At 45.8% G+C, this 121,896-nt stretch overlaps 1 protein-coding gene across 3 annotated transcripts; it reads left to right on the top strand.

Moving 5' to 3' along the window:
- The first annotated feature begins 1,298 nt into the window (after positions 1-1,298).
- On the top strand, positions 1,299-66,093 carry ncf1 (neutrophil cytosolic factor 1). Of its 3 annotated transcripts, none has more exons than XM_055657449.1 (12): positions 1,299-1,915; positions 13,975-14,055; positions 21,207-21,282; positions 25,982-26,147; positions 35,725-35,783; positions 40,021-40,143; positions 47,001-47,108; positions 49,021-49,138; positions 52,809-52,916; positions 55,008-55,180; positions 61,975-62,086; positions 63,473-66,093. In XM_055657449.1, exons 1-12 carry the CDS (start codon positions 1,841-1,843, stop codon positions 63,495-63,497), a joined length of 1,224 nt encoding a protein of 407 aa, XP_055513424.1. In that variant the 5' UTR covers positions 1,299-1,840; the 3' UTR covers positions 63,498-66,093. The 3 variants fall into 3 exon arrangements, with proteins under 3 accessions (XP_055513424.1, XP_055513426.1, XP_055513425.1); XM_055657451.1 differs by having other exon boundaries at positions 1,300-1,915; positions 61,975-62,122; XM_055657450.1 differs by having other exon boundaries at positions 1,302-1,915; positions 61,975-62,092.
- The last annotated feature ends 55,803 nt before the right edge of the window (positions 66,094-121,896 follow it).

Here is a 121,896-nt window from a genome sequence, read left to right as displayed (position 1 = left end):
CCCCACTACATGAGTATGTGCTTGGCCCATCACCCTTTAAACCTGTCCTATCCATGTACCTGTTCAAATGATTTTAAACGTTGTGATGGTATTGCAATATGCCGGTCCTGAACTCTGATCAGTTGGCCTTTAAACAACTCTCATATCTCATAGGACGGGAGCCAGTCCGGTGAGATCAAGGATAAATTGTTGCATCAGTCCTTCATTGACGCTGGTTTGAGGTCATCTGTCAGGAGTTAGGTTAGGTAAGGGGGAGGTACAGCGAGACCTGGGTGTCCTTGTACACCGGTCACTGAAAGTTGGTGTGCAGGTACAACAGGCAGTGAAGAAAGCTAATAGAAACATAGAAACATAGAAAATAGGTGCAGGAGTAGGCCATTCGGCCCTTCGAGCCTGCACCGCCATTCAATATGATCATGGCTGATCATCCAACTCGGTATCCTGTTCCTGCCTTCTCTCCATACCCCCCTGATCCCTTTACCCACAAGGGCCACATCTAACTCCCTCTTAGATATAGCCAATGAACTGGCCTCAACTACCTTCTATGGCAGAGAATTCCAGAGATTCACCACTCTCTGTGTGAAAAATGTTTTCCTCATCTCGGTCCCAAAAGATTTCCCCCTTATCCTTAAACTGTGACCCCTTGTTCTGGACTTCCCCGACATTGGGAATTCCCCAACATAATGGAATGTTGGCCTTCATAACAACTGGATTTCAGTAAAGGAGTAGAGAGGTTCTTCTGCAGTTGTATAGGGCTCTGGTGAGACCACATCTGGAGTATTGTGTACAGTTTTGGTCTCCTAATTTGAGGAAGGACATCCTTGTGATTGAGGCAGTGCAGCGTAGGCTCACAAGATTGGTCCCCGGGATGGCGGGACTGTCATATGAGTAAAGATTGAAAAGACTAGGCTTGTATTCACTGGAGTTTAGACGGATGAGGGGGGATCTTATAGAAATATATAAAATTATAAAAGGGCTGGACAAGCTAGATGCAGGAAAAATGTTCCCTATGTTGGGTGAGTCCAGAACCAGGGGCCACAGTCTTAGAATACAGGGAAAGTTATTTAAGACTGAGGTGAGAAAAATATTTTTCTCCCAGAGAGTTGTGAATTTATGGAATTCCCTGCCACAGAGGGCAGTGGAGGCCAAATCACTGGATAGATTTAAGAGATAGTTAGATAGAGCTCTACGGGCTAGTGGAATCAAGGGATATGGGGAGAAGGCTGGCACGGGTTATTGATAGGGGACGATCAGCCATGATCACAATGAATGGCGGTGCTGGCTCAAAGGGCGAATGGCCTCCTCCTTCACCTATTTTCTATGTTTCTATGTTTCTTTGAGTGAGGATGATTTGCTTCCACTGGTTTCCTGAGTTCTGAGCATCCAGATTCCAAGGAGCATCATCTGCTCAATGGTCGAGAAATACTTGAATCACGGTTGTGTATCCATGAACTTGGAATGTAAAGGGTCCCAGTGCATCCTACATGCTTGCTGCAGAGCAGAGGACCAGAGATCCAATCCAGCGTTAGCTTTAACAATCAGATGATGATTTAAATAAGGTTTGTACGTGCCAAAATTGTCATGTGCTGAAATCTCATTAGTCACTTTCACTTCTCCATTTCAAGAAGGGGAAGAAAGGCCCAGGAGCAATCACGGGCAGGTCACAGAGAGCTGCATCTCAGTGGCACAAAATCTGTCTCGTCCTGTTAACGCAAGGAATTGTACTTCGAAAGTGATAAAGTAACTGAGACACAACTTGGCACAAACTAGCCAAAAGCATTCTTGTGTGGGTGGTCGAGTGCTTCTGAGTTGCAGCCGGTTTGAAATTTATTGACCATCCATGATGGAGGAGCCTTACATCCGACATCTTGAAGTGCTGGGATTTGAAAAAAGATTTGTCCCAAATCAGTATTATGTGAGTACCAGTAACTGACTAATATTGCTGAATCCTCATCCTTTCGTTTTTAGAAGTAAATCCATTCATATTGCCTGTGTTTCTCTGTTTATTCGTACAATGTATAATCAACAATGTGTCTAGAGAGCTGCAAGATTGACATATTTGAAAACTGTTTTAGTGAGCTCAGATTTTTTCGCAGAATAGAGGAAATGCCTGAATAGCATGAGTTCTTTGTAAATAGTAACGAACTTGTGTATTGTTCCTGTCACTAGATTCAGACCATGAGTTGGAATTAGCTTTCAAACAGGAAGTGATTGCAATAACCAGGGACTTTTTCTTGCGCATAAAGGAAAAAATAATGAAATGAAAGACCCACAGCTGTAGTTAAAGCATTGGAATCCTTCTCCTTGGGCAGTCTCTCATGATCAAGATTGACACTAAACGCTGGAGTAACTCAGCGGGTCAGACAGCATCTGTGGAGAAAGGAATAGGTGTTTCGGGTTTAGACCTCCCTGGCCCGCTGAGCTGATCCAACATTTTGTGTCTATCTTCGGTGTAAGCCAGCAACGTTCCTACACATTTTGGCGGCCCCTCAGGATCAAGGAGGGCTTGTTTTCCGCTCAGTTCTGTGGGCTCTAGGGTGGCTGTGGGCTGTAGAGGCCGGCACACTCAGCACTCATGAGAGCAATAGATCGTGTCGATGCACAGAATCTGCGGGGTCACTTTTTCACACAAAGGGTGGTGGGTGCATGGAACTAGCTACCAGAGGACAGACACAAAATGCTGGAGTAACTCAGAGGGCCAGGCAGCATCTCTGGATTGACCAGAGACATTTCTCTTTGGGTCGAGACCTTTCTTCAGACCCCGAGTTGATGTAGTTGAGGCAGGGACTATCCCAACGTTTGAGAAACAGTTAGACAGGTACATGGATAGGACAGGTTTGGAGGAATATGGACCAAACGCAGGCAGGTGGGACTAGTGTAGCTGGGACGTGTAAGCCAGTGTGGGCAAGATGGGCCTGTTTCCACGCTGTGTTACTCTACGACCATAACAACTGGGACAGGGAGGACTATCCCGAGTGTTCCTCCTGCACGTTGAGCTGCCATTTGTCAGTGAATGTCAGGAGTCGGCTGGATCCTTCGTCCTTCAATTGTGTGGAACATAATGTAAGATTCAAGGGCTGAGTCTGTCACTGCGGCCCGGTGCTGGTGAGGAAATGGACACCAGATCTGATTGCAGGTCAGACTATACAAAACGTCGACAATCCCAGTAACACTGTGCAGGTGGACCATCTGAGAAGTGACAAACAACAGTGATCTGTTTTGGACTTGTCGGAAATGTTGAAAATTATAAGTGAGATGAGGTTATAAACTGTTTAACCCTGGAGCTACATACTGGGGAAGCATGATGGGGGAAAGTGGCCAACATAGGATGATAGGAAGGTAATAAATAGTCAATGTGTTTAGCTTTCACAGCACAGCTAGAGTTCAACTAAAGATTGAGGGTAATTAAAACTGTTTGAAGATCAAAAAAACTGTACATTTTGCAAAATTGTAAATTGTCCCTAGTGCATAGGATAGTTTTAGTGTGCGGGGATCGCTGGTTGGTGCAGACCCGGTGTGCTGAAGGGCCTGTTTCCGTGCTGTATCTCTAAACTAAACAACACTAAATTAAACCAAGTTAGCATTATGGTCTGGTTTCATTTGCCAGCATTTGGCCGATTGCCTTTTAAATTGTACCTATGTGTATATCTTATAAAGTTGGCATTGTTACTGCTTCTATATTTTCTCTGGACTACCCTCTGAGTGAAAAAGTTTCCCCTCACAACCCTCTTAAATATTTATTCTCCCACCTGCAGCCCTGTCCTCTAGCCCTGGGAAACAGACTGTGAGCGTTCACATTATCCACGTCCCTCATGATCTTGAAATCCAGGTTAGTCGGGAAGTGGTGTTAGGTAAATTGAATGGATTAAAGGCCGATAAATCCCCATGGCCAGATAGGCTGTGTCCCAGGGTCCTTAAGGAAGTAGCCGCAGAAATAGTGGATGCATTAGTGATAATTTTTCAAAACTCTTTAGATTCTGGAGTAGTTCCTGAAGATTGGCAGGTAGCTAATGTAACCCCACTTTTTAAAAAGGGAGGGAGAGAGAAAACGGGGAATTACAGACCAGTTAGCCTAGCGTTCGGTAGTGGGGAAAACTGCTAGAGTCAGTTATTAAAGATGGGATAGCAGCACATTTGGAAAGTGGTGAAATCATTGGACAAAGTCTGCATGGATTTATGAAAGGTAAATCATGTCTGACGAATCTTATAGAATTTTTCGAGGATATAAATAGTAGAGTGGATAAGGGAGAACCAGTGGATGTGTTATATCTGGACTTTCAGAAGGCTTTCGACAAGGTCCCACATAAGAGATTAGTATACAAACTTAAAGCACACGGTATTGGGGGTTCAGTATGGATGTGGATAGAGAACTGGCTGGCAAACAGGAAGCAAAGAGTAGGAGTAAACGGGTCCTTTTCTTAATGGCAGGCAGTGACTAGTGGGGTACCGCAAGGCTCAGTGCTGGGACCCCAGGTATTTACAATATATATTAATGATTTGGACGAGGAGTTCAATGCAACATCTCCAAGTTTGCAGATGGCTCGAAGCTGGGGGGCAAGTGTTAGCTGTGAGGAGGATGCTAGGAGACTGCAAGGTGATTTGGATAGGCTGGGTGTGGGCAAATGAATGGCAGATGCAGTATAATGTGGATAAATGTGCGGTTATCCACTTTGGTGGCAAAAACAGGAAAGTAGACTATTATCTGAATGGTGACCGATTAGGAAAAGGGGAGATGCAACGAGACCTGGGTGTCATGATACACCAGTCATTGAAAGTAGGCATGCAGGTGCAGCAGGCAGTGAAGAAAGCGAATGGTATGTTATCATTTATAGCAAAAGGATTTGAGTATAGGAGCAGGGAGGTTCTACTGCAGTTATACTGGGACTTGATGAGACCACACCTGGAGTATTGCGTACAGTTTTGGTCTCCTAATTTGAGGAAAGACATTCTTGCCATAGAGGGAGTACAGAGAAGGTTCACCAGACTGATTCCTGGGATGTCAGGACTTTCATATGAAGAAAGACTGGATATACTCGGTTTGTACTCGCTAGAATTTAGAAGATTGAGGGGGGATCTTATAGAAACTTACAAACTTCTTAAGGGGTTGGACAGGCTAGATGCAGGGAGATTGTTCCCGATGTTGGGGAAGACCAGAACAAGGGGTCACAGTTTAAGGATAAGGGGGAAATCTTTTAGGACCGAGATGAGAAAAACATTTTTCACACAGAGAGTGGTGAATCTCTGGAATTCTCTGCCACAGAAGGTAGTTGAGGCCATTTCGTTGGCTATATTTAAGAGGGAGTTAGATGTGACCCTTGTGGCTAAAGGGATCAGGGGGGGTATGGAGAGAAGGCAGGTACAGAATACTGAGTTGGATGATCAGCCATGAGCATATTGAATGGTGGTGCAGGTTCGAAGGGCCGAGTGGCCTACTCCTGCACCTATTTTCTATGTTTCTACGTAAATCTCAATAAGGTCACTCCTCAGCCCCATATGATCCAATGAAAAATGTCTCAGCATATCCCTATAACTACAGGCGTAAGCCTACATAACATGACCCGAATAGATCAGGTAAGCCCGCAGTGTTTTACACAGAGCAGGGCAGCTGAGACAAGCTGCCAGAAGAGGGAGTTGAGACAGGGACTATTGTAATGTTTAAGAAACATTGAGACAAGTACATTGATAAGACTAGTTTTGAAGGCTATGGGGCAAAAGCAGACAGGCGAGACTTGTGTAGATGGGGCATGTTTCCACACTGTATGACTCTATTTTGACTCACTCATGCTTCCTGTAGATGGGTGAGCAGAGCAGCACCCGGCCCTCCAACGACTTTCACAGCTGCATCACGATGGTGCAACATTTGCACTCCATGTCCTTCCCAGTGAAGGCAAGCGTGCCGAACGCTGCCGCCACCGCCCTTTCCATCTGCCGCCACCGTTAGGGGCCCAGGCACCTCTGCTGCCAGATCTGATTGGAGTGTCGTGCAGCCAGGAGTGTTACAGATCCAGTAAAGCCTGATGTGCCCGGCTCGTCTACCGGGACCCACGCTGTGAGAGTGAGCAGGGACCCACGTGTAACCACCAAGAGCGAGGAAGGCCATCGGGGAACGAGGGGTGATGGGTGGGGGAGGGGGGGGAGTTGAGGTTGCAAAGGTGGGTCTTGTTTAACTAGACATCATGTTTTGCACAAACACCATCAGGCGAAGGGCCTGTTCCTGTGCTGTACTGCTCTATGTAACGTTCTCTCTGAGTACTGTAGTTAAGTCCTCCTGCTCTCTCTTCTCTTACTTGCATCTCTATCTCGCCTGAAGCATCAATACCCTGAAACATTGAGCTGCCCAGTCCTGCGCTTCTCTCAGCCATGTTTCTGTTATGACTCTCCTGTCCCAGTCCGCTGAGCAATCCATGCCCTGAGTTTATCTGTCTTACTTGTTGCCTCTGGTTCAGCAGGTTCTGACCAGTGTGACTCCAGTGATGCTGACAGTGGGCGTCTCTGTGATGAGAATGTCAATTTGTGGTTGGATATCCTGTCTCTTGTTGAAGATGGTGAAGGACAGGCACTTTTGTGGAGTAACCTTTGTGCAGCAAACGGTGCAGAGAAGACTTACGAGGATGTCGCCAGGACTCAAGGGACTGAACTATAGGGAGAGGTTGAGCAGGCTGGAACTCTATTCCTTGGAGCGCAGAAGGATGAGGGTTGATCTTATAGAGGTGTAGAAAATCATGAGAGGAATAGATCGGGTAGATGCTCAGTCACTTGCCCAGAGTAGGGGAATCATAAACCAGGGGCCATATGTTTATGGTGAAGGAGGAAAGATTTAATAACAACCTGAGGGGTAACGTGGGTGTATGGAGCAAGCTGCTAGAGGAGGTAGTTCAGCGGGTAGTATTGCAATGTTTAAGAAACATTCAGACAGGCACATGGATAGGATAGATTTAAAGGGATATGGGCCCAATGCAGATAGGTGGGACTAGTATAGATGAGACATGTTGGCCTGTGTGGGCAAGTTTGGCCGAAGGGCCTGTTCCCATACTATCACTCTATTAATCTATAAATGTCTCATGTCACTTTTCATTCTGCACCTGAATGTTTAGTTTAGTTTATTTATTGTCATGTGTACTGAGGCAGAGTGAAACGTTTTTTTGTTGCATGTTATCCAGTCAGTGGAAAGACTATAGATGATTACAATTGAGCCTGTACAGTGTACATATACAGGATGAAGGGAATAACGTTTAAAGCAAGACAATGTCCAGCAAAGTCCGATTAAAGATGCATCTGCCTAAATCTTGCTGCATGCAAGCATAGGCTGCTTACTTTGTTGAGAATTGCAAATGGGATTGAAACTCCTGCAATTTGAGCCGGAGAGACATAGAGTGATACAGTGTGGAAACAGGCCCTTCATAGAGTGGTATATTGTGGTAACAGGCCCTTCATAGAGTGATACAGTGTGGTAACATGCTCTTCAGCCCAATTCACCCACACCGGGCAACAATGTCCCAGCTACACCAGTCCCACTTGCCTGCACTTGGTCCATATCTCTCCAAACCTGTCCTAGCCATGTACCTGTCTAACTGTTTCTTAAATGATGGGATGGTCCCAGCCTCAACTACCTTCTCTGGCAGCTTGTTCCATACATCCACAAACCTTTGTGTGAAAAAAGTATCAAAAAACAGTATAAAGGGAATAATGTTTAGTGCAAGATATAGTCCAGTAAAGTCTGATTAAAGATAGACCAAGGATTTCCAATGATAGTAATTCTGGACCGCCCTCAAACTGCAGATAGGATGGTTCAGCCTGATAACAACTGGCAAGTAACTGGGAAGTAATTTGGAGGTGTGCGTTTTCATACTTCTGTGCCTCTTGCCTGATGGGAGAGGAGAGTTGAGGGAGTGATTGGGGTGAGACTGGTCCTTGATTATGCTAGTGGCCTTGGCGAGGCAGCGTAAAGTGCAGATGGCGTCAATGGAAGGGAAGTTAGTTTGTGTGATGGTCTGGGCTGGGCTGTGTCCACAAGTCTGCAATTTCTCTGCAAGGGAGCTGTTCCCAAACCAAGCTGTGATGCATCGCGATAAAATGCTTACCATGGTGTATCTGTAGAAGTTAGTGACAGTTGTTGGGGACATGCCGAACTTCCTATGGCGGTGCAGGCTCGAAGGGCCGAATGGCCTACTCCTGCACCTATTTTCTATGTTTCTATGTTTCTAAACCTTCCAAGGAAGTAGAGGCGTTGATGTGCTTTCTTGGTCAATACTCGATGTGGGTAGTCCAGGGCAAGTTTCTGTATTTTGTAGATTTTGGGATCTACCTTCAGACCAGCATTGTCCAGAATACTGCTGGATTAGAGGATAAAACCAACCTCCCTTCCATTTACTCCATTTATGCTTCACGCTGCCTTAGCAAGGCCAGCAGCATAATCAAGGACCAGTCTCAACATGGCCACTCCCGCCTCTGCCCTATCCCATCGGGCAAAAGGTAAAGAGATGTGAAAACGCACAACTCCAGATTCAGCGTCATTTTCTTCTCAGCTGTTATCAAGCAACTGAGCCATCCTATCACAACCAAAAAGTAGTGCTAAGCAACTGTATATCTCATTGGAGACCCTCAGACTATCTTTGATCAGACTCTATTAGACTTTATCTTGCAGTAAACATTGCTCCCATTATTCCCTTTATTCTGTATCTGTACACTGGATGGCTCGATTGTAATCATGTATAGTCTTTCTAACACACAACAAAAGCCTTTCACTGTGCCTCGGTACATGTGACAATAAACTAAAGTAGCTTCAAGGAGAAGTTGGACAAACTTGGATTGTTTTCTCGGGCACATCAGAGGTAGACCTGATAGAGCTATATACAATTATGAGAGTTGTACCTCTGGTGACAATCAGAATCATTTCCTGTGTTGGAAATGATGAGCGGCCAAAGTTGAAGTGAAGTTTAAAGGAGATGTGTGAGGTGTTTGTGGTTAGAGTGGTTGGTGCCTAGAACACATTGCCTGATGGTGGCGGTGGAGCCAGATACGATAGTGGCTTTTAAGAGAATTTTAGATCGGCAATAAGTATTCAGTAAATGGAAGGGGTTGGATCACACGTAGGCAGAGGAGATCACTTTAACTTGGCATCATGTTCGGCACAGACATTGTGGACTGAAGACACTGTTCCTGTGTTTAGTTGAGGTTCAGTAATTAGATTTTTTGTTGTGTTCTACCCAGTCTGCGAAAAGACTGTACATGATTACAATCAAGCTGTCCATAGTGTACAAACTTTGCAGCCCAGAGCTAAACCCGAGCCCTGGTTCAGTGACGCAACTCGTACAGCTCGACAGGAGTGTCGCAGAGCTGAACGAAAGTGGAAGAAGGACAGGCTGCAGGTTTCATCGCAAATTCTAAAGGACAGCTGGCGTAATTACCAAAATACTGTTAAAGAGGCCAAAAGATATTACCTGTCTAATATAATAGTGTCTAAACGTTACGACCCACGTGTGTTATTCAAAACCATTGATTCTGTTTTAAATGCCCCACAGCCTGTCTGCCTGGAAGCATCGTCCGAATTGTGCAATGACTTCCTGCACTTTGTTATCAATAAGGTTGTTTCTATAAGGGCTCTCATCTCAGCTCCTGCCTCTGATCCCTCTGTTCCGGCCCCATGCCTGGTGGCATTCGATAAGTTTGTGCCTCTGACATTGTCGGGTCTAGAGGATGTGGTTAGCCATATCAAGCCGTCGGGTTCCCCTTGTGATGCTGTCCCTCCTCTTCTTTTTAAAGAGGTTTTCCCGAGTATAGGGCAGTCAGTTCTCGCCATCATAAACAGTAGTTTGTGTTCTGGGGTTGTCCCCGAAAATTTTAAACATGCTGTAGTGCAGCCATTACTTAAGAAACGTGGCCTGGATCAAACTGTTCTGGCCAATTTTAGGCCGATCTCCAAGCTGCCATTTATCTCTAAAATCATGGAGAAAGTAGTTTCTGCTCAGCTGAAACTCTTCCTGGACGAGCACAATATTCCGGAGGTTTTCCAGTCTGGATTCAAAGCTATGCATAGCACAGAGTCAGCTCTGCTAAGGGTTTTTAACGACATCCTCCTGGCAAACGACTCTGGTAATTATGTAATTCTTGTCTTGCTGGACCTATCTGCCGCCTTCGATACAGTGGACCATGGAATTTTAATTTCCCGATTACAGCAACAAGTGGGCATCTGTGGCAGTGCCCTGGGATGGTTCAGGTCCTATCTGGCAGACAGAACCATGCGTGTAAGCCTTGCTGGGTTTGAATCCTCCTCCGCTCCCTTGGCATATGGGGTTCCACAGGGCTCAATATTAGGGCCCCTGCTCTTCTCTCTATACCTACTTCCTCTGGGCTCAATTTTAAGAAGGCATGGCATCTCCTTTCACTTTTACAGCAGATGATAGCCAGTTATATATGCCACTCAGGAAGGAAGACGACTGTTCTCTAAAATCACTTCTGTCTTGTCTTGAGGACATTAAGTCCTGGATGGCCTTAAACTTTCTGGGACTTAATGAAAAAAAGACAGAGGTGATTTTGTTTGGCCCCAATGGCTGCCGTGAACCTCCCTTTGTTGACTTGGGTCCACTGGCATTGTCCGTAAAGCCAACAGTTTTAAACCTGGGTTTTAGGATGGACGGTGATTTTAAACTAGATAAACAAATAGGCGCGGTGGTTAAGTACAGCTTCTTTCACCTAAGCAAGCTGGCAAAGGTGAAGCCCATTCTCGAGCGGCAGCATTTTGAAACAGTAATTCATGCCTTTATTACATCTAGGCTGGATTACTGTAACGCACTCTACTCTGGAGTCGCACGAGCTTCATTGGCTCGTCTCCAGCTGGTTCAAAATGCTGCCTCTCGCCTCTTAACCGGAACTAGAAAGAGGGAGCACATTACGCCAATTTTGGCCTCCCTTCACTGGCTCCCAGTGCACTTTCGAGTTCATTTTAAAATTATTTTATTTGTTTTTAAATCGTTGAATGGGCTCGCCCCGCCTTACCTCTCTGAGCTGCTCCACCCAAACGCTCCTGCCCGGTGCCTCAGGTCAGCTGATCAGCTGCTCCTTGAGGTGCCAAGGTCTAAGCGGAAGCTCAGAGGGGATAGAGCCTTTTCTGTTGCTGCTCCGGCACTCTGGAACACCTTGCCGCTGCACATCAGACAGGCCCCCTCACTGTCCATCTTCAAATCCACCCTAAAAACTCATTTTTATTCTCTGGCTTTCGACACTGGCTGAGACATTGCTATGTTTTTAGTGCTTTTAATTTTTACTGTTTTATAGTCCTTTGTTTTACGGTTTTTAATGGTTTGTAATAACTTCTTGTCCATGAGTTCTCATGTACAGCACTTTGTGGCAACGGCAGTTGTTTAAAGTGCTTTATAAATAAAGTTATTATATTATTATTATTATTACAGATACAGGATACATGGAACAATGTTTAGTGCAAGATAAAGTCCAGTAAAGTCCAATTAAATATAGTCTGGGGGTCTCCAATGAGGTGGATGGTAGGTCAGGACCACACTCTGGTATTAGATGATAGGATGGTTCAGTTGCCTGATAACAGCTGGGACGAAACTGTCGCTGAATGTGGAGTTATGCATTTTTACACTTCTGTACCTCTTACCTGATGGAAGAGGGGAGAAGAGGGTGTGGTTCTATGTCCTATCATCTCTCTACTACTTTCCAATTCAAGTATTTGTCAAAATGTTTTTTAGACTTTGTAATTGTACCAGGTCTACCAGCTCGTTCCATAAACCCACACCACTCCTTGAACAAGTTGCCCATCACATTGTCTCTCGGTTTTAGAAACATAGAAACATAGAAAATAGGTGCAGGAGTAGGCCATTCGGCCCTTCGAGCCTGCACCTCCATTCAATATGATCATGGCTGATCATCCAACTCAGTATCCTGTATCTGCCTTCTCTCCATACCCCCTAACCGCCATTTTTAAGAAAACAATCCAAGTCTGTCCAAGCTCTCTGTGCAGCTAATACTCCCAATGCCTCCTCTGCATCCTTTCCAAAGCCTCCATATCCTTTCTGTAACTAGGCGACCAGCACTGCACACAGTACTCAAAGTGCAGCCTAAACAAAGTCCTATAAAACTGCATCACTGACTTCCTGACTCTTATACTCAATGCCCTGATCTATAAAAGCAAACATACCAAATGCTTTCTTTCCCAATCTACCTACTTGAGTTGCCACTTTCAGGGAGTTATGGATTTGGACCGCGAGGTCTTTCTGTACATCAATGCTGTCAAGGCTCATGCCAATGGAAAGCTCGTCAGCGATTCTACTTCCTGAGAAGATTACGGAGCGTCGGTTTGTCAAGGAAGACTCTCTCTAACTTCTACAGGTGCACAGTAGAGACCATGCTGACCGGTTGCATCGTGGCTTGGTGTGGAAAAGACTACAAAACGTAGTAAACACTGCCCAGTCCATGATCAGCTCTGACCTTCCTTCCATCAAGGGGATCTATCGCAGTTGCTGCCTCAAAAAGGCTGGCAGTATCATCAAAGACCCACACCATCCTGACCACACACTCATCTCCCTGCTACCTTCAGGTAGAAGGTACAGGAGCCTGAAGACTGCAACAACCAGGTTCAGGAATAGCTACTTCCCCACAGACATCAGGTTATTAAACCTGGCTCGGGCAATACTCGCAGGCCATAGTGGGAGCGATCTCAGGCAAGGGATCTGCTCCGATGGTAAGTCCCACGGTGGGGCTCACGACAGTCCGAGGCGGCTTCCAGTTCCAGCGATGGAGAATGTGATCTGAAACTTGATCACATCTCCGGGAAGGTAAGAACCTCCCCCCACATAAAACAAACAGAAGAACATTAAAATAAACTTTAAACAAACGCTAAAAATAACAAAAAGGGTGAATAAACGAACAGACTGCCGGCAGGGCTGCCATCTCCCTCCTCCGCCCCCCCCCCCCGATGCTGTAATATTCTATGTCTTATGCTCTACCTCAAATACAGTAAGATCTGCCATTTCTACACCCGTTTCTCTAGCTGATCTATATCCCACTGTAGACAAAAGTGCTGGAGAAACTCAGCGGGTGAGGCAGCATCTATGGAGCGAAGGAAATAGGCAAAGTTTTGTGCTGAAACCGAAGGGTTTCGTCCCGAAACGTTGCCTATTTCCTTCACTCCATAGATGCTGCCTCACGCGCTGAGTTTCTCCAGCGCTTTTGTCTACCTTCGATTTTCCAGCTTCTGCAGTTCCTTCTTGAACACTATATCACACTGAATACTTTGACAGCCTTCCTCACAGTGCATGACCCCAGCAATCTTGGTGTTTCCTGGATACCATTTCCCCAGAGGTAAAGATGGTTTGAAATTGTTGCCTGATTTGTAGAGTGCTTTCGCCCAGGGATCAGGAAGCAGAGGTCCCAGTTTGAGTGAGGGAACAGGGAGGGAGCAGCGTGGACACAGTGGATGGAGACTGGGCTCTATTTGGAGGCTCATGAATAGGCCTATAATTCCCATTGGAGCAGCACGCCAGGGTGCACAAAAAACCACACGCCTCCCTCCCGACAATCCTTTCCCTTCCCAATGACCCGTCTCCAGTTTTCCCCGCTCAACCCAGCTCCCAGTCAGTACTCCATGTTGATCCAACATTGGAGGGAAAGGAGATCGGATAGTTTATCTTTGGAGGTGCAGTGGCTCAGGTGGAGTTGCTTCCTTACATCACCAGAGACCCAGGTTTGTGTGCTGTGTGCATGGAGCTTGTATGTTCGCCCCGTGACCAGCGTGGATTATCTCCACGATCTCCGGTTTCCTCCCCTACTCCAAAGACCCACAGGTTTGTCAGTTAATTGGCTTCAGTAAAATTGTAAATTGTCCCTCCAGTGTGGGATAGTGCTGGCGTACGTGGTGATCGCTGGTCGGCACGGACACGGTGGGCCGAAGGGCCTGTTTCCGCTGTATCTGTAAACAAAATTAAATTAAAAGCTAACGAGGTGTTTTCTATTCAGGTTTATATGCTGATGGTGAAGTGGAGTGACTTGTCAGAGAAGCTCATCTACAGAAAGTTCTCCGAAATCTACGATTTCCATGTAAGTAGTTGATTTCAATGGTCATGCACGAGGTGTAACAGGAGCCCGAGTGCTTCAAGGTTGTCCTCAGGCTCTGCATCATACCAGCTGAGTGAAGTGCTGCAAAGCCTTTAGAGTTCAACAATTTCAGATAATCAGACTTCTTCAGATCGGCGTATGGTAATGCAGGGAATGGAGGGATACGGGTTATATGCAGTTAGATACGTGATGGTCATTGTGGGCCCAAGGGCCTGTTCTTGTGCTGTACTATTCGATGTCCTACCTTACATTTGCTCGCATTAAAGTCCATCTCCCATTTGTACGCCCGTTTCTGTAGCCTCAATAGATATCAATAAAGCTGTGACTGGTGATGCTGGCCTCAATAGGCCCCAACCACGGGTGAACAAGAGGAAGAGGACTGAACCTTGTTGCCTTCCTTCACAGTGGGAAACATTGATTCCGCTGTGGGGGATGCTTTATGTTAAATTCTATAGTGTTGTGTGCTGCATGGTAACTCAAAATTCACTGCACCAATTGGTGTATGTGACAATAAATGGTGTATGTGTATAAATGTAACTTGAACTTGAACATTGAGTATTCAAGGCAGCAATCTCAGATATATCCAAGTGCATTGTGGGAAATTAGAGAGGAAATTACAGGAGCCCTGGTTGAAATTTACGAGCCGTATTTAACTACAGGAGAGGTGCCGGAAGACTGGAGGGTGGCAAATGTTGTGCCTCTATTCAAGAAGGGCTGCAGGGAAAATGCTGGGAACTATAGGCCAGTGAACTTATCATCTGTAGCAGGTAAGATACTGAAGAGTATTCTGAGGGATAGGATATACATGCATTTGGATGGGCAAAGGCTGATTAGGGATAGTCAGCATGGTTTTGTACGTGGGAGGTCGTGCGGCACAAATCTGAGTTTCTTGGGAAGTCTAACATGGGCAGGACCAACACATTGAATGGTAGGGCCCTGGGGAGTGTTGTAGAGCAGAGGGATCTAGGTGTGCAGGTGAATGGTTCCTTGAAGGTGGGGTCACAGGCAGATGGGGTGGTCAAAAAGGCTTTTGGCACTTAAGCCTTCATCAGTTGGAGCATTGAGTATAGAAGTTGGGAGGTCGTGTTGCAGTTCTATATGACGTTGGGGAGAATGCACTTAGATTATTGTGTTCAGTTCTGGGCACCATGTTATAGGAAAGATGTAATTAAGCTGGAAAGGGTACAGAGAAGATTTACAAGGGTGTTATCAGGACGAGGGTTGAGCTATAGGGAGAGGTTACGTAGGTGTTAAAGCTCGCCCGCTCTCTGGAAAAATAAATGTAGGCGGGCACTGATGCTCATGGTAAAGACACGACTTTATTACGCTAGCGGGAGTGGGATAGTCACTGCAAGTATGGTTACATACATGCCCGCTCCTCGTGGTCCCACTCAATTATTCTGTGCACAGGCAGTATATAGTCACGGGTCCAGCTAATCACATAGTCAGCTGAACCAGTTCTTATTATGTCTAGAACAGACTTCTTTTTCTCTGCAGTTCTACTTGGTATCGGGCCTCTTCCCTTTACAGTCACAACACCATTTCCAGTTCTGCAAAACCACCTGTTATTCATTAGCGAGCAATTCTAAGCAAGTAAAGCAGGCACAACATGCAATCTGTCAGTCACACATCCATATATCTATATATCTATATAACTCTAAAACTCTGATCGTGTATGTGTGTGTATATGTGTGTGTGTGTGTGTGTGTGTTTATATCTTTGTGAAAAACTACACGGTAACGATAACATTTTTACATATTCCGGTTGATATGTTTCACGTCGTCCAAAATCACCTTATCTGAAAATTCCATGCTTTACTTTGCGACATTACCGAAAAGGTTTAAAAATATCAAAAGACTTTGAATTTAAATGACGAGCTTTCGCTGATGACGTCTCTCTACCCCCCTCCCTCTCCCTCTCTAGCCGTGCCTGAGCAGTTGGGGGCTATGCATGTGGATAGGGCGGGGGATGGTGTAAAAGGAGCGAATGAATAATATTGATATAATATCAACGGGGGGGGGGGGGGTTAGCGTGGGTGTGGTTAGTGTGTGTGTGTGTAATGCCGCAGGCCGACCCCCACCCCCTCCCCCCCCCCCGCAAACGCGCCTTGAGTGGATGGGACCCAACGGGTCCCCCTTGGTCTAGTATATAATTCTAAAAGTCTGATCTTGTATGTGTGTATATACAGTAGGTGTGTGTTTATATCTTTGTGAAAAACTACACGGTAACGATAAAATGTTTACATATTCCGGATGACATTTTTCCCGTCATGTCCAAAATCACCTTATCTGAAAATGTTTTAAGAAGAAACTGCAGATGCTGGTAAATCGAAGGTAGACGAAAATGCTGGAGGAACTCAGCGGGTGAGGCAGCATCTATGGAGCGAAGGAAATAGGTGACGTTTCGGATCGAGACCCTTCTTCAGATTGATGTGGGGGTGGGGGGGCGAGAAGAAGAAAGGAAGAGGCGGAGACAGTGGGCTGCAGGAGAGCAGGGGAGGGGAGGGAAAAGAAGGAGAAAGCAGGGATGGTGTAAACTACCCAAGCGAAACATGAGGTGCTGCTCCTCCAATTTACAGTGGGCCTCACTCTGGCCATGGAGGAGGCCCAGGACAGAAAGATCGGATTCAGAATGGGAGGGGGAGTTGAAGTGCTGAGTCACCGGGAGATCAGGTTGGTTACTGTGGACCGAGCGGAGGTGTTGGGCGAAGCAATCGTCAAGCCTATGCTTGGTCTCACCGATGTAGAGCAGCTGACACCTAGAGCAGCGGATACAATAGATGAGGTTGGAGGAGGTGCAGGTGAACCTCTGCCGCACCTGGAAAGACTGCATGGGACCTTGAATGGAGTCGAGGGGGGAGGTAAAGTGTAGCATTTCCTGCGGTTGCGGGGGAAAGTGGCAGGAGAGGGAGTGGCTTGGGTGGGAAGGGACGAAGTGACCAGGGAGTTACGGAGGGAGCGGTCTCTGTGGAAAGCCGATAGGGGAGGAGATGGGAAGATGTGGCCAGTGCTGGGATGCCACATGTGAGGTGACGAAAATGTCGGAGAATTATTTGTTGTATGTGACGGCTGGTCGGGTGGAAGGTGAGGACAAGGGGGACTCTGACCTTGTTACGAGTGGGGGGGATGGGGAGTGAGAGCAGAGTTATGGGGTATAGAGGAGACCCTGATGAGAGCCTCATCTATAGTAGAAGAGGGGAATCCCTGTCCCCAAAGAGTGAAGAGATCTTCGATGCCCTGGTGTGGAACACCTCATCCATGGTGCAGATGCGGCATAGACAGAAGAATTGGGAATAGGGGATGGAGTCCTTACAGGAAGCAGGGTGGGAAGAAGTGTAGTCCAGATAGCCATGGGAGTCAGTGGGTTTGTAGTAGATGTCGGTCAGTAGTCTGTCACCTGTGATGGAGATAGTGAGGTCTAGAAATGGTAGGGAGATGTCGGAAAGGTCCAGGTGTATTTGAGTGCCGGATGGAAGTTAGTGGTGAAATGGATGAAGTCAGTGAGTTGTGTGTGGGTGCAGGAGGTAGCACCAATGCAGTCGTCGATGTAGCAGAGGTAGAGTTCGGGGATAGGGCCACGGTACGCCTCGAACAAGGATTGTTCGATGTACGCTACAAAGAGGCAGGCATAGCTGGGGCCCATGCGCGTGCCCATAGCTACGCCTTGGATTTGGAGGAAATGGGAGGAGTCAAAGGAAAAGTTGTTGAGGGTAAGGACCAGCTCCGTTAGGCAGAGGAGAGTATCAGTAGACGGGGATTGGTTGGATCTACGGTCGAGGGAGAAACGGTGGGCTTTAAGACCCTCCTGGTGGGGGATGGAGGTGTAGAGTGATTGGACGTCCATGGTGAAGATGAGGGGATGGGGGCCTGGAAAATGGAAGCCATGGAGGAGATGAAGAGCGTGTGAGGTGTCTTGGACCTAGGTAGGGAGGGATTTAAACAGGGGGGGATAGGATGGAGTTGAGGTATGTGGAAATAAGTTTGGTGGGGCACGAACAGGCAGGAACAATGGGTCTACCAGGATAGTCAGGCTTGTGGCTTTTGGGGAGAAGGTAAAATCGGGCCGTGCGGGGCTGGGGAACGTTGAGGTTGGAGGCTTGGGGAGGGCAGGGAGCCGGAAGTGATGAAGCCAGTGTTGATAGTGGCCTGGTGCTCGTCTGTGGGGTCATGGTCCAAAGATAAGTAGGAGGAGGTGTCTGAGAGTTGGCGCGTGGCCTCAGCTTTGTAGCGATCAGCGCGCCAGACTACCACGGCACCTCCCTTGTCGGCGGGTTTGATAACCCAGTCTGGGTTGTTGCACGGGTCAGGCATGGAACTCGCTATCAAAATATGGAGGGGAACGGGGGACAGGGGGGGACAATTTTTTGACGGCCGCGCACACATGCGCGAGGCTTCGGAGGCTCAATCCAGTGCTAAATGCAGCTCAACTCTGCCTGTCTTGCCGGGTTAACCTCCAAGCCCTGACTGGACTGACGGGATACCAGCGCTGCTTCTCTGCGCTGGCCATATTTCCCGCACGACCAGGCAGAGTTGAGCTAGGTTTAGCGCTGTTTCTCTGCGCTGGCTGTGGGCCTGGGGGCACAGCTCACGTCTGACTCCCGACCTCTCTGGCCACCCGTGGTGGGGGGGGGGGGGGGGGGGGGGGGGGGGGGGGGGGGCGGGGGGGGGAACGGGGACAGAACGACAGCGCCGGTACCACTCTCTGAGTAAAGAAGTTCCCCCTCATGTTACCCCTAAACTTCTGTCCCTTAATTCTGAAGTCATGTCCTCTTGTTTGAATCTTCCCTATTCTCAAAGGGAAAAGCTGATCCACGTCAACTCTGTCTATCCCTCTCATCATTTTAAAGACCTCTATCAAGTCCCCCCTTAACCTTCTGCGCTCCAGAGAATAAAGACCTAACATTCAACCTTTCTCTGTAACTGTGCGGGGATTGCTGGTTGGTGCGGTCTCAGTGGGCTGAAGGGCCTGTTTCCGTGCTGTATCTCTAAACTAAACTAAGTGACCACCGCAGGCACGGGCGATGGTCGATCTCGTCGTCCAGAGACTCGAGTGTTTACCTCCACTGCTTCACTGACAACCATGTGACCCAGCCTGTAGTCATCAGTGTGTGCGTGGACCAACTGATCTGTGCTGACCTCAGCTACACTCTTCATCACGTTGTACAAGACGTTGGTGATGCCGCATTTGGAGCATTGTGTTCAGTTTTGGCCTCGCATCCATAGGAAGGACGGTGTTAAGTAGGAAAGGGTGCAGAATGTTGGCAGAAATTCAGGGAGTGAGCTTTAGTGAGAGGTTGGACAGACTTGGACTTTATATTTTGCAGTGCAGGATGAGGGTGATCTTCTAGCGGTGCATAAAATCACGAGGGGGGGGGGGGTAAATAAGGTGAATACATAACTTTTACCCAGAGTAGGAGAAGCAAGAACCAGGGGACATAGGTTTAAGATGAGAGGGAAATAATTTAATAGCAACCTGAGGGACAACATTTTCACACAGAGGGTAGTAGGTATATGGAATAAGCAGCCAGAGCAGGTAACATACAACATATAAAAGGCACTTGGACAGGTACATGGACAAGAAAGGTACAGAAGGATATGGGCCAAACATGGGTAGGTGGGGTGAGTGTAGATGGGGCATCTTGGTCGGCATGGGCATGTTGGGCTGAGGGATCATAGTTCCTTCACCAGGTGGGGAGACTGAAAGTGGCAAACACAGGGTGGTGCAAAAGCTGTTGCCTTGATCAGTCAGGGATGTGTTGAGGTGAAGTGTTATGTTGCGGTCAGTGTTGATTTTTAGTCTTGAGAGGATTCGGCGAGGCGGTTAAAGGTCAAATACGGTGAGGTATTTTCTTTTTGCCAGTTCCTCAAGTGATAGTGCATTGGAAATGGCAGTTGGTGATTTGGTCTGCTCCTACTGCAGGATGTGGCAAGTCCGGTAGACTTCCAGTGTCCCTGCGGACTACACCTGTGGGAATTGGGAACTGCATGCAATACTCCAAATGTGGCCAAACCAAAGTCCTATAAAGCTGCAACACGACTTTCTTAAGCTCAATATGGAAGCAAGCATACTATATCGGGTGCTGTCTGTCTCGTGTTTGCACATTCTCCTTGTAACCTTGTGGGTTTCATCCGGGTGCTCCAGTTTCCTCCTACATCATAAAGACATGGGTTTGTAAACTAATTGGCAGAAATTGCCCTTAATATATAAGGAGTGGATGAAAAAGTGGGAGAAGTGGGAAAGCGTGCAGAGGAGGTTTACCAGAATGATTCCAGGAATGAGTGGGTTAGCCAATGATGGGCGTTTGACGACACTGGGCCTCTACTCGCTGGAGTTTTGAAGGTTGAGCGGGGACCTCATTGAAACTTACAGAATAATGAAAGGCCTAGACAGAGTGGATGTGGAAAGGATGTTTCCACTGGTGGGAGAGTCTAGGACCAGAGGTCAAAGCCTCAGAATTAAAGGTCGCTCTTTTAGAAAGGAGATGGAACGTCTTTAGTCAGAGGGTAGTTAATCTGTGGAACATTGCCACAGAGGGCTGTGGAGGCCAAATCAATGGATATTTTTAAGGCAGAGATAGACAAATTCTCGATTAGAACGGGTGTCAAGGGTTAAGGCAGGAAAATGGGATTAGGAGGCAGAGATCAGCCATGATTGAATGGTGGAGTAGGCACGATGGGCCGAATGGCCTAATTCTAATCTTTGACTTTGTGAACATAGACTTTGTGTGAACAGGTGATCGATGGTCAACGTGGACTTGCTGGACCGAACGCCCTGTTTCTATGCAATATCTCTAAACTTAACTAAACTAAAACTTCTATGGGAAGAAAGTACAACTTGGTTTGCAGTCAATCATTTCACATGGAGCCCAGGACAAATATCTTATGAAGCTTTTCTGACTTGAAACATTCACTATTTTTCTCTCTCCGCAGATGCTGCCTGACCTGCTGAGTTTCCATTTGTTTTCTGCTTTTATCTCAGAATTCCAGCATCTGCATTTCATTGACATCTTTCTTGGACAAGTGCAAAATGGTGGAGTGGGGTAGGGTTTCTTTCTTTCTGATGCAACAATGTGTATAACCTCACAATTCTATTTTGTATTTAACAATTCTATATTTCTTTTTTTTTTAAATCAGAAAATGTTGAAGGAGCTGTTTCCTATTGAAGCTGGAGAAATAGATTCCAAGGCTCGGACCCTGCCCCATTTACCAGGTTGGTCAAAGACAGGATGGTCACAAAATTAAAAGATGCGCAGATGGCTGTAGGATGGCAAATAGGTATTTATTCAGAAAGGGAAGTAGGAGCAAAATGAAAAGGCCAGAGTTGGTGTTTGAAATATGGGGTGATTTATAAGGGGGGTGTGCACCAGGAGGCAGCCACAGCTGATCTGTCAATTCTGACTTTGGAACATTTTTTATATTCACAGATGATGAGCTTTTGCACAGAAACTTGATTAGCAATAAAACGAGGTCTTGATTAAAGAATGGAACCCAGAAAGACTAAATTAGATGACAAACAGAATGAGATGATTATCCACGTCTAAATTCATTAACAGTGGGTCCAGATTTCTGTTACAATGATGGGCGCACGCATAATCAATGACATTCCTGTTGGGCTTTGTCTGCAGTTTCATGTGTCCACATTAGCACAATTCTCGTCCCTCATTGTTGTTTACTCTGCAACAGGAGGGACAAGTAGCCAACTACTGCCTGTGAGTCTAACGTCACAGGAAGTTATTATAAACAGTTCTGTTGGACGGGATTGATCTACACTTATACAGGCCGGGATCAATAAAATAACCAGCATGGCTTTGTAGTGGGTGAATTTGATTGACTGGATTTTGGAAGTGGTAACAAAGTATTGAAGAAGGTAATGTAATTGCTAACATAACAATGGCTGGAAGCGTGCAACTGCCTGGGGCTCGAGTGGAATGGTCACTGCTCATAATAACTAAGCACGGACTGGACATTTTTGCCAAAAACATGGCGCCTCTTGCATGCGGGATCTGTAGACTCTTGCTGTACATTTTGCTGATGGGGGATATGCCTGGGTATGTTCATATGGTCATAAGGTCATAAGTGATAGGAGGTGAAGTCGGCCATTCGGCCCATCACATCTACTCCACCATTCAATCATGGCTGATACTGCACAGGACTTTGTAGGAAACTAATTTCAATGTATGTTTCCACTTTGCTCATGTGAGAATAAAACCACCATTGAGCCATTAATATCTTCATGATCTTTGACAAGGTCCTATTTGGGAGAAGGTTCCAAAAGGTTAGAGTCAGTGTAACATAGAACATTAAAGAGTATAGCACAGTAACAGAACCTTCAGCCCACAATGTCTTTACCGAACGTAATACCAAGTTAAGTTAATCTTACCTGCCTACACATGGTCCATATCGCCCTATTCCCTCCCTATCCGAAAGATTCTTAAACACCACTATTGTTGTGGCTCCACACCACCCATGGCGGAGCTTCCCAGGCACCCACCACTCTGTGTAAAACAATAGCTCGCTCCACACATCTATTTTTAACTTTGAGAAATGTTACCATTTTGAATCCAAAATTGGTTTGGTAAAAGGTGGCAAAAAGTTGTTTTGTGACAGGAAGCCTGCGATCAGTGAAAGTACCTCAGTGCTGGGACCTCTATTGATTGTTTGAATCAGTACATGTATGAATTTGAGGTTTGTAGCTGTAATAGGAATTGCTTGGTGACAGTGAGGAAGGTAGTCAGAGGCTACAGGGTTGTATCAGCCTCAATAGGCCCGACTATGGGTGAACTGGGGATGGGGACTGGACATTGTGCCTTCCCCCACAGTGGGAACCATTGTTGGGGGATGCTTTATGTTTATTGTTAAATTTCTTCAATGTTATAACCATATAACATATAACAATTACAGCACGGAAACAGGCCATCTCGGCCCTACAAGTCCGTGCCGAACAATTTTTTTTTCCCCTTAGTCCCACCTGCCTGCACTCATACCATAACCCTCCATTCCCTTCTCATCCATATGCCTATCCAATTCATTTTTAAATTATACCAATGAACCTGCCTCCACCACTTCCACTGGAAGCTCATTCCACACTGCTACCACCACTCTCTGAGTAAAGAAGTTCCCCCTCATATTACCCCTAAACTTCTGTCCCTTAATTCTGAAGTCATGTCCTCTTGTTTGAATCTTCCCTATTCTCAAAGGGAAAAGCTTGTCCACATCAACTCTGTCTATCCCTCTCATCATTTTAAAGACCTCTATCTGGTCTCCCCTTAACTTTCTGCACTCCAGAGAATAAAGACCTAACTTATTCAACCTATCTCTGTAACTTAGTTGTTGAAACCCAGGCAACATTCTAGTAAATCTCCTCTAATGTCTATGTCTAATATTATAATGTCTAATGTTATGTCTAATCTTTATCTGTGTGCTGCATGGCAAGAAAGAATTTCACTACACCATTTGGTGTATGTGACAATACATGTCCTTTGTCCTTTGTGCTTTGTCCTTTGGATCAGATAGTGAATTGGGCAGAGAAATTTAAGTCTGAAAAATGTGAGGTGTTATAGTTTAGAGATATAGCTTGGAAACAGACCCTTCATTCCATTGATCACCCATAAACACTAGTTCTATGTTAATCCACGTTCTAATCTACTACCTTCACAACGGGTGATATACAGAGTCCAATTAGCCTACAAATCCACACGACCTTGGAATGTGGGAGGAAAGATGGAATTCAAATACAGAGATGTAATGCTGAGGCTCAATAAGGCACTGGTTGGGCCACATTTTGAGTACTGTGAGCAAATTTGGGCTCCATGTCTGAGGAAGGATGTGCTGGCTCAGGAGATGGTCCAGAGGAGGTTTACAAGAATGATCCTAGGAATGAGTGGGTTAACGTATGATGAGCATTTGACAGCACTGGGCCTCTGCTCGCTGGAGTTTAGAAGGTTGAGGGAGGACTTCATTGAAACTTACAGAATAATGAAAGGCATAGATAGAATGGATGTGGAAAGGTGGGAGAGTCAAGGACCAGAGGTCATAGCCTCAGAATTAAAGTGTGCTCTTTTAAAAAGGTGAGAAGGAGCTTCATTGGTCAGAGAGTAATTAATCTGTGGGATTCATTGCCACAGAGGGCTGTGGAGGCCGCCAGTTGATATTTCTAAGGCAGAGATAGACAGATTCTTAATTAGAACGAGTGTGAAGGGGTATGGGGAGAAGGCAGGAAAATGGGATTAGGAGGCAGAGATCAACCATGATTGAATGGTGGAGTAGCTCGATGGGCCGAATGGCCTAATTCTACTATAACTTGTGCACTTGTGAAAGCAGAGCACCTGGAAGAAACATGTCGTCACAGGGAGGACGTGCAAACTCCACACAGACAACACCTGAGGTCAGGATCGAACACCGGTCTCTGGTGCTGTTAGGCAGCAGCTCTACCCTTGCTGTCCATTAATCCTGTTCCTCACAGTTGTTTCAATAGATTATCTACTACTGATGTTAGGTTGTTATTTACCAGGGTTTCTCTGTTGTCCTCTGAAAGAACATAGAACAGTACAGAACAGGAACAACTTCCTTTGCTGTGTTGTACATGATGTAGTTAAACTAATCTCCTATGCACACACAATGATCCATATCCCTCCAACCCTGCTTATCCATGTCTGAAGAAGGGTCTTTACCCGAAACATCACCCACTCCTTCTCTCCAGAGATGTTGCCTGTCCTGCTGAGTTATTTGTGCCTATCTAAAAGCTTCCAGGTGAAGCAGCGATGTACTTGTACTGCTTCCAATCTAGCATCTTGCATTTGGTGTTCATTAGGTTGCCTCCTCTACAATGGAGGGGCCAAACACTGACAGGGTGCTGCCGTGTAGATATCTCTGATTAGATCACTGAGTTTCCAGTTACCTGGCACTTAAATTCCCACTCCTCATCTGGCCTCCATCTTTGGCTTCTTGCACTTTCCCAGTGAAGTCCAAGGTAAATTTGAGGAACAGCAAAGAATTCCTCCCTAATGAGGAGGAATTTCTTTAGCCAGAGGGTGGTGAATCTGCGGAATTCACCGCTACATTGGTTATTTTTACGGTGGAGATGGGCCGATACTTGATTAATATGGGTGTCAAGGGTTATGGGGAGAGGGCAGGAGAATGGGGTTGAGAGGGAGAGATAGATCAGCCATCTTCATATATGTTACAAACAACAATGATCTCAGCACCAATCCCTTTGGTACCATTACTGGAGGTTTGTTACAAGTGGTGTGTGCGTGGGACCTTTATAATCTAGAAATAACTTGGAAGAGAATGTTGGTGGCCTGATTCATAAGTTTGAAGACAACACAAACATTGGTGGAGTTGGAGATAGTGAGGAAGTTTGTCTTAAGATACAGCAGAGATGAGCTGCACAGGTGGGTGGACCAGTGGCAGGTGGAATTTAATTCAGATGAGTTGAGGCAATGTAGTTCAGGAGGTAAAAATCTAATAAGACATATGGAGTAAATGTCAGCGAACTCAGGAGTGCAGAAAGACCTTGAGGTGCCAGTCCACACGTCCACAGTGGCAACACAAGGGACAGTGAAATGAAATGACATTTGGGGTGCTGGTCTTCATAGGCCACGGCATGGAGTATGAAACTTGGGATGTTGCAATCATGACGCGTTGTCCCCACGGCAGAGTGAAGTTCTAATGCATTGTCCCCACCGTGGAGTGGTTATGTTGCGTTGTCCCCACCGTGCAGTGGTTATGTTGCGTTGTCCCCACCGTGGAGTGGTTATGTTGCGTTGTCCCCACCACTGCGGAGTGAAGCTGCGATGTGTTGTCCCCACTGCGGAGTAGTTATGAGGCATTGTCCCCATGGCGGAGCGAAGACATGATGCCGTCCCCAGCACGGAGTGAAGTTATGATGTGTATATTTCCATCCACAGCTCCCAGATGGCTGGAAGGACACAAGGCTACTGAAAACCGGCAGAGTACTCTCTCTGACTACTTCCAGTCATTGCTCAACCTTCCCCCCAAGATCTCGCGCTGTCAGTGGATTGTGAGCTTCTTGCAGGTCCGCCCAGATGACGTTGCCTTGCCGTTTCCTCACGCGTGAGTACAGACCCTTCCGCCCACTGACCTGGCCTTGGTGCCGCCCACAACCAAACTCACTGGCCAACCTCCAAGCTGCAGGCCTGAAGACCGCTACAGTTGCAACTTGGCAGCAACAGATAGCTATGGGAGAACCAGAACAAATGTGTAGGAAGATATGGGAAAGCAAAATGGGTTGGAGTGCCGGCATTAATGGGACAGAGCATTTGGGAAGATGCAACCTGTATCAACTCATTTGTTGCACCCAATCTGCAATGAATCAAGTTTAATTTTGTTTATTGTCAGGTGTAAAGTGTACAGTGTAAAGCTTTTTGCTGTGTGCTAACCAGTCAGTGGACAGGCTATATATGATTACAATTGAGTCGCCCACAGTGTACAAATAAAGGGCATAACATTTTGTGCAAGGAAAAGTCCGATTAAAGATAGTCCAAAGGTCTCCAATGAGGTAGATAGTAGCTCAGGACTGCTCTCTAGTTGTTGATAGGATGGTTCAGTGCCTGATAACAGCTGGGAAGAAACTGTCCATGAATTTGGAGATGTATTTTTTCACACTTCTGTACCTCTCGCCTGATGGGAGAGGGGAGAAGAGGGAGTGGCCAGGGTGCGACTCGTCCTTGATTATGCTTGTGGCCTTGTTGAAGCAGCGTGCAGTGTAGATGGAGTCAATACTTTGTGTGGTGGTCTGGGCTGCGTCCACAATTCTCCGCAATTTCTTGCGGTGTTGGATGGAGCATGGTGATAAAATGCTTTCTACAGCACATCTGTAGAAATTGTGTCGTGTCGCTTAATGTGTGGGTGATGGCTGCTATCAACTGATTTAACAGGAGAATGGGACACAGTGGATGGTCTATTGGGGCTGAGAATCAGCTGTATGCTTTAGATAAACTATGTAAGGCCCCTTAGCAGAGCAGACGGATACTGGATGAGGCACAAGGGGAGGGTGCACTAAATGCCATCCATTTTAGAATTTAGATTTCGACTTTGAGATACAGCATGGAACCAGGCCCTTCAGCCCACTAAGCCACCGGTCAGCGATATACTAGCACTATCCCTACACACTAGGAACAATTTACAGAGGCCAAATAACCTTCAAACCTGCACGTATTTGGAGAAATCCCATGCGGTCACATGGAGAACGGAAAAACTGTGTACAGGCAGCACCTGTAATCTCTGGGTCTCTGGTGCTCCACTGGGCTGATTTTAGTGTTTGGAGTCTGACGACCAAGGCAACTAAACTGAGAGCAATGAACAGCTTATGAGAACATTATAGCTGTCACACAGCAGGGACATAGGCCTTTCAGACTAACATGTCCAGGCCAACCAACATAACCCATCTAAGCTGCCCCATTCGGCCCAGATCCCTCTAAACCTTTCCTATCTATCTACCTGTCCACAGACACACAATACTGGAGTAAATCAGTGGGACAGGCAGCATCTCTAGAGAAAAGAAAGGGGTCACGTTCGGATCGAGACCCTTCTTCAGATTGAAGAAGAATTTTGACCCGAAACGTCACCCCTTCCTTCTCTCAAGAGATGATGCCTGTCCTGCTAAGTTACTTTAGCATTTTGTGTATATATTTGGTTTAAACCAGCATCTGCCGTTCTTTCCTACACATTTCATCCACCCGTCCAAATCTCTTTTAATTGCTGTTACCTGCCTCATCCACTTCCTCTGGCAGCTTGTTCCACGTACCCACCACTCTCTGTGTGAGGCTTGGACCTGAGTTATGCACAAAATGTCAAAAGATAATGCATAAAAAACAAGACTGGTACAAAACATAGTTAAAAAGTAAGGTGTGGAGTTCCACTGTGCCCACACCCAGGGCAGGACTGTTGCTTAGAAGTAGAGACTCCGGCATCATTCAGTCAAGGTATTTTAATGCCCAATTTTCCTTTACAAGAAAAGTCCTTCTGAATTATGCTCTGGCTACGATATGGGCACATGTATATGGAGTGGCACATCTAGAAACAGGAACCCAGTCAATATCAAGAAAGCTTTGGAAACTGTGGAAATTGAATTTTTCTTCCATTATGTGTGTGGCCAGTGTAGTCTTGCCCATATTCTCCACCAGGGGGAATTGGGGGTGGTGGTGGAAATCAAAGATCATAGAGCTGATCTTTGGTGGAAATTATGTTCTGTAGTGTTGTCTTGTCGAGGTAGAATTAGGGTTGTTCAAGAAGGCCGGCATGGTGACGCAGCAGTAGAGTTGCTGCCTTAAGGGCCTGTCCCACTTGGCTATTATTTGCACCTCATTGACGTGTAATATGTAAAATAGGTTGACGCGTCGTGACGTGTGGGGTGCGCGTGGGTAACACACGCATTGCGCATGGTGAGGCGTGGAATCGCTTGCAGTGGCGTGCGGTATCGCGCGGCGCTCCAGCATTTTGTAGTGTAACGAAATCCTCGCGAACCACCTGCGTAATGTATTGCGTACACATGCTGACGCACTGGCTACACATGCTGATGCATTGGCTACGCACGCTGACACATTGGCTACGCACGCTATATCGCGTGGTCACACATGGTTACGCCACCGTGCATCAACGTCCGTAAACATGTGCCGCCGAGCGCCGCCCATACGCAGTCGGCCCGCCCTTTAACGCGTCATGTAACCTCTAACCTCGTCCACACAGGCCTCTTCCTGGGTTTCTTGCTGGCCTTTCTTGTTGTACTCCTGCCTGGCTGATCTGTAAGTATGAGGGCTGCTGCTAACAGACATCTCTGTTGTTGCTGTAGCAATAAAATCTGTAGTTGTTCCATGATGGTCATGATGCAGAATAGGGAAGCAGGGTGTTCTAATGACATCACTCGCACCAGACGGCTGTGCTGACACGTGATGACGTATAATTTGCGCGTGACGTTGCGCGTCACGACACATCGACCTATTTTACATATGAAGCGTAAATTAGGTGCAAATGACAGCCAAGTGGGACAGGCCCTTTACAGTGTGAGAGACCCGGGTTTGATCCTGACTACAGGAGCTGTCTGTGTGGAGTTTGTACGTCCTCCCTGTGACCTGCATGGGTTTTCTCCGAGTGCTCCAGTTTCCTCCCACACTTGTACAGGATTGTAGGTTAAATGGCTTAGTAAAATTGTAAAGAATTGTAAATGGTCCCTCTTGTGTGGAGGATGGTGTTTATATGCAAGGATTGCTGGGTTAAAGGCCCTGTTCCCGTGCTGTATTTCTAAGCTAAGAAACTAACCTAATGGTTGTGTGAAGGTAGCTTTTCCTGAACCTGGCAAAATAGGACCATGACTGTCCTTCCTCCTTGATGGTAGCAGGGAGATGAGGGCATGGCCCTGATGCTGGGGTTCCTTGATGATAAATGCCGCATCTTGAGGCAGAGCCTCATTAGATGCTTTCAATGATGCATGTACTCCTGATATTCAGATGGTCCAGAGCAGAGTGGAGAGTTGGTGGACAGCAGAGCCATCTGCTGTTGACCTGCGGTGATGAAAGGCAAAGTGAAGCAGACCCAGGCCATTTTTGAGGCAGAAATAATTTGATGCACAACCAAGCACTTCATTGCGGTGGACATAAGTGCTTCCGGACAGTAGTCATTGTGACAGGGTCACCGTGCTCCCTTAGGCATGGTTAGAGATGCCATGCTGAATCAGGTGGGAACCTCAGACTGCAGTAGTTCAATAGTGCTTTATTTGTCACATATGCAATTGCACGGTGATTTTCTTTGCAGATATAACACATGCTTGCACTGCCATTTTTTGTGCCATTCAAAGTTCGGATGGCCCCCGCGCTCCTTATACTGGAGCAGTTCCCTTGAACCCACAACGCTCTCCTCTCCTCGCCTGGTCATCTTTATATCCTGTGGCCTACATTTAAGGCTCTGGAAGCATTACCTCAGTCACCCTCCTACCGGCCCGCTCCTAGCGCCCGACGTCTCCAGCTCCCGCCTGGTTATGCCGACTGATGAGTCTTCGGGTGGGTTCCCAGTCCCACTGACCAATGAGCCTTTGGGTAGATTCCCGATCACGCTGACCGACCAGCCATCAGGCAGGGGCAGGGATTTAGATTCTTAGACCACTGGGATCTGTTTTGGAATAAAGGGGAACTGTACAAAAGGGACGGTTGCACCTTAACATGTGGGGGACCGGCATTCTGGCAGGCAGGTTTGCCACTGCGACACCGGTGGTTTTAAACTAAATAGGGGCTGGGGGCTGGTGGGGGGGGTGTCAAATGGGATAGTCGAGGATGGAGTTAAAGGGAAAGGGAGTAAAGGGATAATTAATGACCCCAGAATTAACGGGAAAGAAAACTCACAACGGGATAGGAGAGTATGGCCAAGTGTAATAGGGATCGATGTGAAAGGTGAGCTGCATTAGGAATTAAAAGCATTGTATATGAATGCACGAAGTATAAGAAGTAAAGTAGATGAGCTTGAGGCTCAGTTAGAGGTTGGTAGATATGACATTGTGGAGATTACTGAGACGTGGCTGCAGGAGGATCGGGCCTGGAAACTTAATATTCAGGGTAATACATCCTATAGAAAGGACAGGCAGGTGGTCAGAGGGGGGGGGGGGGGGGGGGGGGGGGGGGTAGCTCTTCTGGTGAGGAATAGAATTCAGTCCCTTGTGAGGGAAGACAGTGGGGCTGACGAGGTAGAGTCACTGTGGATTGAGTTGAGGAATTGTAAAAGCAAGAAGACACTAATTGGTGTTATTTACAGACCCCCAAATAGTAGCCCGGATGTAGGGTGTAAGTTGCAGCAGGAGTTAAAACTGGCATGTAACAAAGGTAATGCCACTGTGGTGATGGGGGATTTCAATATGCAGGTAGACTGGGAAAATTAGGTTGGTTCAGGACCCCAAGAAAGAGAGTTTGTAGAATGCCTCCGAGGTGGATTCTTAGAGCAGCTTGTAATGGAGCCGACCAGAGAAAAGGCAATTCTGGATTTAGTGTTGTCCAATGAACCAAATTTAATAAGAGAACTCGAGGTAAAGGAACCGCTTGGAGGGAGTGATCATAATATGATTAATTTTAATCTGCAATTTGAGAAGGAGAAGGTTAAATAGGAAGTGGCAGTGATACAGTTGAACAAAGGGGATTATGAAGGCATGAGAGGGGAGCTGGCCAAGGTAGACTGGAAAGGGATCCTAGCAGGAATGACGGTGGAACAGCAATGGCAGGAATTTCTGGATTAATAATCATATAACCATATAACAATTACAGCACGGAAACAGGCCATCTAGACCCTTCTAGTCCGTGCCGAACAATTATTTCCCCCTAGTCCCATATACCTGCGCTCAGACCATAACCCTCCATTCCTTTCCCGTCCATATAACTATCCAATTTGTTTTTAAATGATAAAAACGAACCTGCCTCCACCACCTTCACTGGAAGCTCATTCCACACGACTACCACTCTCTGAGTAAAGAAGTTCCCCCTCATGTTACCCCTAAACTTCAGTCCCTTAATTCTCAAGTCATGTCCCCTTGTTTGAATCTTCCCTACTCTCAGTGGGAAAAGCTTATCCACGTCAACTCTGTCTATCCCTCTCATCATTTTAATGACCTCTATCAAGTCCCCCCTTAACCTTCTGCGCTTCAAAGAATAAAGCCCTAACTTTTTCAACCTTTCTCTGTAACTTAGTTGCTGAAACCCAGGCAACATTCTAGTAAATCTCCTCTGTACTCTCTCTATTTTGTTGACACCCTTCCTATAATTAGGCGACCAAAATTGTACCCCGTACTCCAGAATTGGCCTCACCAATGCCTTGTACAATTTTAACATTACATCCCAACTTCTATGCTCAAATCCGACATAATCCGGAAGACGCAGGATCATTTCGTTCCAAAAAGGAAGAAAGATTCTCAGGGGAGTAGGAGGCAACCGTGGCTGACAAGAGAAGTTAGGGATAGAATAAAACTAAAAGAAAATGTGTATAACACAGCAAAGAGTAGCCGGAAGCCAGAGGATTGGGAAACTTTCATAGGACAACAGAAGGAAACAAAACGGGAAATACTGGTCAGGAATATAAAGAAGGACAGTAAAAGCTTCTTTAGATATGTTAAGGGAAAAAAAGTAGCAAAGTCAAATGTGGGTCCCTTGAAGGCAGACACGGGCGAAGTTATTATGGGGAACAAGGATATGGCAGAAGAGTGGAACAGGTACTTCGGATCTGTCTTCAGTAAGGAAGACACAAACAATCCCCCTGAAGTACTGAAGGACAGATGGGGTTGAGGAACTGAAGAAATTTTCATTAGGCGGGAAACAGTATTGGGTAGGCTAATGGGACTGAAGGATGATAAATGCCTGGGGCCTGATGGACTGCATTCCAGGGTCCTCAGGGAGGTGGCTCTAGAAATAGTGGATGCATTGGTGATCATTTTCCAATGTTCAATAGATTCAGGATCAGTTCCTGTGGATTGGAGAATAGCTAATGTTATCCCACTTTTCAAGAAAGGAGCGAGAGAGAAAACAGAAATTACAGACCAGTTAGCCTGACTTCGGTGGTGGGAAAGATGCTGGAGTCAATTATTAAAGAGGTAATAATGGGGCATTTGGATAGCAGTAAAAGGATTAGTCCAAGTCAACATGGATTTATGAAAGGGAACTCATGCTTGACTAAACTTCTGGAATTTTTTGAGGATGTGACAAGTAAAATGGATGAAGGGCTGCCAGTGGATGTAGTGTATCTAGAATTTCAGAAAGCCTTTGATAAGGTCCCGCACGGGAGACTGGTGACTAAAATTAGAGCACATGGTATTGGGGGTAGGGTGTTGACATGGATAGAAAATTGGTTGGCAGACCGTAAGCAAAGAGTAGGAGTGAACGGGTCCTTTTCAGAATGGCAGGCAGTGGCGAATGGAGTGCCGCAAGGCTCGGTGTTGGGGTCGCAACTGTTTACCATATATATTAATGATTTGGAAGAGGGAATTAGGAGCAACTTTAGCAAGTTTGTGGATGACACAAAGCTGGGTGGCAGTGTGAACTGTGAAGAGGATGTTAAGAGGTTGGAGGGTGACCTGGACAGGTTGAGTGAGTGGGCAGTTGCATGGCAGATGCAGTATAATATAGATAAATGTGAGGTTATCCACTTTGGCGGCAAAAACAAGGGGGCAGATTATTATCTCAATGGGGTTAGGTTAGGTAAGGGGGAGGTGCAGCGAGACCTGGGCGTCCTTGTACACCGGTCACTGAAAGTTGGCGTGCAGGTACAGCAGGCAGTGAAGAAAGCTAATGGAATGTTGGCCTTCATAACAAGAGGATTTCAGTATAGGAGTAAAGAGGTTCTTCTGCTGTTGTATAGGGCTCTGGTGAGACCACATCTGGAGTATTGCATACAGTTTTGGTCTCCTAATTTGAGGAAGGACATCCTTGTGCTCGAGGCAGTGCAGCATAGGTTCACGAGATTGATACCTGGGATGGCGGGACTGTCATATGAGGTAATATTGAAAAGACTAGGCTTGTATTCACTGGAGTTTAGAAGGATGAGGGGGAATCTTATAGAAACATATAAAATTATAACTGGACAAGCTAGATGCAGGAAAAATGTTCCCTATGTTGGGCAAGTGCAGAACCAGGGGCCACAGTATTAGAATAAAGGGGAGGCCATTTAAGACTAAGGTGAGAAAAAACTTTTTTACCCAGAGAGTTGTGAATTTGTGGAATTCCCTGCCACAGAGGTCAGTGGAGGCCAAATCACTGGATGGATTTAAGAGAGAGTTGGATAGAGCTCTAGGGGCTAGTGGAATCAAGGGATATGGGGGGGAAGGCAGGCACGGGTTATTGATTGGGGATGATCAGCCATGATCGCAATGAATGGCTGTGCTGGCTCGAAGGGCCGAATGGCCTCCTCCTGCACCTATTTTCTATGTTTCTATGTAAACTTAAACCTAAGATAGACGCAAAAATCTGTAGTAACTCAGTGGGTCAGACAGCATCTCTGGAGAAAAAGAATATGTAACGTTTTGTGTCAAGACCCTACTTTGGACAGAAGAAGGGTCTCGACCCAAAACGTCACCTATTCGTGTTCTCCAGAGATGCTGTCTGACCCACTGAGTTACTTCAGCTTTTTGTGTCTGTCTTCAGTTTAAACCAGCATCTGCAGTTCCTTCCTTCACTAAACTAAAACCCGTTTCGTTGAGAGTGGGTGACGGGTGAACAGAGGCTGCAGTGTTGCTGGATATCTAGGAGGCATTCAATGAGCTGCCATGTGTAAGGTTACAGAGGAAAGCAAGAGTGCAGAGGATTGAAAGTAACGCAGAGGCTGATAATGGCAGCACAACAGGACACCCATTCCTTCTCTCCAGAGATGCTGCCAGACCCACTGAGTTACTCCAGCATTTTGAGTCTACCCTGTGGAACTTATCCCTGTGCACTGATCCCTGAGGTGTCCCTCCGATCACAATTCCCCAGCATCGATTACTGGTTACAATACGATACAAAATCATATACAAAATCAGAAGAAATAGATTGGGTAGATGCACAGTCTTTTACCCAGAGTAGGGGAATCGAGGACCAGAGGACATAGGTTCAAGGTGAAGGGGAAAAGATTTAATAGGAATCCTAGGGGCAACTTTTTCACACAGAGGGTGGTGGGTGTATGGAACAAGCTGCCAGAGGAGGTAGTTGAGGCTGGGACTATCCTATTGTTTAAGAAACAGTTGGCTAGGTACATGGACAGGACAGGTTTGGAGGGTTATGGATCAAGCGCAGGCAAGTGGGACTAGGGTAGATGGGACATTGTTGGCCGGTGTGGGTGAGTTGGGCCAAAGGGCCTGTTTCCACACTGTATTACTCTTGACTCTCTATGACTATGATATGATCAAACTTCATTCATCCCAGGAGGGAAATTTATCGGCCAACAGTCCTAAAACGCAAGATGCATGAAATTAAAGTGACGAGTGTGAAGGATCGGGGTTGTGCAAAGATGGGAGGTCAGTCAGAAGGGGGAGGAGTTGTACAGTTTGTTAGCCACATGGGGAAAGGATGTGCTTTGGCGTTCTGTACCTCATGCTGGTGGAACCGGCCTTGCTGAAGCTACTCCTCAGGTTGATCAGTGTGTCATGGAGGGGGTGAGCTGTAGTTTGAGGAGCATTCTCCCCTCCAAGACCATCTCCCATGAATCCACCTCCCCATGAATCAGCCTGTCTGATGAGTTTGTTGATCTATTGGTGTCTGGGGCCTTTGCCCTGCTGCCCCAGCAACATATTTGTACTCCTTGGAAATCTGCACCTCCACACCACTGATGGAGATATGGGATAGGGGTGTCCCTCTCCTCCTAAAGTCCATCTCTAAACTCCTTCACCTTGTCGGCAATCCAATGACCCAGCACCCATCCCCGACGTACAACGCGAGTTACAGACTTCCAGTCAGAGATCCAGAAATGTTTGTAATTTTCAACCCCTCAGAGCTGGTGATGCAGTCAATCAGTGAAGTGAAGGTGGCGACTTACTAACCTTAATCTACAAGGAAGTGAAGGAAAATGTTGTTGTGGCTGATGTTGGAACAGCCACGATCTTATTGAATGGCAGACGAGGTGTGAAGGGCTGGGTTACCTTCTTCAATTTGTGGCCTTGTGCTCTCATATGACTTCTCATTTGCTTTATTTGCAGGACAAAAAAGACAGAAACCTATCTTCTCCCAAAAGACAGAGCACGAAGCAGTTCCTCTGGTAAGTTTGTATCAGTACGAGAATACGTAGTTTAGTTCTGCAGTTTCACTGATGGACCTTTTTTGAACGAGAAAAACTTGCTTGTATTCTACATTAGTTTAGTTTATAGAAACAGCGTGGAAACGAGTCCTTTGCCCACCCAGTCCTGTGCCGACCAGCGATCACCCGTTCCATCCTACACACCAGGGACATTTTACAGAAGACAATTATCCTACAAACCTGCATGTTTTTGGGATGTGGGAGGAAACTGGAACACCCGGAGAAAATCCACGCGTTCACAAGGAGAAGGTGCAAACTCTGTACAGACAGCGCCCACAGTCAGGATCGAACCCGGGTCTCTGGGGCTGTAAGGCAGTAATTCTATTGCTGTGCCACCTTGCCACCTGTTAATGGCAGGATTCCCAGGAGGGATGCAAGCCCACAGCTCCTTGAAGGAGCAACACAAGTGGATCGGAAAGTAAAGAAGGCCCCCAGTGTGCTCGCATTCATCAAAGGGGCTTGGAGTATTAGAGTATTATATACTGCAGCATATAAAACTATGGGAAGGATGTGGGGCCATTGGAGAAGGTGCGGAAGAGCTTCACTGAATGTTGCCTCTGTTGGAGTGAACTACTTATGGAGACAGGGTGAATGGTTTTCTCTTGAGAATCAGTCTGAGGGGCAACCTGATCGAAGGTATAAAATGATAAGAGGCATAAATAGGGTAGATCGTCAATCTTTATCACAGGGTGGAAATATCAAATGCTAGAAGTGGCACTGTGGTGCTGCGATAGAGTTGCTGCCTTACTGCTCCAGAGTCCCAGGTTCGATCCTGACTACTGGTGCTGTCTGTACACAGTTTGTACATTCTCCCCGTGGGTTTTCTCCGGCTGCTCCGGTTTTCTCCCACACTCCAAAGACGTGCAGGTTGGCTTTGGTAAAGATTGTAGATTGTCCCTAGTGTGTAGGATAGTGCTTGGGTATAGGAATCATTGGTCGGTGTGGACTCAGTGGGCGGAAGAGCCTGTTTCCACGCTGTATCTCTAAACTAAATCAGAGAATGTAGATTTACGATGAAGGGAATATTTTAAAGGAGAATGTGTTTGGCAAGGTTTTTTTTACATGAGATTGGTGAGTGCCTGGAGCACCCTGCTATTGGAAGTAATGAAAGCAGAGATGGTAGCAGTTTGACAGATATTTAGATAGATCGATGAACAGGTGGAGAAATATGGATCACTTGCAGGCAAATGGGATTAGTTTATTTGGTGCAGGCATGGTGGGTTGAAACATGCCGACCACGTTTCCTTCCCAAGCCAGTCCCATTGAACAAACCTTCAACAGAAGAACACAAGAAGAGGCCCTTCAGCCCACAATGTCTGTGCCGAACATTATGTCAAGACCAACTCTTACCTGCTGGCACATGACTCATACCCCTCTATTTCACACATATCCATATGCCTTTCCATAAGGTTCTTAAATGCCACTATTTTATATACCTATCAGGTCTCCTCAGAACACGCAACACTACAGAGAAAACAATCCAAGTCTATCCAACCCCTCCCTGTAGCTATTATTCCTTAATGCAGACATCCTTCTGGCAAATCTCTCCTGCACCTCTAGGTTTAAGTGATTTCAACTTCCCTCATGTTGACTGAGATGGACAGAGTGCAAACGGCTTGGATGGGGTGGAATTTGGTAAATGTATCCAAGAAGGTTTTCACAAACAATATGTAGGTTGTTCTAATAGAGAGGGGGGAGGAGAGGGGGGAGGGGGATGGGTAGGAGGCGGGGTAGAGTTGCTACCCCCCCCCCCTACAGCGGTAGAGTTGCTACTTTACAGCACCAGGGACCAGGGATTGATCCTGACCTTGTCTGTACAGAGTTTGTACGTTTTCTCCGCCACCACCTTGAAGACCGAGATCATTGGTTTCCTCCCACACTCCAAAAGATACATAGATAAATAGACAATAGGTGCAGGAGTAGGCCATTCGGCCCTTTGACTCAGCACTGCCATTCAATGTGATCATGGTTGATCATCCACAATCAGTACCCCGTTCCTGCCTTATCCCCATACCCCATGATTCAGCTAGCCCCAAGTCTCTATCTAACTCTCTCTTCAATGCATCCAGTGAATTGGCCTCCACTGCCTTCTGAGGCAGAGAATTCCACAAATTCACAACTCGCTGTGTGATAAAGTTGTTCCTCATCTCGGTTCTAAATGGCCTACTCCCTCAATAGCAAGAATATCCTTCCTCAAATTAGGAGACCAAAACTGCACACAATACTCCAGGTGTGGTCTCACTAGGGCCCTGCACAACTGCAGAAGGATCTCTTTGCTCCTATACTCAACTCCTCTCGTTATGAAGGCCAACATGCCATTATCGTTCTTCACTGCCTGTTGTAACTGCATGCTTACTTTCAGTGACTGATGTACAAGGACACCCAGGTCTCCTTATCTTCCCCTTTTCCTAACTACTGCCTTCCCGTTCTTGCCACCAATGTGGATAACCTCACATTTATCCACATTATACTGCATCTGCCATGTATCTGCCCACTGACCCAACCCGTCCAAATCACCCTGCATGCTCATAGCATCCTTTTCATTGTTCATAATTCCACTAAGCTTTGTGTCATCGGCAAATTTACTAATGTTACTTTGAATCCCTTCATCCAAATCATTAATATATATTGTAAATAGCTGCAGTCCCAGCACCGAGCCTTGCAGTACCCCACTAGTCACTGTCTGCCATTCTGAAAGGGACCCGATAATCCCTACTCTTTGTTTCCTTTCTGCCAACCAATTTTCTATCCATGTCAGCACCCTATCCCCAATACCATGTGCTCTAACTTTGCCCACCAATCTTCTTTGTGGGACCTTACAAAGGCTTTCTGAAAGTTCAGGTGCACTCCATCCACTGGGTCTCCCTTGTCTATTTTACTTGTTACATCCTCTAAAAATTCCAGAGGATTTGTCAGGCATAATTTCCCCTTCGTAAATCCATGGTGACTTGGACTGATCCTGTTACTGCTATCTAAATGCGCCGCTATTACATATTTGTTAATCGACTCTAGCATCTTCTCCACCACTAAAGACCAGGCTAACTGGTCTATAATTCCATCGTTTCTCGCTCCTTCCTTTCTTGAAAAGTGGGATAACATTAGCTACCCTCCAATCCACATGAACAGATCCTGAATCTATAGAACATTGGAAAATGATCACCAATGCATCCACGATTTCTAGAGCCTCCTCCTTGAGCACCCTGGGATGCAGACCATCAGGCCTTGAGGATTTATCAGCCATCAGTCCCATCAGTCTATTCAACACCATTTCCTGACTAATGTGAATTTCCTTCAGTTCCTCCATCACCCTAGGTCCTCTGTCCCTAGTACATCAAGGAGATTGTTTGTCTTCCTTAGTGAAGACAGAACCAAAGTACCTGTTCAACTCATTTGCCATTTCCTTGTTCCCCATAATCATTTCACCTATTTCTCTCTTCAAGGGTCCAACTTTGGACTTAACAATTTTTTTCCTCTTCACTTACCTAAAGAAGCTTTTACTTTATATTTCTCCTTTATATTCTTGGCTAACTTACCTTCGTACTTCATGTCGTCTCCCCGTATTGCCTTTTTAAGTTAATTGGCTTGGTATCAATGTAAAATTGTCCCTAATGTGTGTAGGGTAGTGTTGATGTGCAGGGAGTGCTGGTAGGCACAGACTTGGTGTGCCGAAGGGCCTCTTTCTGTGCTGTTTCTGCGCTGTATCTCTAAACTAAACTCAAAAGTATAGGTAGCTGAGGTCAAGCAAATCGAATAGGGGATTCAAAGAATTTCACTGTATGTCTGTACATGTGATAATAAAGAACCATTGAGTACATTTAAGAGGGAAATCGGGAAGCTAAAAAGAGGAGTCTTATAATCTGCAGTGCCAAGACAAAAACAATGCCCCCAAGTCTATGTAGGTTGGAGCTTATTTGGAGGTTGTAGTTTAATTGCCAGATGGTTATAAGGAAGAAGCTGCCCCTGAACATGATGTTACTGTTTTCAGGCTCTGATACCTTCTTCCCGATGGCAGTAGTGAAATGAGAGCATGGCCATGGTGGTGCGGGTCTCTGATGAACAATAGACTTTATACAAGTAAAATACACATGAAACTTGAGTAGCCACTGCAGTTAATAAATGCACCTTGTGAGAAATGCTGCAATATTTTAAAAACTGTCAGCGTTCTGTACTTTGTGTGAACTTTGTTCTCTCTTTCCAGAAATTACAGGTCCAATGTTGCTTCAAACATATCGTTCAATTGCAGTTTATCAGAAGAATTCCAAGTATGAAATGAGCATTCAGACCGGAGATATTGTAGAGATTGTGGAGAAGAATCAAAATGGTAAGATTTCTTCCTCTTAGGGGTGGCACGGTGATGCAGTGGTTGAGTTGTTGCCTCACAGCGCCAGGGACCCGGGTTCGATCCTGACTATGGGTGCTATCTGTACGGAGTTTGTATGTTCTCCCCGTGACCCCGTGGGTTTTCTCTGGGTGCTCCGGTTTCCTCTCACACTCCAAAGACGTACAGGTTTGTAGGTTAATTGGCTTTGGTAAGAATTGTAAAGTGTTCCTAGTGTTTGCAGGATAGTACAGGGATTGCTGGTTGGTGCAGACTTGGTGGGCCTGTTTCTGTGGTGTATCTCAAAACTAAATACAAAGGTTTGTTTGGACTCACCAAAACATGGCTTTATTAAACCTGACGGAGCCAATGTGCAGATGTCCCTGGCCCGATCTGTGTCGGTATCTGAGAGGGATGAAGGCCAACAACCTGATCATGCTGCCCTGGGATTTGTGGAACTTTATGCAGATATCTGAATTCCTATCTTCATATATAACAGTCAGACTAAAGATACGGTAGAGGCTATGGGAGCTGTATGCGAGGAACAGGGACCCAAACATTATATCAAAATGTTTCGAATGTTTACTTGCTTTGTCCACAGTAAGGCTTGCTTTAGGAATGATTGAGTTTTTGAGGAGATAATGAAGATGATCAATGCGTGTAGGGCGCTGAATGTATCCAATACGGATTTTAATAAGACATTTGATAAAGTCCCTCTAGGGAGGCTGATGCAGAAGATTAAGATGCATGGGATCCATGGTGACTTGGTCATTTGGAATCAGAACTGACTTATTCATAGAAGACTGAAGGCCCTAGTGAAGGGTACTATTCTGGCCAGTCACAGTGGAGTTCTGCAGCAATCTGTGCTGGGACCTCATATATATAAAGCACTTGGATGTAAATGTAGATGGGTTGGTCAGTAAGTTTGCAGATGACACCAACATTTGGTGTGGAGTGTGGACAGTGCAGAAGGCTGTCGGAGTATACTGGAGGATATATGCTTTGAGTCAGTGAATCTGCGGCCAACCTGAGTGAGTTCATCAGTGTAGTATGTAGAGGAATGCGTACCAGAGGACAATCCGAATGTTCCCCAAATAGAAACCATGGATGAACCATGGTGAGGTTCATTCCCAGGTGAAGGCCAAGGCCAAGGCCATTCTATTTTAGTCAAATGATCCTGAGCAGTACAAGAAATCTTGATATGATCTTCGCAAAGCCATCTGGAATACCACGAGGCAAACCGGGACAAACCTGTGTCCGGCGTAACCACTTAAACATCTGCCAACTGTGGCAAGGCTTGAATGCTAGAACAGGCTCCAAAGCAAAATCGACAGGATAACACAAGGCCAACAGAGTAATGACATCCATCCCGACAGGCTTGATGATGCCTCTTCCCAGGATCACTGTTGCAGCGGTTAGATTGGCCTTCCTGTCATTCTGCTTTCAATAATATTATCCCAACCATCTCTAAATTCATGGAGTCAGCACTTCCCTCCTCAACGGGATCCATGACTTCCTAACGCCCAGACTACAATCAGTGAGGATTGTGAAAAACTCACCCCCCACTGTGGAAATGTGTTCTCAGCCCCCTACTATACTCACGACTGTGAGGCCAAATACCAATCCGCATGTTGAATGATGATGCAACGGAGCACAGGAAGTAGATTGAGAACCTCGTAACCTAGTGCCAAGGCAATCTCTCCCTCAATTTGAGCAAGACAAAGAAGATAGTAATCGACTTCAGGAAGTGAAGCATTCCACACACGCCAGTCTACATTGTTGGTGCCAAAGCTGAGATGGTCAAAAGCTTCAAGTTCCTTGGAATAAATATCACCAGGAATTTGTCCATGACCAGTTACAATGAAGCTTTGGCAAAGAAAGCACACCAACCTTAGATCTTAGGAAGTTTGACATGTCCCCAACAACTGGTTGTAGACATAGCCCAGACCATCACACAAGCGAGCCTCCCTTCCATTGACTCCATCAATACTTCACATTGCCTCAGGAAGGCCACCAGTATAATCAAGGACCAGTCTCATCCCGGTCTCTCCCTCTTCTCCCATCTCCCATCAGGCAGGAGGTACAGAAGTTTGAAAACACATACAGTACCTCCAGATTCAGGGACAGTTTCTTCCAAGCTGTTATCAGGCAACTGAACTGTCCTTTCATCAGCTAGATTCATCAGCTAGAGTACAGTCCTGACCTCCCATGTACCCCACTGGAGACCTTCGAACTATCTTTAATTGGACTCTATAGGTGGTGAAGGGAGATATGATAGTAACGTTTAAGAGGCTTTTAGTTAGGCACATGGATATTCATGCTTCAGGTGGGGGGCGCGGCTCTGGCCAGCAGGGGCCTCGGCAGCCTGTCCGCGTTTTTTTTTTTTTTTTTTTTTTTTTTTTTTTTTTTTTGTTTTTTTGTTGTTGTGGGGGGGGGTGGGGGGGGGGGGGGGGGGCGGGGGGGGGGGAAACTTTTTGAATCTCTCCCTGCACTGAGACCCGACCTTTTCTCGTCGGGTCTCAGTCGTCGCTGAGGCCGTAACGAGGAGCGGCCTCCAACAGGAAGAGACCGGGGACTCAGGTGTCGACTCACCTCACCGTCGCGGAGCTGGCCGGTTCCGGAGCGGTGGAGGAGCGCTGCTGCTGCTGCTGCTGTTGCCGCTGCTGCTGCTGCTGCTGCCGGAGAGTCGGAGGCTCTCTACAGGTCTGTGGACGACGGCGCCGAGCCCACGGCTCCCTGGAGGGAGACCGCTTTTCGGGGCTTCTGCGGCGGCGACTTCTCCCGCCCGAGTTGCGGGGTCGAAGAGCTCCTGGAGCGGGGCCTAGCACCGCTGCCCCGCGCGGCTGGAATGGCCGCGGACTCTGCGAGCGCACACCGGGGGCACCAACACCAAGACCCGGTGTGCGACCTCGCACCACCCGGCGTGGCTTTAATGGCCGCGGGACAATCGCCATCGCCAGCCGGGGGCTATGACTTTGACTCTGACATCGGGGGGGGGGGAGAGTGCAGTGGAGAGATACGTTTATTTGGCCTCCATCACAGTTATGTGATGGATGTTTATGTTAAATGTAATTATGTTGTGTCTGGGGTCTATTTGTGTGTTATGTATGGCTGCAGAAACGGCATTTCGTTTGGACCTCCAGGGGTCCAAATGACAAATAAATTGATTCTGATTCTGATTCTGATTCTGATTCTGATTCATGGAATGGAGAGATATGGATCGTAGAACAGTACGTCACAGGAACAGGCCCTTCAGCCCACAATGACCAGGCTGATCATAATGCATTGTTAAACTAATCCCTGCTGCCTGCACAGGACTAATTTTTTTCAAATCTCTGTTTTCTACATTAAAGTAAATTTTCTAAAATGCTACCACACTTCCTTGAAGACTCTGGGCTATTAGTTTAGATGGGCGATGCCTTTTCTCTGGCACCCTGCCAGATGCCTTTTGTAAATTACCTCTACTTAGCAATGTTACAAAATTTTGAGATTTAAAAAATCAAGTCTGCAATTTATCCCATCAGATAAAGCATAAAAATAAGTTTAATTTGACACCTAATTCACTTTCATATTTCAAGTAATAAAAAAGTTATGGCCATTTTCATACTCGGAAATTAGCATCTTGTTCCCTATTGATTTTCTATGGACATAACAAAAAGCTGTGACCATGGACAGTCAAAAGCCCATAACCTTCTTAAAAATTAAGAGAACTGAATGAAATTTTCAGTTATCATAGATTGAACCATTCTGAAACAAATATAAAATAATCTTACTTGGATGACCTGAAATTAAAGCATATAATTAGTTAGTTACCCAGTTGTAGCTAATTTCAAACTTCAATTACTAGATCTAAACATCTATCCATTTCTTAATAAATGATTAACATTTTTAAATAGCCTAAGTGTCCAAATAATATTCACAAATAATTCACACTAAAACATGATTTTTAAATCTCATTTACATCAATTTATAGGCCAAATGGAAGGAATTTAGTGTTCAATTGCTGTAAATTAAAGTCCATTTTAAATCGGCTTTCTAGTGGGTTCCTGTGAACGTGCTGGTTTAGAACGTTCACATTGCGCTGGATTTGTGCCCTCAAATGCCCAGAAAAATACTGCGGGATATAAAGAGCCCAAAATGAACTACTCGCTATAGAAAACTTTATTAGCAGGGTTCCTAAGAAGCCCCTTTTAATGTAAACATAAGGTACATACCTTTAATTGTTTGCTTTATAAAACCCTGGGGCTGCGAGAGGTTGCGGGTTGAGAGAGTGATTTTTAAACTACTATAACTATTATACAAGGCCATAAAAACTAATAATACCTTTTGCGACGGGGTCTTTCAGCGATTTTTCGTTAATGATTTACTAGGCTGAACATTTTCGATTGCAAATGCCTAGTAAAAATCGCGTTTTAAACGCGCCCCCTCTAAACAGCGCCAAAATCGCGCACACGGGGTGGGGCAGATTCTCAATGACGATTCAGGTAGGTTTTGTAACATACCTACTCTACTGATCCTTGCTATCATCCTGTGGGAGAATCTAGGACCAGAGGCCAGAGCCTTGGAATAAAAGGACGTACCCTTGGAAAGGAGATGAGGAGGAATTTATTTAATCAGAGGGTGGTGAATCTATGGAATTCATTGCCAATGTCAATGGATTTCAAATGAATTCTTTAAGGCGGAGATTGACAGATTTTTGATTAGTAAGAGTGCCAAGGGTTATGGGGCACAGGCAGGAGAATGGGGTTGAGTGGGGAAAATAGATCAGCCACGATTGAATGGCAGAGTAGACGATGATCCAAATGGTCTAATTCGGCTCCTATAACTTAGGAACTTATGAATTCTACTTTCTCAAAGAAATTGAGCATGATTGATCTTTCATGAAACATGTTGACCCAGTATGATTATGTTCAGCTTTCCGAACTCTTTGGTTATTTCATCTTTGGATCATTGACCCTCGAATGCAGTGAACCATTGATTGGCCAACTGTTTGCTCCCTTCTGTCTTCCTTTCCTTGAACCAAGGACCACACTGGCAGTTTCCTAATCTTCTCCTAGAATTTAGTCCGTTTTAGTCGGGATAAAAAAAAGGTTTAAGATAATGGGTAGGAGAGTAAGAGAGATTCATTTTTTTTTGTGCAGAGAGTAGCTGGAATCTTGTATATATTTCCTTCGAGGGTTGTAGCGATAGGTACTCTCACAACATGTGAGGAGAATCGAGACAAACTCTTGAATCACCAAGGCCGAGAAATCCATGGACCAAATCATCGTAAATAGGATCAGTATGGATAGGTTTTTGAATGCAATAAAAAGGAACTGCAGGTGCTGGTTTATACCAAACACAAAAACACACAAGACAGAGTTACTGGTGTAACTCAGCGCGTCTCTGGAGAAAATGGGTAGGTGACATTTCTTTTGCGACCTTTCCTCAGAATCAGTTTGAATTGCCTGACTGTGCTGTGTGATTCTTCACACCTCGATATTATTGGACTGGGTAGGAAGGAACTGCAGATGCTGGTTTAAACCCAAGATAGATACAAAATGCTGGAGTAATTCAGAGGGACAGCAGCATCTCTGGAGAGAAGGAATGGGTGACGTTTTGGATCGAGACCCTTCTTCAGACTGATCTGAAGGGTCTTGATCAGAAATGTCACTCATTCTTCTCTCCAGAGATGCTGCCTGTCCCGCTGAATTATTCCAGCATTTCGTGTCTATTACGTTGGAGGTGGCGAAACTGACGGAGGACTATTTGTTGTGTGTGATGGCTGGTGGGGTGAAAGGTGAGGACTAGGGGGACTCTGCCCTTGTTGCGAGTGCGGGGATGGGGAGAGAGAGCAGTGTTGCGGGGTATGGAAGAGACCCTGGTGCGAGCCTCATCTATGGTGGAGGAGGGGAACCCCCGTTCCCTGAAGAATGAGGACATCTCCGATGCCCTGGTGTGGAACGCCTCATCCTGGGAGCAGATGCGGCGTAGACGGAGGAATTGGGAGTAGGGGGTGGAGTCCTTACAGGAAGCAGAGTGGGAAGAAGTGTAGTCCAGAAAGCCATGGGAGTCAGTGGGTTTATAGTGGATGTCGGTCAGAAGTCTATCACCTGTGATGGAGATAGTGAGGTCAAGGAATGGTAGGGAAGTGTCGGAAATAGTCCAGGTGTATTGGAGTGCCGGATGGAAATTGGTGGTGAAGTGGATGAAGTCAGTCAGTTGTGTGTGGGTGCAGGAGGTGGCACCAAAGCAGTCGTCGATGTATCAACTGCATCATGACTTGCTGACTTTAACACTCAATGCTCTACCTATGAAAGCAAGCATACCATATGCCTTCTTCACCACTCTATTCACTTGTGTGGCCACTCAGGGAGTTATGTATTTGGACCCTAAGTTCCCAGTGTACATCAATGCTGTTAAAGGTCATACCATTTCTTGTTATTTTCCTTTACATTTGACCTCCCAAAGTGCAACACCTCACATTTGCTTAAGTTAAACTCCTTCTGCCATTTCACCACCCATTTTGTACCTTATCTATATCCCGCTGTATACTTTGATAGCCTTCCATACATTTCTTGACCCTATCTGACACACTAGAGACAATTTACAATTTTACTGGTCAATTTATCTACATACTTGTGCATCTTTGGAGTGGGGGGGGGGGCCACCAGAGCACCCGGAGAAAACCCACGCGGTCACAGGGAGAACGTGCAAACTCCGTACTGACAGCGCCCACGGTCAGGATCGAACCTGGGTCTCTGACCTTGTGAGGCAGGAATTCTACCACTGTGCCACCCCTCCAAGACATGCCTCACTAAAGCCCATATAGACATCTAGGTGGGCACGTTGAACACTGAGCTGCCGCTGTGTTGTTGCAGGGTGGTGGTTCTGCCAGCTGGAGGGGAGGAGGGGGTGGCTGCCAGCTGCATTCCTGGAGCCCCTGGACAGTCCCGACGAGAACGAGGAGCAGGAGCCCAACTATGAAGGTGAGGGGGTACTGAGTCTGTGCACTGCAGCCATCTGAGCTTGTATGTGGGAGGGCCAAAGGTCAGCCAAGGTGTGCAGAGTGGTCCTGGGTAATACACCAGCCTGAGACTGAGTATTTTGCAGATTGACCCAAAATGCTGGAGTAACACAACGGGCCAGGCAGCAACTCTGGAGAAATGAAATCGGTGGCATAGAAGTGGCACGTGGGTGACCACTGGTCAGTGCGATCTCTGTGGGCCGAAGGACCCATTTTCACACAGTGTCTTTCAATGAACGAAAACCAAAAACTTGGTTTTAATATAGATAGAAACAAAAAGCTGGAGTAACTCAGCGGGTCAGGCAACATCTCTGCAGAAAAGGAATAGGTGACGTTTTGGGTCGAGATCTTTCATCAGACTGAGAGTCAGGAGAAAGGGAAACGAGAGGTGTAGAAGGTACATAGAACAAATGAATGAAAGATATGCAAGAATCTATGAATATCAAGGTAAGGCGGAGGAGCCCACAAAGGTGCATTGTTGTCTGTGGAGAAGTTATACAGACAGTGAAACTAAAGGACAACAGTATGACGACTAGGTTGGGGGAGGGGTGGAGGAGAGAGAGAGAGAGAGAGAGAGAGAGAGAGAGAGGGAAAGAAATAGAGAGAGAGGTTGCAAGGATTACTTGCAGTTTAGACAAATCAGTATTCATACTGCCCACATGAAATATGAAGTGCTGTTGCTCCAATTTGCATTTGGCCTCACTCTGACAATGCAGGAGGCCCAGGACAGAGAGGCCAGTGTGGGAATGGGACGGGAAGATAAAGTGTTTGGTTAAAGTTAAAGTAAATTTATAGTTATAGTTAACGCTGAGTATCCTGCCTCACCTTGTCCAGTCTGGGCCCACACTGAATCTTAATAAGTGTAAAATCTCAGCCTGATCCTGAGCCCGTATAGAGAGGGTCCATTTATACCTCACATTGCAGCAGCATCATCAAGGACGGGTCGCACCCCGGTCACTCGCTCTTCTCTCCTCTCCCATCAGGCAAGAGGTAGAGAAGTGTGAAAATGCACACCTCCAGATTCAGGGAGAGTTTCTTCTCAGATGTTATCAGGCAACTGAACCATCCTATCACAACCAGAGAGCTGTGCTGAACTACTATCTACTTCATTGATGACACTTGGACTATCTTTGACTCGACTTTGCTGGCTTTCCCTAGTGATAAATGTTATTCCCTTATCATGTATCTATACACTGTAAATGGATTGATTGTAATCATGTATTGTATTTCAGATGACTGGTTAGCCCGCAACAAAAAGCTTTTCACTGAACCTCGGTACATGTGACAATAAACTGAATTGAATCCTGGGCCTGTGTGGTGGGGCCTGCGTAATCTATCAACTAGAACGTATGCAATGGTCCATCCCAGGAGACAGACTATTGACTGACGTCATTTACAAACCTACCGACTCCCACAGTTACCTTGACTACATGTCCTCCCACATTGGCTCCCACCACACTATCCCCAACTCTCAATCTCTCCATCTCTGCCGCCTTTGGTCACAAGATGAGGCTTTCCATACGAGGACATCCAAAATGCCCTCATTGTTTAGTGAATGTGGTTTCACCTTCGATGGTGGTGGAGGCTATAGTGCATCAGCCAGGGCCTGTGTATGGTGCGAGTGTGTAACATATCAATCCCTGTCTGTGTAGGGTGGGGCTGTGTAATGTATCAGTCTGGGCTGGTGTTGGGTGGGACTATGCACTATATCATTCTGGGCCTGTGTATGGTGGGTCTGTGTAATGCATGTCTGGTTGTAGTTATTCTAATTGGTCTCTGCATTCTACAACATTGGGCCACAATTTGGCTCTGGGTGTTTTGATGTACATAATACTCTGTCGTCAGTCGGAGTTTGACCTTGTGTGATGTTGCAGGTGAAGTATACAAAGTAATTCACAGCTACAGAGCTGGGCAGCAGGATGAGCTGAGCCTGAGTGAGGACGAGCTGGTGGATGTGATCCATAAGTTGCTAGATGGTTGGTGGGTGGTCCGGTAAGTAAGTGCACATCGTACGTTGAACATCGCTGCTACGCTCACTGTTGCAGTTACGTGAAAACTTTTTCCTTTACATTGAAGTTTGCAAGGCCACAAATCTCCCTGCAAACCTCTGCAGCCATACAATACATTGTGAGGTGTTTACTTCACAAGTTCACCAGTTATAGGAGTAGAATTAGGCCATCTGGCCGATCGAGTCTACTCCGCCATTCAATCATGGCTGATCTCTGCCTCCTAATTCCATTTTCCTGCCTTCTCCCCATAACCCTTGACACCCGTTCTAATGGCTAGTTTTCACGGGGCGATGACGCAAGATGTAGCCAGAGTGGAGTGGTCGTGGTCTAGCACGATATCACATGATATAACGGGGGTAGAGTAAAGAGTTCCCACGGAGGGAAATGGACAGGCGACCCATTCTTCAGGCTGCCTTATGTCTCTCTCCCCCCCCCCCAACTCCCACCCACACACGCGAATGCTGGAGAAACTCCGCGGGTGCAGCAGCATCTATGGAACGAAGGAAATAGACAACGTTTTGGCCCCGCTGCAACCGCTGAGTTTCTCCAGCATTCGTGGTGTGGGTGGGAGTTGGGGGGGGGGGGGGGGGGGGGGGGGGGGGGGGAGAGAGACATAAGGCAGCCTGAAGAATGGGTCGCCTGTCCATTTCCCTCCGTAAATGCTGCCTGGCCCGCGGAGTTCCTCCATTCATGCCCGTGTGAGAGTGAGGGAGGGAGAGAGAGAGAGAGAGAGAGAGGCACACACAAGGTGAATGTGAAATCTCACCTGCCTGTTTCAGTGACAGACACCCACCGCCAGTAAATGAAGACACCCCCATCTGTCTCCCCCTCCTCTCCCTCGACTCCCCCACCTTTCCCTCCCAACTCCAGTCCCGTCCCGACCCCCTGGGAAACTGAAGGTTTCCCGCTGTAATTAAAGAGTTCCCACGGTAGACTGTAAAACTGGGATCCTGGTTCTGGACTCCCCCAACATCGGGAACATTCTTCCTCCATCTAGCCTGTTCAATCCTGTAGATACGATTAGACAGGTATCTAGTTATTTAATTCAATTAATGATTTCTATCGCCCAGCCTCTCATCTTTCAATCGGGTTCGGCCAGGAAGGAACTGCAGATGCTGGATTAAAACGAAGATAGACACAACATGTAGCTCAGCGGGACAAGCAGCATATCAGAAGGGTCTCGACCCGAAATGTCACCCATTCCTTCTCCCCAAAGATGCTGCCTGCCGTCAAACTCATTCTCTTTAAACCGGCATCTGCTGTTCCTTCCGACACATACACAAGAAATAAGCAACTTTTCGGGCCGAAACGTTGCCCATTTCCTTCGTTCCATAGATGCTGCTGCACCCGCTGAGTTTCTCCAGCATTTGTGTGTGTGGGTGGGTGTTCGGGGGTAGAGAGATAAGGCAGCCTGAGGAAAGGCTCGCCTGACAATTTCCCTCCGTAGATGCTGCCTGGCCCGCGGAGTTCCTCCAGTTAGAAACTGCTTTCAGACAAAAAGAGACACACTGACATTAATGAAATGCTAGTTAGATTCGTATGTAAATAGCAAACTGGCTGGATTCACTCTATCCAACTTCCGGGTTCACCGTTCGCAGGAGTTCCCACGGTGACCGCAAGAGTCACTACGGATATCGCACTGGCCACTACGTTCATAAAATGTTGCAATGCTCAACCACAAGTGTACAAGTCACTCTTGGACAAATTCAAACATGTTTGAATTTTCTCCCGAGTACCCAAGTTACACGATTACCTGCCGTTAGCGCCACGGTGGTCCACGAATGCCGTACTGTTACCGCACGAGGTTCCCACGATGTTAAACTCTGGTTACCTCTTGCGTCAAGTCGCCCCGTGAAAAGGGGGTTTAATCACGAGCTTGTCTATCTCTGCCTTAAAAATATCCACTGACTTGGCCTCTACAGCCTTCGGTGGCCATGAGTTCCACAGATTAACTACCATCTGACTAAAAAAGTTCCTCTCGCCTCCTTTCTAAAAGAGCGCCCTTTAATTCCGAGGCTATGGCATCTGGTCCTAGACTCTCCCACCAGTGGAAAAATCCTTTCCACATCCACTCTAACTATGCCTTTCATTATTCTGGAAGTTTCAATGATTTCAACCCCTCAATCTTCTAAAAAGAAGTGAAAGAAGATTTAAAAGGAGCACCAAAGGCCCAGGCTCGGGTAATTTACATATTAGCCCTAACGTATTTGATTAGGTAACAGATAAAGAAGTGCAGTTGTAAAGGAGCGGGCCTTGTTGAGGTGAAGTGCCTTGATGAGTAAAGTGTGAGTCTTTGGCTCAAGAGTCTTCAGCGAGGAGGCTGAGGCAAGGAGGCTACACCTGAGTCAAAATTTGTGATTTTTCTTGTCCGCTGAAGAAATGGCAGGCAAGTTGGTACAGTGTGTTTCCTGCAGGATGTGGGAAGTCAGGGACACTGCTGGTGTTTCTGGAAACTGCAGGAATTGTGTCCAGGTGCAGCTCCTGAATGAATGTGTTGGGGAACTAGAGCAGCAGATGGACGACCTCAGGGCCATCTGGGAAAACAAGAGTTCCCTGGACAAGATCTACAGTGAGATTGTCGCACCAAGGATACAGGAAGAGCGAAGGTGGGCGACGGTGAGGAAGAGGAGTAAATGTGGAGGTGGCCGTACCTATTGAAAACAGGTACACCCTCTTGGGAGCGGGTGACACGACAAGATTGAGTGGTAGCCGGGGCTGTGATTCCAACCCTGGTGCCGAGGCACAACGGGGAAGAGTGACGTCAGGCAGCTATAGTGGTGGGAGACTCCTTCGTCAGGTGTGGACAAGGGATTCTGTGGCAGCAGGCAAGACTCCAGGATGGTGTGTTGCCTCCCTTGTGCCAGGGACCAGGACATCGTAGCAGCTGCTCAGCATCCTCAAGAGTGACGGGAGCAACAGGAGGTTGTTGTGCTTGTTGACATAAATGATATAGGTCGCAAGAGGAAGGAGGTTTTGCAACAAGAATTTACGGAAATGGGCAGAAGACTGAAAAGCAGGACCTGCAGGGTAGTGATCTCAGGATTGCTTCCAGTACCTCGTGCTAGTGAAGCTAAGAATAGGAAGATAGAGGATATGAATGTATGGCTGAGGAGTTGGTGCACGGGGCAGGGATTTAGATTTCTGGAGATTTGGGATATTTTCCAGGACAGGGTTGACTTGTATAAAAAGGATGGGTTGCACCTAAACTGGAGAGGGACCAACATCCAAGTGGGAAGGTTTAAACTAGATTGGCAGGGGATCTTGTGCAGGACAGAGGCACATGACAGGTTAGAAGTTGGTATGGAGGATGGTGTGGGAAAGGTGAATGAACAGCATGAAACAGAACTTTTATACTGTCTGTGTTATCACCATTAATGCATTTAATTTAGTTTAGGGAGACAGCATGGAAACAGGCCTTTTGGCCCACTATGTCCAGATTGACAAATTCTTGATTAGTTAGGGTGTCGGGGTTATGGGGAGAAGGCTGGAGAATGGGATTGGGTGGGAAAGATAGATCAGCCATGATTGAATGATGGAGCAGACTTGATGGGCCAAATGACCTAATTCTGCTCCTAGAACATATGAAAGTGAACTCTGAGCATCTGCTTACATTTTCTATACAAAATAATAATTTCTTGTACTTATTTAAACAGGAAGGGAGAGATCACTGGATACTATCCCTCCATGTACCTCCAGAAATCTGGGACCGCTCTGAACACAGGATTCAACATGAAGAAAGGACACCTCCCTCCCCCGCGAAGGTGAGGTGGTCTTGAAGGGAATGGGGTACAATGTTAGTTATGGGGTACCCAGTGTCTAGACCAAAACATCATATGGTCTGGTCCAAAGATGGAGCATTGTAATGGCTCAGTAACGGTCAAATCAACGCCACCGCATCAGTGAGTTAGCAGAGCCCTGGGCCAGTGAGTAGCCCTTCCAAATGCCACCCTGTTTTCACTCCACCTCTGCTTCATAGCAGGTGGTGTCTCTTGCACCTATTTACTGTCCATGGGGTGAGCTGAAACCCACCCTCATCGTCACTGCCCTCAGTTAATCATCTCAACACACTGGAGAGTTATAGAGTCATACAGCATTGAAACAGCCCCTTTGGCCCAACATGTCCAGGTCAACCAACATGCCCCATCTCTACACTAGTCCCATCTGCCTGTTTTTGGCTCGTATCCTCAAAACCTGTCCTATTCATGTATTTATCCATGTAGAAACATTTAAAATTCTTAAGGGATTGTACAGACTATATGCGGGAAAAATGTACCCAATGTTGCGGGAGTCCAGAACCAGGGGTCACAGTTTAAGAATAAGGAGTAGGCCATTTAGGACTGAGCTGAGGGAAAACATGTTCACCCAGGGAGTTGTGAATCTGTGGAATTCTCTGCCACAGAAGCAGTGGAGGCCAATTCACTGGATGTTTTTAAGAGAGATTTAGATATAGTTCTTGAGGGTAACGGAATCAAGGGTTATGGGGAGAAAGCAGGAATGGGGTACTGATTTTGGATGATCAGGTATGATCATATTGAAGGGCCGAATGGCCTACTCCTGCACCTATTTTTTTTTGTTTCTATGTTTAGCTGTCGAAATGTTTCTTAAATGTTGTGATAGTATCTGCCACAACTACCTCCTCCAGCAGCTCGGTCATATACCTTAGTTTTTTGTAAAAAAATAAGTTACCCCCCAGGTTCTTTACTTTATACCTGCCTTTAATGACCCTTAACAGTCTTAGGAATTTAGCAGGTCTTTAGTGGCTCCAGAGGTCCTTGGCTCCTGTATGTTGTGTAGCGCTTATGGAACTAAAGAGAACAATGAGGGGGAATGTAATCTTATTCATTTTTATCATCAGTGATGATACAAGCTACAAGCTCAAACAAAATAACTGACCATTATATAGCCTCAAAGTGTGGTTATGTGCAAAGATCAATGTGAAGACCAACCCTGACCTTCCCATCCATTATATCTTGAACAATCTGCCCAACATGCGCCTGAAGTCCCTCAAACCCTTCTGGTCTTCTGTTAAATCCCTGGAAGACTTTGACTCCAAGACTGAGTGGCGCAGAAAGATGCCAACACCAACACCAACACGAGAGGTCATCACAGACCCCACAATGAAACCACCGGACGTTTGACCTCCATCGCAAGCAATGGTTAACCCTGAACAGAATCCGCACCCTCCATGCAAGAACAAGCCCATCACCTGCATGTGGGGATGACCGACAGCCCTGCTTGTGACTGCGGACATCCAGACCAGATCATCCCACACATCATGAATGACTGCCCACTGAGGCTTTTCCCTGGGGGCATCAAAGCCATCCACCCAGTAACTGATGCTGTCCTGGCCTGGATGACTCCCCTTGATCTACAACTTTAGGCTGTGCACGACATACGCAAGCAAAAGAAGGGATAGAATTTTATCCCAATATCAAAAATGAATGTCTATGTTGTAGTTTTCGATCCTTCCTTGCATATCTCTGTGTGCTAAATGCCACTGCCAATGGGTGGTGTCTGTATAGAGTTTAGCACATTCTCCCTGTGACCGCAAGGGTTTTCTCTGGGGGCTCCAGTTCCTTCCTACACTCCAAAGTCGTGCAGATTTATAGGTTAATTGGCTTTGGTAAATTGTCCCGTGTGTGCAGGACCGTGTTAGTGTACGGGGATTGCGGTCGGTGTGGACTCGGTGGGCCGAAGGATCTGTGTTTCCACGCTGTCTCTCTAAACTATACTAACGGTAAATGCTGCAAGACATACAACCAGCAGCCGTGCTATCTGCCAGCGTGAGGTGATGGTGGAGATTGAAGGCTGGAGGGGAGCACGGCCTTTTGTAACTCTCAGCATCTTTTCAGGTCAACCATCCGCAATGCGCAGAGCATCCACGTGGTGGAGCGGAAGCAGATCAGCCAGGACAGCTACAGGAGGAACAGCAAGCGGTATCTACAACAGAAGGGCGCGCAAGGTCACACCATCGCCACCAGGAATGCCTGGAAGGGGAAGCAGGATCCAAGAACAACAGCCACAGGTAGGAGCAGCTCCACCAACAGCACAGTGAAAGTCCCATCCCTGATCATTTTAGCCAGCCAGCCTCCAGGCTGTGTGAAAGGTTTGTAAGGAGTGTGAGGAAGAAATTGGGCAGTTCGGACAACCCGTTAGGCCAACTTCTTTCCTCTCTTCCTATGTCTGGGACCAGGCATAATGGTCTGACTTCAATGGAAATGTCTGGGGCACAGGAGGTCATGCTGATACAGTGCAGAAATAGGCCCTTCAGCCCAACTTGCCCAAGCCGACCAACATGTCCCATTTACACTAGTCCCACCTGCCTGCGTTTGGCCCATATCCCACTAAACCTGTCCGATCCATGTACCTACCTAATTGTTTCTTCAACATTGCAATAATTCCTGCCTCACCTACCTCCTCCGACAGCTCGTTCTATACACCCACCACGCTTTGTTTGAAAAAGTTACCCCTCAGATTCCTATTAAATCTTTCCTCCATCATCTTAAACTGATGCCCTCTGGTTCTCGATTCCCCTACTCTGGGCAAGACTTATTCCACTCGTGATTTTATACAAGTAATTGAGGAAGGTACTATCACAATGTTTAAGAATCATTTAGATGGGTACATGGATAGGATAGAGACAGGCAAGTGGGACTAGTGTAGATGGGACATATTGTTCTGTGTAGGCAAGTTGAGCCAAAGGGCCTATTTCCATGCTGTAGGACTATGACTGCCTCATTTCCTGAGCACACCCCCGGAGTCTAGTATGGATGGGGGCTGTTTATGTCCCCATTTGGCTGTTTATGGGGGGCCACTGCAATGAAATTTAAAAGACTATCAGTCCCTCACTGAAACCGAGCACCATTTGAAACTTTCAAAAGCTGTTGGCCCCGTTCTATGGTGATGTCACCATGGGTTACCCTGTTCCTCTCCCTCAATCCCCACCTACAAAAATGAGACCCCCTCTGTTGTGCCATGAACAGGATGTGTATTCCCCAAGCAGGCGGGCGTATTTGAAGAGAGGGACAACAGGAGCCAGATGGGGCTTGAACTGATTAGGACGTGAGCAGAGCGTGGAAGGCCTCCAGTGTGGGCTGGTTGCTCTAGGAGCAACGTCAAGGTGAGAAGAGGAGATTCAGCTGGTCCATGCCTAGGATGGGGGGCATTTGTATTTTTATAGATATTTTAGAGATATAGTGAGGGGGTGGGGGGAGAGAGAAGGAGGAGGGGAAGGGGGAGAGGAGGAGGGGGGGGGGGAGGAGGGGGGGAGAGAGGAGGAGGGGGAAGAGGGGAGGAGGGGGGGGGGGGGGGGGAGGAGGGGAGGGGGGGGAGGGAGGGGAGGAGGAGGGGAGGTAGGATGGGGAGAGAGTGGGGAGGAGGAGGAGAGGGGGAGAGAGAGGAGGGGAGGGGAGAGGAGAGGAGGGGGGAGGAGGAGGGGGGGGGGGGAGGAGGAGGAGGGGGGGGAGAGGAGGAGGGGGGAGAGGAGGAGGGGGGGGAGAGCCATTGTGACGTCACCAGCTCGTTGCTTCAGCTCATTAACTTCAAAAAGATCTGAGATTGGTGAACAATTTGAAGAAAATAACTCAAGAAATAATGAACCAAATGTTCAGATGATGTGATTTTCGAGATCATGAGGTAAATCTCTACCGGAATATGTAAACATTTCACCGTTAGAGCATCCGGTTTCCGAGGAGATGTGAATCACACACAAGCAAACAAATAAATAAGTAAATATCCAAGATCAGAGTTTTATAAGTATACTAGACCAAGTGCAGACCCGTTGGGTTTGTTCCCCCAACGTGTGGATGTGGGGGGGGGGGGGGGGGGGGCTGGGGATGGGGCGGCATGCGGTGTCACACACACACTAACTACCCCCCCCCCCGCACACACGCTAACTGCCCCCCTTGAGATATTAATATTATTAATTTGCTCCTTTTATCCCATTACCCTATCCACTGACGCATAGCCCCCACTCACAGGCACGTCTAGAGAGGGAGGGGGGGGGGGAGGGCGTTCGAGTGAGGGCAGAGAGAGAATGGGGAGAGACAGAGAGAAAGGGGCAGAGACAGAAGGGCAAGAGACCGAGGGAGAGGGGGGTGGAGGGGCGGAGGAGAGGGAGGGGGGGGGGAGGGGGGGAGGGTGGGGGAGGAGGGGGTGAGAGCGATGGGGGAGGAGAGAGGGGAGGAGGAGAGAGAGAGGGGGAAGGGAGGGAGAAGGGGGAGAGAGGGGGGGAAGGAAGGGGGGGAGGGTGGGGGGGAAGGGAGGGGAGGGGAGGGGGGTGGGGAGGGGCTGGGGTGGAGGGAAGGTGGGTGGGGGTTTAGGGGAGGGAGGGTGGGGGGAGGGCAGGGGGGGGTGGGGGAGAGGAAGGGGGAGAGAAAGAGGGGAGGGGCGAGAGAGAGAGAGAGAGAGGGGGAGAGAGAGAGAGAGATGGGGTAGAGACAGAGAAAGCGAAATGCAACCATGCGTCACGCGTTCAGAATGTTCTGGAAATGAAGCGTCCCCCCCGTATCCCCCCACACCCAGTCAATGGCAAGAAGGAGGTCGTTGTGTACCTTCAACAAGGCAGACTCTGTGCTGTGGTGGGCTCTGAAACCTGATTGGAAACTTTCCAGGATGGTATTTTGCTGTAGATAAGGCATTAGCTGGCCTAGAATGACCTTTTAAAGGACTTTTGAGAGGAAAGGCAGTTTGGAAATAGGTCTGTAGTTACTAGGCAAGGTGGGGTCTAGGCTAGGTTTTTTCAGGAGGGGCTGGACCATTGCGTGCTTGAAACAGGTTGGAACAGCGCCAGTGGCCAGAGAACTGTTGATGATAGAGAGGATACTGGGGCCGACTATTGCAAAGCCATCCTTCAGAAGGGCAGTGGGAACAATGTGGGGCAGGTTGCAGGTTTCATAGTGGAGACAAGCTTTACAAGGGCGGGTAGAGTAACCGGTTGGAAACAGTCTAATTTAGAAGAACAGACCAAAGAGACAACTAGGTCATTGGTGGGAGGGAAAATATTTGTTCCAATGTTCTCAACTTTACTGTTGAAGAAAGTAGAGAATTCTTCGCACTTAGCAGGGGACCCAGCTAAGCTAGTACTGGGGGCGGGACATATGACAGAGGTAATAGTACTAAATAGGACCTTGGAATTTTGAGCGTTTTTGGAAATAAGGTCAGAAAGGTATTGTGTTCTCACAGACTTTACTGCTTCCTGGTATTTGAGAAGATGTTTCTCAGAAATCCAAAGGAAATTTGAAGCTTATCAGATTTATACTTCCGTTCTAATTTTCTGCACTCTCTTCTTAGGCCACTGGTGGTGTCATTGAACCAAGGCCAACCTTTAGGCTTAGGCTTTTTTCATTTTAAGATGAGCAACCGAATCCTGGATGGAAGAGCAAATGGAATTGAATAAAATCATGAGATCGTCAGTGCTGAGTTGGGGGGGGAGAAGCCTTGCAGATGTTGGGAGCAGTGAAAAGTGCCTCAGAGAACTTACTGGCAATCAATTAGTTTATGTAGGGGAGTAGCAAACAGGAAGATGATATTTCGAGGGAGACAAAGGCAGAGATGCATCAAATATAATTGCACTATGATCTGACAGACAAGCATGGACAAAATGGTCTGAAGGGCCTTTTTCCATTCTCTATGACTATATATTATATATATATATAACAGGTTTATATAGGGTGCACTCAGGGCATCCGAGTACATTCATGTGTTTTGATGGGTGCGTTCTCCATAGGATATTAGGCATGAATATTATATGTACCCTGTGGCCTTATAAGCATGTTTGTGTATACCTAGGAAGATTTGCCTGGAACCTTTGCGTACGTGACGGGGAGAGTTGACATGGTATAATATATAAATAATCAATAAGCTTAAATTAAGAGCCCAAGTGCCGTGTGAAAGTGTGAAAAACAAAGTCTGAGAAACCACTTCCTCTCTGCTGATGACTGTGCACAGTGCAAGCTCAGAGCATGACTTGCAGGGAAGCTTGGAAACATTTGTCAATCCCTGTGGCATCTTTGGCCTCACAATAAGCACAAAGCAAATTAAATTCTACTCCAGCCCGCAGCCTAAACAAGCGAATGGTCAGTGGCATTCTGAAGCTGACCTGTAACATCCTCAAAGAATTCAGGCAAATCTTCATGGACCTACACTTTGGGAAACTGGAGAAGAAATTGCAGGTGCCCTGGCTGAGATATATGAATCAAAATTAGACATGGGTGAGGTGCAAGAACAATGGAGGGTGACTAATGCTGTGCCTTTATTCAAAAAAGGGCTGAAACAAAAACCTGTGAACTATAGACCAGTGAATCTAACATCTGTGGTAGGAAAGTTACTGGTGGCGATTCTGAGGGATAAGATATACATGCATTTGGATAGGCCGGGGCTGATTATAGATAGTCAGCATGGTTTTGTACGTGGGAGACTGTGCCTCATGAATCTGATTGAGCTTTTTGTAGATGTAAGCAAAGAAGAATGATGAGAGCAAAGCTGTGGATGCTGTCTATATGGATTTCAACAAGGCATTTAGTATAGGAGGCTACTCTGGAAGATGGAATTGTATGGATCCAGGGAGAGGTAGCCGATTGAATTGAAAATTGGCTTCATGGAATGAAGAGATGGTGGAAGGTTATTTTTCTAACTGGAGGCCTATGACTAGTGGTGAGCCTCTGGAATCTGAGTGTACAAGGCATAATTAGTAAGTTTGCCGATTACACTGTCGTAGGTGGTATTGTAGATAGTGAAGATGGTTATCAAAATATTTGGCAGGGTCTTGATCAGGTGGGCTGAGTAATGCAAATAAATGAGAGGTGTTGTGTTTTGGGAAGTTAAATCAGGGCAGGATCTTCACAGCTCTGTGGAGTGTTGTAGGGCACAAGGATCTAGGAGTCCAGGTACATGGTTCCTTGAAAGTGGCATCACAGGTAGTTTGGGTCGTCAATCTACATCAGTCAGGGTATTGAGTATAGAAGTTGGGATATATTATGTTACAATTGTACAATATGTTGCTCAGATCACATTTGGAGTAGTGTATTCAGTTTTGACCACTCTGCTATAGAAAATATATCATTAAACTGAAAAGAGTGCAGAGAAGATTTTCAAGGATGTTACCAGGAATGAGCCTGAGTTATAGGGGGCGGTTGGGCAGGCTAGGACTTTATTCAGACCACAGGAGGTTGAGGGTGATCTTGCAGAGGTGTATAAGATCACGAGGGGAATAGATAGGGTAGATGCACAGAGTCTTTTACCCAGAGTAGGGGAATCAAGATCTAGTGGACATTTAAGGTTTAAGGTGAGAGGGGAAAGATTTAATTGGAACTGAAGGGACAACTTTTTCACACACACAATTGATTACTATTTACATTAATCACCTGGTGTAGAGAATGTACCAAAGTTTCCAAGTTGGCCATCGATACGGTAATAAGTTGTGATGAGAATATTGTGTTTCTGCAGCAGGTTCTAGGTGGATATAGATGCGCCTTAGAATGCATTTTATCAGGATGGGAACAGCTCCATCGAACACTGCATAAAATTGCAGCCTAGACTACCACACAAACCAATCTCCCTTCCGATGACTCCATTGACACTTCACACTGCCTCGCAAGGCCACCAGCATGATCAATAATGAGTCTCAGTCTCACCCTGGTCACTCCCACTTGTGAAAACACACGTCCAGATTCAGGAAGTTTCTTCCCAGCTGCTATCAGGCAACAGAGCCATCCTATCACCAACTAGAGAATGGTTCTGAGCTACTATCTACCTCACTGGAAACCCTCAGACTTCACTGGTTTGATCTTGCACTAAACATTCTACCCTTTATCATGTATCTGTACACTGCGGATGGCTTGATTGTAATCGGGTATCATGTGTAGTTTGGTAAGAGGAGTCAAAAGGCAAATTATCATCTAAGTGGAGAACGCTTGCAAATGAGTGAAGGCCAATGTTGGACTTGGCCTTGAAATGTTAACAGACAGGTCAAATAAGGTAGTTGAGAACAAAAACATCAATTTGGCTTTCATTGTAGAGAAGTTGATTGATTGATAAAACTTTATTCACCCCCGGATAGAAATTGTTCTGCCGACAGTCACATCACACAAGGTACACAAAAACAGGCGACTGTCTGTCTGCTGTGTGCACAGCGCCTTCACTGGAACAAATGAACAAACAAACACAGACTTCTCCCCTGGGCAGAGGATTCTAAACTAGAGTGCCCCCTAATCATGTATTGCTTTCCACTGACTAGTTAACGCATCATAAAATCTTTTCACTGTACATAGAAACATAGAAAATAGGTGCAGGAGGAGGCCATTTGGCCCTTTGAGCCAGCACCGCCATTCATTGTGATCATGGCTGATCATCCCCAATCAATAACCCGTGCCTGCCTTCTCCCCATATCCCTTGATTCCACTAGCCCGTAGAGCTCTATCTAACTAACTCTCTCTTAAATCCATCCAGTGATTTGGCCTCCACTGCCCTCTGTGGCAGGGAATTCCACAAATTCACAACTCTCTGGGTGAAAACATTTTTTTCTCACCTCAGTCTTAAATGGCCTCCCCTTTATTCTAAGACTGTGGCCCCTGGTTCTGGACTCGCAGAAGTGACAATAAACTCAAACTCGAGCTCAAGGCACATGTGTGTGTGTGTGCGGGAGTGCACACATCTGTACAAATAGATGGTGAGTGTACATGAATATGTTTGAGATGTGTATATGTCTACATATACATGGTGTGCATATGCTGGCCATGTCACCCCTGCTCAAGCCTTGCGGTCGTTGCGTCTTCTTGTGCCTGCCCTGTGTATGAAAATGTATTCATTTTCTTTAATTAGGTGGCACCGTCCAAGAGGAGGAAAGACGAAAGAAAGTTCCGGAAATCCCCCCGCGACCTACGCTCAGTGAGATCTTGGCGAATTGCACCGAGCAAACCAAGAGTAAAATAAAGTGAGGGTGAGTCCGGAGGGAGACCCTCAGCTTCAGGTGTGTCCATGTAGACAGGATACCGGCTATGCTACATGCGTGTAGATAGGATGCCATTTGTGCTACATGCGTGTAGATAGGATGCCAGTTGTGCTACATGCGTGTAGACAAGATGCCAGCTGTGCTACATGTGTGTAGATAGGATGCCAGTTGTGCTACATGCGTGTTGACAGGATGCCAGTTGTGCTACATGTGTGTAGACAAGATGCCAGCTGTGCTACATGTGTGTAGACAAGATGCCAGCTGTGGGTCACGCATGTTGATAAGGTGCACGCGGCAGTTCACGTGTGTTGACAGGTTCCACCCTTTTTGTTGACTTTGTTGAACAAATGGTTAGTGCGGGTGTCAGAGGTTATGGGGAAAAGGCAGGAGAATGGGGTTAGGAGGAATATAATCAGCCATGATCGCATGGCGTCGTAGACTTGAAGGGCCGAATGGCACAATTCTACTCCTATTACTTATGATCTTATGAAATGTACACTGGCACCATCCCCCAACTCTTTCTCCGCTACATTGATGACTGCAACGGAGCTGCCACCTGCACCCGTGCAGAACTCATTGATTTAATCAACTTTATCACTAACTTCCGCCCTCCCCTCAAATTCATATCCCTGACACCTCTCCCCTTTTTTAATCTTTGTCTCCAACATAGAGGACAAACTATCAACTGCGACTACTCAAAACCCCTGACTCCTATAGTTATGTGGACGACACCTCCTCCCACCCACTCTTGCAAAGACACCATCCCCTACTCTCAATTTCTCCATATCTGCTGCATCTGCTCCCAACGAGAGGCTTTCCATTCTAATACATTGTTCTTTAATAAACACCCCACCCTTCCCCCTGAGCGTTCACCCCTCCCGTCGTCCCTGTGCCCCACCTGCACACCCACACATTTCTCCCTCACCCCCCATCCCCTACCACCTGTATTCCTGCACAAGACCTGGGATGTGTTAGTAGCTGGTCCAGATGAGGACGGGGTTAATTGGCAGATAGTCAAATGGCGGGCGAGAAGGGTGGGGATAGTAATAATGTTGGATGCGATAAGTAGAGAAGATTAAGAGGAACAAATGGTGGCACCTGATGAGAAAGGAATGTGGGGAATGAAATGGAGGGATAGGGGCAGAGGGAATGGGGGTGGAGGGAGGAAAAACGGGGGGAGGGGGACCAGAGTGGAGAAGGGTGGGTGATCAGTAGATGGAGGAGAGGGCAGGAACTGGGTGACAGGGGGACTGGAAGTGGGACAAAAGATACCAATGGATCGGAGGGGGGTTCAGTAGATGTGAAGTGGGAGGGGGTAGTGTTCAGTTTTGAATTACTACTGACGAAGCCAAACTCCTTCATTTGCAGTTTGAAGACGGATCCTGTGTGGTGAGGATGACGGAGCGAGTCCACTGCCTTGTTGACGGAGTGTTGCTTCATTCTCAGCAGTGGAGAAGTAACATTTGGCGAGCTTGCTTCATGATTTGATCCACGGGATCAGTGGATGAAGATGTTTCTCTGTTGTTAAAATAATAAAAGGCAACCTTAATTTCTTCGCCTTATCCGTGTTCTATCTGTATTTCCCGAGACCAATGTCTCTAAAATGTCAAAGTAAAAGAACAGTCCCGAATGTTATGGTTTATTTGTAAATTAGGAAACAATCCATTCTTAGCGCTCTTGCCTTACAATGCAGACCATGTGACAAGTTACAGCTGTTGCAATTTTGGTGACCAAAGCAACCGTTGTTTAACAGTAACCAACCTTGCAAAGAAGAACAGCAAAGATTTCACTGAAAGTTTATCGAGTTGTACCTGCATGAAGTCAGTGCTAAAATCCAGCATGATCCAGCATAATGATTTGAATGAGGGTGTATAAGGCATGGTTGTAGGTTTGCACATGACATTAAAATAAGTGGTATTGTAGACAGTGACGGTAATCAAGAATTACAGGGAGATCTTCATCATCTGGGCAGCTGGGTCAAGGAATGGCAAATACAGTTAAATTTAGGTGAAGTGTGAGGTGCACTTTGGGAAGTCAAACTAGGCATGACCTTCACAGTGAATAGTGAGATCTTGGGGAGTACAAGGAGGGACAAGGAGTACAGGTATATAGAACCTTGATAGAGGCCTCAGGTAGATAGCATGGTGAAGATGGATCTTGGCATGCTGGCCGTCAGGGAATTGAGTTTAGAAATTGGGACTTTACATTATAGTCGTACAGGAGCGTTGTGAGGTCACATTTGGAGGATAGTGTTCAGTTTATAGGAAAGATGGTATTATGCTGGAAAGAATGCAAATAAGATTTATGAGGATGTTGCTAGGACTTGAGGGCCTGAGCTATAGGGAGAGGTTAGGGAGCTAGGACAGAATCCCTTGAAGCATAGTTGGATGGGGGGTGATCTTATATAGGCGAGGGACTCAAATAGCGAAAGCTAGTAGACAGAATGGGAGGCAGGAAGCAGAAAAGGGAAGCACTCGGACACAAGAGGAGAAAGAAAAAAAAGGAAATAAACAGAGAATAAGAGACGGGGGGTTTCTTAAATGTGCATATTTTAATGCTAGGAGCATTGTAAGAAAAGTGGATGAGCTTAGAGTCTGGATAGACACCTGGAAGTATGATGTTGTGGCGATCAGTGAAACGTGGTTGCAGGAGGGCTGTGATTGGAAACTAAATATTCCAGGATTTTGTTGCTTCAGGTGTGATAGAATTGGAGGGGCAAGAGGTGGAGGTGTTGCATTGCTAGTCAGGGAAGATATTACAGCAGTGCTTTGGCAGGATAGATTGGAGGGCTCATCTAGGGAGGCTATTTGGGTGGAATTGAGAAGTGGGAAAGGTGTAGCAACACTTATAGGGGTGTATTATAGACCGCCAAACGGGGAACGAGAATTGGAAGAGCAAATATGTAAGGAGATAGCAGATATTAGTAGTAAGCACAAGGTAGTGATTGTGGGAGATTTCAACTTTCCACACATAGACTGGGAAACACATTCTGTAAATGGGCTGGATGGGTTGGAGTTTGTAAAATGTGTGCAGGATAGTTTTTTGCAGCAATACATAGAGGTACCTACTAGAGGAGGGGCAGTGCTGGACCTCCTGTTAGGAAATGAGATGGGACAGGTGGCGGAGGTATGCGTTGGGGAGCACTTCGGGTCCAGTGATCACAATACCATTAGTTTCAAGATAATTATGGAGAGGGTCAGAACTGGACCTAGGGTTGAGATTTTTGATTGGAGAAAGGCTAACTTTGATGCGATGCGAGATGATTTAAAAGGAGTGAACTGGGACATTTTGTTTTATGGGAAAGATGTAGAAGAGAAATGGAGGACATTTAAAGGGGAAATTTTAAGAGTACAGAATCTTTATGTTCCTGTTCGGTTGAAAGGAAACAGTAAAAATTGGAAAGAGCCCTGGTTTTCAAGGGAAATTGGACATCTTGTTCGGAAAAAGAGGGAGATCTACAATAATTATAGGCAGCATGAAGTAAATGAGGTGCTTGAGGAGTATAAGGAATGTAAAAAGAATCTTAAGAAAGAAATTAGAAAAGCTAAAAGAAGATATGAGGTTGCTTTGGCAAGTAAGGTGAAAGTAAATCCAAAGGGTTTCTACAGCTATATTAATAGCAAAAGGATAACGAGGGATAAAATTGGTCCATTGGAGAGACAGAGTGGACAGTTATCTGCAGAGCCAAAAGAGATGGGGGAGATATTGAACAATTTATTTTCTTCGGTATTCACCAAGGAGAAGGATATTGAATTATGTGAGGTAAGGGAAACTAGTAGAGTAGCTATGGATACTATGAGGTTCAAAGTAAAAGAAGTACTGACGCTTTTGAAAAATATAAAAGTGGATAAGTCTCCAGGTCCTGACAGGATATTCCCTAGGACATTGAGGGAAGTTAGTGTAGAAATAGCCGGGGCTATGACAGAAATATTTCAAATGTCATTAGAAACGGGAATAGTCCCCGAGGATTGGCGTACTGCGCATGTTGTTCCATTGTTTAAAAAGGGTTCTAAGAGTAAACCTAGCAATTATAGACCTGTTAGTTTGACTTCAGTGGTGGGCAAATTAATGGAAAAGATACTTAGAGATAATATATATAAGCATCTAGATAAACAGGGTCTGATTAGGAACAGTCAACATGGATTTGTGCCTGGAAGGTCATGTTTGACTAATCTTCTTGAATTTTTTGAAGAGGTTACTAGGGAAATTGACGAGGGTAAAGCAGTGGATGTTGTCTATATGGACTTTAGTAAGGCCTTTGACAAGGTTCCTCATGGAAGGTTGGTTAAGAAGGTTCAACTGTTGGGTATAAATGCAGGAATAGCAAGATGGATTCAACAGTGGCTGAATGGGAGAAGCCAGAGGGTAATGGTGGATGGCTGTTTATCGGGTTGGAGGCAGGTGACTAGCGGGGTGCCTCAGGGATCTGTGTTGGGTCCTTTGTTGTTTGTCATGTACATCAATGATCTGGATGAAGGTGTGGTAAATTGGATTAGTAAGTATGCAGATGATACCAAGATAGGGGGTGTTGTGGATAATGAAGAGGATTTCCAAAGTCTACAGAGTGATTTAGGCCATTTGGAAAAAATGGGCTGAAAGATGGCAGATGGAGTTTAATGCTGATAAATGTGAGGTGCTACACCTTGGCAGGACAAATCAAAATAGGACGTACATGGTAAATGGTAGGGAATTGAAGAATACAGTTGAACAGAGGGATCTGGGTGTAACCGTGCATAGTTCCTTGAAGGTGGAATCTCATATAGATAGGGTGGTAAAGAAAGCTTTTGGTATGCTAGCCTTTATAAATCAGAGCATTGAGTATAGAAGCTGGGATGTAATGTTAAAATTGTACAAGGCATTGGTGAGACCAAATCTGGAGTATGGTGTACAATTTTGGTCGCCCAATTATAGGAAGGATGTCAACAAAATAGAGAGAGTACAGAGGAGATTTACTAGAATGTTGCCTGGGTTTCAACAACTAAGTTACAGAGATAGGTTTGAATAAGTTAGGTCTTTATTCTCTGGAGCGCAGAAGGTTAAGGGGGGACCTGATAGAGGTCTTTAAAATGATGAGAGGGATAGACAGAGTTGATGTGGACAAGCTTTTCCCTTTGAGAATAGGGAAGATTCAAACAAGAGGACATGACTTCAGAATTAAGGGACAGAAGTTTAAGGGTAATATGAGGGGGAACTTCTTTACTCAGAGAGTGGTAGCGGTGTGGAATGAGCTTCCAGTGGAAGTGGTGGAGGCAGGTTCATTGGTATCATTTAAAAATAAATTGGATAGGCATATGGATGAGAAGGGAATGGAGGGTTATGGTATGAGTGCAGGCAGGTGGACTAAGGGGGAAAAAAAAATTGTTCGGCACGGACTTGTAGGGCCGAGATGGCCTGTTTCCGTGCTGTAATTGTTATATGGTTATATGGTTATATGTTATATAAGATGATGAGGGGAATAGATAGGGTAGATGCACAGAGTCTTTTACATAGATTAGCATAGATTCTGGATGGAAACGAGCCCTTCAGCCCACAGAGTCCATCAGGTACCTGTACATTAGTTTTATGCCCTTCAAACTAGGAGCAATTTACAGAAGCTAATTATGATACAAACTTGCATCTCTTTGGAATATGCGAGAACGCTCCTAGTTTGTATGTTTTCCCTGTATCCATGTGGATTTTCTATGGGTGCTCCGGTTTCCTCGAACAGTCCCTAGTGTGTAGTACGGTGCTAGTGTACAGGTTGATCACCGGTCACCATGGGCTGAAGGGCCCGTTTCCACGCTGTATCTCTAAAGAAAAGTAACCAAAATAAAGTGACGCTCTATTGATGGTGAAATTGATAATCGATCTCGTGTGGGTGTTCAGTCAAACTACAGGAGTTCAGATGCAAGTTCACCCACTCCTGTGCCCATGCCACCATTTAGAATGATTACATAGAAACATGTAATAAGTGCAGGAGGAGGCCGTTTGGCCCTTCGAGCCAGCACCGCCATTCATTGTGATCATGGCTGATCGTCCCCAATCAATAACCCATGCCTGCCTTCTCCCCATATCCCTTGACTCCACTAGCCCCTAGAGCTCTATTTAACTCTCTCTTAAATCCATCCAGTGATTTGGCCTCCACTGCCCTCTGTGGCAGGGAATTCCACAAATTCACAACTATCTGGGTGAAAAAGTTTATTCTCACTTCAGTCTTAAATGGCCTCCCCTTTATTCTAAGACTGTGGCCCCTGGTTCTGGACTCGCCCAACATTGGGAACATTTTTCCTGCATCTAGCTTGTCCAGTCCTTTTATAATTTTACATGTTTCTATAAGATACCCCCTCATCCTTCTAAACTCCAGTGAATACAAGCCTAGTCTTTTCAATCTTTCCTCATATGACATTACCTTTGAGAGAGGTGTGAATAGGTATGAGCACCCTGATATGAGTATAAGTGAAGGCAATTGCTGCATTCACCCATTGGTCACGGCCTCAAAGATGTCAGGAAAGTCTGTGTTCTTCCTGAAGATTGAGCATGTGGTGTTCCTGGCCCTGAGTAAGGGGATCGTGATGGGTGGGATGTTCCTGCTGGTGGACCCACAGGGGACCATCGTACAAAGGGTAGTACACTCCAATGCCCCACCCTTCATACCCTAAAAGTCTTTTAGTCCATAAGTCACAGGAGCTGAATGAGGCCATTCTTCCCATCCAGTCTACGCCTTTCAATCATTTACCCAATTCTGTAAATTACCTCTGGTGTGTAGAGGAATCAAGAACCAGAGGACATGTGTAAGTATACACAAAGGACTTATGTATAACATCATGAGTGAAATAGATGTGTAAATACTACACTACTGCTGCACCACCATTCTCATCCAGAATGGTTTAATTCTGTCTTTTTAGTCTCACGCCTGTGATCCAACCTTCTCTCTGAATTATATATTCATTTTGTGCAGCACGTGTCCCTCCTGATTCATGACGAGGAAATACAAAGATCCTTTTTCTATTAGCTTCCTGTTTGAATGAGGGAACAGATGACATTCAGATTTAAATTCAGATTTATTATCGTCACATGTACCAAGGTACTGTGAAAAGCTTTGTTTTGCTTGCCATTTAATCAGATAAGACATACACATAAATACAATCAAGCCGGACTCAAGTACAATCGATAGAAGCAAGGGGAAAATGCAGAGTGTGGATACAGAGCGTGGTCTATAGTTTTCAGCATTGCAGTGCACCAGTTCAATAGACAATGTCTATTGTCCACATTGGGGTAGAGGTGAATCGGATAATACCCTATCCTTTCTAGACAAGAAGTTACTGGAGAGTATTCTGAGGGACAAGATATATATGCGTTTAGTTAGACAGGTGTCATAGTAATTATACATAGGAGATCCTATATCATGAATTGTATTGAGTTTTTTTGAAGAAATAACCAAAAAGGTTAACAAGGGCAAAGCTGTAGACATTATCTGCCTGGACTTCAGCAAGGAAATTGATGATTCCACTTAGTAGGCTACTCTGGAAAGTTTAAAACGCCAGGGATCCAGGGAGAGCTAGCTGACTGGCTAGAGAATTGGCTTCATGGAAGGAAGCAGAGGGTGATGGTGGAAGGTTGCTTTCCAGACTGGAGGCCTGTGGTGAGGGTGTGCCTCTGGGCCCATTGCTGTTCATGATTTACATCAATGAATTACATTAGAATAATTTGTAAAGTTACAAAGTAAGTGGTAATGTGGATTGTGAAGATGGTTATCAAAAATTACAATGGGATCTTGAACTGCTGGGCAAGTGGGCTGAGGAATAACTAATGGAGTTTAATGCAGATAAGTACGAGGTATTGCATTTTGAGAAGTCAAATCACGGTGAATGGTAGGGCTCCAGGGAGTGTTGTAGAGCAAAGGGATCTGAGAGTACCGGGATATAGTTCCCAGAAAGCGGGGTGACATGTAGATGTGGTGGTCCCGTGAGGTGGTCAAGAAGGTTTTCAGTTCATTGACCTTCATCAGTCAGGGTAGAGGTTGAAGGTTATTGTTATGCAACACAGAGTTATATGACATGTTGGTGGGGATGCATTTGCAGTATTGTGTTCAGTTTTGGTCACCCTGCTGCAGGAAGGATGTCATTAACCTGGAAAGAGTGCAGAGTAGATTTACGAGGATGTTGCCAGCAATCGCGGGCCTGAGCTACAGGGTGAGGTTGGGCAGGCTGGAACTTTATTCCTGGAGAGCAGTAAGCTGATCTAATAGATGTGTATAAAGAATAGGATGGGTAAATGCACAAAGTCTTTTACTCAGGGTTGGGGGATCAAAAACCAGAAGACGTGGGTTTAAAGTGACTGGGGCAAGATAGGGACTTGACAGATTTTTCACTCAAAGGGTGGAGGATATGTAGAACAATCCACCAGAGGAATTAATTGAGGCATATACAATCGCAACATTTATAAGGCACTTGGACAGATAGGTGGAATGGCTGTGCAATCTTGAATATAGAGGTTAAGATGCATAGAATTCACAGCGACTTGGTTGTATGGATTCGGAACTGGCGTACTCATATAACACAGAGCGTTGTGGTGGAAGGAAGATATTCTGGCTGTAAGTCTGTGACCAGTGGCATTCCGCACGGATCTGTGGTGGAACCTCTGTTGTTTGTGATATAGGTAAATAACAAATTTGCTGACAACACCAACATTGAAGGAGTTGCAGACAGCGAGGAAGGTTGTCAGAAGATACCAAGGCTGTGGAAATGGATGGAAACATGACAGATTGAGTTTAATCCGAGCAAGTGTGAGGTTTTGGATGTAAGGGGAGAGAATACACTTAATGGCAAACCCTTAAAAGCATTGATGTGTAGAGGGATCTTCGAGTCCAAGTTCATAGCATACTGAAGGTGATAGCACAGGGTAGATAGGGTGGTGAAGAAGCCCTATGGCATGCTTGCCTTCATTACTGGGGGCATTGAGTATAAGATTCAGGAAGTCATGTTGTAGCTTTATGTAAATTTGGTAAATTAGGCAACATATGTAGTATTGCGTGCATTTCTGGTCACCCCATTACAGGAAGGATGTGGAAGCATTGGAGAGGGTACAGAATAGGTTTACCAGAATGTTGCCTGGATTAAAAGGTTTCAGCTTTTGGGAGATAGCTTGGATTGTTTTCGAGAGAACGTTGGAGGGTGAGGGGAGACTTGATAGAAACATATAAAATTATGGGAACCGTAGATAAGATAGACATTCCGAAGCTTCTTCCCAGGGTGGAAATGTCCAACATGAGAGGGCATAGCCATAAGGTGAGAGGGCAAAGGTTTCATGGAGATGTGCGGGGCAGCTTTTTTACACAGAGAATGGTGGGGACCTAGAACGCATTGTCAGGGTTGGTGGTGGAGGCAGATACGATTGTGGTGTTTAAGGGGAATTTAGATCGGCACATGGAAATGCAGGGGACTGAGGGAAGTGGATTATGTACAGGCAGATGAGATCAGTTTAACTTGGCATTATGTTTGGCACAGATATTGTGGGTCAAAGTGCTTGTTCCTGTGCTGTACTGTTCTAAGTTTTATGTACATATGAAACAGCCAGAGGCAAAATGTGACCCTTATCGATGGAAAGGGAAGGAAATAAAGCAGAGGAGAGGTGACTTTGGTTCACTGCATGGCTCTTTCAGAGAGCCTCAATATCATCGTAGTCTTCATTAAGACACTCTGAGCCAGCCACATCATCGTAGTCGTCTGGTGCAATGTCGATGTAATCCTGAGAGAGAGACGGCTCCAAAACGGGTGGTAACTCATAGTTGTGGGAAGAGCTGTCTTGGTTGTCCGACTTGCTCACTGGGTTCTCTGTGGGATAATGAACGTTGTCAGACTTTAGTTTAGCGAAACAGCGCAAAGACGGACTCTTCGGCCCCCTGCGTTCGTGCCGACCAGCGATCACCGTAGTGGTCGAGTCGCTGCCTTACAGCGCCAGAGACCCAGGTTCGATCCTGACTACGGGTGCTCTCTGTACGGAGTTTGTGTGTTCTCCCCGTGACCGTGTGGGTTTTCACCAAGATCTTCGGTTTCCTCCCACACTCCAAATACGTACTGGTTTGTATGTTAATTGGCTTGGTGTAAATATAAATTGTCCCTAGTGTGTGCAGGAAAGTGTTAATGTGCGGGGATCGCTGGCCGACGTGGACTCCTTGGGCCGAAGGGCCTGTTTCTGCGCTGTATCTCTAAACTAAACTGAACTAAACTAGCACTATCCTACATGCTAGGGACAATTTACAATTTTACCAAGCCAGTCAGCCGACCAACCTGTAGGTCTTTGGAGTGTGGGAGGAAACCGGAGAAAAGTCAGGATTGAATGCGGGTCTTGGCACTGTAAGGCCGCAACTCTACCGCTGCACCACCGTGCTGCCCCCACGGATTTTATATCAGTCACTGATACACGAATGTGGGAACAAAAGTGTTGACAAAGCTTTGATTTAACATCCCGTTCAAGCAGCCCTTTTTCAGTGAAGATTTGAACTGCAACATTATGGCTCAATGGTGACGTATTACATTTTATTTTTCACTCTTTGTATTAAATTTTAGTTTTAGTATTAGAGAGACTGATGGAGACAGCCGCTTTGGCCCACCGAGTCCACGCCGACCAGCGATCACACATAGGGTAGCGAGCACTACCCTACACACTAGGGACAAATTACAGAAGACAATTAGCTTACAATACAATACAATACAATACAAATTTATTATCATTTGAGCCCCAGTGAGACTCAAACGAAATGTTGTTTCCACAGCCATACAAACAAAGACACTGTCTTACAGACATACACATAATTAAATTGACACAAACATCCATCACAGTGAAGCCACTGTGATGGAAGGCAAGTCTTTTCTCTCCCCTGTTCTCCGTGTCTCTCCCGATGTCCAAGCCCCAGGCGGGCGATGATGAGTCCCACGGCCATTTTAGGCCGCGCGGGGCGATTTACGGCCCCGCTCCCGGTCTGAAAGTACAAGGTTGGAACCCCCACGGGCGATGGTGAGTCCCACGGCCATGAAGCCGTGCCGGGTGATGTACTGTCCCGGTCCGGGTTGTTCCAACCCCGTGACACCGGCTGGAGAAGTCGCGTTGCGGGAGCTCCGGGAAGCGGTCTCTCTCTCTCTCTCCTCCCAGACCCGCGAGCTCCCGATGTCCCAGTCCACCGGACCTGCGGCTGCGTTGCTGGAGCCTCCGAGCCCCAGGAGTCGAGTCGCAGCAGCGAGTCACCGCCGCTCCCCACGCTCCGAGGCCGGCCAGCCCCACGATGGTGAGTCCGCAGCTCCGCAGCTCCGCAGTCCGCAGTCTCCCGAGCCCCCGGGTCGTTCAGGCTGGAGGCCGCTCCACGGTGCTAGGCCCCAACGACAGCCGAGACCCGACAGGGAAAAAGTCGGGTCTCCCGGACAGGGAAGAGAGTTAAACAGTTTCCCCCTCCCCCCCCCCCGCATTTACACATTTAAAAATACCATTAAAAAACACCAAACACTACATTTAACTAGACAAAAAATAAAAAAAAGACAGACAGGCTGTAGGGGCCGCTGCAACGGGTAAGTCGCGCCGCCAAATACAAATCTGTATCTGTATGGAGTGTGGGAGGAAACTGAAGCACCCGGTGAAAACCCATGTGGTCACAGGGAGACAATACAAACTCCAAACAGACAGCACCCACAGTCAGGATGGAGCCCAGATCTCTGGCGCTGTGTGGCAGCAACTTTGCTCTGAGCCCCTGTGCCAATGGTCACTCAGTGGAGCATATTCCCCTCTGGGTCAGAGGCCATGAGGTTGAAGGGCGCCCAGTTGAGGGAAACTTGTGTAGCTGCCCAATGCACCCTGTGAGGGCAGGATCCACTGGGAAAGTACCTGGGCTCCTAGAAACTGTCAACTGTTCCCAAAGGCTGTGGGGTTTGCTTCCCTAAACAGGCCGAGAGGTGATGGAGAGACGGGGGTGTGGTGACTGGGGGGAAGCGGTGAAGCAACTCCCTTCACAACAGGCACATGGCAACCTGAAGCAGAGCTAATGTGGCATAAGGAGGGATACCAGCAAGAAGTTGAGCCAGCACAGGATCCCATCAAAGTGCCACTGCCCCGCAGCACCAAAGACTGGAGTTCAATCCTGAGATTGGGTGCTTTAGTTTAGATTAGAGATACAGTGTGGAAACAGGCCCTTCAGCCCATCGAGTCTGCAGCGACCAATGATCACCCACCCGTACACTAGTTCTGTCCTACACATGCACTAGGGTCAACTTACAGAAGCCAATTAACCTACAAACCTGCTCGTCTTTGGACTGCGGGAGGAAACTGGAGCACCCGGAGAAAGCCCGGGAGATCACAAGGAGAAGGTACAAATTCCATACGGACAGCACCTGTAGCCGGGATGCAACCCAGGTCTCTGGCACTGTAAGGCAACAACTCTGCTGCTGTGCCACTGTGCTGCCCATTTGTGAGGAGTTTGCACGTTGTCCTTGCGACTGTGTAGATTTCCTTCGGCTGTTCCAGGTTCCTCCCACTGCCCAGAGACCCACGGATTGGCAGGTTAATTGGGACGTTGAACCGTATAGCAAAAGATCAGCCCCTTTGGCCCATAAAGTCTGTGCTCAGCATCTTGTCCACCTGCATACAATCCCTCAATTCCCAGCATTTCCAAAAGCCTCTTTAATGCTACTATAAGGTTTCTGCCTCCACACTGCCCCTCGCAACCATTCTTGCAGTCCATTGCCCTGGGTGTAAAAAAACATGCCTGCCGCACACGTCTCTTTCAAACTTTATCCCTCTGATTTTAAAGTTTGGGATTTACCCAAAAAAACAATTGCTGCCAGTACCTTCTCAAACTCCTACCCAATAATGTCGTAATTTGCCCAATTTTGTACCTTCCCAAGGACCAGACATATCCCTATTTGAAACAATCATAAAACCTATGAAGTTGTGACCACTATCCACAAAATGCTCTTCACTGAAACACCAGTCATCTGGCAAGGCTCATTTCCCAAAACAAGGGCCAGTATGTTTCCTTCACTGGTTGGATGATCAGAAACCCCCATGGATACAGCTGACAGATTCTGTCTGGTCCAAGCGATTGCAATTATTGGGGAAGTTAAAATTGCCACTATGACTGTCCCGATGCTTTGGCACCTTTAGTGTAGTGTAGAAATACGGTGTGGAAACAGGCCCTTCGGCCCACCGGGTCCACACTGACCAACTGACCTGACCTGTACAATAGTTCTATCTGACACCCTACAGTGGCAATTTACTGAATCCGATTCACCTACAAATCTGCATGTCTTTGGAATGTGAGAGGAAATCAGGGCAACCTGGAGAAGACTCACGTGGTCACGGGGAGAATGCACAAATTCTGCACAGACAGCACCCGTAGTAAGGATGGATCTCTGGTGCTGTGTCAGCAGTAACTCTACCTCTGCGCAACTGTGCCGATAGTTACATATTTCGGTAATCTGCCTGCATATCTGTTCCACTATCTCCCACTGCCTATCAGGGTCCAATAGTACTATCTCATGAGATAATTGCAGTTTCTCATTTTTGAGCTCTACCCATTTTGCCTCAGGGGATGACACCTCCAGTAAGTTCCCTTTGACTGCCACTGTAACCTTCTCCCTGATTAGCAGAGCAACTCATCCCAACACTTTTTCCTCCCTATCCCAACATGCCTGAAACATTGAAAGCCCTGGAGCAGTGAGCGTTGGTCCCTCTTGCACCATGTTTCCGCAGTTCCCGCAACACCGTTGTCAATGCACCGATCAAGGTCTGTTCATCTGCTCTTTCCACAGTACTCCTTGCTTTGAAATAAACACACTTCAGACTGCCATCGATGTAGATTAGTGTCAGCAGATGGCTGGTGATCATAGCGACCCTCATTGTGACTCTAGCTTGCCCCAGCTCTGCCTCTGCGCCGCAGTGTGTCAGGGCCACTCTTGGACCCCCCTGCAGTGGTGAGAGAGGAAGGGAGGGAGGGAGGGAGGGAGGGGACACAAAACCCCACAGTCAGCGACACCCACCTCCACAACCCCACCCCACTGCCCATCCACCACCTTACAGCTTTCAGTGCAGGGACACGGAGAGCAAGGTTGGTGGGATGGCTCTTGGTCCATGGACTGAGCGCAGGCCTGGAGGTGCCACACTGTCATTGCTGGTGCTGCCTGGGAGAGGCTGCTACTGGGTGAGTGAACTGTTGTGGCAGAGTCGCGGTTGGCATGATCTGCCACCTTGGTCTGCCCGCCCTACAGCTCCTGATTCCCGCGGCCCGTGATGCCCACTCCACACACACAGCTCACTGCCCACACTCTGGACCATCTCTCAGAGCTGCCCTGGTGTTGGTCTCCAGGCCCCACCGCCCAACACCAACAGCGCTGGCACCTGGGCGAGCAGCAGCAACTCACCGTAATCATGCTCGTCATCCAGCTGGTACGTGTTATCCGCCGTGTGGACTCCTGACGCTTTGGCCAGTGCTGGATTTCTGAAATAATGCAATACAAGGAGAATGAAGTATACGTCAGGCCGGCTGCCAACTCCTGACCTCACCACGGCCTCTCCAGAGGCAGGGCCAAGCTCACCTGCTCTCTCAGGGACACCACTGTCCTGATACCATCCTGCCAAGGGAGAGGTGTGTCAGAGCAAGCTGGTCAAACTGTGAACTTAAATTCATCTTCAAAGCAGCTGGTAATCATAACGTGGGCTCCACACTGATAGGCCCAGAGGAAGTATCCAAGATTAGCAGTCATTTCCTTTGTAAATCAAGTGTTTTATTGTCATATGTCCCAAAGTGGAACAATGATATTCTTACTTGCAGCAACACAACAGATATGTAAACATATATGTGTGTGTGTGTATATATATATATGTACTAGACCAAGTAGGACCCGTTGGGTCCCGTCCCCTCAACGCGCGGTTGGGGTGGCTTGCGGCCTCACGCACACACTAACCACCCCCCTTGATATTATATTAATATTATTCATTCGCTCCTTTTACCGCATCCCAGCCCTGTCACCTAAATGCATTGCCCCCAACTCACAGGTGCATCTAGAGAGGGGGGGGGGGTATGGGGGGGGGGGGAGTTAGAGAGAGAGAGGGAATGAGAGAGATAGAGAGGGGCAGACACACAATGATGGGCAGAGACACAGAGGGGCAGAGAGAGAGAGGGGCAGGGAGAGAGAGAGAGAGGGAGGGAGAGGCAGAGAGAGAGAGGGGCTCTCTCTCTCTCTCTCTCTCTCTCTCTCTCTCTCTCTCTCTCTCTCTCTCTCTCTCTCTCTCTCTCTCTCTCTCTCTCTCTCTGGGAGAGAGCGGGGGGGGTGGAGGGGGAGAGGAGAGAGAGAGAGAGAGAGGGAGAGGGGGGGGGGGGGAGAGGGGGGGGAGAGGGGGGGGGGGAGAGGGGGGGAGTGGGAGGGGAGGGGGGGGGATAGGGGGAGTGGGGAGGGGGGGGGGGGGGGAGGGGGGAGGGGGGGAGGGGGGGAGGGGGGGGGAGAAGGGGGGGGGGGGAGGATGGGGGAGGAGAGGGGGAAGGAGGAGAGGAAGAGGGGATAAGAAGCCAGGGCATTGAGTATAAGAGCCAGAATGTTACAGTACAAGCTTATTAAACATTGGTTCAGCCGTAGCTTGATTACTATGTACAGCTCTAGCCACCCACCTCACTGTGGGAAGGAGATGGTTGCATTGGAGGGGGCACAGAGCAATTCAACCAAGATATTGAGCAGGAAGGAGAGTTTAATTTATGAGAAGAGACAGAATAGGCTGGGTTTATGTTCTTTCGAGCAGAGAAAGCTGAGTGGGGACCTGATCGAGCTCTACAACTGCACAGCACAGTAAGGGGTTGTCGGGCCCCATTCATCTATGCTTTCCATGTTGCCAAGCCACACTAATCCCATTTGGCCACATTCGGTCCATACCCCTCTATTTATTAGAGACACAAGGAACTGCAGATGCTGGAATGTTCAGCAAAACACAGTGTTGAACAGATGCTGCCTGACATTGAGTTACTACAGCATTTTGTATCTATCTTAGGACTTGACAATTAAGGGACAGAAGTTTAGGGGTAACATGAGGGGGAACTTCCTTACTCAGAGAGTGGTGGCGGTGTGGAATGAGCTTCCAGTGAAGGTGGTGGAGGCAAGTTCGATTTTATCATTTAAAAATAAATTGGATAGTTATATGGACGGGAAAGGAATTGAAGGTTATGGTCTGAGCGCAGGTAGATGGGACTAGGGGAGAATACGTGTTCGGCACGGACTAGATGGGCCGAGATGGCCTGTTTCCGTGCTGTAATTGTTATATGGTTATGTGGTTATTAGGTGAAGACAGACAAGGAGGATTTTGATAAGCAGATGGATAGACAAAGGCCAGAGATGGAAAAAAAGGATTGAAGAGGGAGAGGGGAGAAATAGGTGAAAGCAGGCGGAAGGATTAGTTTAAGAGGAACACAAGGAAGGGGTTGGGGGAGAATGTGCATAGTTGGGCTGCATGCTACCCAAGTGGAATATGAGGTGCTGTTCCTCTGGTTTGATACAACACAGAAACATGTCCTTCGGCCCACTGAGTGGTGACCAGCACACACAGAATCCACACACACTAGGGCCAATTTCTACATGTATACCATGACAATTAATCTACAAACCTGTACGTCTTTGAAGGGTGGGAGTAAACTGAAGATCTTGGAGAAAACCCACGCAAGCCAAGGGAAGAACGTGCAAACTCCGTACAGACAGCACCCGTAGTCAGGATTGAACCTGGGCCTCTGGCGCTGTAAGGCAGTAACTCTACCGCTATGTCACTATGCCGCCCCTTACTTTCTCTGGTGCATTTTAAAATTATGAGCACAATTTTCATCTAATTTCTTATTGAATCGAAAAGTTAGAAGATATGAATGAGATTAAAGGCCGAAGTGGCTGATTATTGCAGTTACCTGAGAGTGGCCTGGTCTTTATCGATGCTCTCACCATCATGTTGATCTGCAATGAAAGCAAAGACACTATTATCTCTGGCTCTCTGACCCTTGTGGGAACAACTGCATTACAACTATGGTATGGTATGGCTGCCCAGCCTGCAGCTGCCCGTCTTTTCATCTCTTTTTTTAATTTTTAGTTAGTTAAAGTGTTTTGTTCTGGAGTTCTAGTCTTTTTTATGTGGGAGGTGTGGTTGGTGGGGGGGAAGGGGGAAACTACCTGTCAGTGTCCCTACCTGGTCGGAAAGGCAGCTTTTCTCCGTGCTGCACCGTTGACCCGTCCTCGCGGCCTACCAGCGGGCCTGGAGCGGCGTTTCCTGAGAGGACCGCCCAGAACCTCGGCTTCGTCGGCGGCACAGCGCTGGAGCGCTATCGTGGAGCGGAGCGGGCGATGCCTTGCCCGGGTCGCCACGCTGGAGCTCCGGTGAGCTGAAGACCGCCGAGTAAAACATCGCGGAGCTGCGGGTGGCGGCGCTGAACTTTTCACCGGGAGTCTGGGATCTCGCGACGAGATCGCCAGTGGTGGAGATCCATCCGGCGCGGCCTTGTTGGCTTCACAAGCCGCGGTCTCGAGTAAGGAGGCGGCCGTTCCAGGGTTCCCAGGCCGCTGAGGGGATTCTCCCGACGCCGAAGCACCATCACCCGGCGAGAACGGCCTGGAACATCGGGCCTCCGTAGCGGCGACTGCGGAGGCCTCAATAGGCCCGACTATGGGTGGACATGGGGATGGGACTGGACTTAGTGCCTTCCCTCATAATAGAAACCATAGTGGGGGGATGTTTTTTATGTTAAAGTTCTTTATTATTGTCATGTTTGTATTCTTTTTTTATGTGTTGCATTGGCAACAAGAATTTCACTACACCTAGGTTTATGTGACTAATAAAGAAACCTTTGAACCTTTGTTATCTTCTGTCATTTACAATGCAATCCTTTTATTCGAAGATAGACACAGAATGCTGAAGAAACTCAGCGGGTTAGACAGCATTTCTTGCGAAAATAGGTGGGTGACATTTTAGATTGGGTCCCTTCTTCAGACTGATTGTGGGGGGTGGGATACTGGGAGCAAGAAAAGACCATGACAAATCAGGGCCAGCAACATAACTGATAACTTCAGGCAGGAAGGTTCCTTCATAGGCTAATTATTGGCTCGGGATGTTGTGATCCTTAGAGGGATTCATAGGAAGGAATTTCTTTTTGGTCAGAGGGTGGTGCATTTATGGAATTTATTGCCACAGAAGGCTGCGGAGGTTGTCAATAGATATTTTTAAGGCAGAGATAGATAGATTCTCGATTAGCACAATGTCAGTGGTTAAGGGGCAAAGGCAGGAGAATGGGGTTAGGAGGGAGAGGTAGATTAGCCATGATTGGATGGCAGAGTAGACTTGATGGGCCGAATGGCTCCTGTCATTTATGAACATCGTTGCGAAATGTGGAACGGGTTAAATGACATTTAGTGGAGGAAGCGGGGAGGGTGGTTGGGAGAGCAAGGGGAGGGGAGAGGGGAAAGGGGAGAGTTTGTAGATTTCATTACCTGAAATTAGAGAATTCAATGTTCATACTGCTGGTTTGTAAACTACCCAAGCCAAATATGAGATGCTGTTACTCCAATTTGTGTGTGGCCTCACTCTGGCAACGTAGGAGACTCCGGGCAGGAAGGTCAATATGGGGGTGGGAAGGGGATTTAAACTGTTTACCAACCGGGAGATCCAGTAGGCCTTGGCTGACCGAGCACAAGCGCTCAGCAAAATGGTCGCCGAGTCTACGCTTGGTCTCGCCAATGTACGGTATGTATGTTTGCCGTAGTATTCTTTCTTCAACAAATTATTTTATTCAGGTCTTTTTGGCCTTGTTGACCAAGGTCTTTTTGTTCCTTAATACTCCCTACGGCCCTAAGCCCCTACCATTCAGGGTGTATATACAAGCCTAACTAATCCTTCAAAAATACATCTTTACATACAGATCCAAATTAGTTTCCATCTGCCATTTCTTTGCCGATTATACCAACTGATATACATTGTTCTAAAGACGATGATTACCCCCTCACTAACAACAATGCCACCAATCTTTATGTCACCTGTGAACTTATTGAACCAAGGTAAAGTGATTAGCAACCAGGAGATCCAGTAGGCCTTGGCAGACAGAACTCAAGTGTTCAGTGAAACTGTCGCCAAGTCTGCGCATTCTCTCGCAAATGGGGCGGCCAGAAATGCTAACAATAATCCAAATGCAGCCTAACCTATAAAACTGCATCAGGACTTCCTGACTCTTATGCTTAACGCTCCAAACTATGAAAGCAAGTGGACAATATGCCTTCTTTACCACAGCAAGCAGATAACATGCCTTCTTTACCACTGCATAAAGAACATTGTATATCCAGATGCGAGTAGGGCAAAGACAGTGGGGAGATGGTGGTGTAGAATGACGGAATGATCACCTTCCCACCATCATGATGTTAGGGGTTGATGGTGCAGAGGTGTGTGTTTATAGATGATGTAGGGAAGTTGATGATGGGAGATGATGGGGAGACTCTGTGCGTCCACCTGATCTATTCCTCTCATGAATTTGTACATTTCCATGAGATCACCTCTCATCCTCCTGCACTCCAAGGAATAGAGTTGGAAGGAACTGCAGATGCTGGTTAAAACCGAAGGTAGAAACAAAAATGTGGAGTAACTCAGCGGGACAGGCAGCATCTCTGAAGAAAATGAATGGGTGACATTTCGGGTCAACAGACCCTTCTTCAGACCACTAGTCTGTTCCTCCAGCTTTTTGTGTCAATCTCCAAGGAATAGACCTTGCTCAACCTCTCCTATAGCTCAGGCCCTCAAGTCTTAGCAACATCAACTGGTGCTGTGATTAAGATGAGTAGGTGATGGTGACTTGAAGATTTGGAGCTGATAGTGGGGAGGTGAAGGTGGGGTGATTATGATCGATAGCGGGAATATGATGGTAATGCAAGAGCAAGATGACTGTATGACGTGGCCAGTGTGTTAATGGTTGTGCAGTGATACTTGAGTAGGCATGATGGTAGGGGGTGATATGATAACATGGAGGTGGTGGTATGGAAGGGTTGGGGCGGAGGAGGTGGTGTTGAGATGAAGCTGACAATATGATTACCAAGAGAAGATGGGGCGATTAAGATATAGAGATGATGATTTGGAGATGACTGCAAGATGGTGATGGCAGGAAGATGATGGGGGGGGGGGGGGGGGGGCAGGGAGGGGGGGGGGGGTTTGTTGGCAGGGAGATGGGGGGGTGGGCAGAGGGTGGTGGGCAGATGGAGGTGGAAAAATGAAACTGGTCTTATGATCGAGAAGAGAAGGTGATCAAAAGGTGCTGAAGATATGGGGTGTTTGAAGGGGAGGTGTGATGGAGGGAGGTGGGGCTGACTCGATGAGCGGAGTGTGGTGAGGCCGGGGGGAGGTGACACTGGGGACATGATGTAGAGTTGAGTGTGGGGATGTTACGGACATGGGGATTATCGATGCTGGTGCGGAGGATGATATGAAGATGATGGTGTGGAGATGATGAATGGTGGTGGTGAGATGGTGGTGGTAATCCCAAGGGTTTTCGAAGCTGGTCGGAAGATGGTGGTCAGGAGATGGTGGTTGGCAGATGGTGGCTGATGCTGCCGGAAGGTGGTACTCAGGAGATGGTGTCATAAAAACATAGAAAATAGGTGCAGGAGGAGGCCATTCGGCCTTTCGAGCCAGCGCCGCCATTCATCGTGATCATGGCTGATCATCCTCAATCATTTGTCTGAGACGGATGTAGGTAATGCCCCTAGATCTGGACTCCTGGGAGATTTTTCCTGCATCTAAGATGATCCTTTGAGGAGATCAAATTCAGTAGATGATAGTGGTGCAATGACAGGCGGGAGATGATGGTAGTGAGTTGATGTGGACGGTGCTGGTATGGACAGGATGGGAAAGAGATGGTTTGCAGAAATGGTGGTGGTGAGATGGTGGTGGTAATCCCAAGGGTTTTTGAAGCTGGTCGGAAGAGTAACCTCAGGAATCTATGGCTGCAGACTCTGATGCTCAATAGTCCTCAGGAGATGGTGTCATCCATAGAAAATAGGTAGGAGACCAAAACTGCCATTCATCATCATGATCATCCTCAACCATGGTCTTCGACAAGGGCCCTAGTACTGGACTCCCCCAGAAGGACCTCTTTACTCCGTTTTTATTTTATATGTTTCTATCAAATCCCTTTCTCCGTCTAAAGGTCATTGAATACAAGCCCAGTCTTTCAATCTTTCCACATATGCAGTCCCGCCATTACAGGGGAGTAACCTCGTTGAATCTATGCTGCACTCCCTCAATGCAAGAATGTCCTTAAATTAGGAGACCATGACTGCACACAATACTCCAAATGGTGGTCGGGAGATGGGGGTTGGGTGCAACTGCAGAAGGAGATCTTTACTCCTATGGGAAATCCTCTCGTTATGTAGGAAAATATGGTCATTAGCTTTCTTCACTGCCTGCTGTCTGCATGTTTACTTTTAGTGTTCGGGAGATATGGGAGATGGTGGTCGGAGATGATGGTTCGGGGATGATGGTGTTCGGAGATGATGGTTCGGAGATGATGGTTCGGAGATGATGGTACGGAAGAAGCTGTTTGGGAGATGGTGGTCCGAAGATGGTGTTGGGAGAAGGTGTTGGGAGAAAGTGTCGGGAGATAGTGTTAGGTGGTTGGAAGATGCTGTTGGGAAACGGTGGTCGAATGACCATGCCTGGAGATGGTGGCTGCAAGATGATGGTGGAGGGAGATTGGTGGGGAGAAGGTGGTTGAGAGATGAGGGTCGGGCAATAATGTTATGGTGGTGAGTCAGGGAGGGGTGAGGGGAGCAGCTGATTGGCGAATGGGCAGAGGAAGCTATAAGGAACAGAGTTGAAAAGGAGTCAAACCAGTGTCAAATAAGTTTTAAGAGATGCAGCGTGAAATAGGCCGTTCAGCCCACCGAGTCGTCACTGACCAACGTTCACCCGTACAAGGGTTCTATCCTACTCACTGGGGACAATTTACATGGTAACAATTTACCAATTATGCCAATTAACCTGCAAAACTTCACACATCTTTGGGATGTGGGAGGGAAATCAGAGCAGGATGAGAAAACCCATGTGATCACAGGGAAAACATACAAACTCCACACAGACAGCAGTCATTGTCAGGATTGAACCAGGATCGCTGGCGTTGTGAGGCAGCAGCTCCATCTCTGTGACACTGTGCTGCCCCACTGAAATGAAGAGGAATTACATTCAAAGCCGGAGGGGGCATATGATTGAAGCAGGGGTGGGGGAGCGGAAAAATAAATGAAAAGAAGGAAGTACAGACACACCCCAGTTTACGTAACAGGCACTTGCATCAATTCACAGTTACATGAACAATTCCTCACTCAGTCCCCATTGCAACCAAAGCCGTTTGATCGGAAATAAGCCGCCGTAGCTGCGGTGCTGAAGTGCCCCAATGCAGCCAAGACAGTTAATACTCTCAGTGATTTCTTTCAGGGCAGGAGATGGAGATAGTGATTCCGACGCGTAAAATCTGACCTAACGTAAGGGTTCACGTAAAGTGTCCCTTACCTAAGTCAGGGAGTGCCTGTACTCATTCAAGTTCTACTTCTTGCTCCCCCATACCTGTCCCCAGCCTCCCCCAAGGTGCGCACACATATCCACCAATGCCTCTCACCACCCTGGGCACCAGTTATTTCCCCCTCCTCCTACACTATCTCCTATCCCCAAATCCCCTTGTTCCCATCTAGCCTTTGTCTTCCCCTTCCCCTGTCCCCTTCCACCTGTGGCCTCACAATGCCACTACCTCCAGTTTTACATTTCAGTCATCCTTATCTTTCTTCATCTGACACCAATCTGACTCCTTTTCATAGCCAGTCTTTGCCCCAACTCTAGCCATCTGCCAATCGCCCCCTCACCCGTATACACCTATCACTTGCCATGCTTTGTCCCACCCTACCTCTCCTTTCCAGCTTTCTCCACCCTCCTCCATCAGTCTGAAGAAGTGTCCTGACCCAAATCATCACTTCTCCATTTCTTCCGCAGATGCTGCCTATGCCGCTGAGTTGCTCCTGGAGTTTGCATGGTATGGAGATGATGGTATGGAGATGATGGTATAGAGATGATGCTGGATGGATGATGGTCGAGAGATGACAGTGGGCTGATGATAATGGGGAGATTGCGGTTGGGGAGATTTAGACCATAAGACTTTAAAGATACATCGCCAAAACAAGTCATTCAGCCCACAGTCAGCACTGACCAGCTATTACCCCGTACATTAACACTATCCTACACACTAGGGACTATTTACAATCTTTATTAATGCCAATTAACCTACAAACCTGTACATCTTTGGAGTGAGGGAGAAACCCCACGTGGTCACAGAGGGAATGTACAAACCCCGTATAGACAGCACCCTTAGTCAGGATTGAACCCATGTCTCAGGCGCTGCAAGGCTGCGCTACTATGCCTCCCCAAGATGATGGTACAAAGTTTATTATGCGGGAGACATTAGCACTCATGTCTTCATCAGTCAGGGCACTGAGTGCAAGAGCTGGGATATTACTTTGTTACAGTGCAAGTCATTATTGTTTACAGTTCTGGTCGCCTAGTTAGGCCCTAACTAGGCGACTAGAATGCGTCCTAGGCATCCTAGGGGAAGGATAACATTAAACTGTAAAAGGTGCAGAAAATGTTCATAAGGATATTGACATGACTTTCAGGAGATACTGGAGATGGCTTGAGTGTCAGGAGATACTTGCCATGTGGTGGAACGATCCGGGCCATGGTTAGCTCCGGCTGCAGGCCTGGCTCGCCCACCACTGAACCTTAAGAGGGAAGCTGCTGAACGCGGCCCCTGCTTGTCCCTGAGGACTGGAGAATCAGAGAGTGGAGGGAGTTGGCGATGGTGGAGGCAGGAAATAATGGGCTGGTAAAAGGAACCGGGCGGGGTCTTACCTTCCGCGCCCTCAAGGAGGCTGCGGGAGGCGTACCTGGAGCACAAGGTGGCCAGTCCAGCAGAGGGAGGACGGTTCGCAGGACGATCCGGACGCAGACGATGGCTGCAATGGTCTTTTATGGCCGACTGCAGCTGGGGCTATAAAATGGTGCCAAAACCTGGCACCCTGCATATGCTCCAAGTGAGCTATTTCTATACACGTTGTACTTAAACTGGGGTTGTGGTTATGTATAGAAATAATTTCCTGAACTGTATGCAAAAAAGAATTTCGCTGAAGCTCGATACATTTAATTTAGTTTAGAAATACAGGGCGGAGGACTTCCGGTGGCGCCATGCTGGACTAGCAGTCGCAACTTTTAGCTCCACTGCTGTAAAATCGCAATTTTTCGCGTTAAAATCAGGTCTGGAGGTCGGGACCAATTCAAAAACTCACCGGAGCCCCGGGACGCCGCGCTGATGACGTCATCAGTAAGCGCTGCGATTTAAAAGGGATATAGCGCTATATTTAAGAGGGAGTTAGATGTGGCCCTTGTGGCTAAGGGGATCAGGGGGTATGGAGAGAAGGCAGGTATGGGATACTGAGTTGGATGATCAGCCATGATCATATTGAATGGCGGTGCAGGCTCGAAGGGCCGAATGGCCTACTCCTGCACCTAATTTCTATGTTTCTATGTTTCTAAAACGGAGGATAAAGGATTTTAAATGAAAAAACCGTCTTCAGCTCAGAGCCCTCAGAGAACAATCTCAAAACTGCTGAAAACATAGAAAACTGAGGAACAGACCTCTGAAGTGGATTCTGGAATGGCTACAAGGGCAAAGACTGAGTTGGCTACTAAGGAGAAAAATGAAATGGAGGAGATAAAGAACTCGGTAAAAGAACTGAGAAAGGATATTGAGGCTGGAAACTCAAAAATGATGGAAAATATTAATGTTAAATTGATGGAAAATATGTCGAACATTAACGCTGGTAATCAAAAAGTTATTGACTGCATTGGCATTATACAAAAACAAATTGAGGATGTGCATGAAGAGCTAATGGGGAGAATTAATAAAGGGGAAGAGAAACTAAGAAGTTTGAGGTTGTGCCTGTAATTGTTTCTTCACATGTAACTGAAATAAAAGACATGGAAACAGTTGTTGATCAAATGGCTGAAGATATGCAGGGAATGAAGCTAGAACTAGACAGCCTCAAGAGTCAACTGGCGAAAGTCTCAGATAAATGTCTTGATCTCGAAACTCGCTCACGATGCCAAAATTTATGAATACTGGGAGTAACAGAAGGGGCAGAGGGGAACAACGCCCATGAGTTCACTGTCAACTTAATCAAACATGTACTCAATTTACCTGTGGAACTGGAAATTGAATTGGCACATCGAATACCTAGATTTAAGCCAAGAGCACAAGCAGATCCAGCCCACCCACGACAGATCATCGTCAAACTTCGGGATATTTCAGCACTTGAAGAGCTGATGAAAAAAATCAAATATGCAGTGAAGGTGACCTTTGGAAACGACACTATCAACTTCCGGGATTATCCCTATGAGATCGTGCAAAAGAGAAGAAAGTTCTCACAGACAAGACAGATTCTCCATGGAGTTAAAGATGTCAGATGTGGCGTTTTTTATCCGGCCAGGATACGCGTTACTTTCAAGGGAAAAGAGAAAACTTTCACTAATTCGGACGCATCTTATAAATATGCCCAAGAGATTGTGGCAGAAACAGAAGATTAATCAAGGCAGCGGGACGATATGGACAATTTCTTTCCTTTTATTACTTCACAGAGAACACCTGAAGATAAGGGAAGAAACACCATTCTCTAAAAGTTTAAAATGGACGAGAATTTCCACGTGCGCTGGTCTAGACATCGGATCTCCTTTGGACGCTTTGGAATTCAACTCAAGGACATTCTTTGTTCAAAATGAAGGAAAGACTGATAAGCAACGCAGAGATGAACAGCAGAGCCGAATGTGGAAAACACCACAAGGACAAATGGCGGTTTAAGATCTTAAAACAGCTTAACAAAATATAGAGAATTAATAATAATTAACAATACTAATATAGAAATATAAATGGAAACTAACCTGAACTATATAATGGGCTAATAAGACTGACTAGCTCGTAAATAGAGATACCAAATTTTAGAATTAAAGTAGATAATACTGAAAGGTTAAGTGTTATGTAGTTTGTGTGGAGAAGGGAGGAGACTCAGGCACCTGGCATAATTCCAGGAGCCTGTTTCTGGTTTACCCTTACAGCAACAGCTTACTATTATCAAAGATATAACTAATTATCAATAATTAGTAGATGAAAGTGTTAAATAAATTTCACGGTAGCTGAACACAGATCTGATAAGTCTGAATGAAATATATATATATATATAGGGTAATTGGGTGAAATATAATTGATTTTGAAATGGCACTGCCTTCTTAGTAATAAAAGGAGTGGAGCTAATTGTACAACATCAACTTCGGAAGTCAAGGAAAATCGCAAAAGGGATCTACCAAGGAAGTTAATAATACAAATATACAGAGTCCTGAGGTATGGATGCACCATAATAAATAAGGGTATTAAAATTAGAGAAAATGCAAGATGATAAACAAAAGAAAATGGGAGGAATCACACTGTGTAGCTGGAATATAAGGGGTATTAATGAACCAATTAAAAGGGGCAAAATACTAGCTAAGTTGAAATCATATAAGACGGACATTACTTTGCTACAAGAAACGCATCTTAAACATCAAGATCAGACGAGATTGAGGACGAATTGGATAGGCCAAACATTTCACTCCTCATATACTTCGAAATCCACAGGCACCACAATTATTATCCGCAAAGGAATACCATTCAAATCAAAGAACATTATATCAGATAAGGAAGGGAGATATCTTATAGTTACAGGAGAGATCCATGCTACGCCAATCACTTTGGTAAACGTATATTCACCCAATTTTGATAATCCTCAATTTTTTAATAAAATCCTGAATACAATCGCAAAATTTAACTACCAAAATGTTATAATTGGAGGAGACTTCAACTGTGTTTTAGATCCGTACTTAGATAAATCAATGCAAAAACAAAGAGGTAATATGAAATCTAAAACTAGTGAACTCTTAAATACATATATAAAAAATACAAACATAGCAGACGTCTGGAGGATCGCGAATCCGACTGGAAGGGAATACTCGTTCTATTCAATGGTACATAAAACATACTCACATATAGACTACTTCCTAGTGGATACAAAACTAATCCCTTATACTATGAACCCTAAATATCACACCAATACGATTTTGGATCACTCCCCGCTAACTTTCGTTTTAAAATTAGAAGGAATGTCTACGAACAAATCGTTCTGGAGGTTTAACTTGCAAATTCTGAAAGACCCACAAGGGAGTATATATCTAAAAAAACAGATGGGCCTATTTTTTGAGACAAATGATACACCAGATAATATCGCCCACTGTATTATGGGAATCCTTCAAAGCATTTATTAGAGGAGTCAATATCTCGTATCAAGCTTTTCAAAACAAAAAGAATAAGAATGAACAAAGACAATTAGAAGAACAAATCAGACAACTAGATATAGATAATGCTAAAGACCCAACTATGGATAAACATAATAAAATTTTAATACTAATTTAAATTTAAATTTAAGCTAAATAAACTATTATCAGAGAAGATTATAAGATTATTCCAAATTACAAAACAAGAACATTTCGAATTTGGGGATAAACCCCATTTTTTGCACACCAACTGAAAAAACGGGAAAAAGATCATGCAATTTTAAAGATTAAATCAGATAGAGGGGAATTATTAACACTACCTAATGATATCAATAAAAGATTTGCTCAATATTACAAGAATTTATACACATCGAAAATGCTAATAGACAATAATAAAATTTCAGAATTTTTGGACAATTGTAACCTTCCAAAACTAGAATTGAAGGAACAAGAGGAAAAATAGAAACATAGACACATAGAAATTAGGTGCAGGAGTAGGCCATTCGGCCCTTCGAGCCTGCACCGCCATTCAATATTATCATGGCTGATCATCCCACTCAGTATCCCGTACCTGCCTTCTCTGCATACCCTCTGATCCCCTTAGCCACAAGGGCCACATCTAACTCCCTCTTAAATATAGCCAATGGACTGGCCTCAACTACCCTCTGTGGCAGAGAGTTCCAGAGATTCACCACTCTCTGTGTGAAAAAAGTTCTTCTCATCTCGGTTTTAAAGGATTTCCCCCTTATCCTTAAGTTGTGACCCCTTGTCCTGGACTTCCCCAACCTCGGGAACAATCTTCCTGCATCTAGCCTGTCCAACCCCTTAAGAATTGTGTAAGTTTCTATAAGATCCCCTCTCAATCTCCTAAATTCTAGAGAGTATAAACCAAGTCTATCCAGTCTTTCTTCATAAGACAGTCCTGATATCCCAGGAATCAGTCTGGTGAACCTTCTCTGCACTCCCTCTATGGCAATAATGTCCTTCCTCAGATTTGGAGACCAAAACTGTACGCAATACTCCAGGTGTGGTCTCACCAAGACCCTGTACAACTGCAGTGGAACCTCCCTGCTCCTATACTCAAATCCTTTTGCAATGAAAGCTAACATACCATTCGCTTTCTTTACTGCCTGCTGCACCTGCATGCCTACCTTCAATGACTGGTGTACCATGACACCCAGGTCTCGCTGCATCTCCCCCTTTCCCAATCGGCCACCATTTAGATAATAGTCTGCTTTCCCGTTTTTGGCACCAAAATGGATAACCTCACATTTATCCACATTATACTGCATCTGCCAAACATTTGCCCACTCACCCAGCCTATCCAAGTCACCTTGCAGTCTCCTAGCATCCTCCTCACAGCTAACACTGCCCCCCAGCTTAGTGTCATCCGCAAACTTGGAGATATTGCCTTCAATTCCCTCATCCAGATCATTAATATATATTGTAAATAGCTGGGGTCCCAGCACTGAGCCTTGCGGTACCCCACTAGTCACTGCCTGCCATTGTGAAAAGGACCCGCGGGAACTGGAAAAGAACTGGGAGCACAAATTACAGCTAAGGAAATAGAAGACACAATAAACACACTTAAGAATGGAAAAACACCAGGACCAGACGGATTCAGTAATGAATTTTATAAATGTTTTTACGACATAGTTACACCACGTCTACAGAAAATGTATACATATACACTTTTAAAGAACAAATCTTACCTGAAACACTAGCAGAATCAATGATCACATTAATACTTAAAAAATATAAAGATATAGAAGAACCAGGCTCATATAGAGCTATTGCTTTGTTAAATACGGATCAAAAAATATTAGCGAAAACACTAGCTAGAAGACTAAGTCAATATGTTAGTAAATTAATAAATGAGGATCAAACGGGATTTATACCTAAGAGACATTCATTTAATAACCTGAGTCGTCTGTTTAACATAATACACTCTCACAAACCTCAAGAACAAGAGTTATCTATCATTTCATTGGACGCAGAAAAAGCATTTGATCAAGTAGAATGGGATTATATGATTAAAGTATTGCAAAAATTTCAAATGGGAGAGAGCTTCATCGCATGGATAAAATTATTATATAACAAACCCACGGCTAGAATATTAACTAATAATATACTATCTACAAAATTCCAATTAACAAGGGGCAATAGATAAGGATATTCATTATCACCACTGTTATTTGCTTTGGTAATTGAACCTTTAGCTGAAAAAATTAGAACACGCCCGGATATTTACAGTTATAATACAAAATATTCAAATATCCAAATATCCTTATACGCAGACGATGTATTACTGTATATCACAAAACCCCAAATCAGTATAACAAACATATTAAATCTAATTGAGGACTTTGGATCTTTCTCAGGATACAGAATAAACTGGAACAAAAGTGAAATTATGTCGATAAAACCTCTCTTGAAATTCCCCTTTAAAATAGCCACAGAAAATTTCAAATCTTTAGGAATTGAAATCACTCGAAATTATCACGCTATATTTAATGCCAATTATAGCCCCTTACTTAAGAAACTGAATAATCTAATCAAATTCTGGAAAACGCTCCCAATGTCTTTAATAGGTTGAATAAATGCTATAAAAATGATCTTTTTACCACAAATCATATAGTTATTACAATCAATACCTATATATCTTCCAAAAAAGTTTTTCAAAAAACTCGACTCAGACATTACAAATTTTATATGGGATTACAAATCCCACAGAATACAAAGAGCACACCTTAGTAAACCAAAAGAGATGGGTGGTCTAGCGCTCCCTAACTTTATGTACTATAATTGGGCAGTAAATATTAAAAATATGATTCACCTGCTGGACAACTCTGCCCAGCAGGTGGATTGGATTGTAATGGAGAGAGAGGACAGCTCTCCGTGTAATACAGGAGCGACTCTCCTCTCACCAATGAATCTGAATAACAAAAATTATAATAAAAATCCAATGATACATAGCACAATTAGAACTTGGAAACAAATAAAACAGAATCTGAAATTAAGTAATCTATCTCTTTTAATGCCAATAGTCAATAACCCGTCGTTTAAACCCTTAATTATAGATAAATAATTTACACAATGGGAAAGAATGGGAATCAAAACGCTCGGAGACTTGTATGAATTAGGAAAATTATTATCATTTCAACTGAAATATAATTTGAAAAATAATCAATATTTTAAATATCTTCAAATCCGTGACTATCTGAAAAAATACACAAAAGACTATCATAACATGTCCCCAGACTTATTGGATGAAGCCATGAAGGCAAAGGCTGAATCAGCAAATCTAATATCATACTTATACAACATTATCTTAAATATAGAAATACCTACAACCGATGGTATTAGAAGAGACTGGGAACAAGAACTAGCTATAAACATTTCAAAAGAGAGCTGGGATAAACACTTACTATATGTGCATAAATGCTCGATCAACGTACGACATACTCTAATTCAATGTAAAACATTACATAGACTATATTATTCAAAAACTAAAATAAGTAAACTTTTCCCCAATGTCTCACCCATTTGAGATAAATGTCAGTCACAAGAAGCTACCATAGCGCACTCTTTTGTTTTCTGTATAAAAATTCAAAAATTTTGGAACAAAATATTTGAAATCTTCACAAAATCATTTAAAATAAAACTTGTACCAAAAGCAGAATGGATCATTTTTGGGATATCGGAAGGTAATCCCGAATTAAATGTGTTTCAAAGGAAGTTACTTAATTACGGGCTAATAATGGGAAAAAAGCTTATACTCAAATTTTGGAAAAATGCTCCAATATCAACAATAAAAATGTGGAGTAAAGGAATAAAAGAGGTCTATAAAATTATAAAGGGCAAAGATTAGGGGGATGGTCACAATCTTTTTCCAAGGGTAGAGCAGTCTGACACTGGTTGGCATAGGTTTACGATGTCTTAATACTTTAAATATTCAGCATGGAAACATGTTTCTCAGCCCACCTATTCCTGCCGACATTATACACACTAAGGACAAAGTACAGATAGCACTGTAGGCAGGGTCGAACCTGGGTCTCTGTGGCTGTGAGGCAGTGGCTCTACCTTTGTGCTGCCGTGCGCAGGTTAAAGCATTGTTAGTCCTAGTGATGGTAATATTACTGTATTTTCTAATGTTTTACACCCTGTAATTTTGAGCTTCATTTTACTTAGTCTTTAGATTGTTCAGCATTGTATTGTTCTGTTCTGATCCCAACCTTCCCGACAGATTTATGCTGAACTCAGAATTCAATGTCGGTGTTAAAGACAACCAATTATTGGGAGAGGAGGGGTAGGGTGCAGGAATGATTTGTGGTGAATACATTATTAGAAAGCAAACATACTCGCTTTAAATAGTCTCCTGTACATCAGGTAGAGTGTAAGGCCAACGGCAGAGTCTATAATGATGACAGCGAACACCATCCACAGCCAGAAATATTGACGAAGAGAATCCATGGCAGAATCTGGAAGAAAACAAGTCAGATTAGCCCATCATTGTTCAGGTCATTTGTGTTGTTCCTCTCATGTGCATTTGACAAGTCAAAACAGTCAAGTGAGCTGCAGTTAGACAGACGGAAGTGGGAATGCAAAGAGGAATTGAAATGGCACATCATTAGTCGTCAGGCCACCCATCACCCACTTGGCGCCTGTCTCAACACTCCCTCTCTCCTCTTCATACTGGCTATTTTCCCTCCCCACTCTCAGTCCCAATGTACGATTTCAACCTGAAATGTTGACAATTCCTATTCCCTCCCCCCTCCCCTCCAGTGCGGCATGGTGGCGCAGCAGTAGAGTTGTAGTCTTACAGCACCAGAGACCCGGGTTCGATCCTGACTACTGATGCTGTCTGTATGGAGTTTGTACGTTGTCCCTGTGATCTGAGTGGGTTTTCTCCAGCAGCGCTGGTTTCCTGCGGCACTCCAAAGACATACAGGTTTATAGGCTAATTGGCTTGGAAAAAAATTGTAAATTGTCCCCAGTGTGTGCAGGATCGCATTAGTGTGCAGGGATTGTTGGTCGGCACGGACTCGGTGGGCCGAAGAGCTTGTTTCCACGCTGTATCTCTAAACTCATCTAAACTAAACGAAACAATAGATGTTGGTCGACCCAATGTGTTCCTCAAGCAGATTGTTTAGGCCCCTGATTCCAGCATCCACAGTCTCTTGAGTCGCCATTTATTGTGCTGCACCATTTCTCAAAATAGAAACTGGTCTGAGTGTTGCAGCTCCAAGCACAGAAATATGCAGAGCGGCACAGCGGTACAGTTGCTGCCTTACAGCACCGGAGACCCAGGTTCGATCCTGAATATGGGCACCGTCTTGTCTGTTCTCCCTGTGACCACGTGGGTTTTCTCAGGGTGTTCTGCTTTCCTCCCACATTCCACAAAGACGTGCTGCTTTGCAGGTTAATTGGCTTCTGTAAAATTGTCCTTAGTGTGGGATGGAAATAGTGTATGGGTGATCGCTGGTCGGCGCAGACTCGGTGCCCGAAGGTCATAAGGTCATAAGATCATATGTAATAGGAACAGAGGTTGGCCATTCGGCCCATCAAGTCTACTCCATCATTGAATCATGGCTACTCTATCACTCCCTCCTAACCCCATTCTCCTGCCTTCTCCCCATAATCCACGTACTAATCACGAATCTATCAATTTCTGCCTTTAAATATCCATTGACGGCCTCCACAGCCTCTGTGGCAAAGAATTCCAAGATTCACCACTCTCTGACCAAATAAATTCCTTCTCACTTCCTTCCTAAACGACCATCCTTTAATTTTTAGGTTATGACCTCTAGTCCCAGACTCTCCCACTAGTGGAAACATCCTCTCCACAGCTACTTTATACAAGCCTTTCATTATTGGGTACATTTCAATGAGGTCCCCTCTCATTCTTCTTAACTCCAGCAAGTACAGGCTCAGTGCCGTCAAATGCTCATCATAAGTTAACCCACTCATTCCTGGGAAGAGCCTTTTTCCGTGTTCTTAGTTTAGAGATAGAGGAAACCGGCCCTGTGGCCCACCGGATCTGCGCCGACCAGCGATCCCTGCATATTAACACTATCCTCCACCCACTAGGGACATTTTTTACATTTAACAAGCAAATTAACTTACAAACCTGTACGTCTTTGGAATGTGGGGGGAAACCGAAGATCTCAGAGAAAACCCACGCAGGTCACGGGGTAAACGTACAAACTCCGTACAGACAGCACCCACAGTTGGGATGAAACCCGGGTCTCCGGTGCTGCATTCGCTGTAAGTTAGCAACTCTACCACTGCTCCACCTTGCACCTCCACCTCTATCTCTCATCTAAACAAAACTAGACATTTGAACGAAGTGTGCTTTGCCCACGCACTTGGAAGCATTCAGTGTGAGTTATGGAGCCCAGGTTATGTTGACTGGAACTGGTTTAGGTGTTTGTCTATTAAGATGAGCAAATAAACTGGATGTTTCGAACTGCCTGCAACCAGTACCCCTGCACTCCCATCCTCCCCCTTTGCTGTAACTCTCCTGTTCTCTCTCCGCCTATGCACAGTTGGTGGATTCTGAGTGGACTCTCCTGAGGGAATCTAAATGGCCAGTTGCCCTCTTGCCAACTCAGGACTTCTACCTCTGCCCATTCTCCCTTGCGTTACAATTATTGTCCTTACATATTTGTCAAATTGCTTCTTGAGCCTGCAATGAAACCTACTTCCACCACATCTGCAGGCAGTGCAGATTCTGTGTGTGTGAAAACGCTGTTCTCTCATGCCTCTCTTAAAAACGAATTAAGCTATTAGATGCAGTGGGGCCGCACATTGGCGCAGCAGTAGCGTTGCTGCCTTACAGAGCCTGAGACCCCGGGTTTGATCGTGACTATGGGTGCCGTCTGTACATAGTTTGTATGTTCCCCCCGTGATTGCGTGGATTTTCTCAGGGTGCTTCGCTTTCCTCCCACATTTCAAAGACATGCAGGTTTGTAGGTTAACTGGGTTTTGTAAATTGTCCCTTGTGTACAGGGTTGAACTAGTGTATGGATGATTGCTGGACAGCGCAGACTTAACAAAAGTAAAGTAAAAGAAACTAAACTAAACTAAATTAAACTGTTCACTGTTCATGGGTGCCATTTTATTCCATGTGCTTCAGCTTTGCTGATGACATCTTACAGAAGAAGCCTTCTAGAAGTCCAAGTGGTGCATCAGATTAATTGCATTACCCTCAACAACTATTCTTCAACAAAACAAAATCGATCACATTGGTTGAGTGCAATTTGTGTTGAACAAACCCATGCTGGTTTGCCTTACGACCATGTTATAAGGAACATGAGACCTCATGAGGCCTTATGCCTCTGTTTCCATATGACCATTGTTGGCCTTACGTTTACACTCATGGTTTTTGAACCACACCTGCTATCCAGTCCTCTTCCACTGCCCCAACTTGGATAAACCCTTTCATGAAAACGACTAGAAGCTGTACTGAAATCAAAATGATTTTACCCATCATTCAGAAATGAATGTAGATCAGGAAATGCGTGAGGGCAGATGTACACAGGAAGGCTTGGTCTTACTCAGAGTGGGTGACTGCATCTGAACAATGAACTGTGCCTAGAAAGCCCCCACCCACAGCTCCACAGAACTTCCTCTTTCCTGGAACATTCACAGCCGACCATTTCAGGCAACGCCTCAGAGAGAAACTTCCAAAGTCTTTTTTAAGTGATCAAAATGCAAATAAAAGCAGACGCTGGAAATTTGAAATAGAAATGTCTGGCGCCTTCACTTTACTTCCCCATTTCAGTTCCAACTGTTAACTTTGCTCTTGTAAAATTCAACAGCTCCTCTTTCATCTGGGGCCGTGCAGGTCTTTGGATTCAACAGTATGCTCACTAGGCATTAAGTGATTAAGTCAAGTGTAGAAATAGCAGGGGCTATGACAGAAATATTTCAAATGTCATTAGAAACGGGAATAGTGCCGGAGGATTGGCGTACTGCGCATGTTGCTCCATTGTTTAAAAAGGGGTCTAAGAGTAAACCTAGCAATTATAGACCTGTTAGTTTGACGTCAGTGATGGGCAAATTAATGGAAAGAATACTTAGAGATAATATATATAAGCATCTGGATAAACAGGGTCTGATTAGGAACAGTCAACATGGATTTGTGCCTGGAAGGTCATGTTTGACTAATCTTCTTGAATTTTTTTGAAGAGGTTACTTGGGAAATTGATGAGGGTAAAGCAGTGGATGTTGTATACATGGACTTCAGTAAGGCTTTTGACAAGGTTCCTCACGGAAGGTTGGTTAAGAAGGTTCAATGGTTGGGGATTAATGGAGGAGTAGCAAGATGGATTCAACAGTGGCTGAATGGGAGATGCCAGAGAGTAATGGTGGATGGTTGTTTGTCAGGTTGGAGGCCAGTGACTAGTGGGGTGCCACAGGGATCTGTGTTGGGTCCACTGTTGTTTGTCATGTACATCAATGATCTGGATGATAGTGTGGTAAATTGGATTAGTAAGTATGCAGATGATACTAAGATAGGAGGGGTTGTGGATAATGAAGTAGATTTTCAAAGTCTACAGAGAGATTTGTGCCAGTTGGAAGAGTGGGCTGAAAGATGCCAGATGGTGTTTAATGCTGATAAGTGTGAGGTGCTACATCTTGGCAGGCCAAATCAAAATAGGACGTACATGGTAAATGGTAGGGAATTGAAGAATGTAGGTGAACAGAGGGATCTGGGAATAACTGTGCACAGTTCCCTGAAAGTGGAATCTCATGTAGATAGGGTTGTAAAGAAAGCTTTTGGTGTGCTAGCCTTTATAAATCAGAGCATTGAGTATAGAAGCTGGGATGTAATGTTAAAATTGTACAAGGCATTGGTGAGACCAAATCTGGAGTATGGTGTACAATTATGGTCGCCTAATTATAGGAAGGATGTCAACAAAATAGAGAGAGTACAGAGGAGATTTACTAGAATGTTGCCTGGGTTTCAGCAACTAAGTTACAGAGAAAGGTTGAACAAGTTAGGGCTTTATTCTTTGGAGCGCAGAAGGTTAAGGGGGGACTTGATAGAGGTCTTTAAAATGATGAGAGGGATAGACAGAGTTGACGTGTATAAGCTTTTCCCACTGAGAGTAGGGAAGATTCAAACAAGGGGACATGACTTGAGAATTAAGGGACAGAAGTTTAGGGGTAACATGAGGGGGAACTTCTTTACTCAGAGAGTGGTGGCTGTGTGTAATGAGCTTTCAGTGAAGGTGGTGGAGGCAGGTTCATTTTTATCATTTAAAAATAAATTGGATAGTTATATGGACGGGAAAGGTATGGAGGGTTATGGTCTGAACGCAGGTATATGGGACTAGGGGAGAATACGTGTTCGGCACGGGCTAGAAGGGTCGAGATGGCCTGTTTCCGTGCTGAAATTGTTATATGGTTATATGGTTATTCCTCTCTGGGTTGTACTTGGAAACCCAAAGCAAGAGGCCAAAAAGTGTTGGTAACTCAACAGGTCATGTAGCATCTCTGGGTCCCATGGATAGGTGACGGTTGGGGTTGAGACACTTCTTCAGACATGGGGGGGGGGGGGAGGCAGGAGAGAAGAAAGCTAGAAGAGGCGAGAGGCAGGATAATGCCTGGCAGGTGTTAGGTGGACTGATAGGCAAATGGTTGCAGCACAGGCCAGAGATAAAAGCAGAAGTTGTGAGATAGTTGAAGTTGAGAATTGCGAAACTGGAGGGAGGAAAGTAGCTAGTGTTGAGGGGGGGGGGGGGGGGGGGGAGGGTGGCAGGGGAAATAGGTGGGGCACTGGGGAGGAGAGGAGGAGAGGAGGAGAGGGAGGGAAGTAAGGGAGGAGTGATGTTGAAAAGGTGGGGGTTGGGGGAGTGTGGTAGGAGGTTACTCAAGGTTAGGTAATTCAATGTCCACACTGTTGGGTTATAAGCTACCCAAGTGGAATATGAGGTTCTGTTCTTCCAGTTTGCATGTGGCCATGCTCTGGCAATGATGAGGTCCAGGATAGAATTGTCAGAGTGGGAATGGGAAGGGGAGGTAAAATGGATAGCAACCAGGAGATCTATTAGGCCTTGGTGGACAGAATGAAAGTATTCAGCGAAAGGGACATTGAGTCTATACTTGGTCTCACCGATGTACAGGAGGCCACATCAGGAACACTAGATGTAATAGATGAGGTCAGATGAGGTGCCAGTGAACCTCTGCCTTTCACGGAAGGACCACTGGGGTCTCTGGATGGAGGTGATGGAGGAGGTATAGAGACAGGTGTTACATCTTGCAGGGAAAAAGTTCCTGGGAAGGTGGTGGTTTGGGTGGGAAGGAATGAGTGAACCAAGGGGTTGTGGAGGAAACGGTCTCTGCAGAAGGCAAACAAGGGGTGGCAATGGGAAGGTGTGACTGGTGGTGGGACCATGTGGGAGGTGATACAAATGTGTTGGATGTGGAAGCTGGTGGGGGGTGAAAGGTGAGGACCAGGGGAACATCATCCATTTTCTATCTGGGGAGATGGGGAGCAAGAGCAGTGCTACAGGACACACAGGAGACGTGGGTGAGGGATACATCTATAACGGAAGGGGGAAAATCAAATTTAGTGAAGAAAGAGGACATCTTGGATGTCTTAGAATGGAAAGTCTCATCTTAGAAGCACATGCTGCAGAGATGGAGGAACTGAAAGCAGGGTGATAACATCTTTGCAAGAGGCAGGATGGGAGGAGGTGTAGTCCAAGCCAAGGTGTAGCTAACCGTGGGAATCAGTAGGTTTGTAGTAGATGACAGTTGACAGTCTGTGATGGAGACAGAGAGGTCAAGATAGGTGGGAAGGGTTTCAGATATAGTGCAAGTGAATTTGTGAGCACGGTGGAAGTTAGCAGTAAAGTGGACAAAGTACATGAGCTCTGCACCATGGCTGACGTAGTTATCGATGTAGTGGAGAAAGAATTGGGGGCTGGTGACAGTGTGCGCTTGTAACAAAGACAACAAAAAGGCAGGCATAGCTGGGGCCCATGCGAGTATCCATGGCTACATCTTTCACTTGGAAACAGTGAGAGGAGTCGAAAGAGAAGTTGTTGGGGGTGAGGACAAGTTCCACCAGGCAGAGGAGAGCGTCAGTAGAGGGTAAATTGGTTGAGTCTCTGGTGGAGGAAGAGACAAGTTTCCTGCGACCTTCCTGGTAGGGGATGGTGTAGATGTCCATAGTAAAGATAAGGCAATCGGGGCCTAGAAATTGAAAGTTATTGAAGCATTGAAGGATGTGTGAGGTGTATCAGATGTAGGTGTGAAGAGACTGGACAAGGGAAGAGAAGATGGAATCAAGGTATTTGAAGATGAGTTCAGTGGGACAGAAACAGTGTGACAATGGGTCTGCTGGGGCAGTCCTGTTTGTGGATTTTGGTGAAGCTGGCAATGCAGGGATGGGGAACGATAATGTTGGAGACTGGAGAAGGCCACTTGTTCCCTCCGGCATTCCCTGCCATTCAATGTGATGACGACCATTTGGTTTAGTTTAGTTTAGAGATACAGCGCGGAAACAGTCTCTTTGGCCCACCGAGTCTGCACTGACCAGCGATCCTTGCACATTACAATACAATACAATTTATTTGTCATTTGGACCCCTTGAGGTCCAAACGAAATGTCGTTTCTGCAGCCATACATTACAAAACAAAAAAGACCCGAGACACAACACAGTTACACAAACATCCATCACATCGCTGTGATGGAAGGCAAAAAAACTTATCTCTCCACTGCACTCTCCCCCCCCGATGTCAGAGTCAGAGTCAAAGTCAAAGCCCCCGGCTGGCGATGGCGATTGTCCCGCGGCCATTAAAGCCACGCCGGGTGATGCAAGGTCGCACACCGGGTCTAGTTGTTAGAGCCCCCGGCGTGCGCTCGCAAAGTCCCGCGGCCATTCCAAGCCGCGCGGGGCAGGGATGTAAGGCCCCGCTCAGATGCTCTTCAACCCCGCAACTCGGGCGGGAGAAGTCGCCGTTGCGGAAGCCCCGAAAAGCAGTCTCCCTCCAGGGACCCGCGGGCTCCCGGTGCCGCTGTCCGCCAGACCCGCAGTTGCAGCCTCCGAATCTCCGAAGGTCGGGTGGCAGCAGCGCTCCACCACCGCTCCACCCGCTCGGACTCGGCCAGCCCCGTGACGGTGAGTAGTCGGCAGCTCCGCAGCTGGTCGTTCCTGTTGGAGGCCGCTCCACGTTGCAGCCCCAACGACACGGAGACCCGACAAAGAAAAGGTCGGGTCTCCCGTGCAGGGGAAAGATTTTAAAGTTACCCCCTCCTCCCCACCTCCCCACACACATACCCCAACAACAAAAAATAACAAAAACTACATACAAACGAAACAAAAAATAATAAAAACACAGACGGACTGCAGAGGCCGCTGCTGACGAGAGTCGCGCCACCCACCGCTTAGCACTATCCTACACACTAGGGACTCTTTACATTTACACCGTCAATTAACCTACAAATCTATATGTCTTTAGGTTGTGGGAGGAAACCGAAGATCTTGGAGAAAACCCACATAGGTCACGGAGAGAACATCCAAACTCTGCACAGACAGCACCCGTTGCTAGGATCAAACCCCGGTTTCTGGCGTTGTAAGGCAGCAACTCTACCGTGCGACCCCTATGCTGGGTTCAGCTTCCCCATTCCTGTAGCCCTCAATTCGTTGATCTAATAAATACATCTAAATACAGTATATCTAATAACCCTAGGGAACAGAGGTTTACGGAGATTCACTGCTTATTTTGTACCTATGTTCCCCTGTTTGTGACTCTCCCTTACACTTTGACACTTATCTCAGAGATAATTAAGCTTTTGCATTATGCTTCTTCGGTCCATTTCCTACACCTCCACAAACAAAATGTAGGGATGAAGCAGTGCCTGTTATAGTACCAGCCTCAACTACCTCCCCTGGCAGATTTTCAATGAGTAAAAGGTGTCCCCCAGATTCCTGTTAAATCTTTCTCCTCTCACACTGAACCTCTGTCCCCTGGTTCTAAATTCCCCTACTCTGGGCAAATGACTGCATTCACCCTATCTGTTCCCCTAACTATTTTGTACGCATCTATAAGATCACCCTTCAACCAAATGGCCTCCAAGAAATAAAGTTCTAGCCTGCTCAACCTCTCAATATTTTGTAAATCTTCTCTGCACTATTTCTAGCCGAACCCTTCCTATCCACGTACCTGTTCAAATGTCATTTAAATTATGTTATTGTACCTGCCTCAACTATCTCCTTCGGCAGATCGTTCCGTACACCCACCATCCTCTGTGTGAAAAAGCTGCCCCTCATGTTCCTCTTAAATCTTTGCAACACAGTCCCTCAAAAAAATCCATTTAAAATCCCAAAAGAGCTTGAACTATGCTAAATTTTAAAACAGAGCCAGAGAGATATTTGGTGTGCCATGGGTTGTGATTGGAGTCAGGGTAAAGATCAACCTTCTAGTTGAACCAGGCTCCTATGTTGTATGCGATCAAACAGACAAAATATTTTTAATTGCAGTGGTTATGTCGCAGCAGAAGAGGTGTTGAATCATGCAGCTATTTAATGTTGCAGCAGAAGACGTGTTGAATCATGCAGCTATTTTAGACTGTCGTCTGATGTGCAATGACTATGCCTGGAGCTCAGCTTGTGCTCAGCTGGTTCTAGTTTGATGTTTAGTTTCGAAGGTTTATTGCTGAAATTGTGAAATTTCATAATCGTGATTCATAGAAATATTTCCTGCAATGGCTCGACATATAGGATGAAGCCAAAATGCGAACTTTGTAGGCATGGACAAGATAGGCCTTACAGGAAATGGGTAAGGAGGGAGAGAAGAAAGCTACTGAGGCATAATGTAGTCGTCTCTGTGTGGAGCCACAGGCAATGGGCAAGTCACAGAGTCATAGTCCTAGAGTGTTACAGCCTGGATACAGGCTCTTCAGCCCAACTTGCCCACACCGGCCAACATGTCCCCTCTCCACTAATCCCACCTACCTGAGATTGGCCCATATCCCTCTAAACCTGTCCTATCAATGTTTCCCAAATGTTGTGATAGTACTTGCCTCAACGACCTCCTCTGGTAGCTTGTTCCATAGACCTACCACCCTAAGCGTGAAATAGTTACCCCTCAGATTTCCTCCCTCACCTTAAACCTATGTCCTCTGGTTCTCAATTCCCCTAGTCTGGGCACGAGACTGTGTGTTTACACGATCTATTCCTCTCATGATCTTAAATGAATATTTCTCATCTGTATTTACTTGGGAGAAGGTCATGGAAATTAATCGTGATAACCACGCACCAAAGGAGAGGTGCTGGAGGTCTTAAAGTATATTACCTTAAATAAATCCCCATGGCCAAACTTGTACAGTAAGATATTGTGGGAATGTAGTGAAGAAATTGCTGCGGCTCAGGCAGTGACATTTGTGTCATTAGTAGCCAAGGGTGAAGTATCACAAAGCTGACAGGTGGCTAATGCTGTAGCATTATTTAAAAGGGGCTGCAAAGACAAGGCAGGAACTAAGTGGCAGTAAGATTAAAATCAGTGGCGGGAAAGTGACTGGAGAGGAACCTGAGACAAGATTTGTCTCCAATTGGAAAGTTAAGGATTGATTAGGGATAGACAGCATAGAATGGTTCATGGGAGATTGTGCCCCACAAATGTTATTGAGTTTTTTGAATAGGCGATGAAGGATTGGCGAGTAGATTTATCTGCAAAGCCTTTGATAACGTGTGATCACATGGGATCCAGGATGAACTAGCCATTTGGGCACAAAATAGACTACATAACAGAGGGTGGTAGTGGAGAATGTTATTCAGATTGGAGGCTTGTGTTCATATAACCATATATAATATATAACAATTACAGCACGGAAATAGGCCACCTCGGCCCTTCAAGTCCGTGCCGAACACATATTCTCCCCTAGTCCCATCTACCTGCGCACAACCATAACCCTCCGTTCCTTTCCCGTGCATATAACTATCCAATTTATTTTTAAATGATAAAATCGAACCTGCCTCCACCACCTCCACTGGAAGCTCATTACACACCGCTACCACTCTCTGAGTAAAGAAGTTCCCCCTCATATTACCCCTAAACTTCTGTCCCTTAATTCTCAAATCATGTCCTCTTGTTTGAATCTTCCCTACTCTCAATGGAAAAAGCTTATCCACGTCAACTCTGTCTATCCCTCATCATTTTAAAGACCTCTATCAAGTCCCCCCTTAACCTTCTGCGCTCCAAAGCATAAAGACCTAACTTATTCAACCTATCTCTGTAACTTAATTGCTGAAATCCAGGCAACATTCTAGTAAATCTCCTCTGTATTCTCTCTATTTTGTTGACATCCTTCCTATAATTTCAGTACAAAATAGTACACCATACTCCAGAATTGGCCTCACCAATGCCTTGTACAATTTTAACATTACATCCCAACTTCTATACTCAATGCTCTGATTTATAAAGGCTAGCACTCCAAAAGCTTTCTTTACCACCCTATCTACATGAGATTCCACCTTCAGGGAACTATGCACAGTTATTTCTAGATCCCTCTGTTCAACTGCATTCCTCAATTCGCTACCATTTACCATGTACGTTCTATTTTGATTTGTCCATAGAGTGGACAGCTATCTGCAGAGCCAAAAGAGATGGGGGAGATATTGAACAATATATTTTCATCAGTATTCACAAAGGAGAAGGATATTGAATTATGTGAGGTAAAGGAAACAAGTAGAGTAGCTATGGATACTATGAGTTTCAAAGTAAAAGAAGTACTGACACTTTTGAAAAATATAAAAGTGGATAAGTCTCCAGGTCCTGACAGGATATTTCCTAGGACATTGAGGGAAGTTAGTGTAGAAATAGCCGGGGCTATGACAGAAATATTTCAAATGTCATTAGAAATGGGAATAGTGCCCGAGGATTGGCGTACTGCGTATGTTGTTCCATTGTTTAAAAAGGGTTCTAAGAGTAAACCTAGCAATTATAGGCCTGTTAGTTTGACTTCAGTGGTGGGCAAATTAATGGAAAAGATAATTAGAGATAATATATATAAGCATCTGGATAAACAGGGTCTGATTAGGAACAGTCAGCATGGATTTGTGCCTGGAAGGTCATGTTTGACTAATCTTCTTGAATTTTTTGAAGAGGGTGTTGTCTATATGGACTTTAGTAAGGCCTTTGACAAGGTTCCTCATGGAAGGTTGGTTAAGAAGGTTCAACTGTTGGGTATAAATGCATGAATAGCAAGATGGATTCAACAGTGGCTGAATGGGAGAAGCCAGAGGGTAATGGTGGATGGTTGTTTGTCGGGTTGGAGGCAGGTGACTAGTGGGGTGCCTCAGGGATCGGTGTTGGGTCCTTTGTTGTTTGTCATGTACATCAATGATCTGGATGAAGGGGTGGTAAATTGGATTAGTAAGTATGCAGATGATACCAAGATAGGGGGTGTTGTGGATAATGAAGATAATTTCCAAAGTCTACAGAGTGATTTAGGCCATTTGGAAGAATGGGCTGAAAGATGGCAGATGGAGTTTAATAGGCCTTTTCCACGGGGCGACTTGACGCAAGATGTAGCCAGAGTGAAGTGGTCGTGGTCTAGCACGATATCACACGATATAACGGGCGGGGTAGACAAAGAGTTCCCACGGTACTCGGCATTTCTGTTATTTGTGCGAGTGACTTGTCCGTCTCCCGAGCTTTCCCGTTAAATCTTGAATGACATTGTAACTGTCAAGTGTAATTAAATCATCACGTGGCAAAAATGATGTCACTTTTTTTTTTCACACACTATAAATATCCTCCCTTCGTTGAATTGGTATATACACACACAAAGCAGAGTTTTACTGTGTATGTGGGAGAGGGGTAGAAAGAGACGTACACTCACAGAGGCAGAGCCTCTCAGCCGGTGTGAGAGAGAGGGAGGGAGAGAGAGAGAGGCACACACAAGGTGGATGTGAAATCTCACCTGCCTGTTTCAGTGACAGACACCCGCCGCCAGTAAATGAAGACACCCCCATGTCTCCCCCTCCTCTCCCTCGACTCCCCCACCTTTCCCTCCCAACTTCAGTCCCGTCCCGACCCCCTGGGAAACTGAAGGGAGCAACAATTAACTGCTGGTTACACAGAAAAGCTGGAGAAACTCAGCGGGTGCAGCAGCATCTATGGAGCGAAGGAAATAGGCAACGTTTCGGGCCGAAACCCTTCTTCAGACTCAGTCTGAAGAAGGGTTTCGGCCCGAAACGTTGCCTATTTCCTTCGCTCCATAGATGCTGCTGCACCCGCTGAGTTTCTCCAGCTTTTCTGTGTAACCTTCGATTCTCCAGCATCTGCAGTTCCCTCTTAAACAACAATTAACTGCTGCCTGCCCGCTGATTTAAAGAGTTCCCACGGTAGTAAGACGATGTTAGTTGCGCCCAAGTTTAAATTTCCAACGTGTGTTTCAGAGTAAATCAAAAACTGTCTGAATCAGCAAGTTAGACACAAAATGCTGGAGTAACTCAACGGGCCAAGCAGCATCTCTGGAGAAAAGGAATAGATTCCATTTTTGGTCGGGATCCTTCTTCGCGATGATTGTAGGGGGGAACTGGAAGCAAGAAAAGACCGGGACAAATCAGGGCCAACAACAGATGACCTCAGCAGGGTATTTTGAAGAGGGGTCCCGACCCGAAATGCCGCCTAACCCTTTCCTCCAGAGATGCTGCCTGACCCACTGAGTCACTCCAGCACTTTATGTCTATATTTGGTTCCCTGATAGGCCAATTGTTGGCTAGGGACAGTGTGATCCCAAGAGGGAACCAGCGTTGCAAACCTTGGACTGGTTAACCAACATTTACTGCATGGGGGAGGGTGGGGAGGGGGCAGGAGGGGGTGGGCAGGGGAGAGAGAGAGAGTGTAAGTTACCTAAAATTAAATAATTCAATGTTCATAGTGAACACAGACACAAAATGTTGGAGTAACTCAATGGGTCAGGCAACATCTCTGGAGAAAATGAACAGGTGGCGTTTGTGTCTATCTTCGGTAAAAACCAGCATCCGCAGTTCCTTCCTACACAATGGATCTCAGTGTCAAGTCTCCGACTCCCGTTGGCAGGCCATTCGGCCCACAGCCCGCCCAGCGATGACTAACCCATGTCACAGGGGGATGGTGTGAAGGCGGAGTTAGACAAAGCTTGATTAATGTTATGGTTGGGGAATGGGCCATAATATGGCCAGGGAAACGCTGTTATTCGTGATGCCCCTTCCGCCCTTTCCCAGCTGTTCTCAATTGCACCCCTGGCCACAGAAAAACTTATACGTTATGAAGGAATACACGGAACATTTAAACTCAGAACGCTTCTAACAGAGTGAGCCATGTGAGCACTTTGATCATTCTCCCTGTATTTGCATTTGACAAAATAGTCGGAAAAAAATGTTTAAAAGTGTTCATACCTTTTGCTATGCCTAATTGGCCCTTACCTCTGCGAAAATAGTCTGATATTCGTAGGTGAAATGTCACCAACAATAATTGATTCTGTTATTAATTGACTAATAATTGACTCTATTAGCAATTTATTAAATCTGACTACATGCGGCACAGTGGTAGAGTTGCTGCCTCACAGCCCCAGAGACCGGGGTTCGATCCTGACCATGGGTGCACCGGTTTCCTCTCACACTCCAGAGATTACAGGTTTGTAAGTTAATCGGCTTCGGTAACATTGTAAAATTGTCCCTGGAGTGTATAAGAATAGGTGGTCGGCGCGGACTCGGTGGGCCGAAGGGCCTGTTTCCGCGCTATATCTCTAAAATCTGAAGTTAGGTAATGTCTAAAGGCAGATGCTGGTTAATACACACAAAAGGACACAAAATGTTGGTGTAACTCTGCAGGTAAGTCAGATATGGGAAGAAAAACATAAAAAGCTGGAGTAAGTCAGCGTGTCAGGCAGTTTCTCTGGAGAAAAAGAATAGGTGGCGATTCGAATCGGAACCCTTCTTCAGACATCCTAATCGGAATTGAGTCTGAAGATGTGTCTCGTCCCGAAACATCACCTATTTTTCTCCAGAGATGCTGCTTGACTCGCTGAGTTACTCCAGCTTTTTGTGTCTGTCTTCGTTTTAAACCAGTATGTGCAGTTCACTCCTTTACACGGGTCTCTGGCGAACATTGATTGGTAGCGTTCCGGACCCTGCTTCGGAAAGGCATCGATCGCTGGTCGGCGAGGACTCCGAGCTGTATCTCTCAAAGAAGTACATGTGAAAAATTTCTCACGGACCAAAAAAATGCAGGACCTTTCAGTAAAGTCCCTTTTAAAGATTATAGTTATTTTCTCATGAATAAGTTGATGTCCATATGCGGATGCAAATCTTTATTTTTTAAATTCAATCTCACAGAAGACAATTTTTTTACTCACCTTCTGTCCCCTCTGTCCAGCTTCTGGGTTCACCGTTCGCAGGAGTTCCCACGGTACACGCAAGAGTCAGTACGGATATCGCACTAGCCACTACGTGCATATAATGTTGCAATGTTCAACCACAAGTGTACAAGTCACTCTTGGAGAAATTCAAGCTTGTTTGAATTTTCTCCCGAGTCACCAAGTTACACGAGTACCTGCCGTTAGCGCCACGGTGGTCCACGAATACCGTACGGTTATCGCAAGAGGTTCCCACGATGTTCAACTCTGGTTAACTCTTGCGTCAAGTCGCCCCGTGAAAAAGGGGTTTAATGCTGATAAGTGTGAGGTGCTACACCTTGGCAGGACAAATCAAAATAGGACGTACATGGTAAATGGTAGGGAATTGAAAAATACAGTTGAACAGAGGGATCTGGGAATAACCGTGCATAGTTCCTTGAAGGTGGAATCTCATCTAGATAGGGTGGTAAAGAAAGCTTTTGGTATGCTAGCCTTTATAAATCAGAGCATTGAGTATAGAAGCTGGGATGTAATGTTAAAATTGTACAAGGCAGTGGTGAGACCAAATCTGGAGTATGGTGTACAATTTTGGTCGCCCAATTATAGGAAGGATGTCAACAAAATATAGAGAGTACAGAGGAGATTTACTAGAATGTTGCCTGGGTTTCAACAACTAAGTTACAGAGAAAGGTTGAATAAGTTAGGTCTTTATTCTCTGGAGCACAGAAGGTTAAGGGGGGACTTGATAGAGGTCTTTAAAATGATGAGAGGGATAGACAGAGTTGATGTGGATCAGCTTTTCCCTTTGAGAATAGGGAAGATTCAAACAAGAGGACATGACTTCAGAATTAAGGGACAGAAGTTTAGGGGTAACATGAGGGGGAACTTCTTTACTCAGAGAGTGGTAGCGGTGTGGAATGAGCTTCCAGTGGAAGTGGTGGAGGCAGGTTCGTTTGTATCATTTAAAAATAAATTGGATAGGTATATGGATGAGAAGGGAATGGAGGGTTATGGTATGAGTGCAGGCAGGTGGGACTAAGGGAAAAAAATTGTTCGGCACGGACTTGTAGGGCCGAGATGGCCTGTTTCCGTGCTGTAATTGTTATATGGTTATATGGTTATATGGTCCTGCCAAGATGTAGCACCTCACACTTATCAGCATTAAACTCCATCTGCCATCTTTCAGCCCACTCTTCCAAATGGCCTAAATCTCTCTGTAGACTTTGAAAATCTACTTCATTATCCACAACACCACCTATCTTAGTATCATCTGCATACTTACTAATCCAATTTACCAGACCATCATCCAGATCATTGATGTATATGACAAACAACAGTGGACCCAACACAGATCCCTGAGGCACTAGTCACAAGCCTCCAACCTGAAAAAACAGCCATCCACCATTACCCTCTGGCATCTCCTATTCAGCCACTGTTGAATCCATCTTGCTACTCCACCATTAAAACCCAACAATTGAACCTTCTTAACCAACCTTCCATGTGGAACCTTGTCAAAGGCCTTACTGAAGTCCATATAGACAACATCCACCGCTTTACCCTCGTCAATGTTCCTAGTAACCTCTTCAAAAAATTCAAGAAGATTAGTCAAACATGACCTTCCAGGCACAAATCCAGGTTGACTGTTCCTAATTAGACCCTATTTATCCAGATGCTTATATATATTATCTCTCAGTATCCATTAATTTGCCCACCACTGACGACAAACTAACAGGTCTATAATTGCTAGGTTTACTCTTAGAACCCTTTTTAAACAATGGAACAACATGCGCAGTACGCCAATTCCCCGGCACTATTCCCGTTTCTAATAACATTTGAAATATTTCTGTCATAGCCCCGGCTATTTCTACACTAACTTCCCTCAATGTCCTAGGGAATATCCTGTCAGGACCTGGAGACTTATCCACTTTTATATTTTTCAAAAGTGCCCGTACTTCAGTGGGATTAGCGCCGGGTATCCAGTTATTTGTCATTTATATTAACAATTTGGATGACAATTTATTTGGTATAGTTAGTAAATTTGGGGGTGACACCAAAATTGACGGCTGTAATGGACAATAATGATAGTTATCTAAGATTACATTAGGATTGAGGTCGACTGGGGAAGTGGGCCAAATATTGGCAGATGGAATTTAACTTGGACCAATGTAAAGAATCGCATTTTATTATGATAAATCAGGGCCAGAGTTACACATTAAATGGCAGAACCGTGTAGAATGTAGGCAAAAACATAGAAACATAGAGACATAGAAAATAGGTGCAGGAGCAGTCCATTCGGCCCTTTGAGCCATTCAATATGATCATAGTGATCATCCAAAATCAATAACCCGCTCCTGATTATTCACCATATCCCTTGATCCTGTTAGCCATAAGGGCAATATCTAAGTCTCTCTTGAAAACATCCAGTGAATTGGCCTCCGCTGCCATCCAGAGAATTCCACAGATTCACAACTCTTTGGGTGAAAATGTTTTTCCTCATCTGAGTCCTAAATGACCTACCCCTTATTTTTAAACTGTGACCTCTGGTTCTGGACCCTCAACATTTGGGAACATTTTTTCCTGCATCTAGACAGTCCAACCCCTTAAGAATTGTATATGTTTCTTTGAGATATCCTCTCATCCTAAATTCCAGTGAATACAAGCCTAGTCGACCCAACTCAGAGAGACTTGGAGGTGAAAGCACATTGTTTCCTGATGGGGTGGTGACACAGATTGACAGTGTTTGTAGATGCATTGGCCTTTATCAGTCAGAACATTGAATATAGGCATTGGGATACCATGTTACAACTGTGAGACTGGGCCTCACATACAGTATATCGTTATATTTTAACGATTTAGACGAAGAAATGAAATATGACATTTCCATGTTTGCGGATGACACAAAGCTGTGTGGCAGTGTTAGCTGCAAGGAGGATGCTACGAGGCTGCACGGTGACAGATAGGTTGGGTGAGTGGGCAGATGCATGGCAGATGCAGTATAATGTGGATAAATGTGAGGTTATCCACTTTGATCGCAAGGTCAAGAAGGTAGATTATTATCTAAATGGACAACAGAAGGAAACAAAAGGACAACAGAAGGAAACAAAACGGACAATATGGGCTGAAAAGATGAAGTACGAAGGGAAGCTGGCCAGGAATATAAAGAAGGACAGTAAAAGCTTATTTAGATATGTTAAGGGGAAAAAGGGTAGCAAAGTCAAATGTGGGTCCCTTGAAGGCAGACACGGGTGAAATGATTATGGGCAACAAGGAAATGGCAGAAGAGTTGAATAGGTACTTCGGATCTTTCTTCACTAAAGAAGATACAAACAATCTCCCAGATGTACTGGAGGACAGAAGATCTAAGGCGGTAGAGGAATTGAAAGAAATTTTCATTGGGGGAGAATTCCAGTATAGGAGTAAAGACGTTCTTCTGCAGATGTTCAGGGCTCTGGTGAGACCACATCTGGAGTATTGCGTACAGTTTTGGTCTCCTAATTTGAGGAAGGACATCCTTGTGATTGAGGCAGTGCAGCGTAGGTTCACGAGATTGATCCCTGGGATGGCGGGACTGTCATATGAGGAAAGATTGAAAAGACGGGAAGATCTTATAGAAACATATAAAATTATAAGAGGACTGGACATGCTAGATGTAGGAAAAATGTTCCCAATGTTAGGCGAGTCCAGAACCAGGGGCCACAGTATTAGAATAAAGGGGAGGTCATTACATGGTAAATGGTAGGGAATTGAAGAATGTAGGTGAACAGAGGGATCTGAGAATAACTGTGCACAGTTCCCTGAAAGTGGAATCTCATGTAGATAGGGTGGTAAAGAAAGCTTTTGGTGTGCATTGAGTATAGAAGTTGGGATGTAATGTTAAAATTGTACAAGGCATTGGTGAGGCCAATTCTGGAGTATGGTGTACAATTTTGGTCGCCAAATTATAGGAAGGATGTCAACAACATAGAGAGAGTACAGAGGAGATCTCGGTGGTCGACGTAGCATTGAAAACAGCAACTAAGTTACAGAGATAGGTTGAACAAGTTAGGGCTTTATTCTTTGGAGCGCAGAAGGTTAGGGGGGGGACTTGATAGAGGGTTTTAAAATGATGAGAGGGATAGACAGAGTTGACGTGGAAAAGCTTTTCCCACTGAGAGTAGGGAAGATTCAAACAAGGGGACATGACATGAGAATTAAGGGACTGAAGTTTAGGGGTAACTTGAGGGGGAACTTCTTTACTCAGAGAGTGGTAGCTGTGTGGAATGAGCTTCCAGTGAAGGTGGTGGAGGCAGGTTCGTTTTTATCATTTAAAAATAAATTGGATAGTTATATGGATGGGAAGGGAATGGTCTGAGCGCATGTATATGGGACTAGGGGTAATTATGTGTTCGGCACGGACTAGAAGGGTCGAGATGGCCTGTTTCCATGCTGTAATTGTTATATGGTTATATTATATGGTTATATGGTTATTTAAGACTGAGGTGAGAAAAAACGTTTTCACCCAGAGAGTTGTGAATTTATGGAATTCCTTGCCACAGAGGGCAGTGGAGGCCTAGTCACTGGATGGATTTAAGAGAGAGTTAGATAGAGCTCCAGGGGCTAGTGGAGTCAAGGGATAAGGGGAGAAGGCAGGTAAGGGTTATTGATAGGGGACAATATGCCATGATCACAATGAATGGCGGTGCTGGCTCGAAGGGCCGAATGGCCTCTTCCTGTACCTATTTCTATGTTTCTATGTGTCAGAGTAGGAAAAAGGGAGGTGCAACGAGTCCTGGGTGTCCTTGTACATCAGTCATTGAAAGTAAGCATGCAGGTATCGAAGGCAGTGAGGGAAGCAAATGGCATGTTGGCTTTCATAGCAAGAGGATTTGAGTATAGGAGCAAGGAGCTCCTACAGCAGTTGTACAGGGTCCTGGTGAGACCACACCTGGAGTATTGTGTGCTGTTTTGGATTCTGAATTTGAGGTTGGACATTCTTGCTATTGAGGGAATGCAGCGTAGGCTCACCAGGTTAATTCCGAGGATGGTGGGACTGATTAATGAAGAAAGAATAGATTGACTGGGCTTATATTCACTGGAATTTAGAAGGATGAGAGATGGGATGTTATTGAAACATATATAATTCTTAAGGGATTGGACATGCTGGATGCAGGAACATTGGTTCCCGATGTTGGGGGGAGACGAGAACCAGGGGTCACAGTTTAAGAATAAGGGATAGGCAATTTAGGATTGAGATGAGTAAAAATGTTTTCACCCAGCGAGTTGTGAATCTGTGGAATTTTCTCCCACAGAAGGCAGTGGAGGCCAATTTACTGGATTATTCAAGGGAGAGTTAGATACAGCACTTAGAGCTAACGGAATCAAGGGATATGGAGAGAACGCAGGAACCGGTACTGCTTTTGGATGATCATCCATTGAACGGCACTGTTGGCTCGAAAGATCGAAAGGCCCACTGCTGCACCAACAGTATTTTCTATGTTTCTCTGTATTGAGTGCTGTTATGGTCGCCCAGCTATAGGAAGGCTCTCATCAGGCCAGAAAGGGTGCATAAAAGATTCAAGGGAATTGAGCCAAAGACTCATGGAGTTATGCAGCACAGAAAGAGGACTTCACACAACTCTTCAATGTCGACCAAGATCCCCATTATGCTGGTCCTATTTGCCTGCATTCAACCCATATCTGTCTAAACCTTTCCTCTTTATGTACTTGTGCAAATACCTTTTTAATGTTGTTATAGAACCTGCCCCAACAACTTGCTCTGGCAGCTCATTCCATATATATAACACATCAGTGTGAAAAATCTGCCCCTCGGGTTCCAATATCAATTCCTGTGTCATTTTAAACATATCCCCTCGTTCTGGGTTCCAAACCGGGGTATTTGGGAACCAAAGGGTAGTTTGCATTCACCCTATCTAAGGTTCATGATATTCTGCATATCGATAAGATCACCCCTCATTCTCCTATACTGAAAGGGATAAAGTTCTAGTCTGTCCAATCACTCCTGGTAACTGAAGCCCTGGAGTCCTGGCAACATCCCCATAAAGCTTCTCTGCACATTTTTCAGCTTAATTAAACATTTTCTGTTGCAGGGTGACCAAACTTATATATAATATTCCAATATTCATCAACATCTTCACTGCCACACAATGTCCCAACCTCTGTTCTCCATGGCCTTCTTGGAAGATGCGGCGACCTCCAACGCCAACCAAACCGAAAATCCAGACCTCAGCGCAACAACAGCAGCAAAGAACCTACAAAAAGTAAACCTGCTACCGGTAACTATGGAGGTAGGTGGGTCTGGTTCCCTACACGATACAGGGAGCACGGAGGTTGGGTGGAGATTACACTCTTTCGGAATGCATCGAGCATGATAACAACCGATACTTACATCTTAAGGAGTATCCAGGGATATACAATAGAGTTTATACACAAGTACAGCCCTCCAGTTCAACATATACCGAACCGAATGTTCGTGCCTTCTGATAAAGGGAAATCAAAAGCGCAAGCTGAACTGAAGCAGCTCTATATAAATGGTGTAATTGAGAAAACTCAACATGAACCATTAGAATTCGTGTCCAATATATTTATCAAAAACAAAAAAGATGATGGTTATCGCATCATCATAGATCTGACAAAATAGATACCTTTGTTACTGCTTAACTATTAATTTCCTAAGGTTACTTCAATGGCCAGCATCGATTTAAACTTTGCTTACTATTCAGTGCCGATACGAGGTGACCACAGATGTTACTTAAAATTCAACTGGATGGGTTATCATAACCCCAGGCTGTTCACAAAAATTTTGAAACCAGCCCTAGCGTTTCTACGGAAACGTATACACATGGTCATGGCATATTTAGATGACATACTCATTGTGGGCAAAAATTTGGAATTGGCCAAACAAACTGTAACAGCCACAAAAAAGTTATTTGGAAAACTGGGATTCATTTTACATCCAGTTAAATCCAAACTAACGACTTACACTACAGGTGCACAACCTTTTATCCGAAAGCCTTGGGACCAGACACTTTTCGTAATTCAGAATTTGTCGGTCTTCGGAATGGAAATTTTTTAGCGTAGATTTTAATGGCTGGCTAAATGGTAGAGTGCTCGGCTCATATCCGCAAGGTCGCGAGTTTGCGCCTTGATCCCGGCAGTTACTGGGTCGCGAGTTTGAGTCTTCAATGCAGTTTTTTTCTTGCAGAATAAATGTTTGTATGAAATGCAGTGTAGGAGAGGTGTACTGACTGTGTGGGCAGAACTTTGGAAGTGATTGCCCACCAGTCTAAAAAGCCGCTGTGTCTCCCTGTCCCTGGGATAGTAGGGGGTGATCAAACAGCACAATACCCCCCTCCCCCTCCAACTCCAGAGGAATCCTCTCCGCGATGGCCGCCACGGCGACAAGTGGCAGTTTGCCCACAGCCCGAGCTGCGCCACCCCAAGAAGAAGACGTACCTTGCACACCATCAGCTTCTGCCCCTACGTGTTCCTCTGGAGTTGGAGCGGGGCTGGGCTGCAGTTGCTGCTGGCTGTGGGTCTCTGGGATCTCCGTGCTTGCAGTGGGCCTGGGGGCCGCTGTCCCGTTGGTCCTGACGTCTCCGGCCACCCCCCTGGACTGGAGCCGAGACTGGGAACTGTACCGCCCTTGCCCCCTCCCTCTGCAACTGCAAACAACCACACTCTCCTTCAAGGGCGGTACAGTTCCCGGAGGATAGCAGGTGGCCGGAGACGTCAGGACCAACAGGAACCCGCTCCCCGATGGACCCCTACGACGCCCCGAGCTGCGCCCCGTCATCCGCAACCCAGGTTCCTCTGTAGTTGGAGCGGGGCTGGGCTGGGCTGCTGTTGGCCTCTGGGTTCTCCGTGCTTGCGGTGGGGCTGGTGGTCGACGTCCAATTGGTCCCGACGTCTCCGGTGACTGCACTGTATGCTGCCATCGCCGACGTGAAGACAGTTCAAAGCCCCCGCGCCTGTGCATTGAGCGGGGAGCTGGAGAGGGGAGGGATTGGGTCACACACATGGCCGGGGAGCAGAGGGGTGTAGGTGGGGTGAAACTGAAGGGAGCGACAATCTGCTGCTGCCTGCACGCTGAGTTGAGAAGTTCCCACGCAAGACTCATGATACACTGTGTATCGTGAGTCTACCGTGGGAACGTTTTAACTCAGCGGGCAGGTAGCAGCATATTGTCAATTATTAACCCTCCCGTGCAATATACCCTCACCTTCTCTTTTATGAATGGGGATTTAGTTCCCCTTTCTTCGAGGACCGACCGGAGGTTCCGCTGTCACCTCTGCGGGCCGCCCTCGGTGAACGTTTTCAAGGACCTTTCTTCAAGGAGCGAAAAAATGTCGCTATTCGGAGGTTTTCGTTATTTGGATCTTCGGATAAAAGGTTGTGCACCTGTACTATGGACTATTTGGGGTTCACCATTGACTCAGTTCACATGTCGGTGACTCTGCCTAAGGGAAAGGCTAGAGATTTAATAGAGGCTTGCAATAACCTCATTGACATCAGAAATCCATCCATCAGATTGGTAGCAAAAGTAATTGGTAAAATGGTGGCTGCTTTCCCAGCCACACAATTTGGACCTCTACATTACCAAATCGTACGGAGAGCAAAAATACAAGCTCTCAGAATCAATGCAGGTCACATTGACAGACCTATGAGACTACCAATCCAAGCCAAAACGGAACTAAAATGGTGGATAGACAACCTCTGGCTCTGCATCCAGAGAGATATTTGGATATCAGCCACTTACCTACCAGGGAGACTAAATTTAGTGGCAGACACCAGGTCACGCAAATTTAATGAAAACACCGAATGGATGTTGAACAAAATGGTATTTTCTGATATTACAGCAAAATATGGAACACCAGATATCGATCTATTCGCATCCAGACTAGACAACCATGGTTCCCAGTGGTGCAAAACATGGTATTAGAACCATGTATTACCATCCCACATAGACCAGACTTGTTGCTACATCCCGTGCCAGGGGATAGCCATCCATGCTATAAAAGCTTGAAACTGTTAATTTGTAGAGTTTTAAAAACACCACTTCTACAACTGGGGCTAACGGACCGAACAGCGAACATGATCTCGGCGGCCCAAAGACAATCAACTAAAAAACAATATCTGGTCTACATCAGGAAGTGGGAAATGTACTATCATAAGAACAACATCACCAACAGAAACATGAACATCCCGTCTGTTCTGGAATATCTGGCAGGCCTCCAATATGATGAGGGGCTCAGCTACAGTCCCATCAACAGCGCCAGAAGTGCCCTGTTCGACTTACCAATGGCAAGGGACAGAGCGTTACACTGTAGGGACTCACCCTCTGGTAACAAAGCTCATGAGGGGAATATTTAATACAAATCCCCAAAAACCAGGTACTCCCAAATTTGGGATGTGAGCATTGTCCTGAAAACGCGCAGGAACTGGTCTCCAGCATCAACTCTGTCCCTACACAGACTAACTTTGAAAACAGTCATGTTAATGGCACTGGTCATGGCACAGAGGGTTCAGTCACTGCATAAACTCAGACTGGACAACATGACCTCCTCACCTGACGATATTACGTTCCACATCTACGAACTGGTAAAGCAGAACAGACAGGGATCAGCAGGCCTCAATATCCAATTCAGGTCATACCCTTTAGATGACCATCTCTGTATAGTTAGACACCTGACATTATACATAGAGAAAACAAAAATCCTAAGAGGCAATGAGAAGGGACTGCTGATCAGCCATATGCAACCTCACAAAAGAGTGACGGTCCAGACCATCTCGTGATGGCTGAAACAGGTGCTGACACAGGCTGGGGTGGATACTAACATTTTTAAATCTCATTCCACCAGGGCTGCAGCTACATCGGCAGCAGTACAACTGGATGTGCCCATGGACCAAGTCCTCGAAGCAGCAGGATGGTCAGGGGAAAGAACGCCCAGTTATTTTTACAATAAACCAGTGATGAAATCTGGAGCATTTGCGGGAAACAAATTTAAGATCTGCAAATTAATTAAACCCATAAAAGGGGTTATAATTTGTGTTAATAAATGTTATGATTTTAATGACGAATCATGTCCAAATTATGTTAACACTATTCCTCCCACAGTCAAGGCAGACGTGATGCATGGACTCGTTTCCACGGCATAAAATCACAGAGCTTTAAAATCTTCACGTAGTCACTCACATGACTCCGAAGTAAAATAGTAAGATTAAACGAGAACTTACCAGTTTGAAGTTTGATCTGTATTTTATGAGGAGTTACGATGAGAGATTACGTGCCTCCGCTCCCACCCTGATCATATAGTTAACTGGTATCTCTTCTCTAATCTTACTATGTTTAGTCATTACAGTTATTTGTGATTTCACACCGCTGCTTTGAAGAATGACACGCATGCGTCCTGGCGGGGTTCTTCACGTAATCCCTCATCGTAACTCCTCATAAAATATAGATCAAACTTCTGGTAAATTCTCGTTTAATCTTACTATTTTAGTTTATATTAGACATACTGGAGTCCCGAGGTAAAGACATGGATACTCATAGTTTGTGACAAGGCTTACACACTACACCAGGCTACAAAGCGAAGGCAGACAGCATTGAATATGTCAGAAATCGCAGCACAGTGGGCCAAAAGCGGTCAAGATCAGGGATTTAGTAATATAGATAACCCGCTTTAATCTAGGCAACAGTCTGGTAAACCTCTGCCCTTATTCTGACCTCTGAACACTCTCTTGATTCTTCTCCTGATTTTTTCTAAACTACTCGACTCAGCGTTGAAGCTTTACCGCCTAATCCCACAAAACAAGACTGAAAGTTACTTGCAATTGCCGGAAAACTCTCATGTCTGTAAAAAATACCATACCTCAGCTCCAGGATATGATTTATATGATTTATGTGCTGTACCAGTCAGTGCTCTGTGAGCAGTGCCACACACACTCCAGCGATAGAAGAAAATCAGACTGTTTGTCCACACTGAAGACCAGCCCATTTTCCAAAGAGTGAAAGCAACTCCAAGCACAAGGACATGAAAGTCTCAAGGAAAGAATGCAATTGTTCATCCCAGACCTTGCAAATAATTAAAAATTACTCACAGCATAACCACGGAAAAACAGAAAGTATTACGAAGCAATTGGAGATTGTGCCATGTGTTGAAATGCAGCCAGTGGATGAGGTAGAAGATCAAAAATGCCCCGGGAAACAGCAGCAATTAAATGAATTGCTGTATTCACAATCTTCGCAAATGCAAAAGCAATTGAGACTGACCGGATCTGTCACACGCTCAGAAAAATAGAACAACAGGAAACAGAAGCGCCACAACTCCCAGAAAGAGGTGCTAGACCTCAATCTGCCACTTTTCAGATTTGGCTATCTTTTCAACATGCAGACAATCGCCCAGTTAAACAGATTAAATTAAAGCATGGGACAGATACACCAATGCTGTGCGCTCAAGGGGACCTGCAATTAAACAGATGCAAGCAAGTTTGGAGTAGTTCAAATTGCTGCCTTGTTCATTCCTGGTGTTGTTTGACACCTCTGTTTGTGTAAACTCAAAATGCTAACGTGCAGATTTAAGAGAATGCAAGGGTCGGGCAAGGAGTTGACAGCATTTCTGGGTCACAGTAATTTGGAACTTTTGCTGTGGATCCAGGGTTAGCGAGCAAACTGTATATAAAAAATGGCTTGAAGGCCCAGAGGGTGGTGCTAGAGGACTTATTTAGTCTTGAGGTCTGTAACAAATGATGCACCACAGGAATTGGTGCTGGGTCCACTGTTGTTTGCCATTTGTGTGAACAATTTGGATGTAAATATTACTAGATATTTTGTTACTGGACGTTGTGGAGTATTGTGTTCAGTCGCTAATGGTAATAATATTAGTGTTACAGTGGACAGTGAAGAAGTTTTCAATAATTACAATGGGATTTTGATCAACAATTATAACGGCATCTTGGAGTCCATGTTCAGAGCTCTTGAAGGTGGCAGCAGAAGTAGATTGGGTAGCAAAGAACAAGTATTGGATGCTTGCCTTCATTACTAGGAGCATTGAATATGTCAGGGAGTCATAATGAGCTCTTTGGTTAGGCTGCATTTGGAGTATTGCGTGCAGTTCAGATCGCCCTATTACAGGAACGATGTGGAGTCAGAGGGTGCCAGCTACAAGTAAAGGGTTGTTTTGGATTGTTTTCTGAGGGGAGACGATAGAAGTACATAAAACTACAAGAGGCAAAGATAGGGTAGACAGTCAGAATTTTTTTCCCAGGATGGAAACTTCTGACAATAGAGGGCACATCTATAACGTGAGAGGGGGATAGTTTAATGGAGTTATGCGGGACAAGATGTTTTACACAGAGAGTGGTGGAAGCCTGGAACGCATTGCCAGAGGTGTTGCTGGAAGCAAAGACTGGTGGCATTTAGATATCCCCAATGAAGGGCAGGGAATAGAGGGATATGTATCATGTACAGGTAGGCGAGATCTGTTTAACTTGGCATCATGTTTTGCACACATTGTGAGTCAAAGGGCCTGTTCCTGTTCTGTGTTCTAAGCTTGGAGTATCGTGTTCAGTTTTAGTCGCCCTGCTCTAGGAAGCATGTCATTAAAATGACAAGATCAGAGAAGCTTTACAAGATGTTGCCAGGATTCAAGAGCCTGAGCTATAGAGGGAGGTTGGGCATGCCAGGATATTATTCCTTGGAGCACTGATAGCGGTGTATAAAAACATGAGGGGAATAGATATGTTGTATACACACAGTATTATACCCAGAGTAGAGTGAGAGGTGAAAGATTAAATAGGAGCCTGAGGAGCAACTTTTTCACACAGACGGTGGTGGGTATATGGAGCTACCAGAGCAGGTAGTTGAGATGGGAACCATTGCAACATTTAGAAGACATTTGGACAGGGATGTGGACAGGAAAGGTTTAGAGGGGTATTGGCCAAGAGCGGGCAGGTGGGGCATCGTGGTTAGCATGTCATAGCAAGACTTTTGGTATGATTGACAGGTTCTTGAATCATAA

Source organism: Leucoraja erinacea, chromosome 28 (assembly GCF_028641065.1).
Source record: "Leucoraja erinacea ecotype New England chromosome 28, Leri_hhj_1, whole genome shotgun sequence".
Taxonomy (NCBI): domain Eukaryota; kingdom Metazoa; phylum Chordata; class Chondrichthyes; order Rajiformes; family Rajidae; genus Leucoraja; species Leucoraja erinaceus.
This window is presented reverse-complemented; position numbering and strand designations above follow the sequence as displayed.

Excerpts from the sequence above, each read along its gene's own strand:
- ncf1 (XM_055657449.1), top strand. The coding sequence starts at position 1,841 with ATGATGGAGGAGCCTTACATCCGACATCTTGAAGTGCTGGGATTTGAA. Across the intron at positions 1,916-13,974 it reads TTGTCCCAAATCAGTATTAT|GTTTATATGCTGATGGTGAA; the intron begins GTGAGTACCAGT and ends TTTTCTATTCAG. Across the intron at positions 55,181-61,974 it reads TCCAAGAACAACAGCCACAG|GTGGCACCGTCCAAGAGGAG; the intron begins GTAGGAGCAGCT and ends TTCTTTAATTAG.